Source organism: Pseudorca crassidens, chromosome 4 (assembly GCF_039906515.1).
Source record: "Pseudorca crassidens isolate mPseCra1 chromosome 4, mPseCra1.hap1, whole genome shotgun sequence".
Lineage (NCBI taxonomy): Eukaryota > Metazoa > Chordata > Mammalia > Artiodactyla > Delphinidae > Pseudorca > Pseudorca crassidens.
This window is the reverse complement of record NC_090299.1, coordinates 40,723,042-40,867,220: the sequence shown is the minus strand read 5'-3', so window position 1 is coordinate 40,867,220 and position 144,179 is coordinate 40,723,042. Positions and strand designations below refer to the sequence as shown.

At 36.8% G+C, this 144,179-nt stretch overlaps 1 protein-coding gene across 4 annotated transcripts; it reads left to right on the top strand.

Moving 5' to 3' along the window:
- Positions 1 to 46,814: 46,814 nt before the first annotated feature.
- On the top strand, positions 46,815 to 139,988 carry RAB28 (RAB28, member RAS oncogene family). 4 transcript variants are annotated; one of them, XR_010942916.1, is made up of 8 exons: positions 46,816 to 47,126; positions 51,965 to 52,061; positions 57,379 to 57,467; positions 68,638 to 68,767; positions 123,966 to 124,069; positions 128,797 to 128,874; positions 135,137 to 135,213; positions 139,040 to 139,988. XR_010942916.1 is itself a non-coding variant. In XM_067735530.1 (8 exons), exons 1-7 carry the CDS (start codon positions 47,052 to 47,054, stop codon positions 137,777 to 137,779), a joined length of 663 nt encoding a protein of 220 aa, XP_067591631.1. In that variant the 5' UTR covers positions 46,816 to 47,051; the 3' UTR covers positions 137,780 to 137,784; positions 139,040 to 139,988. The 4 variants fall into 4 exon arrangements, 2 of the variants coding, with proteins under 2 accessions (XP_067591631.1, XP_067591630.1); XM_067735530.1 differs by lacking the exon at positions 135,137 to 135,213 and adding an exon at positions 137,690 to 137,784; XM_067735529.1 differs by lacking the exon at positions 135,137 to 135,213.
- Positions 139,989 to 144,179: the final 4,191 nt, after the last annotated feature.

Below are 144,179 nucleotides of genomic sequence, written 5' to 3'. Positions count from 1 at the left end.
TCATAACCTAACTGATAGTAAGGTTTGCAAAGTTAAACGAGGACATTTACCATTTAAAAAAATTATCTACAGAGATGGTAAGGGGTGGACAGGGAGTGTTGAGAGATAGTAAAAATCACCAAATGAGTAAGAACAGTCAACCCCTAATGGAAACTTTTGAGACAACAGGTTCCGTGCATCCTTTGCAACTGCAGTTATGGTTTTTAAATAAATTCAATACATAGACTTTTAAGGTTTAGAAAAGAAATACATTAATTTCTTTCCAGTGGATTCCTTCTGTCCACAAGAACTTGCAGAAGAATTTCTTTAAAATAATTCTTTCCTAAGGTGTGCATTATTTATTTGATTAACAATAATTGTTTTCCATGCCATGCTGGTACTCATGTTTGTGGGAGACTGGTGTCCTGGTGGTTCAGTCCTGAGCGGAATGCACCCCCAGAACATGCCTGGGAAGACCCCCACAGGATACATACAGAGGCCAACGGGTGTCCTATCCTTCCCAGGTGCTGGGCCAGGAAGGACCTCGGAAAGAAAGCTCCCAGGGGAATCCTAAACATAGAGTTTGGGGTGGGGGGCGGTGAAGAGAAAAATCTTTGTTGTGGAACGGCTGTCTGACTTTCTCTTTTTCCTTTTTTCTGTCCTCATTCATTCATTTGTTCAAATATTCAGCATTATTTGTTAGGTGCCTACTTTGTGCCAGGGATACAGAGGAGAAAGGCCCCACCCTGGTGGAGTTTACCGTCCAGTGGGAGACTGGGATAGAAGTGCCAAAAGGAAAATTAAGCAGGCTGTGTGTTAGAGCGGGAGATGCAGGGTATTATTTGGGAGGCTAGTCAAGGAAGGTCACTGAAATGTCAAATATTTTCAGGAGCGCTCACGGTGCGTGCCGATCGCTAGGGCTGGGTCTCTGCCTTTCAGACTCCATGACAGGGTCCCTATTCCGGGCTAAGTCTCTGTCCCTTCTTTTCAGGTCCTTTCGGAGTCTTCCCTACTTTGCGTGTGCGTGGAGGCGGAGACCAGGCCGAGAGCTCCGAGTGCCCTTTTAAACACCCGCTGCATTCCGGGAGGCCTGCGGGAGGGTCTGGGAGGAGCAGCCCCGAGATCCGGGCGCCCTCGGGAGTCAGTGTCTGAGGTCCCCGATCACTAGCGCGCTGAGCCGCTGGAAAGTCCGAGAAGTTTCAGGAGGAGCTGGGGGGCAGCTTCTCCTTCTTCCCAGACAGAAGCCCTCCAAGCCTGCGCGGGCCAATCACTGTCCTGGTAACCGGCGCTTTATTTAGCGCTTAATCTGTTTGCCCTTAAACCGTTTCCTTAAGTACTTTACGTGAATTATTTCATGCATTCTTCCAGGCAGCTCGATTACAGTTACCCGACGTTGGGGATCGACCCTACGCTGCGGCTCTCGCTGGAGGAGCTGGGGTTCGAACTAGACTGTCTGGCTCCAAACTACTCAGCGCTGGCCACATTTCCGTTCTGTTCCCCACCGCAGAGTCGCGGTGATGAGGATCCCATTTACAGAGAAGGAAAATGAGCCCCGGAGAGAGTAAGCTCAGTCAGGAGTCGAGCTGAATGGTTGACGTTCCTTAGCTCATTTCATTTTCACAATCTCTCTGAGAAGCGGAATTCGCGCGCCGGTAGCAAAGGAAGAAAGAGAACTCGATAAGGGATGGTTGGTTGGCCTTGGCTGTGCAGGTCGAAATGGCAGCGTGGTGTTAAGGCTTTGGAGGCAGGGCTAGCCTTGGCTCCCGCTTCTGCTTTTTCTCAGCTTCCAGGCCTTTGGATGAGTTCCCTAACCTCTGGCCCTCAGTGTCCCCATCAGAACAATGGAGACATAGGTTTGCTGGGAGATAAAAGGTGATAATGTAGGCAAAGCCCTTGGAGTTGGTTCTGGCATAACAGCAAATTCTCAGCAGTGATAAGGGTACAAGTCTGAACAGGAACCTGCCTTCCTAGACTCTCACCCTGGTCTTTCCTCCCTTCTTTTCCATTTGCAAAAGGGGGAGAATTTCCCCCAAACTCATTATTACTGAAGCATCAGGAGATAGTAAATTGCCTTTTTGTCTTCAGGGGATCTGAGACACGGACTGTAGAGGAAGGCTTCTTAATCCAGGCTCCCTTTACTATGTTCCTCTCCTTGGTGACAGTGTGATTCCTGGCGACATGATCGATCCTTGTGGGCTGGTGGCTGGCACAGGCCCCGGGAAGGGTAGAGGACTCCACACCCATTTTCCTACGCATTGTGATAGGGAGTGGTGTATAAGATCTACTGAAGGCACATCAGTTGCTGTGCGTTCACCCCTCCCCATTTTTTGAAGATTCTGGCTTCCTTTCTCAGGGCCTGATTGGAAAGAGCTTCTCAGTTTTGTTCACTCAACCCCAATCTCCAACCCCTCCCAACAAACACTGCAGCCCCCATCACCAAGGTCCCCAGCAGCAGAGACAGGGAGCTTCAGGAAGGGTAAAGGGATCTCACAGGTCCAAAGCACCTCTACTGCTCTGCTCTGACCATAGTTCATCTTGTTTCATCCTCAGGAGAATCCCAGGAAGTGGGTGGGATTATCTCTCCTTTACAGATACGGGAGCAAAGTTCAGGAGGGTCAAGTGACTAGGGTAGGGTCACACAGCTTGCAAGAGTTGAGCAGGGAACTCGCCCATGGGGCCTATAGGACTTCAGAGGTTCCAGCTACTGCCTGCGACACCTATATGCCCCACTCCCACTCCTAGGGTGGGGTCTGGCACTGGGCAAAGGAGGAGGAATCCCATGGGGAGCGAAGAAAGGGGTATTAATTCTCTGGGCGGTTTCCTATTAAGAAAACACCTCGCTCTGGCCTGCTTCTTCCCAGGGGCCGCTGCTCGGCCTCCTGAAGGCGAGGCCTGTATATTTGTAGTTTGATTCCGCCCGTCAAGGCTAATTTCTCCCCACAACTTAATGGACTCGGCTTGACATGCGTAATGATTCCTAATCACGAACATTATTTTCGCTAGCACGGAGACATGTTCCAGTTGTTGTGACAGATCGCGTTTCAGCCATAATGACGGAAAATTACCATTTCTAATTCTCCGGTTTTTGACACCTAAATCCACAGACCATATGTGGCAGCGGGAACTCTGGGCCCCTCGGTCCTCCCTCCCTGCCGTGGCAGAGATCTTGCGGTGTGGTGCTTCCACCCACCCCCCTGAGCCGCGCCCAAAGGGGTGGAGCGGCAGAGGCCCTTGGGATGGACCCGTCTTTTCTGGCCCCTCAGCCTTCCGACCCCTCCCTCCAACATGAGATGCCCAACCACTGATGACAAAAACTGGAACTTGGAAGGGGCCTCAGAGACTCATGGATTTTCAGGGACCTGTTTTACAGATGGGGACACAGAGGGGAATGCAGCTAGTCCAGTATCTCATGGCTGGTAATTGGAGGCTAAGCTTTTCTCAGAACCGTTCCTGGAGTTCCCTAGCAGCGAATGTCCCTCAGCTGTCGAGAGGGAGACCTGGCTTGTTCCTTTATTTGCAAGCCTCAAAACCATCAGAGAGGCAAAGCTTTCTAGGGAAAATTGATGAGAGCTATTGCAGAGGAAAAAGTTGAGGCACAGAGAGGTTAAGTAAATCTCCCCAGATCACAGCCCTGGTAGAGATGGAGTTGGGTCCAGCACCACTGCTCTTAACTTCTTTCTAAGGTGCCACAATTCACCTTGACCTCTCACCCACCGTAGGTGTGAGGACATTGAGGCCAGCAGGCAGAAAGCTGAAGCCAAGATGCCCATGTCCATGCCCAGGTCTTGCTCACTTTAGAGGCCCCCCGGGAGGGATGCAGCGAACCCCACCATTGGCCAACACTCTCCAGCCTGCCTCAGGAGTCACTTCTGCACGCCTCCCAAACCCCCACTTCAGGCATGAGTCAGAGCGAGGCCCTGAGGATAGAAAAGGGAAGAGATAGAACCTCCACCAGGGGTTCAGAGTGAAAACTGCTCATCACACAGGCCTTTGGGACCTAATAGTGACCGATGCGCTCTGATCTAGGGAAGCAGGAAGGTTCATGGGGCACGAAGAGTGTCTGCTCAGAATTTACTAATTCTGCCTTGGGAATATGTCACAGAACCTCAGATTTATCATCCTCTGTAAGACCATGGTGAAAATGCCCACCTCCGAAAATGGTTGCGAAGTTGGTAGAGGCCTCCTGTCTAGGCACTGGGGACCTTCGCAGCGGCTCCATCCCACTCAGTCCCTAGAAGCCCCTGTGCCACACCCACGGTAATGGGTGGGGGAATGCTGCCAGTGCTAAGGGGCAGACCCCAATCAGGCAAGGAAGTGGCAAGCTTTCTTAAAGGGTTTGCTGAATCCCTGAAGGTTATCTGTCGTCCGTGGGAGGCCCTGAGCTGAGGGTGACGCGAGCGCGGAGAGGAGGTCGCGGGCGAGTCCTGGGTTCTCGGCGAAGTCCGCTCTGCGAGTAACCGCGTGAGTCTGCGGTTCTAAGCGCGCTCCTCCTCGCGCAGAAGCAGCGATGACCCAGCAGAGTCAACCAGAACAGGAGCCCATCCCGGAAACGGAGAGCTGGAGAAGAGAAATGACACGCCAAGGTCTGAAAGCTGGCCGCGGGGCTCCGCCTCCAAGTGCCCCATTCCCGCTATCCATGCGCCAGCTGGCCCTGGCGCGGTGCCTCCCCCTGGCGTGGTGCCTCCCCCTGGCGTCTGCCCCACGGTTCCACGCGGATGGCACCATGCAGGGCGCCTTTACCTGCACCCAAGGTGTGCTGGGACCACGTTCTGTCACTACCGCAGCCTCGATTGTTGTTTCCAACTCAACGTCTTCGGAGTGCCCTGAGAGGAGGTGGGGTATAAATGCTAAAGTAGCTGGCTTCTCTGTAACACCTACCCCACACTACCCCCAAAGTCCGCCTTCGTTGGTTAAAAAGAAATGTCTTGGGAATGCATTTTTTAGATAGAAATAAGTTGGAGGCTTCCACGGAAGGAGGTTGAAGATAATTAGCTATCAGGATAAACTAGGAGCCTTGCTCATGTCCTTGGCCGGCTTGAAGCCAAAATGGTCACGTCCAGGGAGATTCTGGGTTTCAGTTCCTTACTAAAAGTGAAAGAATAACAGATCCCCCCCCCCACACACACACACTTTCCACAACAGAGAGCGCAAAGGAAAGGATGTTCATGAAAGGATTTTGTAACCAGAGGGTATGCAAAGAGCCTGTGGATGTAGTTATCTACAGGGGCTGCCCAGAGGCTGTGGAGAGCCCTCTTGGCCTTCCTGTCATTCAGGCTCCAGGCACAATCTGCATGGCTCAAACCTACAAGAGTTGCATAGCCTGTTAATTTTACCAACTTGGAGACTGAGGCCAAGCCTGAAGGGAGTGTCTCTCCTCTTTTCTTTAGGCTGCTTGAAGCTTTAGCTCAGCAGAGAAACTCCATCAGAGAGGCCATCACTCTAATTGGGAAGAAAAAAGATGGCAGATAGTGGTGCAAAGACCTCTGAGCAAAGGGATCTTCCATTTTCGAATCCAGTACAGAATCATTTACAGGCCAGAGTACCTGGGAGTCAAACTCAGCTCTTCGTTTTACTGGCTGTATGACACTGACTTCGGTATGGTCAACTGTAATTGAGGGTAGCAATAGAACCTACCTCGTAGGGTTTCGCTGAGCGTTAAATGAGTTAAAACTTGGAAATGGCTTAGAATAGTGCCTGGTATATATAAGTGCTCAATTACTGGTGTCTGGCATATAGTAACGAATCAATACATGTTAGCTGTTTTCAAAGACACCAGGGCTCACGTGGTAAGGAATCTCAGGCCTTTGCCTGGATTTAAACAAACAAATATAGAAGCCATCACAGACCAATGGAACCTAAAGACATCTGCAAAGAGATGCTTCAAGTGTTGCCTAGAATGGCAATTTGGATGGTGGTCTCTCCAGTCAGGGGCCTGGTTGTCAATTTCAGTTCTGCCACTTAATAGCCAGGTGACTTTAAACTAATAGATACTTAGTCTATTTGTGCCTCAGTCTCTTCTTTGTAAAATAAATTTTAAAAGATAGATGTAAAACATTTATCTCACTGCCTGACCCTCAGTAAGTGTTCAATACTGTTATCTCTTATTCCTTGTTGGTATATAAACTGCCCTTACCGACACTGCTAGTGTAGAGGGAGATGATGTAATTGGTTAATGTTCTGGTGACTGGGTGCGATTGCTCAGGGCCAAAGAGTTTAGGGATGATCTGAACTCAACACTGACATGACCACTGGGTGGCCTTGCCCCAGTCACAGCCTCTTTTGAGCCGGCTGTCACCTCTACAAGGAGGATAATGATTTTCACTTAGCAGCAGAGGCTCCAAAATTTCCTAATAGGAAGGGCTCTGGGGTCTGGGGGCTTTGGAAGATTGCCTTAAAGCTGTTCTGGCAGAACAAGCAGGCTCTTGACTTAGATTGGATGTATACTTGTGATCCAGTGGAAGAGAGATTGCAGGCTTACTCTGCCCTTTTCTGCTCAGTTCATTCAAAGAGCTATGCTAATGTTCCCATCTCAGGTCTGTGGGTGGGGCAGACAGGGTGGATTAAAGTCTGATTGAGTGGGGAACTTGCTGCTTAGTCCTTCATAAAATGCCAGCAGAAGGGCAGAATTCATCTGGGGTTCACAAACTCTTCTTCTAGAGGACAATCTTGGTCAGAAATCCTGATCTAGGATTACTAGATCTTATGACCCACTTTTGATTTGCCTGCAAGGTACTAAAAGGCCCACAGGCTTCAGCAACTATTTTGTAGATTTAGAATTAGAGCACGTAAAATGCTTGGCAATGTGCCTAGCATGCAGTACTGGAAAAATGGGAACCCTCTTTATCAAGTCAGATCATAAATGCCTGAAACGGCTTAAGCAGGACCTTCTGGGATATATTCACAAGAAGGCTCACGGTGCCTTTTTAAGTGTTCCAGGAAGAAGCTTTGCAAGGCCTGTGGTGCAACTTCTGTCCATTTCGCTAAGGACATCCTGAGGCTTACAGACCTTTCCTACTGGAATCTCCCTCAGATAGGAGGCTATCCTAGGGGTTCACTTCGGAAGAAGCTCGGCTCGGCCCGAGTCTCTTGGCGCTTGCCCCTTGGCTCCCCGGTGCCCAGCGCCGATGCTCAAGAAGGCTGGGGAGACCTGTGCGGTAGCCCCACCAGCGGCTTCATTCGGGCGCTCTGCCTCTGCGCCGGCGGTTAGTTCTGGGGCATCTCGTACACGGCGGGTGCCCGGCGCACGGCTGGATCGCCTTGGCTCATAGCCAGGACTCCGAGGCCTGGGAGAGCCAGCAGGATCTCTGTGGTTTCGTCTTTCTGGTCCTGTAGGCAGGGGCCAAGGGTTGGCAACCGTCCGAGCGCCTAGCTTGCGGGCTCCTCCATGCGTTCTTCACGTCTGCATCTCTTTGCTCTGATCCTTACAGAAAGGTTGTTGGCAAGTCGCGTGGACATCACGCTGCACTTTGAAACAGGATAATGAGAGTGACAGCTCACGATTTGTTGAGCTTTCGGTAGGGGCCAGCCACCATGACAAGCTATCTCTGCCCATTAAAACATTTGTAACAGCTATTCTATGAGGGATGCATCGTTATCATCCCTATTTTACAGTTAAGAGAACTGAGGTACAAATAACTGAATTTCTTTGTGGGCTTACAGTTAACCACGTGATGGAACCCGGATTCAAACCTTGGCAGCTCATGTCCGTAACCACGCCCCTATGCTTTTTGCTGAGTTTCTGGGGGCCAGAACAGTGCCTGACATTTGGTAGGCTTCTTTGAATATTTGTGGAAAGAGGAGGCATTGTTATCTTCATGTTATCGATGATGCAAGCGGACATAATTTCTGGGCCAACCCTGGCCAGGAAGGGGGTCAAGGCCGCTTTGGCGTGGTCTTCTCCCCTGCATCCCAGGTGGACTCGGGGATGGTAAAAGGCCACTAGCCTGATACATCCTGACTTCAGTACCCGGGTCCTTCCTTCCCAAGAGGAGCATGAGGGTTTGTGAGTTAGGTCTCTCCGCCTGGCGGGCAGAGGACGCTGATTTAGTTTTATTTCTTGAGCGCTCCAATAGGAAGGCTACCCCAGTACTCACCACCGACTCAGTGGTTCCCCACCCCCTGGCCCCCAAACACTGAGCCAGTCCAGGGTGCTGGAGGCCGAGGCGCGCTTAAGCTGGGAGAGTGTGGGTGGGACGAGTGGCGGGGTGGGCGGGGGGAACGGGATGATCCCAGGGTTCCCCTGGCACCGCAGACAGAAAGGATTAGGCCTTGAATCGGTCCCGGGCTTGTGGCTGGAGCAAACGGCACGGGTAGGGTGGGTGGGTGAGTGACGCAGGGAGGGCGTGGGTGGAGTGGAACCGGGCCGGGGGCGGAGGCCCCGCCCGGGTGGGATGGAATGGGGGTAGGGGCCGCGGGCGCGGCGTGGTTTGGTAGGGATTGGGTTGAGGGGTGCAGCCGGAGCCCTCGCGGAGGTCACCTGGCCCGGATGCGCAGGCACCAGCCAGGCCAGTGCCCCCTCTCCCCCTGTTACTTCCCTTTTGGCAGGGGTCGCCGCAGGTGAACCTGGCTGCAATCAGCCTCTGCCCTCTACGCTGGGCGCTCCTTCTCGGCCCCTGCAACAGCAGCCGCGTTTCCAGGATGGCCGGCAGTAAAGGCCGGGGAAGGGGGCAGGTGGAGGGGAAGTCGGTTCAAGCACTCGGGAGCCGCAGCGGTCGATCTCCCAAATCCTAGCAGTGCAGATCCCTGCCTGACGCTGCGCTGGTGCGGAGAGCCAGCCGCGCAGGGCCGCTTCCGCGTGGGGCCTTGGGTACCAGCAACCCGCTTTGTGCTGCAGGTCCTCCTGTAAGACAAGGCTTATGATGTCTCCCTCTTTCAGAAGCTGAAACGGTACAAAGGCGCAAAAAAGCTGTGGTTGGCGTTAGGGCCCAGCCAGCCTCCAACTTCAGCACGCGTAAAAATTCAGTGGGGAGTGTACTTGGTTTCAGTGGGTGAGGGTGAGGCCCAGGATCTGCATTTGTACCCCTCCGGGGGGCCTGGTGCACGCAGCTCAGGGACATCACAGGGAGACGCCAAGGTGGAGGCTGCGGGGCGGAGAGGCAAGGGGAGTGGAGTCTGGCCTCGGCTCGATCAGCTTGCCCTGAGACCCACTGTGCCAGGGGCACTGGGGACACAGGAACGGTCAAAGGCCTGCCCTCGAGAAAGTGGCAGTTTAGCAGTGGAGAATCAGACCTGGGACCAGAACTCTGCGTTTAAGCCACTTACTCCAGCGGGGCCGCCACGCCGCGGTGTCTGCAGCACCGTTGCCCCGCCACGCGCGTCTGTTCCCCGGATCCTTCTCTGCCGCCAAGTCGCCTTGGAGCTGTCGAGTCTCCGGGCGGACGCCGTGCGGGGCTGGAGACAGTACTGAGGCTTTGCGGGGGGCTCTGAGGGCTTTGGCGAGCACCTTTGCAGACCCAGTCCGGCGACGAGGCCTTTTCCACCTTGGAGGGTGGGAGGGAGGCGGTCGAGCCGCTGGGGAGCTTGGGAGCGTCGAGTTTTCCCTAACTCGGGTCTTGCGGAGGTTTGCCCCGAGGAACAGGAGCAAACTGGACCCCGCTGCAGCCGACTCGCGGAGAACAGGGGCACCGCTTCCTGCCAGCCTCGGGGAGGGTCACGTCAGGCTTCCCAAGCAGGCGGGTTTGCGCCCGGCCTTGCTGCCAGGAGAGCCACCTGTGGAGACCATGGGCGAGAGTTGAGCTGAATCCACACCTGGAACGTACCCTTCCCCAGTTCCCTTCTCAAAGCCCTTTCCTTGCCCGTCTGAAATGAAGCGAGAGGCTGTGCCCCTCCCTTGGGTAGAAGTTAATGAAGTTGTCCGGGATTCACAAGCAAACAGTGTTTGCTCGCCTTTACCTATCCAGGTGAATTATTTGCGGTGACTTCTAATTTCCTTCCCCCAAAGAAAACCATGTCTTCCCACCTTTCCACTTTTTTTTTCCCTTTAAGCTTAAATGCTTATGAAAAATTGTTGGAAAAACATCTTCAGTGGCCTTTGGGTTCTCCTAGAAAAACAACCCAAACCCAGACCTCACTTGTAATGATGAAAACTTTAAAATTCAGCTTGTTATCCCAGGCTTCCCCAGTTTTCAAACTGACAACTCAAACATGTTTGGACTTCAAAATGTCAAACTTGATATCTGGCTCTTTTACAAAGATGGCTTGGCTGAGAAATGACTGAAAAGGTAAAATGCTACTTCGACAGTTTTGGAGCTTTCCTTTATGTTTTGCTAATATCACTATCGGCTTGCTGAGTGACCATACTAGAACTGAAAGTTTTGTGTCAATATACTGGCAGTTTATAGAAAATAAAAAAGGTAGAGTATCAAGCTAATGAAATTTAGCAAGAATACTATTAGACTTTTCCCTTATTCATCATTCTCCCTTAGTTCTTTTACGTGGAATTCCATATAACATATAAACTATTTATATAAAAGTTTGCAGAGTGTTACATTAACCAAAAATACAGGGAATGGAACAATTAAGGAGCACATATAGGCATATTAATTACCCCACCTCGCCCATGAAGCTACATGTTCTACATGGCGTTTTTCATTACTACATGAGCTGTTAAATGTATAAAGTAGGTACATTTGTGGGCACATTAACACACTATGAGAACTTGAACTTGTTCATTTCCTGGTTTTTATGGGCCTGGTTGGGCTGTATGGGCTTGCTTTGCACATGCTCACATGCCCTGAGCTCACATTGACTTCTTAGAGTCCCCCCTTCATGGTTGGAGGGAAACAAGTAGAAAATGACATAAACTGTATGGTTGAGTGTAAGCTGGCGAAATCTGTGTTGTATATGCCTAACATTAACTGCATCCCACAGTGGCCCTGACCCCAGGACAGAAGGAAGCCCTTGACTCATGAAACTGAGTCTGAGTGCTTTTCTTCAACCAGTTGTCTTTTCAGAGACCACATGGTAAGTCCATCATTACATTGGAGGTATTTTTTTTTTTTTTTGCCATTGGTTTGCCTCGGCTGTCCTCCCAACTTTACCTGACAAATATGAAACCTAAAATTAAGCTGCCCTGCTCCCTAAGCAGATTGCCCAGTTCTCTTCCTTAGTGCAAATGAGTTTGAAATAATTCTCACCTCTTCCCCACACAAAATGAGCCACCTGTGGTGCTTACCTCTGAGTTTCTATACTCCTTTATTCTCAATCATAAAATTGAAAATAACGTTAATAGGATAATTAGATACCTAGAAATGGGTTACTCAGTAAAGAACAGGTAGATTGGTGTAGAAATAAATAATCTTGGGTCCTGATGGGTGTTGCAATGAATGAAATTAGTTTACATTATCTCTATTGAAAAGCACTGCTTATGTATTGAAGAGAACTGGAAAAAAAAAAACAAAAACAACTGTACATACCCCTACCTTCCATATATTTTTTTTTCTTGGTTTTTTAAAAAATAAAAATCTAGCAAAAATGTAGCTTGTTTGAATCTGGAATTAGAATAAAGAACAAGACCAAGTTCTATTTTACAGTGGTCTTATGTAAAGAAAATTTAAAGTCAGCTTCAAGATAACTCTTGAAATAAATATTTAAAATACGATTTGGTTTACATGCAAAAGTCACAAGAAGGAAAATACCGCAATTGTTTTTAAGATGGCAAAATCTTTGAAGAAAAGTGAAAAATGTCATTTGTCCATTTTATGTCCTATTTACAGGAACAGATAACCAGATATTTTGAAGGGGAAAATATGGCATTTGGGTGTGTGTGAGAAAGTGTTTTATGAATGGTCAAGGTTTTCACATTTTGTCTGCTGAGTGCGGGCAGCTTATAATGGATGATTGAAGTCTGAACTGATAAAATTTTTAAACACAGGACTGGCCATTTTGGTCTAAAACGACTCCATATAATTTTTTAAAAAAGGTCAAATCAAACATGGTGATAACAGCTACTACTTGAAAGCTTCTTGTGCTAGGCACCATGCTTGGTGTCCTATAAATATTATTTCATTTCCTCCTTATGAAAGTCTATGATATTATCCCCACTTAACAGATGAGAAGATTGAGCCTTTGCAAGTATAAGGAACTTCTTTACAGTCTTATAGATAGTAAATGGTGGAACTGGGATCAATTGACTGTAAGATCCAAATTTTAGTCACTACTTTAAGCTGCATCCCTCCATTGACATGAATAACCATGTTTCACTGAACAGTCTTGAATTCACGGAACCTTGTATTTAAAAAAAAAATGTTTACTAAATTAAATGGTTCAAGTTGAAATGGTAGAATTGGCTATGAACTTAGACTTTGAGAAAAATTACCTGGCTTTCAAGAAGGTGGTCTTATTTGCTAGGCCTAAAATGTTTTACTTTACTGTTCTGTTTTGAAATGTTATGTTTTGGAACAAAACCAGTGGTAAGGTTCAGAAATGGAGATGCCAATATAAAGGATGAAATACTGGAACTTTTTCAAGCTGTAAACTGGAGGGAGCTGAATTGGGGGAGTTAATATGTATATCAATTTTCATATCAGACAATTTCATATGTGTGATAGATTTCATGTGGCCTCTTTCTGTTGAAAACATTTTTTTTTTTAACATTTGTTTGCTAAAAAGTGTAACTCCAAGGGCCAAATTCCCTGGCTTGTGTACTGAAGATATTCAGCGTTTTGAGTGTTAAGAAGAGCTGCGAATTAATCCCCGGGAAAAATTCCTTCCATTTCCAAGTCTGCCAATGCAGGATTTTCAGAAAGGATAGTTGACCAAGGAAATTAAACTCCCTTTTACTATGCAGATGTCAAGAACGAGCATGGTCTTCAAAGAAAAGTTATGAAACACAAGAATTTGTTCTTCACTTTGAAACGTATTTTCTTCTTGGTGTTGGTATCTACATTAGTTTGAGTTTCCTATGAGAGTTTTAGTTTCTTTATTCTTTTGTTACTGTGTGGTACCGATTTTTTATAACCCAGGAGCAACATTATACAAAGAAAAATGAAAATTTCCATTACAATCTCTAATTCTCTAAAATTGAAAAAAAAGTAAACTGGAATTAATATACATGCCATTGAAGGTTGGAATTTTAAATTTGGTCTTAATAGTCCCAATACTTATAAATAGTAGAATTATTTTGCGGTTGAAGATTCTTTATTTAATAGTATTTATAGAATGTGGTGAACGCTGGTTGAGCAGGTTAATATGCTGCCTTTTTAATAGGGAGCTATTGCTACTGGCTTCCCTTCCATAAGGCATGCACTTGGTGTTGTTTTTCAGTGCTGTGAGTGCTAATGAAGGCCAATTTAAAGCAATTTTCTTGAAGATTGCTGTTCAGCCCCGTCTGACTTACAATTCCAAAACTTATGCCAGGCAGGAGGGTGTAGCGAGAGGTTAGTAAATACAATTATATTAATACTGGTGTTATTTTAGTTACTTAGAGCTTGGTTATCTTGAAGGCAACCAGTCAATTAATACACAGTTGATATTGTCAATGTATTCATTACACTAATAAGTCTGTCATTTAAGCAGACGTTGAAGCGCAGTGTTTGAGAAAGGGTGTGTAAGTACGTTCAGCTGAGCTTGCTCTGAGCTGATGAGTGAAGGCAAAAGATCCTCTTTTAAAACTCTAAACTGCAGTAGGTGAGTCATTGGCATGTGTTATCTTAGATATGTCACTGTTATGCTTACCACAAAATTATTCTATTGTCAGTGAAATTATTTTACTCTGTTATAGATATTATTTTTGTCCGTCTTTCCTGAGCAGGGTGTACTCTTTCAGAATGGACTTATTAACATGGGATCAGCTTGAGCTGAATGTCGTGAACGCACAGAATTCAGAATGAGGCTAGTTCAGTGATCTTTGCACAGCGAAAACTCAGTAGGGTCCCCTCTGGCTCAGTGACTTCATTATAAGGAAAATAAAAAAGAGAAAAGATGACTTTTCTACAGTCTTCTCTCAATTTTGTAGCCTCTCAGCCATTTTCAGGTTTCACTTTTCATTTTAAAAACAAAATTTCATAGGCTCCCTTCCAAACTATTTAATTCACTTCTGGCAACTAAAAAGAAAATGAGGCACAAATTGCTTTTGAAAACTTAGAAAGGTACCTACATTATTGAACATAATATCGCGTAGGACTTAATTGGGTATAATAAAATATTTTATACCTTCAATTCCCTTGAGACCAAAATGAAAAATTTTCTCTAGGGGCAAAAGATAAAGATGATTTCAAATACAATGACTAAAAGGTAATTATATAAATAAGGTATTTTCGTTGTCTCTTATTTTTGAATTATGTCACCTTGTCTAAGACAGGATAAAAATTTCCAAGGAGGAAAATTTCAGGATATCTAATTTGCAGTCAGAACTAGTAGGTTGATATTTGTAAATTCTTTTGCAATTTTTGAGCTGTAAAATGGAGATCATTTGATTTATCAAAGACATTTTGTGGGACTTAAATTGAAAAGAAAATGAATGATGAATGCTACATAAATTTTGGCATTTGAAGAAAATTACTTAACCTCTTTCTTCTGCAAGTCTCCATTTATATCAATATGTTACAATGTGCCCTTTTATATGACTGTCACAATTATAGAGATAAATGAAATTTAAAATGAGGTAATTTAATATTCAAGTTTAAGTCAGTAATTTTCATTTTGTTCAATAATTTAATTTTTATATTTGAATAATGATGAAGTTTCCACATTGGGCCTTATTTTCCCAGTTTGGTATTTTGACTTGCCTATAAAACAAATGCATTCTAAAAATTAAGACGTTGAGGTTGGCATTCAAACCTTCTTTGAATGTTAAGTGAGATATTTTTACAAGTGTAATGAACATTTTTCTGATGCTCATTTGAAAAGAATATTGGATTCATATTGATAGCAAACACTTTGAAGAGATTTTGTTAAAGTGTTGTCCTCTCTCTCAGAGTTGCCCTTTGTCTTTCCATTTACGCGGAGAATAAGGAAGTGTGTATAATTTATTACTATTAAGGAACTTTATGAATGGCCTTTCTCATATTTCCCCCTTGGAAGCCATTAGATAATCTGTTTTTGTAATACTGAGTCAAACATTTGGTTTCATATTTTTTTTCAGAACAGACTACACATAATCATAAGATTATTAGACATCTCATAATTTTTAGAGGTGTCTTAAACCCATGCACGTTTACTCCTATGCTGGTTCCTAAAGTTACAATCTTTAATTCTTGTTCTTAAAGGCAAACAAACAAACAAAAATGTTACCCAAGATGCACATAAAACATGCATTAGAGGCATTTCCTACTCTATGTTTTTTTATTATCCCTCTACCTTACCACCCACCAGCGTTGTGGATTTAAGAGAGTCGACATAATTGAGTAAGTAAATTACCAAAAACCCAGGCAGCTGCTGCAGACACCTAGCAATTGGCTGTTCCGTGGTTCTAATGTTCTCGTATTAGCACATTAAAACCAGCAGAAAGGGGGCTCTTAATTACGCTTGCTTTATGGGAGCACAATAAATTCTTTTTGTTGACCTTACTGCACACTCAATGGTGTTTTTGTGCAATGTTGAATTAAGAGATATCAAAAGTCATAGATTGAAGGATTATTCTGAGTATTTAAGGAACGAGTAAGTAGGTAGTAATGAACCCCCAATACAACCAAATCTGCTTGTCTCAATGCTAAAGTACCAGTTATTCAACATTTCAAACTGACAGCTTGTAAATGTAAATTTTATTAAATGCACAGCAATAAAAATTTGTAGGTTTCTGTCACTTTGAATTTCAGTGGCTCAAAATGAGGCCTCTAGCCTTTTAAATCACAGCAGGTAAAAGCAGAGCTCTCAAGCATTCAGCATTTTAAACTGGAAGCTTTTTTAGGTTTTACTGTGTGCATTTTCTCACATAATATCCTTTGCAGGATTCAAGAATGGATGTGTTATGTCACTTAACAGGCCTGCATTTTCCATCGCCTTCATATCACAGTTCACAAAATGTTTCTCTTACATTCAGAGAGGGCAGAGAGAGAGAGTGGGAGAGAGAGATTTTAAAAGAAATAAATTACAGAGATAAAAAGAAAAATAAATTAAGAAAAATAAGAAAGTGTATCAAATAATATGTATTGATGCTTTTGTTTTTAAATTGGTCAAGCTCATTCTCATGGAGATAATGGAAAATATAAACTGTCATGTAAAATAAGGATATAATGAGAAAAAATTATGGGAAATAAAATCTTGGTGAAGATTTCCTGACGATTTCTAAAACCTAGAAGGAAAATTAAAAACATGCATATTTCAAGGCTCATTTTATTGGGCAAAATGATAATTTGTGCTTCATTTAAGGAAAGCCCAAATCTAGATTTAAATGACAATTGTTTTCTATGTTCTAACCTTACTTAATAACAGAAGCATTTCATTTCTCTATTTATTGTCCTACAGAGAAGCAGTCTCAATTGATACCTGACAAATATCAGAGTTTAAACAGTAATTGAATATGCAGTTTGTCAAGTAATATTACTTTACCTTGGTGAATATTGTTGCTATAAATGACTTTTCTGATGAGACTTAGGAGAAAGCATTTGGCCACCTGTGGTTGTTAAATATCCCCCTGGCACTTTTTGTAAGAGTTGAAGTTTTACCCTGTGTTTTGGCCACATTCCAGTTTGGGCTAATGGCATTCGTCCTTTCCAAGTTTCCTTTGCAGTTTTAATTGGGTCTGACCCTTTTCTTCACTTTAAGGAGCACCCCCCCCCCCCAAAAAAAAAATTCCCATTCTGGCAGAAAGAGAGGAGAGAGTCGTCCTTCTTTGGCTAAATTTCTGGAGAGTATTACAATGTTCTGTACATTATCAAAGTAGTTGAGGGTGAATTTCAACACTGTGTATATATAAGTACTAGAGGGCTTTAGCATTTATAAAGTAAAAATATTATTTGCTGCATGCATAGAATCTTTCTTCAAAAGATTTTACTTTTAGGGTACTTTAGCGGATGATGTAAAGCAGTTAACTTCAGAGTTTCAACAGCTTATTTTTTAAATGGTGGAAATCAAGAATGTTTTATCATAATTCATATGTATTTAAAAATTATGATTACCAAGATAGTAATCACATTTTGGGGGGCTAATTTTCCTTTCTATATTAAAAGTCAAAGTCCTTTCTCAAAGACGTGTGTGGATCAGCTAACATGTACTTGAAGCTGTTTTAATTTTAATACCTCTTGCTGTTGCTGTATCTACTGAATCAAAACTAGAGTTCGTATACACGACATATCAGTCGACCGTTTCTTAAGATTTCCTTAGCTAATACGTTTAAATTTGAGAGGCAGTCACTTTTGAGAATATTTCTATTTCTGGTTTCTCATCTTCCCCTATCACTTCTGGTTAGATCTGCTGCCAAGGTCAACTCCTTCTCTTGTTAGAATTACCAACATTTTGGTGCATAGATAGCTATCCAAGGGAGGGAGGTGGAATAAAAATAGAATGGCCTTAAAATCATGGAATTTCAGAGTTGGAATTTTGGAGCTCACATTTAGTCACTTTATTTTAATCTACTTCATGTTTTTTTTTTCTTTTTCTTTTAAATTACATATGTGGCATGTGACTGTTAAAAATACATAAATTATATACAGTAAAAGAATTTACTCTCTCCTCCCCTATCTTGCTCCCCCTCAATCCTAGAACCTTCCCAGTGGTAATTACTGATATTACTTTGGTGTTGGTCCTTCCAAACACAAATGCATCTTTGTACATAATTTTGTTTTGTATGATTTATTTCAAACAAATGGAATCACACCATACCGCAATATGTTTTTTTCACTTCGTAATATTATCTAAAGAGCTTTCTATATTTGTACATATAGATATACCTAATTCTTTTCGCTGGGGCTTGTAAATCCATACTATGAAGCACCTCCCAACTGTTGATTATTTCATTATTATAACCAGGTCCCTTGCCCCTCTTTATATACATGGGGGATTATTGCTCTAGAGTAAGTACCTATGGATGGTGCTGCAATTCTCTTATTTTATAATTGAGGTACCCAGGGTCCTTGGAGATCAAGTGATTCATCTAAGGACACACAGTTTTGACAAAGCCAGGACCAAAGCCCAGGTCTCCTCATTTTTAGTCTACTGACCTTTCTGTGATACCATATATGGTGGCTATTCTGGTGCTCTGCCCAGATCCTTTCTTCATGGTAAATGCTCTCTTCCTCAGAGGCTGGGGCATCAGCTCTGACAGCTCACAGCTGCATCCAGCACAAAGAATTGTCCTTAGCTGCAGGAAACTGCTTTGGCCAAGGTTATGCCCCCCTCCCAGAGAGTGTCTCATGGTTTTTGATTGACTGATTCAGAAATACTAAGACTTGGCTCCCTTGTTTCAGTTTGAGACAACTCTGAAGAGCTATCCCAGCTCCAGAGCACTTTGTAGGGTGGGCTGAGGCCTCAGCTGCATTCAGGGTCAGTTGCATTTAGGGTCAGCTTCTCACTCCACCCAATCCAGACTTTATTACAGAAGTGGGCTTAGAGAACTCACCAATAAACCTTCTGCATGCAGTTCTCTGTTTCAAAATCTATTTCCAGGGAACTCAATCCAAGACACCATATGGCTTCATATATATCTTCCCCAAATGTGAATTTGGAAGTTCAGAGGCAGAACAAGAAATGATTCAAAACTAGAGATTCAATTCTGAGATGATTCAGTTCAGAACTGGGGAGTGTCAACGGAATCACTAATTCCTATAGGCTCTAGGACTAAGTCTAAACATTTAAGGCTAAGCATTGCACATAATCAGCACTAGAAGAAAAGGTATAGAAAGGGAAGAAGGAATGAAGGGGAAGATGTAGAGATGAGAAAAGCTGCTTCGAATACTTTTTGAGAAGAGAGAGGATAAACTTTGATAAATAGATTAATAAGGATGGAGAAATTTTCACCAGTTCCTTTTAGGTATAGGACTATCTTTTAGGGATAATACAGTGATTACTGTGATGCTCTTATTTCCCAATTCCCCCCTCCACCCCACCCTACACTCAACCCCAATATGCAGATATAGGCTGGCACCAAGAGCACAGAGGATAAAGGAGGAAAAATCTAAAGTTCTAAGGGAAATTAGGAAGAAGGAAAAAAAAAGCTGGGTGTTGTCTAGAAGAAAGAGACAAAAGGAGAGACCCAGGTAGAAAGAAGGCTGAAACATAAGTTTTGAAGAACAAGAATGTCTAAAGGGAGATCTGTCAACTTGTTCCCTATGAACTATGAAATTTAAGCCATCTTCCCCTCACCCTTTCTCAAATGAGCATCCTCCCTTATCAAGGACCCTGTCTGTGACCCTGCCCCCCAGTTCCAGTTGGTTAGACCTGGAATGGACCCCCGAACTGAACCAAACCAGTCAGATTCTCCAGTAATTTGGAATAGGGATTCAGAGACAAAGAATTCACTTTTGTATGCGATTAGAATTACAGTCATGTAAGCCTGAGGGCTGAGGCATGGCTGTCTTCCAAGATGGGGCAAGAAAGCAAAGAGTACCAGGCTAGGGCTTCCCTGGTGGCGCAGTGGTTGGGAGTCCGCCTGCCGATGCAGGGAGCGCGGGTTCGTGCCCCGGTCTGGGAAGATCCCGCATGCCGCGGAGCGGTTGGACCCGTGAGCCATGGCCGCTGAGCCTGTGCGTCCGGAGCCTGTGCTCCGCAACGGGAGAGGCCACGGTGGTGAGAGGCCCACGTACCGCAAAAAAAAAAAAAAAAAAAAAAAAAAAAAAAAAAAAAAAAAGAATACCAGGCTAAATAGAGTGGGATAGATAATATGCAAAGAGAGAAATAAATAAATACGAGAGATAGAGTTTCTCTCTTCCTTAAGGATTTCTAGGTCTTGCTTAAAGTCCTCCTTTGAAACTTAGTTCCGTTCTCGTCCTTTGGTTCTATAGAACACTCCTGTATCCCAGTAACAAATTACTAAGTCTAATTCAAGTTACTGTCTACTACTTTAATCAAAAGAGTTTTCCATTTCTGGGGACTTAACCAAAGGAAACAAAAACACTAACTTGAAAAGATATATGCACCCCCGTGTTCATTGCAGCATTACTTATCATAGCAAGACATGGAAACAACCTAAGAGTCTATCACAGGATGAATGGATAAAAAAGATGTGACATGTACATATATTATATATATATATATATATATATAGGAATATTATTCAGCCATAAAAAAGAAGGAAAGCTTGCCACTTGTGACAACATGGATGGACATGGAAGGCATTATACTAACTGAAATAAGTCAGACAGAGTGAGACAAATAGTACTGTATGATCTCACTTATATGTGGAATCTTTAAAAATAAATAAATATAAAAGAACAGAGCTCATAGATACAGATTGGTGGTTGCCAAAGTTGGCAGGTGGATGGGTGAAGGGTGTCCAAAGGTACATACTTCCAGTTATAAAATAAATAATCCTAGAGATGTAATACACAGCATGGTGACCATAATTAATAATACGGTGTTGTATATTTGAAATTTGCTAAGAGAGTAGATCTTAAAATTTCTCATCACAAGAAAAAAAATTGTAACTATAGTGATGGAAGTAACTAGACTTACCATGGTGATCATTTCATAATATATACAATATAGAATCACTATGTTATACACCTGAAACTAATATGATGTTTTATGTCAATTATATCTCAAGTAAAAGAGTTTTAACTAAGAATATTCGTATCAGAAGTTGGACTGCGAACAATAGCCCTTTGGAGAAGAGAATTGCAGAATTGGCTCAGTTGAAGTGATATAAAAGAGGGTGAATAAAAAAGATTTCTCCAGAGTGGGACAGGAATGTAGCTTGATTTTGTTATTTGCAGTGCTACAAATATGATTAATCATGTTTAGAGAGGGGAGAATTAAAATGCCAAGGGAAAACCATTTAACAAAATCCCATAGAGATCAATAGAGAAAAGAACTGGACATGGAAAGAAAAATCCAGTGTTTATCAGGTAAAAGCGTTCAGGAAATGAATTGACAACAATCTTTATGTCTTCAGATGAAGAAAATATTAGGAAGAAGTAAAGCAAATTTTCCATTTAAATATGATTAAATACAAGCACTTATAAATGAAAAAGTAAAATGTAGCATGGTGTATATAGTATTTGTGTAAAAAAAAAAAAAAAGGAGGGATTGTGTATTCATTTCCCAGGGCTGCATAACAAAATACCACAGACTGAGTGGCTTAAGATAACAGAAATTTATTCTTTTATGGTTCTGAAGGTTAAAAGTCCAAAATCAGGTTGTCCCCAGGGCCATGCTCCCTCTACAGGCTGTAAAGGTGAATCTATCCTTGCCTCTTCCAGCTTTGGGTGGCTTTAGGCATTCCTTGGCTTGTGGCAGCATCACTCCAATCTCTGCCTGCATCTTCACATGGCCTTCTTCTCTCTCTGTGTCTCTGTGTCTTCACGTGGTATTGCTCTCTCTGTTTCTTTCCTCTTCTTATAAGGATATCAGTTTTACTGGATTAAAGGCTCATGACAATGACCTCACCTTAACTCGATTACATCTGCAAAGACCCCATTTCCAAGTAAGATCACATCCACAGGTGCTGGGGGTTAGGACTTCAACATATCTTTCTGGAGGGGGACAATTCAACACAAAACAGACTCTGTATAAATATATATTTACTTATTCAGTAGACAAATGTTTTTCAGACTGGGGTTATTGTAGATCATATCTTCAAAAAGAGGGCTGCAACAATGTCTCCCATCCTAGGTACCCTTCTGTAGTGTTCTTTACCACTCTCCCATTGGTAATTCCCCTCCCCTGGATTCCAGCTAGCCTTGGTGACTTGCTGTAATCAAAAGAATGCAGCAGAAGTGTCATCATACATCTTCTGAGGCTCTGTCAGAAAAAAATTTGCAATTTCTACCTAGGTCTTGAGAATGCATGCTTGCTGGTCACACCTTCTTAGGATGCCCCCTCTGGGAACACAGCCACTATCCTGTGGGAAGCCCAAGACACATTGAGAAGCTACATGTAGATACTCCAGTTGACAGTCTGAGCTGAGCCAAGTCTTCAAGCCATTCTAGCACAGGATCCAGACATTGATCAAAGAGTGCTCCAGATTACTCCAGATCCAAGGCATTTGTGCCATTCCCAGTCATCTGAGTCTTCCCAGCTGTAGCCCCAGACAATGCAAAACACAGACAAGCCACCCCTGCTGTGCTCTGCCCCAAATCCTGATAAACAGAATCCCTGAACATAATAAAACGGTGGTTGTTTTACACACTTAGTTTGTGGTGATTTGTTATGCTGTGACAATAATTGGAATAGTGGGTCATAACTCACTAATGGTTTGTAAGATGAACTTAGTGGGGCACTAAAATTAAACTAAAATTTTTGTATTCTATATTTTGACATTTTTATTTAAAAATGTAAACAACATAAATTTGCTATTAAAAGTGATCATTTTGTCGCTGTGATTTGGAAGACTGTGTTCGAAAGATATAGTTATTCAAATGTAGTAGACAGCAGAAAGATGTGCAGAGAAATCCACAAACTTAAGGATAAATGTGTGAAAGAGAACTTTTGACAGTGGAAAAAAGGGAAAGAAAAGTAAATGTTTGTTATGGGAACAAACCCATTACACCAGTTTGCATGGACAGCTAGAGGATAAGAGGAATGATTTCTTTTTTCTTTTCAAAATTTTTGTTGAAGTATAGTTGATTTACAATATTGTATAAGTTTAAGTGTACAGCACAGTGATTCAGTTATACACACACACACACACACACACACACACACACGTTTCAGATTCTTTTCCTTTATAGATTATTACATAATACTGAGTATAGTTCCCTGTGCTATACAGTAGGTCCTTGTTGGTTATCTATTTTTTACATAGTAGTGTGTATACGTAATCCCAGCCTCCTAATTTATCCCTTCCCCCACCCCTTTCCCCTTTGGTAACCATAAATTTGTTTTCTGTGTCTGTGAGTAAGAGGAATGCTTTCTTGATAGGCTACGAATATGAATACTGGCAAAAAGCAACAGTTTAACACAGGTGTTAAAAAGAACTCTGATAGTAGACTGGGCTTCATTTTAATCTCTTCTCCACTATTTGCATCTGGGTAACCCTAGAAAAATTATATCATGAATCTAAAATTCAGTACTTTCGCCTGTAAAATGGCAATTATGATAGTACCGACTTCACAGAGTTGTTAAGAAATTACATAAGTTAATGTGCATTGACTAGCAAAGGGTCTAGTCCATATAATGAGCTCAAGTAGATAAGTAAGAAGTAGAAAACTCAATACATTAGCTTGGTTCTAAATAACTGAGCAAAGTTAGTTGTATGGTGGGCAGAATTCTAAGATGGTCCTCAAGAACCCTACCCCCAATGGATACAACCTGTATGTGACTATGATGGGAAAGTCACTCCCATGACTAGGTTAGATTATGTGGCACAGATGACTTAAAGAATAGGGGATTATCCTGGGTAGGTCTGACCTAATCAGATGAACCCTGAGAAGGGCTCTTCCTAAAGCAAGAAATTTGAAGCAAGATGGATTTGATGCGGGGAAGGTTCTTGGTTGCTGGCTTTGGAGTGGAGGGAACCAAACAAGAAGGAATGCAGATGGGCTCTGGGAAATAACAACTTATCTGTGATTATATCAATGCCAGATAATGACAGAGTTGTTTCTTCATTTCTGATCGTTATAATTACTTCTTTTTCTTGAGTTATGGTGCTAGCTAGGTTTGCCAGTACATCAATAAATAATATCAATGATAGTAGAAATCTTCTTTCCAAGCTCAAATGGAAACTTTGAACTATTTAATACAAAGTGTAATATTTGCTATAGGCTTTCTGTAAATTTCTTTATCAAAATAAGGGAGTTCTTTTCTATTTCCAGTTTGTTAAAATGATTTTTTTAAATCATGAAAGGATGTTGGATTCTATTGAATTATAATCTCTTCCTTTATCTACTGAGATGGTCATAATTTTTATCCTTTAATCCTCAAATGTAGCGTATTACATTATTTAATTTTATAGTGTCAAACCAGCCTTGAATTCCTCGAATAAGCTCTACTTTATCATGACTTTAGACCATTTTACTCCATTTATGCCTTCCTCTCCCAGACCTATTTGTTGTTATTATCGTGTTTTTTAGTTCTACCCTTTTAAACACTATAGGATATTATTATTATTGTTATTAGTTTATAAACTCAGTGTTCCTTTGTTTACCCACATATTGATCACTTTCTTTGTTCTTCTTACATATTAGTCCATATGGAATCATTTTCCTGCCTAAAGTGCATCCTTTAAAATTTTCTTTAGAGTGACTCTAATAGTGGTAAATAATTGTTGTTAGCTTAATTTATCTCCTTCTTTGTACAATATTATTTCTGTGTATAGAAATCTAGCCTGACAATTATTTTCTTGTAGGACATTGAAGAACCCAATTGCTAGTCTTTGGACTTCCACTATGGCTGTTGAGAAGTCAAGGGTCAATATGACACTCCTTTAATGATAACCTAATTTTAAGACACTCTCTTTGCCTTCGAACTTCTGCATTTCCACAGGGTGTATCTGGATGTGGATTTATTTTTATTTAACTTGTTTGAGATTTGTTGCAATTCTTGAAGCAGTGGATGAATGTCTTTCAAAAGTTCTTGGAAAACTCTCACCCCTTATCAGTAAAAATATTGCACCTGCCCTGTTTTCTCTTTCATTGTGTTCTAGAGCTCAGATTAGATATTTGATAAACCATTTCACTTTATCCAATGTTTTTCAATGTTTATTTTATATTTTTCACCTTTTTTCTTTCTGTGCTGCATTCTGGATGCTGTCATCTGGACTATCTTATTCACAAATTATTTTTTCAATTGTGTGAAATACGTGTGTTGTGTTTTTAATGTCAATTATTTTAATTTTCATGTTAAGAAATATTACTTGATTTCTTAGTGTCTGCTATGTTATTTTTAATAAATTCCTCTTCCATGCAAAAATATTCAAGTTTTCAGACTTGCCTTTTATTTCTTTAAACATAGTAAGCATATTTTTTCATAATTTGTGTTAATAATTTCATTATATTAATTATTTTAGGTCTGTTTATGCTGTTATTTCAGCTGATTGTCATTTACAGTACCTTATTTCCTTGTGTTCTGAGTTACCTTTGTGAACTGCTCATTTTTTCATAGAAAGTTAGTTGTGGGGATGCTTTGTAGCATAGGATAAGGGTGCCGTCCTCCAGGGATGATTTGTTTTTGTTTCTTCCATGTGCTTAGGAGCACTAAGATTGCAGACTCATTTTAAGCTAAATTAATAATTTGAATTTTATCAGTTATATAAGTTGTGTATGTTTTCCCTCATAGCTTGCCCTTTAACTTTGTTTACAGTGTTTTTTTGTTTGTTTGTTTTGTTTTTGCAGTACGCGGGCCTCTCACTGTTGTGGCCTCTCCCGTTGCGGAGCACAGGCTCCAGACGCGCAGGCTCAGTGGCCATGGCTCACGGGCCTAGCCGCTCCGCAGCATGTGGGATCTTCCCAGACCAGGGTATGAACCCGTGTCCCCTGCATCGGCAAGTGGACTCTCAACCACTGCGCCACCAGGGAAGCTCTACAGTGTTTTTTATTGAACTATAGTTTGGGGGTTTTTTTAATCTTAAGGGGAGCATTACATTTTTTTGTAATTTTGTTTTTATTCCTTAAGAGCCTCTTTCCTACTCCAAGTCATATGTTCTATATTTTCATCTAAAATATTAAAAAGTTTTGATTTTCATAATTGTAAATTATTTTATTTATAGTATAATATAGAAAATTTATTATTTTTTAATGAATATCCAGTAGTCCAAGCATGATTTACTAAATAGTTCATCCTCTCCTCTCTGATTTGAAATATTATGTTTCCATGTATGTATGAGTCTGTTTCTGGGCTCTGCATTCTATTCCAGTAGTGCCTTTACCTCTACAATGTCTGCATGCCTCATTGTTCCTTTTCAAAATTACTTGGACATTTAGGATTACCTTGTCAAGTACCACATTAAAACCTGTTTGAAAATTAATTGAAATTGGGTAGTATTTATGTAGACTTGGAGCTGTTTTACAGTAATAACTTTAAAAAATATTGTCTTTCATCTATGAACATAGCCTATATATCTTCATTTATTTCTTTGAGATGTGTTATAATTTTCTCAACAAAATTTTTAAACATCTTCTATGTCTCATTACCTTATCAATTTTTTGTGTGTTTGTGAATGGTGTCTTTTTTTTTTCTTTATAATTTCCAGTTGATTTAGCTGGTTTAGAAATATCATTATTTTTGTGTGTGTTAACTTTGTAACCAGCAATCTTAATGAACCCTTTTTAGTACTATGAGTTTATTAGAAGATTTACTTGGCTTTTCTATGCAGTAGATCATGTCATCTACAGAGACAGTTTTGTATTTACTTTTTAATATTTATTAAGATAGAAAGTGATAAAAACTCTCATCAAAGTGGGTACCGAGGGAACATATCTCAACATAATAAAGGCTTTGTGACAAACCCATAACTAACATCATACTCAATGGTGAAAAGCTGAAAGCCTTTCCTCTAAATTCAGGAAAAAGATGAGGATGCCCACTCTCACCACTTCTATTTAACATTATATTGGAAGTCCTAGCCACAGCAATCAGGAAAGAAAAAGAAATAAAAGGCATCCAAATTGGAAAAGAAGAAGTAAAACTGTCACTATCTGCAGATGACATGATACTTTAAATCAAAAACCCTAAAGTCTCCACCCAAAACTTATTAGAACTAGTAAATGAATCCAGCAAAGTTGCAGGATACAGGATTAATATACAGAAATCTGGTGCTTTTCTATACACTATCAGAAAGAGAAAGTAAAAAAAAAAAATTCCATTTAAAATTACATCTAAAAGAATGAAATACCTAAGAATAAACTTAACCAAGGATGTGAAAGACCTATACTCTGAAAACTATGAAACACTGATGAAGGAAATTGAAGATGATACAAAGAAATGGAAAGATATCTCATACTCTTGGATTGGAAGAATTAATATTGTTAAAATGGCTATACTGCCCAAAGCAATCTATAGACTTAATGCAATCCCTATCAAAGTACTCATAACATTTTTCAGAGAACTAGAACAAATAATCCTAAAGTTCATATGGAACCACAAAATACCTCGAACTGCCAAAGCAATCTTGAGAAAAAAGAACAAAGCTGGTGGTATCATGCTCCCAAACTTCAGACTATACTACAAAGTTACAGTAATCAAAACAGCATGGTACTGGCATAAAAATAGACATATAGCCCAGTGGAACAGAACAGAGAGCCCAGAAATAAACCCACACACCTATAGTCAATTAATCTAAGACAAATGAGGCAAGAATATACAGTGGAGAAAAGACAGTCTCTTCAACAAATAGTACTGGGAAAACCAGACAGCTACATGTAAAACAATGAGATTAGAACATTTCCTCACACCATACACAAAATAAACTCAAACTGGATTAAAGACTTAAATGTAAGACCTGAAACCACAAAACTCCTATAAGGGAGCATAGGCAAAACATTCTTTGACATAAATCATAGCAATATTTTTCTGGATCTGTCCCCTAAGGCAAAAGATGAGACCTAATTAAAATCTCTTGAACAGCAAAGGAAACCAATGACAAAGTGAAAAGACAGCCTTTAGAATGGGAGAAAGTATTTGCAAAGGATATAACCTACTGGGTTTAATATTCCAAAATATATAAACAGCTCATACAACTCAATATCCAAAAAAAACCCAACCAATCAAAAATGGGTATAAGATCTGTATAGACATTTTTCCAAAGAAGACATATGGATGGCTAACAAGCACATGAAAAGATGCTCAACAATGCAATTATCAGAGAAATACAAATCAAAACAACAGTAAAATATCACCGCACATCTGTCAGAATGGCTATCATCAAAAAGTCTACAGATAGGGCTTCCCTGGTGGCGCAAGTGGTTGGGAGTCCGCCTGCCGATGCAGGGGACACGGGTTCGTGCCCCGGTCTGGGAAGATCCCACATGCCGCGGAGTGGCTGGGCCCGTGAGCCATGGCCGCTGAGCCTGCGCGTCCGGAGCCTGTGCTCCGCAACGGGAGAGGCCACAACAGTGAGAGGCCTCCATACCACAAAAAAAAAAAAAAAGTCTACAGATAAATGTTGGAGATGATGTGGAGAAAAGGGAACCCTTGTGCACTGTTGATGGGAATGTAAATTGGTGCAGCCACCATGGAAAACAGTATGGAGCTTCCTCAAAAAACTGAAAATAGAGCTACCATATGATCCAGTAATGCCACTCCTGAGTATATATCCAGAAAAAAATGAAAACACTAATTTGAAAAAGATTTATAATACACAAGATATGGAAGCAACCCAAGTGCCCATCAACAGACAAATGGATAAAGAAGTTGTGGTATATATATATATACAATGTAATATTACTCAGCCCTACAAAGAATAAAGTCCTGCCATTGGTGGCAGCATGGATGGACCTAGAGAATATTATGCTTAGTGAAATCAGTCAGACAGAGAAAGACAAATACTATATGATATCATTATATATGGAATCTGAAAAATAATACAAATGAAATATATGCAAAACAGAAACAGACTCATAGATATAGGAAACAAACTAGTGGTTACCAAAGGGGAGAGAGAAAGGGGCAGGAACAAATAGGGGTTATGGGATTAAGAGATGCAAACTACTATGTATAAAATAGATTAGCAGCTAGGATATATTGTACAGCACAGGGAATTATAGCCATTATCTTGTAATAACTTTTAATGGAGTACAATCTGTTAAAATACTGAACCACAATGCTGTATACCTGAAACTAATATAATATTATAAATCAACTATACTTCAATGAAAATGCTTTAATATTTAGTGTAATGTTTATTGAAAGGTTTGAGAGTAATTTTGTATCAGATTAAGGAAGTTCCCTTCTATTCCTCATTTTCTAAGACGGATTGTTTTCTTTTTCTAAATCATAAATGAATATGGACTCGTTGAATGTGCTTTTGTTCTCTGTAATTTTGAAAAAAGTTAAATTATTTTGTCTTTTCAAGACCTGAAGTCATTTATGCCTATAGTTTCATTTCTATCTACTGCTTTAACTTTCTGATTCGACATGATTTGTATCTTGAATTCTATTTTATACTTTATTCAATCTTATATGTACATAGTAGAGGAAATTACCTCAAATCAAGTTTCAATGAATTTATTTTTAATTTTTTGGCTGCGTTGGGTTTTCGTTGCTGTGCGCGGGCTTTCTCTAGTTGGGCGAGCGGGGGCTACTCTTCATTGCGGTGCACGGGCTTCTCATTGCAGTGGCTTCTCTTGTGGGGGAGCATGGGCTCTAGGCATGTAGGCTTCAGTAGTTGCAGCACATGGGCTCAGTAGTTGTGTCACACAGGCTTATTTGCTCCGTGGCATGTGGGATCTTCCCGGACCAGGGCTCAAACTTGTGTCCCCTGCACTGGCAGTCGGATTCTCAACCACTGCACCACCAGGGAAGTCCCCAAAAGCTTTTAGAAGTGTTTTAACTAGGAGTCTGATTGCTAGGTGTAGTGAGTTGAATGGTGGCCTCTAAAAAGATATGTCCACGTCCTAACCTCTGAAACCTGCAAATGTAACGTTATTTGAAAAGGTGTCTTTACAGATGTAATTATGTTAAGGATCGCAAGACAAGATCATCCTAGATTATCTAGGTGAGCTCTCAATCCAATGACAATAGTCCTTCTAAGAGACATACGGAGGTCTTCTTCTTCTCCTCCAAGAAATGCACAGAGCTACCAGAAGCTAGAAGAGGCAGGGAAGGATTCTTCACTAGAGTCTTCAGAAAGAGTGTGGTTCTATGGACAACTTGATTTTGGACTTCTGACCTCCAGAACGGTGAAACAATACATTTCTGTTGGGGCAATTTTTTATGATATCCCTAGAAAACTAATACCGTTCTGGTTATTAAATCTTTTTCTATTTTATATGTTTCAAACGTCTTCTATGAGCCTGTCTCTTGTCTTTTAGTGGAATATGGGTGATCATCATCTTTTTTCACACATTCAGTCTCATTGTCTTCCAAAATGTCTCTGAGTGTTTTCCAGAAAAATTTGAAGAGTTTTTTTTCTGAAATTAAGGTAAAGGTGGAGTCATAGTAGCGGTGTGGAAAGGTATGTTTCTTATTAAAGGCACTGACAGCAGGGAAGTTAACATTGTCTCTTGGCAAAAACACAAATCAGCTTCGTAGCTGATATAACATTATTGACAAGTGTTAAAAGTGATGGAAGTGATGAAAGACTGTACTTTCACATGGCATACATGGACAACTTTTTTTTTTAAATAAATTTATTTTATTTATTTCTTTTTGGCTCCGTTGGGTCTTCGTTGCTATGCATGGGCTTTCTCTAGTTGTGGTGAGCGGGAGTTACTCTTCGTTGTGGTGCACAGGCTTCTCGTGGTGGTGGCTTCTCTTGTTGCAGAGCATGGGCTCTAGGCATGCGGGCTTCAGTAGTTGTGGCACTCGGGCTCAGTAGTTGTAGCAACTAAGCACGGGCTTAGTTGCTCTGCGGCATGTGGGATCTTCCCGGACCAGGACTTGAACCCGTGTTCCCTACATTGGCAGGCGGATTCTTAACCACTATGCCACCAAGGAAGCCCATGGACAATGTTTTTATTATCCTAGAAGGATCAGAGAGGGAAAATAAATCTGTAAGAGTTGAAAGTAGCTGAAGTCTACAAATTTAGCATGTGCTCAGGTGAAAAATTCTGTGTGCATTCATGTGTGTGTGTTGTAAAGTGCCATTATTTACAGTATTCAAGATGTAGACTTTTGTAATTTCCTGTTTAGTTTTCTTAGTCTGAGATATAACTTTTTTTAAATAAATATTTCCCTTTAGAATGACTTAAATATATCAGACAGATAATATGGTGCCACTATTAATACATGACTATTCAGTAGCTCAGAAATTAAGTGCATTATATATAAATAGAAAATTATTTTCAAGATTTCTAGGATGGTCCTACATTGTCATTACTCTCTGAAAGCATGGTTCTTCCCCCACCTTGGGTCACCAGTAGAAGACCTTCACATGGATTCCCATCAATAAGTATTTTTCTCATTGACTAAAAAAAATTGATATTTTGGGTGGGAGCTTTGGAGAGGAGAAGCTGGAGTCTCTTAGCTTAGCGTATTATGCAGTACAGTTCAGAGACAGGTATGGTCCCCTCAAGTACTTCAGCTTGACCTGAACTACTGGAGTTCAGCTTCAACATAATTGCAGCACAGCAAGGAGTCCCTTCTGGAAACCAGCTGCTTGATCAGGGATTCATTTATCAGGAGGATTATGACTCCAAACATTTTTCTAAACTGTTGTGGCCATTTAAAAAGGAAAAAAAAAAAAAAAGAGGAGTCTGGGGAACTAATTAGGAAGGAGTGGCTCCCCTCCGAGTCTTGACCTTAACCCCACTGAGAAAGTATGGGATTTACTTTACCTAAGTAAGGAAAGAACATAAATAGTTGGCAAAAATGCTCTGTGGTATGAGTTCCGGCAAGTCATGAATTGGCCTGATACAGACTGGGAGAGAGAGAGGAAACAAAACACAAGAGAAACTCCAAAGACTTTAAAAATAACAATTAAATGTATCATTATAACATATTATTATTTTGTACTTTCCTGATTACAAGAAAATAAACCAATGTGAGTCTGTGACTAGTATATAAAATATAATATGAAAAAAATGTTTTTGGTCTTTGTCAGGTTATGAAGTGTTACCACAATGAGTCTGGGTATCACTTTCTATTATTCCATTTAGTAGATTGTGTTTTCTCTATCTGCATTTTAATGTCTCATTAGTTTTGGAAAATCCTCAGGCTTAACCTTGTAGAATATTGTTTCTTCCACATTATTTGCTCCTCTTTCTCCAGCTCTAATTGTGTTACACCTTCTTATCTTATTTTCCATGTTTCTTAAACCCTCTTTCATTTAAAAAAAAATCTCCTGATATATTTGTGTTACATTCTGGGTAATGTCATTATTTCTATCTTCCAGTTACTGAGCTATTTCAAATGTACTACTTAATCCACTCACTAAGATTTTCATTTCAGTGATTGTAACTTTCACTTCTTAAGGTTCCATTTAAAAAAAAAACAGTGTAATTTCTTGAAAGTCTTTAGTTTTGTGTTGGGAGGACTTTATATAGTTTGCAAAACTGCTAGAAGCAGAAATTTAGCCTCTTTTCAAGTCTGTCTCTGCTGTATTAAGTAAACTGTAGGATAAATGAAGATATAATAGCTAGGAAGCTCAAATCAACAAAAACAAGTACTTGTAGCTCCTTGTATAGTCTAGAGTTCTTTAAAATACTGGCCTTTAATTTGATCTTCATAGTACTCTTGTGAGGTGCTTACTCTTATTTCCATTGCTGAAGCTAAGAGACTTACCCAAGGCCTCCAAGCTAGTAGTAAGTAGAGCTGAAATTAAACTCATGTTTTATGACTCATTTTATTCCATACTTTTTCAGTATATATTAAATAATTTTTATGTTTATGCCATGGGGTAATAGAGTGTTGGGTAATTAGGGAAAGGTGTACTTTGTTCCAGTATATCATAATTAACTTTTCTTTGAAAAAAGCTACTTAGGTTCAGCCCAAGATAACTCAAAATGTTTCCTGAGTAGAAGACAACGGATTTTCAGACCTGCCTTATTTTCTTCATTTCCATGTTTCCTTACTATTTCTTTCTATATTTCTACCCCTGTTTTTAGGGTCTTATGTTCTGTAAAGCAATTAATAAGTTGTAGTTTATAATAATTTAAGATCTACTACTTTTTAGTTTGTTGGATCACTATGAGGATGAAATTAGATCATGTATATTCACGTTCCTCATAAAGTGTCTGGTTCCTAATGGGCACTCAAAAAAAGAGGAATTCTTTTAAATGCAAAGATAGCATAAATACTAATCCCATGAAGTCATAATTCCACTTTGTATCCCTCACAACGTGTATCAGTCAGGGTTCTGCAGAGAAAAAGAACCATTAGCGTGTGTGTGTGTGTGTGCACGTGCGCATGTGCACATGTGTGTGCATAGAGAGACACAGAGAGATTGACTTTATAGAATTGGTCCACGTGATTGTGGAAGACTGGCACATCTGAAATTTTTAAGGTTGGCCAGCATGCTGGAAACTCAGGCAGGATTTCTATGTTGCAGTCTTGAGGTAGAGTCTCTGCACCAGGAAACCTCAGTGTTTCAAAATTAACCATCATACAGCGTGTAGTATTAATCCATGGCTCTTCACATTCAGGGACTATATCAAATGTTTTTATTGAATTCAGTTATATTTTTAGAAAAATGTTTCTCACATATCACACCAAAGTTTAATTTATCCATATTTAGTCAGAAAGCTTACTCTCTGTTTACTCACCTTCCAAAAAAGATATTTTAAAAATATTAGCATCACTGGTTTAACCGTATAGCTTGCCATGGTGACTTTGTTTTATAGGCAAAACTCATTTACATGTTTATATTCTAATGTGCTTATTTGATATCAAAATGAGACACTTTAATAATAGGCTCTAACATAGATTTGTTGTTGTACTAAGCATTGTATGCATACATATATTATTGATAAGCTTTATAACAACCCTATGAAGAAAGTATATTACTATAATCTCTATTTTATAGATGAGGAAACTGAAACTCATAGAATTTAAATTACTTTTTCAAGGTCATAAACATGACTTCAAATAAAAATCAGATCTCTGAATCTAGGCCAGTGCTTTAACCACTCTGCTTGCATAGCTCTTAACGTTCTTATTATACTAATTTATTTTAGTTATAATGACAGAAGCACTGAGAAAACTTTAAATACACTCTGAATCAAAACACTTGTGTACCAATAGATTGGACTCTCCATATACGTAAGTAGAAATTTAAGTCTTTTTCATATGAACTTTGTATAATGAAGATTTAAGTGTTGAAAATCAGCTTCTTAACTGCTTTTGAGATTTCGTTCTCTCCTGGAATTTTTTAAAGTAGAGTTTCTGAAATAATGTTTTATACAACATTAGTTCTATATGATATCAGTAAAATATTACTTTGGTCAAATAAGTTTGGGAAATTTTGAGTTAAAAAAGTCCAAAGAGAGTGATTATTGCAATATTTCTCAGAGTATGTTATGCTCAAGTGCATTGTCACTTTCCAAAAGTGGGGTAGCTATAGCTGTTTCCAAACTTTATTTGAACAGCAATTCATGGGACTAGTGTCCCAAAGAACTTGCTTTTGGGGAATGCTATCCCAAAGTTAAGATAATATTTTATAATATCATCTTACTTGTCTGAATGTCTGAAATCTAATTTTCAAAACATAGATAAACTGGAAACCCAGATGATCCAGCTAAGGGGCCATCACACGTAAAGCAGTTATGCTATAGAGGAAAGCTGTGTAAAACAAGGTTTCTGAAGGGGTCACAGTAAAGGATAATATGTCTTGGAGAACATTTGTACCACTGCCAGTCCATGGAATCTGGAAATGCAGAGTTTCCTTAAAACTTACTGAGTTCTCTATGCTAGTTCTTGATGGTCAGGGAAATTCACATCCCCAAAGCTTCCACAATCAAGTTTCAAATAACATTTTGCATTTATACCATAACTTCTAATTTTTCAAAACATTTCCACACGTATTACCTTATTTAACCATGCCAGACTCACTGGTAAGTTGTGACAGGTCTGGTTTTCACAGCTGTGGAGGTGATTTGAGAACTCTCCTGCTTTACAAATTTTGGGTTTTGTCTGGAGCTATGCTTTAGGAATCAATGAAGCACATCCCCAAGCAATGAGGCAGAACTGTGGACAGCTGGGAAATTGAAGCTCACACACCAGCCTGCGGTTCTTTTTCAAACAAGATTTTTTTTTTTCTTTTCAAACAAAGGGTCTTAGATGATTATGAAACTAACAGGTTTTCTAAATTAGTGGGATCTTCTTATCACACAAAGTTCTCATCTGCTCACTGTGAAAAGGACTGTAGGTAACTATTTAGTCTTTTGTTGTTATTCATGTATTTTTTCATGTTTCCTTTTTCTGATTACAACACACATTCATGTACACTGTAAAAAATTCTTAAAATACAGGGATTACGCTGGTGGAGCAGTAGTTAAAAATCTGCCTGCCAATGCAGGGGACGGGTTCAAGCCCTGGTCCGAGAAGATCCCACATGCCACAGAGCACCTAAAGCCCGTGTGCCACAACTACTGAGCCTGCGCTTTAGAGTCTGCAAGCCACAACTACTGAACCTGCCTGTTACAACTACTGAAGCCCACACGCCTAGAGCCCGTGCACCGCAGCAAAGAGTAGCCGCCGCTCACCGCAACTAGAGAAAGACCGCACACAGCAATGAAGACCCAACGCAGCCAAAAATAAATAAATGAATGAATAAATAAATTTATTTTAAAAATTCATAAAATACAGAAATACATAACATGAAAAGTGATAGTTCTCTATAATCTTGCTACTATTAACGGCTATAAATAACTTGTCTTATATTCTTCTAGATTTAATTTTACTATGCATTTACCATCAACCACATATGTGTATATTTATAATTTTAATTTAAGAATAACATATAGAAAATTGCACTAATTTTAAGATTATACCTTAGTGAAGTATAAGAAAGTGGACAAACTCATATCTCCACCAGATAAGAAAGTGGACAAAGTCATATTTCCACCAGCCAAGTAAAAAACAAAATAGAGTGATTCCAGTACTCTGAAAGCTTCCCTTGTGCCCTGGTCTTCATCATTACCCACTTCTTCCTCCCCAGAGGTAAGCATTGTTTTGACTTCTAATACCATAGGGTTTTTTTTTTTTTCAACTTTATATAAATGGAATCATGGAGGATGTACTCATTCATGTCTGGATTCTTTCATTCTATGTTGTATCGATTAGACTTCTTCCATATTGTAACATGTAGCAATTTTCATTGCTGCATGATAACCCATTGTGTGAATATACTACAATTCAATTGTTGATGAATATTTGGATATTTTCCAGTTTTAGAGTATTATAAATAATGATGCTATGAACATTCTTGTGCATGTCTTTGTATGCCTCTTGCTTGGATAGATACTAAGAAATGAAATTATTGGACTATAGGACATATATATATATATATATATCCATCTTTATTAGATGATGCCAAACAGGTTGCTGAAGGGGTTACAGAAATTTATACTCTGACCAGCAGTGCATGGAATGTTAATGGCTCCACATCTTCAAAACCTGGGCAACATCAGTCTGTAATTTTATAGCCATTCTGGTGAGGGTGTAGTGGTAGCTCATTGTAGTTTTCCTTGGCATTTACCTGATTATTATTTCTTTCCCACTGTCTTTGTGCCCTTCCTTCCAGATATTATCTTCTGATTCATTTTCTGCCTTATTATTTCTCTCTTCAACTCTGTCTAACCTGCTACTAAACTTACTGATTGGGATAATTTCTGTTATTATGTTGCTAATTTCCACTTGGTTCTCTTTTACATTTTCAACTTCTTGACCAAATTCTCAGTCTTGTCGTATAAACCCTTACACATACCAGCTATTTAATGACCATGTTTTATATCTCCATTATCTGGATCTCTGTGGGTTACTTCTATTGTTCACAATTTCTCTTGATTTTCAGTCACCAAGTCTCACTGCTCATATACCAAGTTTCTGATTGTTAGATATTGATGATGAAAAACTGTAGAGATAATTTGATACTCCTGCAGAGAGAAAAGAGATTTGTTTCCAGTAGTTCACCCAGGAGCACTAGCAACCCAGATCATCTTAGTTCAATGAGGAATTGAGGTAGCACAAAAATTGGCTTCAATTTCTGTGGAGGTGATGTATTTCCAGTTCACCCGCCCTAACTCCTAAGATGTAGCTTTTCAGGAACTTCTTAACCCAAAGAATGGGGGTTGGTTTATAAAGGTTCCTGCTTTGTGATGTGCCTTGACCTTCATTGTTTACCCTTTCTTCTCCCAGCTCTATGAGACTGTGAAAAGTGCTACTTATCCTGTCTCTCATCTCTGTTTTTGAACCAGCAGATACCTCCTGGGGAGAGTGGTCCTCAATGCTGTCTTCTGATCTTTGGGCTTCCTTCCTCTTAGCCCTATACTTACTCATGTCATAATTTGGTAATTCTCTGATAATTTCACATAGATTAAAAAATACTATGTGTAGCTTTTCTAGTTTTCCTCATCTAATCTTTTTGTGGAAGCTTATATGATCCTAATGGTACCTTTGGCACATGAATGTTTAAAATTTTATGTACACATATTATAAGTATTTAATATTTTGACTGAGCTTCATGCCATGCTTACATGAGTTACTTCTACTCCAGGCTATAAATATTTACCTATTTTTTTCCTAGTTTGTTATGGCTTCAAAAATGTTTTAATTTCATGTGGAATTCACTTTGGAGTAAGGGATGAGGTAGACTCTAGTTTTAAAAAATAACACCATGAGCAACACCATGTTTTCCCCACTGATTAGAAATAAACTTCCCCCCTTACTATCCGCTTAATTTCTTGATATATTGGAATATTTCTAAACTTTTCTGTTGAAGGAATACAGCTATTTATTCCAGTACCTACTCTACATAATTTTAATTATGATAGTTTAATAATATTTTAAAAATCTGGAAGTTCTAACCTCTTTCCAATACTTAAAAATTAGGCAGTTACCACTTATTTTTCTTCTAGATTTAGCTTTGGACTGAATTGTGTCCAAAATCTGTTTTAGTCAGCTTGTACTGCCATAATAAAATACTGTGGACTGCACGGCTTAAATAACAGAAATTTATTTTTGGAGTCTAGAAGTCCTAGATCAAGATTTAGCAGGGTCAGTTTCCAGTGAGGGCTCTCTTCCTGCCTTGCAGATGACTGCCTTCTTGCTATGTTCTCACATGGCCTTTCCACAGTATGTGTGGGTGTAAAGAGAGATCGCTTTCTCTCTCTCTCTTCTTGTAAGGCCACAAGTTCTGTGGGATTAGGACTCACCCTTATGATCTCATTTAACCTTAATTATCTCCTGAAAGCCCTGTCTCCAGATACAGTCACATTGGGGGTAAAGTCTTCAACATATGAATTTGGGGGCGGGATATACAATTCGTATGTTGAAGACTTAATTCGCAATGTGACGTTCTTCTCCTATTCCATCCACATTCTTATTCCCATCTTGAGGTTACCATTAACTAGAATTTTAGTTTACTATTATACTTTTGGATAATTTTTGCCATATATGTTCATACATGGATGTATATACATTTAGTTTTGAGCTCTTGTTTTAGAGCTTTATAAATATGGTATCATGCTCTATGTAATCTTTTATGATTAGCATTTTTTTACTCCATGTTATATTTCTAAATTTAATCCAGGTAGCTGTAATTCATTTTTCCCTGCTGCATAGTATCTCCATATGTGAATATGCCAAAATCTATTCATTTTGCTGTTGAAGGACCTTTGGATGATTTCTCAAATGAAATGAGCTTATGAAAATTCTTGTACATTTCTTCTGGTGCATTTATGTATGGGATTTTTCAGGGAATATATCTAGGAGTAGAATTGTTAGACCCCAGGTTAGGGAGATCTTTAACTTTACAAAATAATGAAAAATTGTTTTCTAAAATGGTTCCATGCACTCTCCACAAGAAATGTATGAGTTCCTGTTGGTCCACATCCTCCTCAACAATTGGTGTTGTGTTGGTTGTAAAGGTTTTGTCTTTAAGCTCCAAACCCACCTTCTGTACTGACTTACCTAGTACTCTGAAAACGACATTGCTCTTTTTCTAGCTTGCTTCCTTTTAGTTTTTGCCAATGGCAAGGGGCACTAGAGGGAGTTTGGAAAGTAGGAAGAGACAGAAGGGGCTTTCTTTTCTGTTTGTGTGATATTTTCCAATCGATGTTCTTCCAACAATGGCATTTCACCTCAGTAGCAGAAGCTGGTTATAAGGGTGGTTATTTCCAGTTTCCAGCTTTTTCTACACTCCTAGAATCAGCCTCATTGTACTCACTTAGAGGCACCAAAAGCAGTGGAACAGTTTTCTCTCCTCAGAAGTGAGTTCCAGCTCTGTGTAGTCCCTCTACTGATCTTCAGAAGCACAGCCAGTAGCAGCTAGTGGAGGTCCTTCCTCAGAATTTTGACTCTTAGTTCCTTGAGTCCTTCCTCTACATTCCTGAAGAACAGCAGCAGTGAGGCAAAAGTCTGAATCCCACCTCCTCAGGCCTTCTCCTTCAAGCTTTAATGTTAGGGTAGCCCCTGACCTCTTCCCTTGGTTCTTCAGTGTTAAGGGTAGTAACTGCTTCCTATAGTAACTAACTTTGTGTTACTGCAGTGTTCCCTTTCTGTTTTTTATTTTTATTTTTTTTTCAGTCTTTTAATACCATAGAACCAATTCCCTATATTAAATTCTCTCTGATGACATAACTATGTGGTTTCTATTTTCTTGGCTGATAAAGATATTATTGGACTTCTTAATTTTTGCTAATGTACTGGATATAAAATGGTATCTCATTAAGCTCTGTTTTGTGTGTGTTTCTCGGTTACATTAAGAAGGCTGAACTTTTTTTGGATAAGTTTATTGAACATACATGTTTCCTTTTCTGTGAAATGCCTTTCATGTTGTTTGTTCATTTTTCTATTGGATTTTTTTCTTATTGATTTGTACTTCTCTGTATGTTCAGAATATCAATTGGTTGTACATTTTATGTATTGAAAAAATCTTCTCCTAATTTGTGACTTACACTTTCACTTTCTTTATGGTATCTTTTGATCAGGGAGTTTTTTATTTTAATGTGAATTTCTTTATATTATTCTTGATTGTTAATTATTTTGGTCTTGTTCAAGAAATCCTCTATCCCAAGATAAGAAAGATAATCACCTCAAATTATTTAACTTCTGTTTTTCACATTTAGATTCTTAATTCCACTGGAATTGTGTGTGTGTGTGTGTGTGTGTGTGTGTGTGTGTGTGTGATGAAATGTAGGAGTTCCAATTTCAATTCTTTTCGTATATGCTTTCCAACTATCTCCCCTTTTTATCTACTGTCATATGTAATCTGTCATATATCAAAGTTCCAAGCATGTGAGAGCCTATTTCATGGCTCTCCATTTTGTTATAATGGTCAGTTTGTCTATTCCTGAAACAATAAATACACTACATCTTAATTATTATAACTTTATGTGATATCTTAATATCTGGTAAAGCAAGTATTTTTGTTCTTTTTCTAGAATATCTTTGAAATCTTGGATCTTTGCCTTCCAGATGCATCATTTCAAATTCCATGAAAAATTTTATTGGAATTGCATTGTCTCTGTACATCACTTGGTAGAACTGATATATTTACAATATTGTATTTCTATGCATAGACATGGGATAGCTCTTCATTTATTTAGTATTTATTTAATTTCTTTCAATGTTTTGTAATTTCTTTCCATACAATATTTTAAGATGAATTCCTAAGTACTGCAATTGTAATTAGTATCTTTTAGAAAAATTATATTGTCTGTTGATGATCTTTTCATTTCTTGCCCCTTCCCTTATTTTCCTCACGTGTTTATTCTTTCAGATAAAATTTAGCATTGTCTGTCAATGAAAAAAAGTTAGGGAGGTTTTGATTGAAAGTGAGTTTAATCTGTTTGTGTGGAACTGACATCTTTATAATGCTGAACAGAACACTACGTGTAAACTGAAGTTTCAGTAGAGACCACTAGTTACAATAGGTGAAACACTCCATGAGCAAATCAACAAATGTAGATGTTAAAAAGGTATATCCAAAAGTCAGCTTCATGATTATTAAATGCTCCAATCATCTCAAGACTATAAAATGTAGATAGAAGAATTTGTGTGTGTGAGGAGAGTGCTATTTGTGAACTGGGATTTCCTTTGGAGGAGGGGGCTAAAGAGCATTATTCATAACATCCCCAAACCTGAAACAATCTCAATGTCCATCAGCAGCAGAGTAGATAACTAAGTTGTGGTTAATTCATATGATGGAATAATGTACAGCAATGAAAAAGTACAAACTACTGCTATATATAATAACATGGATGTCTCTCACAGACATAATATTTAGTGAAAAGAGTCATTACATACCAAAGAGTACATATTATATGGAGTATATTTCTATAAAGTTCAAAAACAGGTAAAACTAATTTATAGTGCTAGAGGTCACAATTGTAGTTACCTTTGAGGAGGTAATGACTTGAGAGATGTCACAAGGGAGCTTGCTGGATTCTGAATTGTTCTATATCTTGGTCTAGGTCATGGTTACACACACACACACACACACACACACATATATATGTGTGTGTGTGTGTGTATATATATATATATATATATATATATATATATATATATATATACCATCAAGGGAGAAGAGGATTTCAGGAAGAGAGGCTTATTTTTGTCCTCTAGGAGTTTAATAAACAAATAAATTTTGGGGCTCATTTCTATATTCTTCTTAGGTTTTCAGCAGAACTACAGCAATATCAAGTGTACAAGCTGGGAGCATGACCATTATTTTCCCTTACTCAATATATTTTTTCTTTTTTGTTTTTTTTCTTTTTCATTGAGGTGACATTGGTTTATAACATTATACAAGTTACGTGTGTACATTATATTTTGACTTCTATATATACTACAGCATGTCCACCACTAAAAATTTAGTTTCCATCCCTTACCATACACTTGATCCCCTTTAACCATTTCACCCTCCCCCTCCCTGCCACCCTCCTCGCCCTGCCCCTTCCCATCTGGTAATCACCAGTCTGTTCTCTGTATTTACGTGTTTGCTTTTGTTTGGTTTGTTCATTTATTTTGTTTTGTTTGTTTCTCATATTCCACATATGGGTGAAATCATATGGTATTTGTCTTTTTCCATCTGACTTATTTCACTTAGTGTAATACCCTTAAGGTCTATTCATGTTGTCAGAAATGGAGAGATTTCATCTTTTTTTAATGACTGAGTAATATTCCACTTGTGACATTTATCTCACATCTTCTTTATTGGTTCATCCATTGATGGACACTTAATTTGATTCCATGTCTTGACTATTGTAAATAATGCTGCGATGAACACAGGAGTGCATATATCTTTTCTTAGTGTTTTTGTTTTTCTTGGATAAATACCCAGAATTGCTGCATGGGGGGTGGTGGTGGTGGTATGAATTGGGAGATTGGGATTGGCATATATACAATAATATGTATAAAATAGATAACTAATAAGAACCTGCTGTATAAAATATAAAATTAAATTTAAAAAAAAGATTAAAAAAAAACCCAGAACTGGGTACTTCTAGTCTTAATTTTTTGAGGAATCTCCATACTGTTTTTCATAGTGGCCACACCAATTTACATTTCCATAAAAGATGTATGAGGAGGACTTCCCTGGTGGTGCAGTGGTTGAGAGTCTGCCTGCAAATGCAGGGGACACGGGTTCGAGCCCTGGTCTGGGAGGATCCCACGTGCCGCCAAGCAACTAGTCCTGTGAGCCACAACTACTGAGCCTGTGCTCTAGAGCCCACGTGCCACAACTGCTGAAGCCCGTGCGCCTAGAGCCCTGGATCTGCAGCAGGAGAAGCCACCACAGTGAGAGGTCCATGCACCGCAACGAAGAGTAGCCCCCGCTCACTGCAACTAGAGAAAGCCCATGCACAGCAACGAACACCCAACAACGAAGACCCAATGCAGCCAAAAAAACCAAAAATTTAACAACAAAACTATTACAAAAAAAATGTATGAGGGTTTTTTTTTCTCCACATCCTTAACAACACTTGTTATTTCTTCCCTTTTTGATAATAGCCATTCTAACAGGTGTGAGGTGATATCTCATTGTGGTTTTGATTTGCATTTCCCTAATAATTAGTGATCTTAATCATATTTTATCTTTATTTCCAAATCCCTATTTACTTAGAATTTTAGTCCTAAGCTCTGAATCTTCAAAATTATGAAATATTGGAAAAAAGTGAAAGAAAACTGACAGATGACTATTGGATTTGTTGAGATGATAGCAGAGATCCATGGTTTTTAAAATCAGTTTACTTGCTGATCCACTTAGTATTTTCTCATATTCATTAGTGATGAATAAAAATGTTTGGATATTTTTACTCTTTATCCCAACCATTGGCTGTTTTAGTACCTTTTTTACTTGAATCTGACATTTTCCTGTTGATTTATTAAATTTTTATGTTCCTCCTTGTGTTAGTTTCCTGTGGTCATCGTAATAAATGACCATAACCTTGGTGCTTAAGACAACATAAATTTATTCTCTCACAGTTTTGGAGGCTGGAAGTCCTAAATCAGTGTTCACTGGACTGAAGTCAAGGTGTTGTCAGGCCTGCACTCTCTCTGGAGGCTCCAGGGAGAGAATTCATTCCCAGCCTCTTCCAGCTGCCGGTGGTTGCCAGTATTCCTTGGCATGTGGCTCCATCACTCAAGTCTCTGCTTCTGTGGTCACACTGCCTTCTCTTTTCCTGTCTGGGTCAAACAGAAAACAGGGACTGGGACCTGATATCTTTAGTCTACTATACCTCCCCACCAAACTGCAAGTTCCATGGGAGCAGAGCCCTTGTATGTGTGTGCTCATTGCTCAGAAGAGTTGGGAGCAAGAATGCCTGGCACACAGTAGGCATTCACTTAGTATTTGTCAAAGCAATCATTAATTATAGGGAATCAATTTGAAGAGCTTCCTTTAGAGTCAATTTTATTCCAGAAGTCACATCCAATACCATTAGTTGGAATTTTTAGTGAGAGACTTCAGCTCATTTCAGAAAGAATATTCTAATAACGAGGTCTATCTGTCCATAGTCCAAGTTACTTCATGAGGGAATAAACTCCTTGAATCAGGATATATTCCAACAAAGATTGTTTTGTCACCTGTTAGGGATACTAGAAAATATATTTTAAAGTTAGGTGGGAAGGCGGTTTTACAGATAGCAGACAGGTTTATCTTGTGTAACTAATCTTACTTCTTTCTATCTAAAGAACCCCAATTCTTTTTGAAATTTCCAGAATTCTTATCTAAGTTTTTTTTTTTTTTTTTTTTTTTTTTACCCCACATCTCGCAGCTTGTGGGATCTTAATTCCCTGACCAGGGATTGAACCCGGACTCTCGGCTGTGAGAATGCGAAGTCCTAACCACTGGACTGCCAGAGAATTCCTTCTAAGCACTTTGTTAAGGTATTAGTTTTAAGACCACTGAAAAAGATTCCCATTTCTCTTTAATTTATATATATATATGGCTCCTAGTCTTCAAATCTAATTTTCAACATGGAATCTTGTGATAGATGTGAAAATATGGTCATTAAAAGAACGCAATTGGCTTTTTGTTTCATGTAGCAATACTGTCTCAGGGATGAATCCATATCCAAATAAATGATGTCTCTCCATCAAAGCCGTTGTCCAGGAAATTGGTGATTACAAAATGCAAAGTTTGAAATCACACATGAAAGTCACTTAAATGGCCTTAAGTAAACCTAGTTTTTAGCCAAATATTTGTGCCAATTGGGATGTTTTTGTCTGCAAGTAATGGAATACATCACTAAAGTACCTTAGATTTATTCCCCATAACAAGAAGCCTGGAAGGTAGGGTGTTGAAGGCTGTAGCTGCTCCAAGAATTATGTCCTCACCCAAATAATCACAGCAAAGGAAGGAAGGGGGAGAGCCTTCCTTCTGCATCTCTTGTATTCTTTCTTTTCTTCTTTTCTTAAATCAGAGAGGAAAATCTTTCCCAGATGTTTCCCAAAGGACATCCTCTTCTGTCTCATTGGTCAAACTGGGTCACATAACCATTTCCATTAAGAGTGGAAAAGCCAATTGCTGCCACATTAACTGACCTCATGGACAAGAAGGGGTTAAATCTGTCCTCATTAAAAACAGATTCCTCAACCTAACATTTACAATGGACTTTGCAAAGCTCTTTCACTTAACTTTTTCTTCTAATTCTCATTAACACATCCAGTGATGTAGAAAGTTGGTGGTGGTGATGGTGGTGGTGGTGGGGAGTAGGGAAAGAACTGGGAACTGGTAGAACTGGAACTGGAAGAACTGGAAACAACTGGGTGTCGACTATTGTGGATAACCTTATCTACAGATGAAGGGACTGAAGCTCTGCATAGGAATCCTGTTTAAGATAACCTGGGTAGAAAGCAGTGATGCTCCATGTCTAATGGTGATGATGAGGGTGCTTATTATATGCCAGGCATTGTGCTATGTTACTTTACAGTGATTACTTCATTTAATTCTCAACCCTATGAAGGAGGTAGTGCCTCTATTTGATAGATAAGGAAATTGTGGCTCAAGGTCACACATCTAATAAGCGCAGGTCTGTGATTAGAACTTCAGTGCTGCTGCCAGGGATGGGTACTTCTTTAAACTGTACTGCTTTCCCATTTGAATTCCCATATTCTTTCCAGGACTATTGCCTCTGAGCTAAGCTTTTTGTGACTTAAGCTTCCTCATCTGTAAAATGACATAATTCTACCTACTTTATAGGATTCCCATGAGGATTGAACGTGAATCCACGAAAAGTAATTAACAAGGAGACAAATATAGTAGTCTGGCATTAATATTGTGGAACTTGGGCTTCCCTGGTGGCACAGTGGTTGAGAGTCCGCCTGACGATGCAGGGAACACGGGTTCGTGCCCCTGTCCGGGAAGATCCCTACATGCCGCAGAGCGGCTGGGCCCGTGAACCTTGGCCGCTGAGCCTGCGCGTCCGGAGCCTGTGCTCCGCAACGGGAGAGGACACAACAGTGAGAGGCCCGAGTACCGCAAAAAAAAAAAAAGAAAAAAAATATATATATTTATATTTATTTATATAGTGGAATTTATCTCATTATATTTAAATTTCCAATTATGTCTTTTACCTACGCTACTAGACTGAGATCATCCATCCAGGACAGCAGTTCCCAAACTTTTGAGGCTCAAGGCCCCCTCTACACTCTTAAGAATTATTGTGTACCCCAAATAGTTTTTGTTTATGTAAGTTGTAGCTTTCATTACTGCATCGAAATGAATACTGAGAAATGTTTGCTCCCTTAGCTGTCAGAGTGATATACACATCATGCATCCTCTGGAAAACCTCTACTTATACTTGTGAGAACATGAACGAGAGAAAGGAAAAAAATTAAATGAATTATTAGGAAAATAGTTTTACTTTATTGGAACCCTCAGGGTTCCCTGGATCATACTTTGAGAACTGCTGCTCTAGCTTAAGTGCTTCGTGAATGATCAGATTCCGCTGTTTGGACGAGGAAACCCAAGGTCTGAGAGGAGGAAACAAAGCAGCACCAGAGCTACGTTCCACGCCTCGCGCCGCCCGGCAGCCTCGCTGTGCAGCAGCTACGTCCTTAGCAACCGCCCCCTCCTCCACCAAGTCGCCGCTCTTCCCGGGGCGCGAACCCCGGCGCCCACACTGCTGCAGAGGCCCCTCTCTAGCTCGTTCCGCCTGGCAACCTGCGTCTCCGGCGCCCTGAGGCAGGCCCTGCCCCGCTGCCTCTCATGTGTCCTGCCTTCCATGGCAACCGCGGCGCGCGGCCACGGCGTCACCCCACCCTCCCTCCTCGTCGGGCTAAACCATTCGCTTCAGGAACCTTCACAGGGGGAGATGGAAACAAGGGAATTTAATAGAACGTCTGCGCGCTACTCTAACCCCGTTTTTCTACCTAGCTTAAGTTATACACATCTTTGTTTCTCTTGCCAAATGTCCCTGCGAGTGTGGCGCAGTGTCTCGCCTGTTCGGTTCGAACGCCTCCTTTTCCCAAGCCTGCGGATGGGTCGGCCCGCCAGGAAGGCTAGCGGTCTGCGCGGGTTGGCACAGATGCAGGGGAGCGCGCCCGACGTCGCGCTCAGGGGGCGGGGCCAACGCGCAAGGGGTAGGGGAGGCGGGCAAGATGGCTTCTGACGAGTGATTCTGCCCGGATACCTCCGGCGACCGCTGAGACACCGGGACGGGGGGTGCTGCCCCCACTGCTGCCCTTCTTCCTCTCCCCCGCCCCCAGAGACCCCCCTCCTTCCCTTCCTCCTTCTACCTCGGTGGGGAGGGAGGGGAGGTGGGCCTGGTTCCTGGGACACCATGTCGGACTCAGAGGAGGAGAGCCAGGACCGGCAACTGAAAATCGTCGTGCTGGGGGACGGCACCTCCGGGAAGGTCAGTCCTCGAGCGGGCCCGCCGTGCCAGGCCTGCAGGAACCCCGGCCGGCTCTGGCGTCCTCCAGCCTCCTCCCCGCCCCCCCGGCGTCGCCTTATGTCCCCGAGCCCCGGGGCGTCTGGGCTTGGGCCCGCGAGGTCGTGGCCTGGGGTTCGACACTAATAGGCGCTTGGTGAAGTCCGTCGAGAGCTGTCCAGCTCCTCTTAAATTAAAAAAAAAAAAAAAAAAGTCATTGCCTAACCCTGCCTGGATCTCGAACTCCTACTTCTTTAAGACACGAGCCAGTATCATCTCCCTGGGAAGCTTTCCAGCTTCTCGCCTCTGAGGACTGGCAAGGATCTGCCAAGGCACCTTACCTCTTTTTACTTTAGTCCAGGTCACACTTTGCTCCTTTCCCCCCGTTTACCGTTTCTGATGGCTCCACTGTACTGGAATCTCCCAAGAACTTGACGCTGGAATCAGATTCCTTGGGTGAGAGAATTGGGGCTCCATCACTTACTCGTCGGATCATTGGAGGGCAAATTGCTATCCTGTTTGTACTTCATCTGTAAGATGGGTATATTGATAGGGGTCTCCTCGAAGGGTGAAGTGTGCAAATCCACATTAAATATGAAAATCTACATAAAGCTTTCATAACATGGTGTGCACTCAGTAAATGTTAGTTGCACTTTTAGAGCATCATATTTGTTCATCTCTGTTCCCAGCACAGCACCTGTCAACACAAACATTCATTCAACAAATATCTATTGAACTCCTATTCTGGACTGGTTGCTGAGGGCAGAGCTGCTAACATGACAGAGGGGATCATTGCCTTAAAGTCTGTCTTTCAGTGACAGTTGGTTGAATGAATGAGAATGAGTGCGTGAGAATATCTGGCAGCCAGTCCCCTTACCTCGTAGGCACAGGTCTTTAACCCAGGGTTGTGGAGCTCCTGAGGTGGAATAAACATTGCCCGGTGCTTGCTCTTTGGAGATGGTCCATAAGATCTTAAAGGGTTCTTGATCCACGCCCCAAATAAGGTGAAAAGCCTCTGCCTGGCCAACCTTCACACCTGTCGCTCCTATCAATGGCGCCAACACTGTTTCTGGGAATATTGTTAGAGTTTGTCTCCTTTCTTCTTCCATCCGCTTTCTCAACTAGAGGCTTCAGAAACGCTGGTTATTATTGTTACCAGTTTCCCGTTTTCGGCTTCACGTTTTCATGTTCCTGGTGTAGTTTGGACCCTGGTTCCTATGGTGACGACTGCTCGATACATCTTCCCTGGCAGTTGGCACTGCACAGCTGCTCCTGTCTTTCGTTCTGAGATTTGAGTTCCTAGGGCCCTAGGGAAAGGTGTCATTCATATGCAGGATTTGGAGGATTCTTGTTAATTTCTTTCTTGCCATCCCTGATATTTTGTTATTGATTTTTATTATTGAGGAAAAACAACTTAATATGCTCTGATTACTTTTAAACATTTTGAGGAAGAAAAGAACTTGGGATCACTTTTCTTTATAAAGTATTAATTATATGACTTTTTGTACACTTGTAACAACTTGTTGAATGGATGAGTTGTTTTAAATGAATCAGCATTGTTTCTAACACCCTTATTCAGTAAAAATTTTAAGTTCTATTTTTATAGTTTTCTCATTCGTATTTTCTTTTGAATGTCTTCTAATTTTTCATTTCCTAAATCTTTTTATGGTGAACTCATAACTGAATTTATTTCCTGTTTAAAACTATAATGACTGTCTATAACACTAATACATGTATAAAAAGACACAAAAATTTTCCATTATCTTACATTCTATCATAATTCTTTAAATTTTTGTTAATTTTTTTCCCCAATATTCATCCATTATCATACATGTATTTCTCTGTTGAAATTTGTTCATAATTTCTATCTAGGTTTTTCATCTAGCCTGTCATACATTTTCCTCTTGTTACTAATTTAGTGTGAATAATTATGATTTTTCATCTCTGTCAAAAATTTTATCTAGTGTACAACAAAGCGTACTTTTTTCCTTCTATATTATTGAATTAGGATTATCATTCTGCTTCAAAGGATAACAGTGATACTGTTTATGGCATTCTGATTTAGTCTTTGTCATCTTGACTAATCTATTTTAAAATTGTAAAGATTGTTTTCTGCCAGAAATTTCTGGATACCAGCATCAGAAATCTAACCTTTTTTCATTATTCATATATCAACTTTTGTTTTTTTCCATACCCTGTTCAGTTTTCAGATTATTGCCGTATTATTGGCAGCTACCAACATTCCCATTCTGTTTCTTTTACTGTTCTTTTCTATTATGAATTCAGCCTCTCTTTCATTCTTACTTGTATCCTGATTTAACTCCTGGCCATTTTTTCTAGTATCAGTTTTTCTTGCTAGTTCTAACTCAGGGCATTTTTATACACCCTTACAAAAGCAATAGAATATTGAGATGACCACTAACAGTTTATTCAAGAGAAATTTAGCTCCTTTTGCTATTAACACGTGTTTCTGTTTCTTTCCTGTTTTGAGTCATACTTTGGATTTTATTATATACTTCTTAAGATTTTTTTTTTGAGGCAAAATATTCTTTTATGGTGTCTTTTCAGTATTAGTAAATGTAGTATGGTTAAAAATTGTTAGCAAAAGTTCGCCAAACAAAAAAACTATAAAGAATCAGAAAAAAAGAGTTACAGATATGAAAGATGGTTGTTCTCTTCATAATTGTTTAAAAAGGATATTTATACAATGACTTCTGAGAAATTATTGAATGAGAAAGATAGCATAATATCTAGATAATTGAAGAGGATGTGCCTCCTTCCCACTGATTCAGTTGATTCTCTGATTAATTTTTATAGTGAGATGTCTGGAGATGGTATAAGAACCCATTTTAATATTCTTTGTTTGCAATGACCTATACTTTTGACAGATTGTACTCTATTCCAATTGAAAATTCTAGCTTTATGTTTGCCTCAAAAGTGTGAGACTTTCAAAATCTAGAAGTCCGATTTTTAGGAAAAGAAACACTAAGCTGAAGTTACATGTGCCTTGAGTTTGTCTTAGATTTATAAAGGTGTTTCAGCCATCCATATATTAAACATTTTGAAATATCTGTAATAGTATAAGTAGTGTTAATTATTTTTCTCTAGAACTCTGAGCCTCTTCACAGATGATTTTGTGCTCTAAGTTAAATAAGCTCAATGGCATAAACAAGGCTAAATGAAAAAAGGATTTAAAAAAGAATGCTTACTTTTTTTTCCCTAATCTCTTAGTTTTTATATTATCAAGGAAGCCAAATGAATTTTCATTTTGGTGTAGTGAGTTTATTTCTCAGAGTCTAGCAGAACATCTTTCTTATGGTGCTCAATAAATATTTGACCAAATATTTTAGTAATTTCTTACAAATGCTGAGTATTTAAATATTAAAAGAATTGGCGTTAGTGTGTGCAAATTGCCATTTATATGAAAAATATGGTTCTTATGTCAAAGGGATTTTAGGTCTTTTTGTTTAAAGGAATTGAAGTTTGGCCAAGTTTTCTTTTGCACTACTGTACTTATGTTGTAATTAATTATAGTAAGCTATCTTGGAAATTTTATCTTAGTTTTCATTACTTAGGAATTGACATCTAATTTTAACTTTCAAAATAAGAAAGAGCTATTTTTCCTTAACTTTAGGAATCTGTCTTGAAGAGCATAAAAGCTTCATGAAACTCCCTTTCTCTTCTTTTTGGGGAAGTCTACAAATAAATAAATAATACATTTAAAATGTTTAAGAAGCTTTTGAGTTATTGAGTTATTTCAGTTGTTACTCGATTATTCTTTTGCTTTGGTAAGAAATGGTATCCTAAAGAAACTCTAGAGTTTTGAATGTAACTTAGAGTTGTTATTTAAAAAATGTATATATATATTTGTTCTGGTTATAATATTCTTGTGACTTTTAAGCTTTATGGTTCTTGGATGGACTATATTTATTTTTGTCTGCTTAATATTAAAAATATCAACTTCTTAATTTAAAAGATAAATATTATCAGTCATTCTATAGAATAATTTTCATTTAACAAATTTTAAAAATAAATTTATTTATTTATATTTAATTTTTGGCTGTGTTGGGTCTTTGTTGTGGTGCGGTGGCTTCTCTTGTTGCAGAGCACGGACTGTAGGCGCGTGGGCTCACTAGTTGTGGCACGCGGGCTCTAGAGAGCAGGCGCAGTAGTTGTGGTGCACGGGCTTAGTTGCTCCATGGCATGTGGGATCTTCCCGGACCAGGGCTCGAACCCGTGTCCCCTGCACTGGCAGGCGGATTCCCAACCACTGCGCCACCAGGGAAGTACAACATTTTTAATATAGAGAAAAATTAGACATGTTTCTTGTGGGGGGAGAAAAGAAAGGAAATTCTATAAATGGGCTTTCCTCTCCTTAATTAGTTCTACTTCTTATTGGCTGAGGGCACAAACTACTCAGATGTTTAACCTCAGAAATGAAACATCTCTGAAAGTTGTATTGAACTGATATATAGGGACATATAAGATTCAGATCTTTAATCATGTTGGTTTAGTTTTTTCTGTTGATAATTCTCAAATTCGAATTTCCAGCAAGGTGTAGGGAGCTTGACAATCAGGGGATTGAAAGAGATTTAGCTGATTAGTCTGTTGTTGCCACTGATAGCTGGTTGGCAAGTGAAATTTACCTGGTGGAATGTTAAGTCCCTCTTCCCCTTGTAACTGATTAGAACTGCTTAAAGTTGCTTGATGGATTAATGGGAGTATAAATATTAAGATTACTTAATAAGATTTAGTAGTGATTTTATGTTTACATTTCTAAAACAAAGACATTAATTTTGATATTCTGTGCATCAATTTTTTAGACCTCCTTAGCTACGTGTTTTGCTCAAGAAACTTTTGGGAAACAGTACAAACAAACTATAGGACTGGATTTCTTTTTGAGAAGAATAATGTTACCAGGTAAGAGACTAAAATGTATTAACATAGAAAATTGTCCATATCTGACAATAAGGGACATAAGCAGAAATGTGTAAAATAAATTTTGGGGCTGTTTGTATGTGAAAATATATATAATCAGTAAATCTATCTTAGGGAGGTTAACTTTCATCAGCATCTACCATGAAGACATACTGTCCATGTGTGTAAGGAAAAAGTTTATATCCTCCCCACTCTCCTAGTGTTTCTGACCACTGCACATTTCTTGTGGATAAACAATAGTTGCTTATAAAATTCTAAAGTTAAAAACAAAATCAAATGCCATGTAATTATCAACAGGTATTGTATGAACTAAATGTGAGAAGACTGGAAAGGATTATTTTTTTAAATATTATTTTGATTAACCTCTGCTTCAGTTTTTTGTTTGAGAGAAAGTTGGAACAGAAGTATAATGTAGCTATGGAACTTCTGTGCTCTAATATGTGAATGCTGTTTTATGCAAGGCAGCATGAAATTGCTGGCATTTAATAGACCACTAAAATTTAGGGTCCCTAGGCACTCATAAAAATACAGTTTGAGCATTCAAGATGTTTCAGTTCACCATGCAAAGAAACTATTTAGATGCCAGTTGCAGCACATTTTGTGGGAAATACAGGGAAATAATAACAAAAAAAGAGTGGTTTCTGTTTTAAGTTAGTTTCTGAACAATTGGGGCTTTAAAATGCTCTGTCTATTCACTTGTGCTTAAATTATATGTTTAAAGTATTTTATTAAAAGCAGTTTATCTTGATTGACTTCATAAACTAGTCCATCTTTCTCCTCTCTGAGGAAACACATTTGAATAAAAACAGTTGCAAGTGTAGTGTCAGATTCATATACTGGAACGTGAGTGATATAGTGGGAAACGGTTTAATAAATTATGATATTTTTGAAAATGTTAACCTCTCAAATGCTCCATCTATCAGACAACTCTATGAATGTTTTAGAACAGCTAATGAAAACTCTTGGTAATTGAAGGTATTCTGCATATCTCACTAGTAATATACTCTCTTATATTTTGTGATGGTTGGTATTCGGCTACCAATGAAAAATAAATTAGAAGATATAGCTTGAGAAAAGAATTCCAGTTTGCCATTACTAAGTTATTATTCATAAAGAGGTTTAATGAGAAACGTGTATTTTGTTTTATTTGTATTTTCTTTTAATGTATTCAAAACTGAAAATCTCATTTTTATCATTCTCACTCTTATGGATAGGTTAATACTGCTTTCAGAATATTTACAACAGTCACTAGTAGAATACATGTACAAATCCCATAATATACATACTGAAAACTTATTTTGCAACAGTTTTTTCAGAGATGCAAGTTGTACACAGAGAGCCTCAAAGTGTATTTAATTACTGACTGTTTTGTTTTCGATGATAATTAGCAAAAGCACTGACTTTCTATGTTATTAATATTGTTTAATTTTTCTGATTTTTCAGTTCAAAGACTTAAAGGAGCAAGCATCTATGCAAACATTAAAAACATTTTAAGACTGGTTTTGGACATTTTATATATGTAATATATATGATAATTTCTGATTTTTTGCACAATACTGATTTTTAAATTTTGATGACTTTGTAAAAAATATTTGGTATTTTTGAAATCCAAATTTATAATATATTTTAGAGTTAGAAAGTACTTAGGTTAAAAATAACATTAGGAAATATATACTCTTAATGAATATATATTTTAATTTTCCTGATTAAGGTTTTATTTTGATGGACAGAGTTCCAGAAAAATATCTTTTTTTATAAAACGGTAGTTGGTTTTATTCTATTTAATTGACTCAAAATTGTGGTAGAAATTTCAGTAAGAAAAAAATTTTTAATGTAACTTGATTTTATATTAATAGGTACATTAAGAAATGAGGTTAATAAATTAAAAGGTTTATATTATACCCTTTATATACTTTAACTTTAATTCATTGTGTCCAAGGATTAATATTTGTATCATTTGCTAAAACATTACAGGCAGCATTAATTGAATTTATGGTACAGCAGCATAGGAGGCAAATCTAATATTTGTTAGTATTCTAGTAAGTCTTCTGTCCATTCAGATTGTTAGAGGTGTAATACCTCCTGTTCATCTATTGACATTCTCTTCATGCAAGTTTTCAAGGTCATTACTCTGCAAATACTCATCCATGTTAGTATATTTCATGATCTGGTATGCTGTATAGTCTGGATGCAACCACTGTGCAGATTTTACTGCTTAAAATAGTGTATCTGTTAGTCAGAGATTCTGCTGATAGAGCTTCTTAAGAGCCTTAGTCAAAATACTTTCAGGAAGCTTGTGGGTACAGTCAGTAAACAGTGTTCTACTGTGAAAAGGATTTCTAAGTCTTTAGTACAAGAAGTGGGCAGACTTGTGTTTTTAGTTCCATCTTGACTATGCAGCACTTTAAGTAAGGTTAACCAAGGCACCAAGTGTACTTTTACAAGGTCACTGTTGAATCCTCTTGGTGGCTTTGATTCATACCAAAAGCAACTTACCTGTATTTTGTCACCTCATTTATTTATTTTTTTCCCTAGTTAAATGTCATTGCTTACAGAAGAGCAGGAATTTTCTAGTATTTTGCATTTGGGATTAGATTGCTGACAGTTTCCTCCTTAACATTCTTTATTAGTTACAAATTTATATTAGATGGATTCTTGGTTTTTAAAAATTTTTCAATGTTGATTATTTGAAAATTCTTACATAGCTTTATAGGCATGTCATTTTGAAAATATACTGGAAGCCTTCATATGTTTTTGCTTGCAAAAACTAAAAGGAATATTAATTTGAATTCTATATTATTTTGTTTCCCAAATAGGAAACTCCCATTTATTTTTATTTTTATGTGTTAATAAGCCTAAAATTCACATGTGGAAGTTAAAAATACTTTTCTAGATACATGAAATAACTATGAAGTCAATATCATTTGTTGTAGCTATAACGATAGCAAAAGTTTATTTTTTGGCTAGCATTGTGTATTAGTGGGTTATTAGTAGTGCATAGCTATTTTTATCTGAGGCACTAGAATATGTGTATTAAAGAAAAACAAGCCAAGAACAACAAACAGTGTTTATTTGGAAAAGTATGGATTTAAAAAATATCCTCAGCACACAAATATAAACCTCTCAGGTGGGAGATAGTTATAAACGATTTAGAGTCAGTCTTGAAATGATGTAGTCAGAATTTGAAAACATGTAATGAAGATCATGTTTCTAAAGTTACAGATAGGATAGGATCTAAATATCATAAGTAAATATCAGAAATTAAAGGAAAAAAGCTTCATATTTCTTGATATGAAGTTAAGTGATAGGATTTATTGACCTTGAAGAAAATGGGATTAAATGCCCTTTATTAGGTGTTGCCTAAAATCTTACTTAAAAAAGTTAATATTGTTGAGTACTGTTTTTTTTAGTAAACAAATAACAAGAATTTTGAGAGTAAAATGAACAGAGTACTGCTTGTTTATCTAGGGGCTTCTGAAACTATTTGATATACTTATAGTGTCGACTAGCCCCTTCTCACCTGCTTAATTTGAGACAGCATTGTAGGAGAGTGAATTTTGAGTATCGAAAAATTTAGATTTTTAAGATATTGGGTTCACATAAGTTGTTGCGTAAGTATTAGTCTGTGACGTTTTGATTTTTTTATTCATAGACCTTTAAGAACATTTCGGTCATTACTCTGTGAGCGTTGAAAGTGTGTATATTTGGGAATGATGACGGGTAATGAACTTTAGTAGCTCTCATTAATGCTAATGGAAGTTGCTCATGTAAATCCTCTGCAGGTTGGCAGATGGAACAGACCTACATCCAAATAATGGAAAGATTGTAATACAGACCCAACAAGACTTAGAGTTAAGGGTAAAACTTGGCTGCTTAATCCAGTGTCGTACTTTCTTTTCAGTTGCAACGTTGAATGGTGTGACTAACATTCTCCAGTTTTAGTGTTTTGCATTGGCATAAAAATTCATATCTATATAATCCTTTTCTGGTTTGTATTTGAAGTGAGACTAGTTTCTTAGTGTCTAAGTTTTTGAGTTTTCCTGATTTGCAAATCATTCAGAAAGATACATTTTTGGTGTGGGAGCTCATTTTGAAGGTACTAGTTGAGATTTTGTCTGCCTTTGGGAGAAAGCTGCATAATTTTATTAGGAGAAATAGTTTGAAATGTTAAACTGTAAAGCATATCGAACTTGATCTTTAAATTTTGTAATTGCATTGATAATAGAGAATAACATAATTTTTTTAACAAGTAAATATTTTGCAAAATGGACAAAAGAATTTTAAAGATTGCCCTTTAGTATTTTAGAATGCTTTTATATGTTTGTATGGGGAAGAGATTTGTTAGACTATTTTATGAGGGCTTTGAAGCACATATTATAATTTGTTTCAGTGGAACGCTTTGAACAGGTATAAATGCATCATAACATTTAGTGATATACTGGGTATGTAACCTACATCAGTTCTGAAGAGGGCTGTCAAAATGTTCATATTTTATAGGTTAAATTTCAAAACATATAATTTTAAAATTATGTTCACTATTGTATATAGTAGCTGACATTCAAATTTAAAAATTCATTGAAGTTGAAACTGTGGGACCATTTTTGTAGTCTATTAGTAATCTGTGAGTTTTAGAACCTATGGAGTTTAGAACTTATAGGAAAATTCATTATGTGTAATAAGGTACATTAGTATATAAAGTTCACTTTTAATTTTTTTTTTTTTTTTTGCGGTACGCGGGCCTCTCACTGCTGCGGCCCCTCCCACTGCGGAGCACAGGCTCCGGACGCGCAGGCCCAGCGGCCATGGCTTACGGGCCCAGCCGCTCCGCGGCACGTGGGATCTTCCCGGACCGCGGCACGAACCCGTGTCCCCTGCATCGGCAGGCGGACTCTCAACCACTGCGCCACCAGGGAAGCCCACTTTTAATTTTTAAATTATATATCTTATTCCACATATAAGTGCTTTATTTTATGCCCTGTTTAAGAAAAGAAATTCTTTAAGGTTTAAGAAGTTTGTGAATTAAAGCTTTTTTTATTTTCTTCTGTTTTGAAGGTGATTATAAATGTGGTTTCATGGAAATGGGGTAAAGTGTAAATCTAAATTTCCCACTGTTATCTCTTTTGACAACATTATTTCACAATTCCAAATATGTGACCATGTGAACATGCAGAATAAAAGACAAATTAGGTTCAGAGTTTATCACTGTGACTTAATGTTCTGTGAAACTGTATTCAATTGTTATATTGTTCCTTAACTTTTTTTGTATTCTTAGTTTTATATTCATTTTTTTGTACTCTAGGAAACTTGAATGTTACTCTTCAAGTTTGGGACATAGGAGGGCAGACAATAGGAGGCAAGATGTTGGATAAATATATCTATGGAGCACAGGTATGAAACAAATTGTATGATTATTCCAGTACTGAAGATACTCTCCTTACAAACACACAAGCAGGTACACACACACATACATGCTCTTTCTACCTTGATTTTTATCTGATATGTAAGGAGACTGATTTTACATTTGTGCTAATCCTTTGATTTCATCCTCCCCCAAAATCATGCTTGGAATGATTTGGGTCAGGGAACTGGATGACTCTAATAGCTTTCATATGCTACTTATATTACTAATACTATTATTGTCAGCAGTTGAATACATGCAGTGATAAATGATATTTTGATATTTAGTAACTGATTTGGTTCTATGGACGACTTACAGAATACATAAATTGAATGATAAATATTAGAGAGGAAAATTTAATTTCATTTTAAGTTGTAAGGACAAAAAGCATACATATATGCCTATATATTTTTGTGCCATGAATTAGTCTATTAAATATTTATAGTTCTTCAGATTTAACAGATATATCAATATATTGTATCAGAAAGCTAAATATGACTAATTATATATATGAAGCACATACAGCATTTTAACATGATACTCATGTGTGGTGTCTTTTCAGAAGAAAATCTATGTAGAGTAAGAAAACCACTTGAATGATTATATAACAAAAATTCTTTGGTATATTAGCTTATATAGACATAATTTATAAGTTTTAAAATTAAATTATACAAATAGAAAATATACATAGTAGTAATATACTTAACAAATTAATTACTGACATGGTGTTTATTTTTGCTTTTCTACTTTGAGTTAGTGTGTATCTTTCATATGATCATGAGGTATTGGGGGGATAATATTCATAATCCTCACTTAGTTTTTTATTGGAGTTCGATATTTTAAGTTGAGAATCATAACATGGTTATGTGGAGCTGGGTTGCTCATAAGAAATGAATCTAGAAGATGAAGACAGAATATTAAGCACTCTGCTGTATGAAGTTTGATACTTAACAAATACCATTGCCTTAATTTTGGATGGAAAATAGATTCTGAATTATAAAATATTCAGAGAAGGATGAGGCTCATATGGTTCTTAATCATGTATAAAGGCCCTAGGGTTTTGTTTTTTGCGTTATTGATATATAGATTGGGCTCTGAGAACCTTCTTTGCCTCTTCTTCTACATTGTTCTTTGTCTCCTGGAAAATATTTCTGCTCACTTAACATTTTCAGTTGTGACCATATGACTTAATATTTTATGACTGTTCATTTTTCTCTTAAAAAATATTTCTCAGGTTTTTGTGTCTGGCTTTTTCATTGTTGTTTGTTTCTGTTTTAAACTGATTATGTTTAAAGTAGATATTAAGCTAAAGAAAAGTTGCTGGACAGAGATTTGTGGGAAGCCACAGTCCTTGTTTCATTCACCTAGTTGGTAAAATGGGATTTGAAAATAACAATCTCTTTCCTCTTTGCTCCATTAAAATCTATCTTCATAGACACATACTGGATTTAAAAAAAATGAAAACTAGATTAGTCAAGCTTCTAATGATATTTGACTCTGAATGTCAAATAGATTAGCTTTTTATGGTTTATAGATATATCTAAAGTTAGTGGAGAATGGGAAGTTTTTATGCATTTCAGAGTAAATAATAATAAAACATTCAATTAATACATTTTTTTCACTTAAAAATTAGGGGAATGTAATGTTTATGGGTTAGACTCTTAATTTTACCTTACTTTAAATCATTAAAAAATTTATTGTTTGATTTATAGAAAATTTAAATTTATTAATATAAAATTATTATATAAAAATTAGTGTTGATATGACAGTCACATAATATAAAATTAACAATTTTTACAGTATATAACCAGTGGTATATAGTACATTCATAATGTTGTGTGACCATCCTGTCAAATCATTTCTTTACAGTGTATGTTTTATGCTATTACATAGCTGCTTAAAGTCAGCAGACATTAATGGGCAAATTTGTAGAAATTTAAAAAAATTCCATCATTTTTGAGGATACTTGAGTTTAGTGAAATGTCTGTTCTTTTCTAATGTACTTCACATCTTGGGAGAAAGAGAATGTCACATGAGATTTCTGTTTCGAAGGTACATGTTGATTTTTTTCTCTTTTGACAGTGTCTTACATTGTTTATACTTTACAATCTCTGTAAATCATATACCCTGTTTTATTAAAAAACAATGTAATAAAGTATTTCTAGGAATTTCATGAACATTTTCATGAAATTGTCCCAGGAAAGTAGGAATTTTGAGATGATAAAATGAGTTGTCATAAATTTTCTCTGCTTTCCAGAGATTCTAAATTAAATGCTATGTAAAATGCAGTTAAGTACATTTGCCACTAGTTTCTTTTGTTAAAATACATGTAAATTTTTTACCCAGGCCAGAGAAGCTCAGACTACAGTTCACTACCATAAATTGGGAGAAACGTTACTTTTAAAAAAACAGTGCTTTCATAAACATTTTAATAGCTTTTAATAATTTTATATAATTACATAACTATTCTTCAAAGTGGATCTATACTGTTTCTAGAGTTGTTGTAGATGCTGTACATTGCCCATCTCACGAATACTTTGGATTTTTGTGCACATGCTACATGACAGAAATCTTTGAGAAGTGTTTTGACAAGCTGTTTTGAGGACATCAGTATAATGTCTTATTTAGGATTTTGTTTTAGGTTCTCTAACTTATGTAATGTGTATGGAAAGAATTATCTTACACATATCTGGGCTATTAAGCTATGTGAATTCATTTTTCTAAAGCATTTCTTATCCAGGAAGAAGCTTATTTGTAGGCTGGAATTAACTTAGCTTCAAATAAAACTGACTATTTTACCCTCTTCACTTTTTCCCCACCAGTTGCATTAAATTTTAGTGATAGTATATTGAATAGTGTTGGTTGAAACAATATTGAATAGACACCGAAGAAAGAATTAGTGAGGTATTTTGTCAGAAACTAGTTCTAAGAATTGAAGTATGTCCCAGTTAAATTCCCAGAGTTTAAATTAACTTAAAATTTTCTAGGAGTCTTCAGAAAGATGTTATAGGCTATTTTTCATAGTGGTTACAAGCAAACACACAGTACATAGTGTTTAGTGCCCTGTAACCTGTGGCTAACAGAGGCTAATAACAAGCCTCAGAGAAGGACTGGATGTTTCATTTTTGTAGCTCTTTCCGTCCTGGAATCTAAGTGGTTTGCAAACACTGCCCTACTGAGTATAAACTCAATGAAGTGTACTCATTTGTGAGGTAGAACATAACTACTATTGTGTACCAGTGCCCCACACAGATGAGCCACCCTGTTAACCACCAACAAAAGCCTGTGGTGCCAGTATGACAACTGGGGAGAGAGCATATCTCAAAGTTGGACTCCCTGAGACTCTCTGCTGTCTTTTACCATGAATTTTTTCATTGGATATTTGTCAACTTATAACTTATTATATTTACAGACCTCTCTTGCATTAGTGTTCCTTCTTACAGGTTGTACTTACACAGCAAAGTACAGTATATGTTGTTACGACTATTGTATAATCTATATGATTTAATTCATTTGTATATATAATTAAAAACTAAAGTAGATTATTTGTTGTACAAATCAAGGAGAAAAAAATACCTGTATTTTGGAAATGGGTAACTTTCACTAAATTGTATGTACTGTATCTGTTAAATTTTAGAACTAAATTTTGAAATACCTTATAATACTGTTAAGTGTTGCCACAGTGTTAGTTCCTTCAAGACTGCTGTCAGTTATTCCTTTGAAAATGGTATCCATTTGGTTTACTGACTCATCATGCTTACTAGATATGGTGATAAGTGAAATAGATGAAAACAAAGTACTATATAATATTATGTAATATTTACTAAAAGTCTTAAGGTTTATAAAGAGAAGCGGTGGTAATATCTTTTGGCAGTTGTGGGGGCGAGGTGGGGAAAGCGAAGTTAAGGCATAGAAGATGGAGGAAATTTTTGTGAAGAATTCAAAGATGTAGAAGGATTTATTAAACTTGAAGTCTCATTTCCAAAAGTCATGGCAGAAAGGTTTAGAAGGAGGAGCAGGTGGAGGGTAAATTAGGAAGAGGAAGCACAGGACAGTATGGGGATGAAGACATAGCAGAAGGATAAATGGTGGATAGGTGATAAAAGAGGGTATCAGGGACATGAGATATGGTGGTGGGTTTGGATGGCCACAAGATTGCCAAGAAACAGTTATTTCCAGCAGTTCCCCGTAGATTCTTCTTAGACTTGAGTTGTTGCCAAGATGTGTTGCATTTCCGAGGGAGTTGTACTTTCTGATAGTTTTTTGAAAGGAATCAGAAGAGAACTGGATTGATTGATGGGGTGAGAGACTCAGGGGTTTGAGGGTACTTATATTATAGTCTCCCAAAGAGATGAGTACTTAGAGGTCTGGCTTTGGTGTGCTGAAGCTGGTGGGTAGAGGCCCTGGGAGTCCATGGCAGCTTGTATGAGTTTTGGTAGTTTGTGTGTTTCAAAGAAGTGGTTCATTTCATCTTTGTTTTCAAATTTTGGGCTATGGAGTTGTTCATATTATTCCTTCATTATTTTTTTAATGTCTGTGGGAATCAGTAGTCATGACCCCTCATTAATTTGTGCCTTCTCTTTCTTTATCTTTCTGTCTCTCTGACTCTGTCTCTGTCTCTCTTTTTGGTTAATCTGGCTAGAGGTTACCAACTTTTAGTTTTTATTAATTTTCTCTGTTGTTTTCCTCTTTCCAGTTTCATTGATCTCTGCTCTAATTTTTATTATTACTATTTTTTTCTGCTTGCAGGAAGTTTAAATTGCTCTTCTTCTTCAGTTTTCTAAAGTGGAAGCTTAGATTTTTGATGTTTCTTCTCTTCTGATATATTCATTCAGTGCTCTACATTTTCCTCGAAGTACTGTTTTTGCTGTATCTTCAAGTTTTGATAGGTTGTATTTTATTTAAGATATTTTAAACTTCTCTTGAGGCTTCTTTTTCGACCCAGGTGTTATTAGAAGTATGTTGTTTAATTTCAAAATATTTTGAGTTTTTCCAGCTTTTTCTATTATTGATTTCTGATAATTCCATTGTAATCTAAGAACATGCTTGGTATGATTTCTATTCTTATAAATTTGTCAAGGTGTGTTTTATGGTCCAGAATGTAGTCTATCTGGTGAATGTTTCATATGAGCTTGAGAAGAGGGTACATTTTAATGTTGTTGGATGGACTGTTTTATAAATGTCAATTAGATGAAGCTGATTGTTACTGCTGTTCAGGTCAACTTACTGATTTTCTGCTTGCTTGATACATCAATTAATGAAAAAGGGGTGTTGAAATCTCCAACTATATTAGTGGATCTGTGGATTTTGAATTCCTTCAAGTTCTATCAGTTTTGGGCTCCATATTTTGATACTCTGTTATTAAGTGTATATACACAAAGGATTGTTATGTTTTCTTGGAAAATTAACCCCTTTACCATTATGCCAATCTTTATACCTCATGATTTCCCTTATTCTGAAGTCTGCTTTGTCTGAAATTAATATAGCTACTCCAGCTTTCTTTTCACTTCTTTTAGCATGGTATTTCTTTATCCCTTAACTTTTAACCTGTGTCTTTATATTTAAAGCGTGTTTCCTGTAGGCAACATATAGTTGAGTCTTGGTTTTTCATCCACTCTGACAATATTTTTTAATTGGTATATTTGGACCATTCACATTTAAAGTGATTATTGATATAGTTGGATTCATATCTTTCATGTTTGTTTTCTGATCCTTGTGCTTGCTTCCCTCCCCCTCCCCTTTTCTCTTTCTTTTCTGGTTTTTTGAGCATTTTATCTCTTAGTCTGTCAATTATACTAAAACTTTGTTTTTTAAGCAATTGCCCTAGAGTTTGCAATATACATCTTATACTAATCTAAGTCCACCTTCATATGACACTACATTGCTTCCTGTGTAGTTCATAAAATATTTCATAAAAGAATATTCTCAGTTCATCCCTCCTGTCCCTGATGGCATCACTGTCATTCATTTCTCTTTTCCATATGCTATAATCACTCAATACCTTGTTACTGTTATTAAATATTTATATTTTAGATTAATTAAGAATAAGAAAAATTAATGATTTTCTTTTACCTTTTCTTGTTCCGTCTCTGATACGCTTCCTTTCTTTATGTAGAACTGAGTTTCTGACCTGTATCATTTCCTTCTTCTTGAAGAACCTCTTTTAACGTTTCTTCCAGAGAAGGTCTTCTGGCTATGAATTCCCTCAGTTTTTGTTTATCTGAGAAAGTCTTTATTCCTCCTTACTTAGAAAAGGATTTTTTACGTCTAGAATTTTAGATTGGTCCTTTTCTTCAACACCTTAAAAATTTCACTCCATTCTTTTCTTACTTGCTTAGTTTCCCATGAGAAATTCTCTATAATTCTTATCCTTGTTGGTCTATAGATAGGGTATTCCCTCCCTCCCCTTGGCTTCCACCCCCTACCTTTTCTCAAGATTTTCTCTTTGTGTTTTGTTTTATGGAGTTTAAGTATATGATGTCTAGGTGTAGATGTTTTGGTATTTATCCTACTTGATGTTCTCTGAGATTCCTGGATCTGTGGATGGTGTCTAATTAATTTTGGCAATTTCTTGGCCATTATTACTTCAGATATTTCTTAAGTTCCATTTTCTCTTCTCCTTCTGGTATTCCAGTTCCATGTGTCATATACATTCAGAATTGTCCCATAGTTCTTTTGTATTCTATTTTATTCATTCTTTTTTCTCTTTACATTTCAGTTTTGAAAGTTTCTAAATCTTATCCTAAAGCTGGCTGTTTCTTTCCTAGATTGTATCCAGTCTCCTGATGAGCTCATCAATGGCCTTATTTCTGTTATAGTATTTTTGATATCTAGCATTTCCTTTTTATTATTCATTAATGTTTCCATCTCTTTGTGTATATTACCCACCGTTCTTTCATGTTGTCTACCTTTTCCATTAGAATCTTTAAAATGTTAATTACATTTATTTTAAATTCCTGTTCTGATCACTCCAAAATCTGATTTGAATCTGATTCTAATGTTTGCTTTTTCTCTTCAAACTTCCTTTTAGTGTGCCTTTTAATTTTGTGTTGAAAACTAGACATGATGTATCGAGTAATAAGAACTCAAATAAATAGGCTTTTAGTGTGAGGTTTTATGTTAATTTGGTCAGAAGTTGGTCTGTGTTTAATGTTTGCTGAATCTTTAGATGGCAGAGCCATCAAATTCCTCTAATATCCTTGTGTTTTTCCTCCCCTGTCTTTTTGGGCATCTCAAAGAACTCTTCCTTAGTTGGAGTTTGTGTCTTGCAGCTCTTTCAAATGTAATCTACTATTATACTGGAGCCCTATTGGTGTGTTAAAGTATGGAAGAGGGGAAACATTCTATACTCCTATGATTAAGTCACAGCCTTGTGTGACTTAAGCATCTGTGTCCCTGGGCTGTGACCTTCTTAGGTATTTCTTAGCTTTTCTCATTTAGGTGAGACAGGATGACTAGAAGGGGCTGGAGTTGGAAAATGCCATTCTCTCATGTGGTAGAAGACTCTGAGATTTTTTCCTGGAGAGGATGCCATTTTACACATAATGCTCTAGGCATATTTTACAATGATTACTTTCTCTCTTCTCATGCCAGAGCCATGAGGGGATTTTTCTTGTCTCTTCACCATGAGGATCTTGTGGGGTTCCTAGAGGTAAAACACATGAAAGTCTGGGGGTATCCCAAAGACTGTGTCCCTCAGGAGTTTCTCATCTTCAAGCTAGCCCACACTCAGCCTCCAACAATTCATCAAAATGACCATTTAAATGTTTCTACTATTTACTGGCTCTAGTGGCTTTTGTTCCAGATAAGCAGATTTTGGCTGTGACTCTCTGGATTCACCCATCACTCCGGATTTCAGGGTGGCAGTTTGCCCTGCAAACTCAACTCTCTGTTGTGTCCAAGAAAAGTCATGGATTTTCAGTTTGTCCAGCTATTTTCTTATTGTAAGAACAGATGTGATGACTTCCAAGCTCTTTACATGTCTGAGCTGAAACTGAAAGTCCTAGAACTTCTTTTGTATGTTAATGTCTTTGGTTTTCTCATTTCTCCTTCTCAGTTTTTAACCAGATGAGTGTAGGTCAAAACTGGTACAAAATTGTCATATTAGGAGCAAAGAATAAAAATCATAATTTTTGCATTAAATGGTATTGAGAAATGGATATATGAACTGATAGATGTTTGGGTTGGTAGATAGCTAGATTAATGAAAAGGTGTTTATCCTTCTATCTTTCTTATGATTCCTGGACAATTCATAGGTATTGCTGACTGAAGAATATTGGGATGTATCAGTTTAGATGAGAAATTGGCAAACTTCCTTGAAAAACCAGATAGAAAATATTTTAGGTTTTGCAGGTCAGACTGTCTCTGCTGCAGCTGCTCAACTCTGCCATTATAGTGCAAAAGCAGCCATTGATAATACTTAAGTGAGTGTGACTATGTTTAAATAAAAGTTTATTTACAAATATAGGCTATGAGCTGGATTTGACCTGGGGGCCATAGTTTACCAACTCCTGGTCTAGATCAGTGATAGTTAATTTTTATTCTATAGCTCTGGTCTAGTACTGATTATCAAGAGATGCTGGCCATGTTTTATTTGCATATTCTATTATGTTCAGATATTGAACCATGTTGTGATGAATATTTTAATATATTAGTTAGAAGGGTTCTAAAAATTTTAAGGTTTAAGAGGCACCATAGGTCAAGGCTCAGTTTATGAGAGTGAAAACAATCTCACGTTTGCCCTGAAAATGTGATTCATATTTATTCAGAATAATAATAAAAACGTTCCCAGTAAGTGTGTAGTTTGTTGGTTTTAAATTGTCTATTTTTATTACTTTACATAATCAGTTAGGCATGACAGGTATTATGAAAGTGAATGACAGAAGCATTGCCCAAGATCAGTAGATGGTAGAGCCAGGACTACAATCCAAAGGCAATCTGACTTCTAGGGCAGAGCTCTTTCAACATAATATATTGTATCACTCATGTCAACTGGAGGTGGAGTCAATAGATTGAATATTAGCTTTGTTCACAGGCTAATTCTGGGACATTATTCTTAATAAGAAAAGTAGGATTATGTTCATTATTTCAAATAATTCTGTGCTGGGCATTATTTCAAAGCATTTGGGAAGGCAGAAATAGATTTATAAATTACTAAAATAAATCAGACAAACAATTTTGCATAAAAATTATGGAATAATTAAGTTGAAAGGGATATAGAGTGTTTAATTCAATGATCTAACTTTAGAGGCAAATAACTTGAGACCCAGAGAAGCTAAGTGACTTGGGGGCCAGTGTAGTTTAATAAAAGAGCATGCAGTATATGTAAATTAAACCATCATGCTGTATGCCTTAAACTTGTACAGTGATGCATGTCAACTATTTCTTAATAAAACTGGAAGAAAAGAGCATAGTACTGGAAGTTCATAATAGTAGTAAGCTAGAGCCACATTGGGAGAGTCAGTTGTTAAATTTTCAGGAATTTTTGTGAGCCGGTTATTGAATATATTCATGATTAAAAATATATATAAAAACTCATAAATTATATTAAAAACAAAGATTTATATGATCAAAATGCATCACTTACTGATTATTTTACTATATATTTCTGTTGTTTACGCTCTTGAGGTTATTTATATCTAGTGTATCTGTATGGTGGAAGTGCTGTGTAGTGGTGTCCTACCCAACTCTGTTCAGTGAAGTGACATTGATAGCTTTAAAATGACCACGGGAGTATTTACACTATAGAAATTGGCAGATGCTACAAGTAACACTCTCTCATCCCTTCCCCACTGCTGCCATGCCTCAAGCTGGTTAATTAATATTTACTAGCATATCATTGGCCATGACTTCTGTGTTATATACTTGTCTGTTTATGTGCCTGGCTTTGCTGCAAGACTGTGAGTTCCTTGAGGTTGTTCCTCATATCCCTGGTACCCAGCACAATGCTTGGCACATAGTTGGCAGACAAATTTTTGTAGACTGAATGGGTGGACTTTATATTCATTCAGTCCTCGATTCAAATCCTGGCTCCATGTGACTTTGTGTTTATTAGTAAAATGAGGATAATAATACCAGTCTTGCATGATTTTTGTGAGGATTAATGAAAAGATCCAGATATCTGTCTGGTACATAGTAGGTGTAAAAAAGTAGTCAACATTTATGATTATAACTTAAGAAGAAGGAGACATAAATGCCATTAGGGCCAGCCTTAAATATGCAGAGAGCTTTGTATTAAGTATTTGACTACAAATTGGATGAGAATCAAGAATGTGGCAGTGTTATTTTTGTGAGTGTACATACTTCTTCTCCTTCCCACACAAAATAATGGGATATATTAAAAGGAATATGATATATAAGAGGCAGGAAGCAATCCCTCTGTTGTATTTGGCTTTGTTCAGGCTCTTATTACAGTATCATGTCCAGTTTTACATTGCTCATTTTAAAGAGGATGTCAAAAAACTATATGTAGCATGTCCTGGGAAGAACCAACAACTATGATTAAAGGGATAGAAAATAGGTCCTTTGAGGCAAGTTTAAGGAATTGAGTTTGTTTATTCTGGAAAGGAGATGGTGAAGGAGTTACTTAACTATTTTCAAGTACATGAAGGGTTATTATAAGGAGGACACTCTCATGTTGTTCTGCAAATGCACAGAGGACCGAAAGAGGAAATCGACTTATTTCATTTAAAGAAAATTGTGTTAAACACTGAAATTGACTGTCAGGGGATGTCATGGAATCTCCATTTTTGAAAATATTTAAAAAGAGCAGCAGCAGATGGTTATTTATTGAAAGGTTTAAATGTTTGACCTCATGAAAGTGACAGGCAGAATTGTAGACCTTGAAGCTTTTTTCACCTCTATGATATGATTTTCTTACATTTTATTGAAACTTACCAAGCATATCCCAGATATCTCATTGGAAAACCACTTACAGTTTGAGAAAATTATTCTTTAGCTTGCATTGTATCTTAATTGCTGGATTTATCTTGAATGAAGACATTCAGTATTATCTGTCTGCTAATACCTAAATTGAAGTCAGATACAAACAGTCCACGTTTGTACTTTTTATACTCTATTCAACATATCTATTAACAGTGTTCATTATTAATATTTTTTAAAGTAGTATATTATAAATATTCTGTAACTCTTTTGCGACAGGGAATCCTCTTGGTATATGATATTACAAATTATCAAAGCTTTGAGAATTTAGAAGATTGGTATTCTGTGGTGAAGAAAGTAAGTGAGGAGTCTGAAACTCAGCCACTGGTTGCCTTGGTGGGCAATAAAAGTAAGTTATTAATGTTTATTTATATATAGGAAACTTTATTTGTCTATCCTGTAGTTTTTATTCCTAAAAAAAAATGATGTTTGGAAACATAAATAGATACTGTTTTCCTGGAGTGAACAAGTTGAGGAGAAAATTCCTAAAGATGTGTACAGTCTTTTCAATAACAGTTTGATGCTTGATCTATCGTAACTGCTCTGCCACTTTGGCCAATTCCTTGTTAAGGTAAGTTCTGTTCTGCAGTGTGTGTGTGTTTTGGCTTCCTGTTGTCTAAGGAAGCAGTGTGGACTATTAAGAACAGCAACACAGCTGCAGATTTTATGATATTACACTGCAGCTTCAGCTCTGCCCCAGAGATTTTGAGAGATACATTTCATTAAATGATACCCTGTTCTAGGGAAGGAAGCAGTGTCTGCATGGAATTTTGTGTGCATTGTTCCTTGCTCTCAGCGCTCATAAACTTCCTTTTCTAAATTTTTGAGGTTTGTTCCTAAATATAGATTTTTTTTTTTGAGAAAGAGTATATTGGGAGAGGAGTGGTGCTTGGTAAAAATGATGGATAAGTAATTTTTGAGATCTGTCTCTTGGGCTATGATATACAGCATATAAAAATTATAAGACTGAATTCAGTACAGGATTATTATTTGGTTCATAGTCCTGCAATGCATTTACCCTGGTAAAGGGGACCTTAATAAGAGTTTTCAAATATATAAGATATGATATTACCTAATCTTCTACAACCTATTTGAGGTCAGAAAAAGAGAAAATGAATTTAAATTATACCATGGAGGATTCAGGTCAGGCACTGTTTCCTGACTATAAGCTTTGTTAAATCAATACCCAAGTATACTACCAAGAGAATTATCTTCTCCAAAAGTCTTTAAAAATGCAGTGCATTTTTTTTGTCCATAATTGTTTAGGAAATAGTACTTCCTGAAGGACCAAGCCATGATTTCTTCATTATGTGGTTTTGCACACTTAGATGAACATTTAATAAATCCAAGCCTTACTTCAAAACCATTACAAAACAGGTGTGAATATCATTTCTCTGAAGAGTTAAAAATATAAATTTTATAATACTTTCTAGAAAACAGTATCACATATCACAAAATGGATGGCTTGGCTAAAAGAAACTTTTTTTTTTTTAAAGCTTTAGTTAAATTTTGCTCATCTATTTTTTAGATCTAATTGAGTGAATCAGATGCTTTTCAATTCATTGAAATCCCCCTTTACAAATCATAAGTTTTGATGAGCTTTGGTTCTGTTTCTGAGTGCAGCTTTTCATTTTAGGAGATAATTTGTTAGTCATTCGTCATGTCACCAAAGCATTGTTTTATATTATAGTTAGATTTGTGCTTTATTGGAGGTTTCCCGTCACCTTTTGGGAAATTATAGAGTAAGGGAGTGATGGGGGTTGGGATTTGTTTTCATTTCTTTCAGGATATAATCTAACTACATCTGGAGTAATGGTGTAGTGGTGCACAATTATATACATTATGTTATGTGTTTATGCTATCCTGTGAGGCCTCCGCCATTGGTCACTGTCTAAGACAGGATGTCAGGCTAGATGGGCTATTGGACTGTGCTGGTGATGCCATTCCTGGGTTTCAAAAACAAACATTTATATAATTATATGAATTTATGCACAAAACTGTTACAGTGTTATGTTTGAGATATAATTGCATGAAAGTCAAAAGAATTTTTTCACTTTTGGTTTAGCTCTAACCCCTTTCTTGTATTTATAATACTTTCTTTCAGAATATGATCATATAATAGAGTATGCAGACACACAGAATGTTACATGTGTAAAATTAAGTGATTAGAGATGAACATTTTCCTGGATATTATTTACTGCTCTCTGTCACCGGCCCAGTTTCATATGATCAATATGATCATGTAGTGAATGATCTTACAATTTGTGTTTACAAGTTGATGTTACATTATAGTAGTATGCACTCATTTTCTTTTTTGGGAATATATTAAAAAGCAAAGACTTTTTTTTTGAGCAACACCAAACTAATTAAAGAGATTTTATTAAGAGTTTCTATATCAAGGGCCTCATGAAACATTGGAACGTTTTCCAAGTCAAGGAAGCAGCTCCCAGATTCAGAGAATGTTCTAGATGGCAAGGCTTTCACAGTTGTTTCATCTGACTTTTTTCATTCATCAGATGAGTGTTATATTTGTTCAGTCTATTGTTTCTTTTTATTCCTCTTTTTCTGCTTTCTCTTGAGTTAACTGATCATTTATTATTACATTTTATTTCACCTATTAACTTATACATATTATATATTTATATATTATATTTTTAGTTGTTTCCTTAAGATGTTCACTATACAGCCTTAATTAGTCTACCTTCAAATAATAGTATATCTCTTCGTGTGTAGTATAAGGAACTTAAACATTAGTGTTTAATTACCTCCCGCCCCAATCCTTTGTGTTATTATTGTCAGATATATTTTTACATATTCTATAAATAATTTTTGCTTTAAACAGTCATTTAGCTTTTAAGAGCAATTAAAAATAAGAAAAAAGGTACATTTTATTTTACATTTACTTATTACATTGCCAGCACTCTTTATTTATCTGTTTAGATCCAAGAGTCTGTTTGATAGCAGATTCTGCTTGAAGAACTTCCTTTAACATTTCTTTTAGAGTAGATCTATTGACAATGAATTTCCTCAATTAAAAGCAAAGACTTTAGATACTGGTTAAAGGCAAAGCAAAAGAAGCATGATGGGAAGACGTTTGAAGCTGAATTATTATGATCATTATCTATATACAGAGTCATCATCTGCCTAAATGATCTTTTAAAAATTCGTTATTCTGTCCTATTCTTTGCTTGAATAGAAAGCATATGTTGAAAAGAAATATGTGTAGGCTATGAAAATATTGGCAGCAGTAGCCAACTTTTAGCCAAAGTTTAGCAAAAAGATGGGATACAGAGAAAATTTCCATACAAAGAGTGTGTGAATTTGTTCCATAGTAAGAGCTTATAATTAGTAAGTTATAAAATCATGTACTTTTTATTAAAATATGGTAAACTCTCAGAAATTTGGGCTGAGGATTGAGAATAGTTTTAGGTAAAGATGAATTACAGGTTTATTTTTGTAAAAATTACATTTTATTATGGTTTAACTAGTGTAGGTTAATGATATAGGCAGCAGAGGAAGGGACTTGCTTTAATGAAATAGAATTGATAATTAGTAAGTTAATTATTTCAGTATATAATACTTAAAAGTATATAATATATTTGACCCTTGAACAACACAGGGGTTAGGGGCATAGTTCCTTCCTGCAGTCAAAAATCCACGTTTAACTTATAGTCATCCCTCTGTAAACTCTGTTCCTCCTTATTCACGGTTCTGCATCCATGGATTGAATCAACTTCGGATCATGTAGTACTGTAGTATTTACTATTGAAAAAAAAAATCTGCATGTAAGTGGACCTGCACAGTTCAAACCGGTGTTGTTCAAGGGTCAACTGTACTTAAAACAAATTAATTTATTTTATTTTATATTCAATTCTAAAAGGTTATAAAACAGTAGTGTTATTTCTTTGTACTGTTTAAGACTTTAAATGAAGTATTGAGTCGTGGTTAAGATCAGAGGGTTTTAAATTTAGACAGACTTTGCTTACAAGCCCAATTTCTTCACTTATCGGCAGTGTAACATCAGACAAGTTATGTCTTTAAGTCTCAATTTCTTCATCTGGAAATGAGGATAATGGTTTCTGTCTGATAAAGTTGGTTTAAGGATTAAATGAACTATTACATAAAAACATCTGGAACACATCTCCTGTACACTGTAAGTGCTCAATAACTATTAGTTATTATTATTAATCATAATAGCCTTTTAAAAGCATGGACTATAGTTTCAGTTAGAAAGATCACAAGTTACAAATTAGTACAGTTGACATAGATATTTTACAAAAGTAGCCTGAAGAAAATGGTTCCTAGGGAATTCCTTGGTCACCATCTTATTCCTTGCTTTTTACCACGATAGTTCTCATGCTGTGTGTTGGGTAGGGCAATTCATTCAGAAAACATTGTCGAGTGCCAGCTATGTGTATTCAGCTAGCCATTGTTAATTTGTGCAAAGGTTGAACCACAGAGAGTGCTTAAGGAGTGATTGGGACCTGCTAATCTGGGTCTTAATTTTATTCTTTTTCTCTACCATCTTCAAGTTTTCTAGGAATTTGACTTTCTTTTGCTTTGTCTGGTTGTTGGGATTAATAAATTATGTTCAAATTTCCATGGAAGGCCCTACTTTTCCCTAGTGAGGTAAAAAAATATTCCTGGTAGTAACTTTCAAAATGGGAAAGAGGGAGGATTCCCCTGGTGGCGCATTGGTTAAGAATCTGCCTGCCAATGCAGGGGACACGGGTTCAAGCTCTGGTCCGGGAAGATCCCACATGCTGCGGAGCAGCTAAGCCTGTGTGCCACAACTACTGAGCCTGCGCTCTAGAGCCTGTGAGCCACAACTACTGAGCCCGCGTCCCACAGCTACTGAAGCCTGTGCACCTAGAACCCATGCTCCATAACAAAGAGAAGCCACCGCAATGAGAAGCCTGCGCACCACAACGAAGAGTAGCCCCCGCTCACCGCATCTAGAGAAAGCCTGTGCACAGCAACAAAGACCCAATGCAGCCAAAAAAATAAAAATAAAAAAATTTATTAAAAAAAAATGGGAAAGGGGTAAGTCATCTACTTATTCTGTGTGTTTTGTGGAAGTTCCATTGGAGTTTGATGATGTCTGCAGCTCCAAGTACAGTGCGTTGTCTGATCGGCTATGAATATAGCCACATAAGCACCTGGAAACAATTATATTACCTACCATCTAAGGCAACTTCTGCACCAGGCTTAATACCTGATTTCCTGGCCTTGAAGGTCTTGCTCTCCCAGCATCGGGGCACTCTCACTTGATCAGAGCCTGTGCTGCAGAACCTAGGGATTTTCAATATATGACCACTTATTACAGGCTTATTACAGGTGCACCTGACCATGGCCCAACACATAATCATCCACTCTCATGTGAACTATGGCACTAGCTTCCTAACTCTTCCTCCTGCTCTTAGCTTTGATCTCCTAAATCCAGTTCCCAAATGGCAAATCATACTGTATGACTTCTCTCCTTAAAACCCTCTAGTGCTTTCTCATCACACTAGAATGAAATCCAAACTCCTTATCCAATTTCATCAAGCACAGGGTTATCTGGCTCCTACCTACATCTCAGACCTCATTTTCTACTAAATGCTCCCTTGTCCACTATATGTGTAAGGCACATTTGTCTTGGCTGGCTCCATTTTGTCATTTGGATCTCATCTTAAATGTCATCTCCTCAGAGTTACCTTCTTTGACCACTCAAATCTAAACGAGTCATCAAGTCCCTTTTTGTCAGGACGTTCTGTTTCAGTTATTTGCATAGTCTCATTGTCATCTGATATCATTTCTTGTTTGTTTCTTGTCTGTCTAAGCTCTGTGAAAGCTAGGGACCTCATCACTTAGAACAATCTCTGAATGAATGAATACCAAATGAGTGAATAAAAGCCTTTTCAGGAAGACTCTCTTGAAATTAAAAGTGTATATGGCCTGGGATATGTTATTCAGGGAAAATGGTTTTCTTAATAAGTAGGTAACAGAGAACTTATTAGATGGCCTTCAGGCCCAACTGGCCTAGTGAATTCCACTCTGGTGAATAATGTCAGAGTTTCTTAAGAAACACATTGAAGTTATATTACGCTGGGTCATGTTAGAGATAAAATGTCATAGATTTTATATCATGACTTTAGGTTAAATCTAAAAAAATTAAGAATTTTGCTTCATTTTCTTGTGACTTTTACATACTGGTAGAAACTTACACTTTCAACTTTTTATTTACAAATTTTAAATTTGTGTGTTTAATTTAAAAATCAGAGTCTGCACTCAAATACACGTTTAGTTTTTCTTTTAGTGTTTCAGGGAAAGTTCAGATTAAAATGAAATGAACACTCAGGAATATTAATTTTTTAAAGATTAATTTTATATTCAATCCATGTTTTATAACCACATGGCATTTTAATTTGTCATTTTGTTATTTTCTATCTTTAAGCTGTTATGTTTTCCTACTATCTGATCCATCACCTAGTTTCTCCCCTGACTAGCTAACATTCTCAGTTGGATAGATTGTAAACAGAAATTAACAGGGTTGCATAGGAGCTGCCCCCTTCCTGATTTATAGCATCTTAGTTAGTGGAGGGGTGGTGGTTATCAGTAACTTGTATTGGGAGTAGGAATTATCATGCTCCAGTATAGAGTGGATGGATGAATGATTTCTACTCTTAAAGATATTAAACAGATCCTTTCCCAAATAAAGACTAATAACTCAGATTTTTAAACAATCTTCATGACAGATGAGGGCATAGAGAAGAGTGCATCAACACTAATTAACAATGTTGAGTGTATATTCTTCTTAACAGTGATTGATTGTTCTTGGAGTACTATCTCTGCCCAGGAAGTGATGTTTTACACTGTGAGGTTCAAAGGTTACATTTTAATGTACCCTGTAAGTTGTGTTCCCTGAACTCCATGGAAATGTATTAGTAAAACAAGTAAATTTTAAGTTGAAAATTTTACTGATGCTCTCAGTAAAGTTATCACAAGGCTTTTAAAGACTCTTCTTTATTCTTCATAATAGATGAGTATAAGAGATGGCTTTATGTCCAGCTTTAAGAACTTTATGGGAATTTACATGAAAGTACTTACCTATACTGCGACTTTCTGAGTTTTCAAAAATTCTTATTGTATCTGGAGAGTGGAAATGTGAAACTATGAAGTAAGTAACATTTACTTTGATTCCTGTTTTGAAGGATTCATATCAACTTCTATAAAAGTGAACAAGTGAGTCATTATTACCAGTTTGTTTAAAAGAGTTTACAATTTGTAAAGCATAAACAAAAACTCTTTTGGGGATTTGAAAAGTTCATTCTGTTTATACAGTCTAAATTATAACATTCTGCCCCTTACCCATTTACTTTAATATGGTTCTTTTTGTTCTGGTGATAGTAATCCCAAAAGTATCAGACCCAAGTGTCTTTTTCAGATGGACCTAATGTTTCTGTTGCTTCATTTTTTTTTTCTTTTTGCTTTTTCCTCTCTTTATATATAAATTTGTCAAATAGAGCTATGACTATTTACATACTGGAGGATGCTGGTAGCATCTTATTCTGTTACGGATAGCATCAGTGTTCTGTATACTGAGTGAGAGAGTATTTTAATACGTACGCTTACAGCTGTTCTCTTATGTGGTATTTCACACTCCTACTGTACTTTAAGAACACTGATAGTATTTCAAGTTTAATTGGTTGAGTAGTTTTATCAAATTAAACGCATAAGCTTGCATTCACACTGGTGTTGTGACTGATACATTGGGGAAGAAAATGTCAAATAAGTGCTTTTTCATAATACTAATCAGAAACTATTTTTCACCTGACAGTTGTTGCAGTGATGTTATTATGTCATTTCATAGTTACTTTTTTTTAGTTGGCCTACTTTAAACCATTTTGGCAATATTACAGTTTACTTAGCTTGAGAAGTTTAAGGATTTTGTGGTTTTGTTTTGTTTGTTTTGGGGGAATTGTGTAAGCATTTCGATCATAGCAATCTGTTTATATGATTTCTGTCTGTCTTTCATTGTCATGATAGAGAAAGTGTATTAAACGCTAAAGAAAACATAATCCACCTGTTGTTTCTTTTATGATGACTCTCTGATTTTAAATTTTAGAAGAAATTAAAAATTAAATATTAAAAAAGAATACAGCTATAAAAACTTTTTGTGAAAAGATTTGAGATTTTTATTAATGTAATTTAAGCCCCTTTAATGATTTACTTTATATTTGCTGTGATTGTTTAATAAATCCAATATAGATTAAAAGAACACTATAGTGGGGATCAGAAAACTTTGTCCTGCTACTGTCATTTTATCTAGCTACATTACCCTGGGAATTTATTTAATCACTTAAGATGATCCTCATGTATAAAATAAGGGGATTGTACTAGGCAATCATGAGCACCTTCTATTCCTAAAATATGATGACCCAAACTATGTTTAGTTGTAAGTCTGATTAATTGAACATATTTGTTGCCATACAATTTTAAGAGAGTTTAACTTTTCATGTGATTGAAATCCTGTCTTCTTATCTTTGCAGAGATGATTTCTTAGGCTCATTTTATCATTCAGTTATTAGATTATTAAGTATCCATTTTCTATATACATGAATAGGTGCATATACCTAATAACAATAAATATAACCAAGATTTATTGAATTCTTAGTATTTGCCAGGCACACCCTGGAAATATGACCAACTTTCAAGTGATTTTGGGACTCTAAAAATAGCATTTCTTTTTTTTCTTTGAAGTATAGTTGATTTACAATATTATGTTAGTTTAGGGTAAACAGCATCATGATTCAATATTTTTATAGATTATACTCCATTTAAAGTTATAAAGTATTGGCTATATTCCCTATGCTGTACAATATATCCTTGTAGCTTATTTCTTTTATACATAATAGTTTGTACCTTTTAAGCCCCTACCCTATCTTGCCCCTCTTCCCTTCCCTCTCTTTACTGGTAGTGACTAGTTTGATCTCTATAATGTTCTGAAAAAGTCACCTTTTTTAGAGCAGAGTTTTTTATTTTATTTTTTTACTGTTTGGAATTATGTAGGTGTTCTGTAACTAAAGCTCCATGAAGGCAGAGACTGTCTACCTTGTTCACTGCTGTGTCTCTAGTATCAAGCTCAGTCCCTGGCACACAGAAGATGCTCAATAAATACTTGCTATGAATGACTAGAAAATTATTAATTCTCTACCTTAGTAAAAGATGAAACTATGGAAATTTTGAGATGATAAAGAGAAAATAATACTGTTTTTTTTCCTAGCTTTTGTAATACTGTGAGGCTAGGTTTTTCATCTGGAAGAGGCATATAATAACAGCCTCACTTGGTGCTTATGAGTTACTACTACATAAGATCATGTAAAATGCCTCTGACATTACACACATAGTTCTTTTGAAAAGGAAACTCTTAGCCCTCATCGCTTAATTTTCATTCAAAATTTTAATTTTAAAAAGATGAGAAGTGGTATTTTCCCATATGGATATTTATTTTATAGTGTGTTCTAGCACCTTAATATCTTTAACATAGAGACAGTGTAGAGTAGTGGTCAAGGACACAGACTTCTAAGTAAGACCACTTAGTTTCAGATATGGGCTCACTTATTTAAATGTGTGACCATGGTAAGGTACTCACCCTCTTTGTACCTTAGTTTTGTCATCTGTAAAATGGAAATAACAATAGCACCTACCTTATAAGGAGGTCGTTATAAAAATTAAATATATATAAAGCTCCTAAAACCGTGCCTGGTATATATAGGTGCTGTATGTGTTAGTTGTTATTATTGTATTTCCCACTCTTTCTCCAGATCCTCTCTTCTCGTTATGGGTACTGGGAGGAGGTATTGCCAAGTCTCGTATATTTTTAATTTAAGGATTTAAAAATCAAAAACATTAAAGATTTTGTGGAATGTCTTTGAAATACATAAAAAATGATTAAAATTTTGGTTATAATTATTGTTTGGAAGCCACCCTTCACTTAACTTGTAGTTTAGAAGTATATTTTTCTGAAAAAATATTTAAATTCTATTAATGGAGGTGATATAATTTTGATATTCAATCTGAATGGTGAAAGCTGGTGTACAGTTGCCATGAATTTTTATCTCAAGTTTATTTTGCTTTTGTAGACATGTGTCTAATAAAAAAAAAGATGCTGCATAAACCATCGTTGGAGTTTGAATGTACTTCTGTTTTTGGTTGAGGTATAAATGTTATTTCTGGCTGTGTCCTTCATACTTAGTTCTTCTTACAACAAATGGAAAGGCCTTAATTGTACCTAAGGGAATAGTTAATCCACAGTGGACATATGGTGGACAAAAGCCGAGTCTAGTAAATGAAATAAAATTATAAATGGTAAAGATTTGAATGCTTACAAAGTCTGGCAGCTATAAAAGATAGTGTATTGTTTGAGATTAGCAAATTTTCTCTGAAGCATGATAGTAATAATTCTTTTCTTGGTGTGTTTTTGTTGTATATTTATATGTAAATTCGACTGAAAGACATACTCTCAACTTATGTATAAAGCATATTTGTCTTTTTTTTTATTGTTCATTAAGCTTTGTGATGTGACTTTGACGTCAGTAATAAAGGCTGATGATATCACATTTTTGGAAAGTTACTGCTCTTTTGATTGGGGGCAGTTAATTAGCATTAACCCAGAACAGCTCTTGGGCTTTATGGATTTGAGCATTATATGTGGTTGCACTGCTCCAGCAAAAGGTTAAGTATTAATGGAAAATGGTCACAGCCCTTTTACTTAAAGAAAACATGTTACTTGTAAGTTTTCTTTTGATTTTACTTTTACAGTTACATTGAATGTCTTCATTCATTTAGCCATCCATAAAGCAAATATTGTTGCACATGCGGTGGATAATAAGTCTTTTTAGGACTACTTGTGTGGCATGTCACAGATCATTAACTGCAAGTAACCACCTGACTTGAGGGAAGCCTGGAAGCATCATTATAGTGAAATAAGCTTTTATTTAGGTATCACTGCAGCACATTGATTTATTGAAATGTCACCAATTGCTACTGTGAAAATATATTCTCATTATCATTCAGGGAATGGTAAAAATTAACCACTGTATACTGTAAAAGATATATATTGCTAACAGTGGAAAAAATAAGAATAAATATTATGGTCTGTATTTTTCTAATAATTAAAGAATTAATTAGATGATTAATTAGGCTAAATTAGGTAATTCTTGTAGGATGTTTTCACATCTATGTGTGATTCTATACACGTGTTAAAGGCGTGTTCTCAGTTCTTTCTAATTTGAAATACCTTAAAATTAAGCAGCATAGAAAAATAATAGCAAACTTAATATAACTATTGTATTTAAGACAGTCAATCCATAAAGTAATAAGCTCTTTCTGTGAGCACATGGCTGCTTCCTAGGCACATATATTATGAATCCAGCCTTCAGGAAACTTGTCTTTTTGTGGAAGTAAGATTAACTTAATGGACAAAAGGTACAAAAGAAAAACAACATATAGTTTAGCACTACTGTTTCAATGAGAGGGAAAGGATTAAGAGGAATGTAGACCTCAAACTGAGTTTTTGCAAAACTGGTAGGGTTTGGATACATCTTGTTATAGGTAAGTCTTGAGCCAATTCAGGGGTATCTCTGCATTTGGAATTTAATGTTGGCTTTTAAAATTTTTTTTAATTTATTTTTTATTGGAATATAGTTGATGTACATTGTTCTGTTAGTTTCAGGTGTATAGCAAAGTGAATCAGTTTTACATATATCCACTTTTTTTGATTCTTTACCCATATAGGTCATTACAGGGATTGAGTAGAGTTCCCTGTGCTATACAGTAGGTCCTTATTAGTTATCTATTTTATATATAGTAGTGTGTATCTATTTGTAGTGAAAGAGATGGATCTAGAGTCTGTCATACAGAGTGAAGTAAGTCAGAAAGAGAAAAACAAATACCATATGCTATCACATATATATATGGAATCTAAAAAAAAAAAAAAGGTTCTGAAGAACCTAGGGGCAGGACAGCAATAAAGATGCAGACATAGAGAACGGATTTGAGGACATGGGGGAAAGGGGAAGCTGGGACGAAGTGAGAGAGGAGCATTGACATATATACACTACCAAATGTAAAATGGATGGCTAGTGAGAGGCTGCTGTGTAGCACAGGGAGATCAGCTCGATGCTTTGTGACAACCTAGAGGGGTGGGATACGGAGGGTGGGAGGGAGGCTTAAGAGGGAGGGGATATGGGGATATATGTATACATGTAGCTGATTCACTTTGTTGTCCAGCAGAAACTAACACAACATTGTAATGCAATTATACTCCAATAAAAATGTAAAAAAAGAAAAAAAAAAGAAAATGGGCAGAAGATTTAAATGTTGACTTTTTTACAAAAAAAAAAATCTCCTAAGAACTCATTTTAGAGTTTCTTAAAATATGAGTTCCACTTCCATATTTTGGTGTTTGTTTCCATGCTAGGAGGATCTAAATAACAAAAAATATTAGAGCCTGTATTAGTTTGCCAGGGCTGCCATAACAAAGTACCTCAAACTGGGTGGTTTAAACAACAGAAATTTATTTTCTAACAATTCTAGAGGCTAGAAGTCTGAGATCAAGGTGTCTGTAGGGTTGGTTTGTAGATGGCTGTCTTCTCCCTTTATCTTCACATGGTCTTTCCTTCGGGCATATCTGTGTACGAATCTCCTTTTTTAAGGATCGCAGTCATGCTGGATTAGGGCCCATCCATATGACCTTCAATTTTACCTTAATTACTTCTTTAAAGGCCCTTATATTGAAATAAAGTCACATTCTGAGGGTCTGGGAGTTAGAACTTCAACATATGAATTTGAGGGAGAGCAGGTTTGACATAGTTCAGCCCAAAGCAGAGCCATTATGCTTTAATATGTTAGAAGTAAATCTCAAAGAATCATAGAAGTTGAAGCTAGAATAATTCAGAAATCTTCTGATTTTATTATTTCATTTACTAATGAGGAAGACAAAATAAGAGCTCTTTTGAAAACGTTATGAAAATCAATGGACGTTAAATTTGTAGACCACCTTTGAATATTTAATATATGAAACTGTGGATTAGATTATTTGAATCACTTTTTGTTATTAGAATCAAATGCACATACTATGCAAATTATTGTTTCTAAAAGCAAATGGTGCCCTCCTCCTTTTTGTTCTGTTCTGGTACTTCTAAAATTATAATGGAAGCCAAAGGAAAGGAAAGTGAGTTGATTTACAGAAATAGAATATCACATATGACTTTTAGAATCACGGAGGCATACATTGAAAATACTGTGGGTTCAGGTCCAGACTACCGTAGTAAAGCGAATATCACAACAAAGTGAGTCACACAATTTTTTTGGTTTCCCAGGGCATATAAATGTTATATTTACACTATACTGTAGTCTGTTAAGTGTGCAATAGCATTATGTCTAAAAAAACAACATACATACCTTAATTAAAAATACTTTATTGCTAAGAAAACACTAATCATCATCTGAGCCTTTAGCAAGTTGTCTTTTTGCTGGTGTAGGGCCTTGCCTCATTGTTGATGGCTGCTAAATGATCAGGGTGGTAGTTGCCAAAGGTTGGGCTGGCTGTGGCAATTTTTTAAAATAAGACAATGAAGTTTGCCTCATTGATTGATTCTTCCCTTCACAAACACTTTCTCTTCTGCATGCAATGCTGTTTGATAGCATTTTACCCACAGTAGAACTTCTTTCCTCAGACATAAAAAAGAATGAAATACTGTTATTTGCAGCAACATGGATGGACCTAGATAATATTATGCTTAGTGAAATAAGTCTGACAGAGAAAGACAAATACTATATGATATCACTTATATATGGAATGTAAAAAATAACACAAAGGAATATATATGTATACATGAAACAGAATCACAGATACAGAAAACTTGTGGTTACCAAAGAGGAGAGGGAAGGGAGGAGGGACAAATTAGAAGTATGGAATCAACAGATACAAAATACTATATATAAAATAGATAAGCAATAAGGATTTACTGTATAGCACAGGGAATTATACCAGTTATCTTGTAATAACCTATAATGGGACATAATCTGCAAAAATACTGAATTACTATGCTGTAAACCTAAAACTAACACAATATTATAAATCAACTATACTTCAATAAAAAATCAACAACAAAAAATAGTCACCTGACAAAGAAAAAAAAAATTGGAGTCAGTCCCCTTAAACCCTACTGCTGCTTTGTCAACTCAGTTTATGTAATATTCTAAATCCTTTGTTGTCATTTCAACAGTCTTCACATCATCTTTACCAGAAGTTGATTACCTCTCAAGCAACCACATTTTTTAGTTATCTGTAAAAAGCAACTCCTCATTCATTAAAGTTTTATCATAAGATTGCAGCAATTCAGTCACATCTTCAGGCTCCACTTCTAGTTCTGTTGCTGTTTCTGCTACATCTGCAGTTACTTCCTCCAATGAAGTTTTAAACCCTTCAAAGTCATCCAGGAGGGTTGGAATTAACTTCCATACTTCTGTTAATGTTGTTATTTTGACTTCTTCCCAAGAATCACTAATGTTATTTAATGGCATCTAGAATGATGAATCTTTCCAGAATGTTTTCAATTACTTTGCCCTGATCCATCAGAGGAATCACTATCCTTGGCAATTATAGCCTTACAAAATGTATTTCTTAGATAATAAGACTTGAAAGTTAAAATTACTCCTTGATCTAGGGGCTATGGAAAAGATGTTGTATTAGCAGGCATGAAAACATTAATCTCATTGTGCATCTCCATCAGAGCTCTTCGGTGACCAGGTGCATTGTCAGTGAGCAATAATATTTTGAAAGGAATCCTTTTTTTTCTGAGCAGTAGGTCTCAACTGTGGGCTTAAAATATTTAGTAAACCATGTTATAAATAGATGTACCGTCATCTAGACTTTGTTGTTCCATCTAGGAGCACAGGTAGAGAAGATATAGCATAATTTTTAAGGGCCCTAGGATTTTCAGAAGGGTAAATGAGCATTGGCTTCAACTTTAAGTCATGAGCTGCATTAGCCCCTAACAAGAGAGTCAACCTGTCCTTTGAAGGCAGGCATTGACTTCTCTCCAGTTGTGAAAGTCCTAGATGGCATCTTCTTCCAATATAAGGCTGTTTTATCTACATTGAAAATCTGTTGTTTAGCGTAGCCACCTTCATCAGTTAACTTAGCTAAATCTTCTGGATGACTTGATGCAGCTTCTCTATGAGCACTTGCTTCACCTTGCACTTTTATGTTATGGAGATGGCTTCTTTCCCTAGACCTCATTAATCAACTTCTGTTAGCTGCAAACTTTTCTTCTGCAGCTTCCTTACCTCTCTAAGCCTTCGTTAGTTAAAGAGAGTGCTTTGATTTGGATTAGGCTTTGACTTATGGGAATGTCTTGGTTGGATCATCTTCTATCCAGACCACTAAAACTTTCTCCGTATCAAGAAAAAGTTTGCAAATGATGCAACCAACAAGGGCTTAATTTCCAAAATACACAAACAACTCCTACAGTTCAATAACAATAAAACAAACAACCCAATCAAAAAATGGGCAGAAGACCTAAATAGACATTTTTCCAAAGAAGGCATACAGATGGCCAATAGGCACATGAAAAGATGCTCATCATTGCTAATTACTAGAGAAATGCAAATCAAAACTACAGTGAGGTACATATATACAATGGAATATTACTCAGCCATAAAAAAGAATGAAATAATGCCATTTGCAGCAATATGGATGGACCTAGAGATTATACTAAGTGAAGTAAGACAGAGAAAGACAAATATCATATGATATCACTTATATATGGAATCTAAAAAAATGATACAAATGAACTTATTTAGAAAACAGAAATAGACTCATAGACTTAGGACAACTTATGGTTACCAAAGAAGAAAGGTGGGGGGGAGTGATAAATTAGGAGTTTGGGGTTAACATATACACACTACTATATATAAAATAGGTAAACAACAAGGACATACTGTATAGCACAGGGAACTCTGCTTAATATTCTGTAATAACCTAAATGGGAAAAGAAACTGAAAAAGATACATGTATATGTATAACTGAATCACTTTGCTGTACACTGGAGGCTAACACAACATTGTAAATCAACTGTACTCCAATATAAAATAAAAATTTTAGAAAGTAGTAGAAAAGTTATTAAAAGAAAACTACAATGAGTTACCACCTCTCACGAGTTAGAATGACCATCATTGAAAAGTCTACAAATAATAAATGCTGGAGAGGGTGTGGAGAAAAGGGAACCCTCTTACACTCTTGGTGGGAATGCAAATTGATACAGCCACTATGAAGAGCAGTATGGAGCTTCCTTAAAAAACTAAAAATAGAACTACAATATAACCCAGCAATCCCACTACTGGGCATATACCTAGACAAAACTATAGTTTGAAAAGATACATGCACCACTATGTTCATAGCAGCACTGTTTACAGTAGCCAAGCCATGGAAACAATCTAAATGTCCATTGACAGATGAATGGATAAAGAAGATGTGGTGCATATATACAATGGAATATTACTCAGCCATTAAAAAGAATGAAATAACGCTGTTTGCAGCAATATGGATGGACCTAGAGATTATCATACTAACTGAAGTAAGTCAGAAAGAGAAAGACAAATACCATATGATATCACTTATATGTGGAATCTAAAATATGGCACAGGTGAACATATCTGTGAAATAAAAACAGACTTACAGATATGGAGAACAGACTTGTGGTTGCCAAGCGGGAGAGGGTGGGGGAGGGAAGGATGGGGAGTTTGGGATTAACAGATGCAAACTATTATATATAGTATAGATAAACTATTATATATAGGATAGATAAACCACAAGCTCCTACTGTATAGCACAGGGAACTATATTCAATATCCTATGATAAACCATAATGGAAAAGAATATGAAAAGAATATATATATATATACACACACACACACACATATATATATATATATATATATATATAAAACTGAGTCACTTTGCTGTACAGCAGAAATTAAACAACATTGTAAATCAACTATAATAAAAACTTTTCTCCATATCAGCAGTAAGGCTGTTTTGCTTTCTTATCATTTGTGTGTTCACTGGAGTAGCATTTTTAATTTCCTTTAAGAACTTTTCCGTTGCATTCACAACTTGTCTAACTGTTTGGCACAAGAGGCCTAGCTTTTGGCCTATCTCAGCTATTGACATGCCTTCCTCACTAAGCTTAATCATTGTAGATTTTCATTTAAAGTGAGAGACGTGTGACTCTTTCTTTCACTTGAACACTTAGAGGTCATTGTAGGGTTACTAATTGGCCTAATTTGAATATTGTGTCTCAGGGAATAGGGAGGCATGAAGAGAGAAAGAGAGACGGTGAAATGGCCAGTGGATGGAGCAGTTAGAACACACACAATATTTATCGATTAAGTTTGCAGTCTTATATGGGTTCAGTTTGTGATGCCCCCAAACAATTACAACAGTAACATCAAAGGTCGCTGATGATGCATCATCTTAACAAATATAATAATAATGGAAAAGTTTGAAACATCATGAAAATTGCCAAAATGTGACACAAAAACACAGAGTGAGCAAATGCTGTTGGAAAAATGGTACCAATAGACTTGCTCAATGCAGTGTCGCTACAAACCTTCAATTTTTAGAAAATGCAATACCTGCGAAGCACAATAAAGTGAAATGCAATGAAATGAGGTATGCCTGTATCTAACATTCAAGTGAACTCTCTTTTTTTACTGAATATGCTAGGCTTAATTACAGAAGATGGTCTATTTTATCTCTTTTTGAACTGATGGTTTTCTGTTGACTTTTTTCAAATTTAAAAAATATGATGCATATGGAAATATAAACTTTAAAATTTTTGGAAGATGTTGAGGAACAAATGAACTATCCAGGAATCTGTTGGACACATATAAAAAGTAACTGAGTTTTAATAAGAAGCTCTACCTAGTATTGTTATAATCTATCATATAGTCTCCATATAATCAAAGATTTGTTATTGATAGTTTTTCAAGTGGATCATCACAGAAAATTTTCATGTGCAACAAGGCAGTCATGACACACTTGATGTGATCAGTTGGGCTCTGTATTATAAATATATATAATAATGTGATAAATATATATGATTACAGCTTATATTCTGATATGCTTTCTAAAGAGCGAGGAATGGGTGGAGCTATAGTTAGTGCTTTTGGAATTGTATATATGTAATTGTGTTTGAGGGCATTATTCATTGTGTATCATATTGGAGCAAAATTTAGGGATTAAGAGAGGGTTTAGGAGTTTTGTATGCATGATCTAAAGTTTTATTGGCTTTATTAATTCAGAGTGGTGAAATGGAACAAAGCACTTTCTATCACCTCAAGAGACTATTGACCATATTATACTTAAAAAATTTTGTCATAGTTACGGGATGCTATAGTTGTGGGATTTTTAAAGAAAATTTAGGTATAATTCACCTACCATAAAATTCACCATTTTAAAGTACACAGTTTTTAGTATATTCACTGGGTTGTGCAGCCATCACCACTATCTAATTCTAGAACATTTTCTTTACCCCAAAAAGAAACCTTGTACCCATTAGCAGTCACTATTGCCCTTTCTCCTTCCCTCCATTTCCCCTCCCTAACTTCTGGTGAGGTACTATTCTACTTTATGTTCCTATGGGTTTGCTTATTCTATACATTTCATATAAATGGAATCATGAAATATGTGACCTTTTGTGTTTGGATTCTTTCACTTATAATAATGTTTTCAAGTTCATTTATGTTATAACATGTATCAGTACTTCATTTCTTTTTATGGCTAAATAATATTCCATTGTATGGATATAACTTACCACATATTGTTTACCCATTCATCAGTTGATGGCCATTTGGGTTTCCCAGTTTTTGGCTATTATGAATAATGCTTTTACGAACATTTATGTATAAGTTTTTGCATGGACATAGGTTTTTATTTCTCTTGGGAAGATACCTAGGAATGGAATTGCTGTGTCATATGGTAACTTACTTTTGGAGGAACTACCAAGCTGTTTTCCACAGCAGTTGCACCATTTCACATTCCTACCAGTGATGTATGAGGGCTGCAGTTTCTCTAGATCCTCACCAGCACTTGTTATTTTACTTTTTTTAAAAAAAATTGTAGCCATTCTAGTGTGTGTGAAGTGATATCTCATTATGATTTTGATCTTCATTTCCCTAACAATGATGTTGAGTATCTTTTCAGGTTCTTAATGTCTATTTGTATATCTTCTTTGGAGAAATACATATTCAAATCATTTGCCCGTTTTTAAGTTTTGTTGTCTTTAATTGTTGTGTTGTGTTCTTTAGAGGATATTATACCCTTATCAGATATACAATTTATAAATATTTTATTTGATTCTGCAGGTTGGCTTTTCATTTTCTTAGGTCATTTGATACACAAAAGTTTTTGACTTTGATGAAATCCAATTTATTTTTTTTCTTTGGTTGCTTATGCTTTAGGTGTTATATCTAAGAAACTATTGCCTTATCCAAGGTCATGAAGTTTTAATTTAATTTAATTTAATTTTATTTTATTTTTGGCTGCGTTGGGTCTTCATTGCTACATGTGGGCTTTCTCTAGTTGCAGAGAGCAGGGCCTACCCTTTTTTTTTAACATCTTTATTGGAGTTTAATTGCTTTACAATGGTGTGTTAGTTTCTGCTTTATAACAAAGTGAATCAGTTATACATATACATATGTCTCCCTATCTCTTCCCTCCTGCGTCTCCCTCCCTCCCACCCTCCCTATCCCACCCCTCCAGGCGGTCACAAAGCACCGAGCTGATCTCCCTGTGCTATGCGGCTGCTTCCCACTAGCTATCTATTTTACATTTGGTAGTGTATATATGTCCATGCCACTCTCTCACTTTGTCCCAGCTTACCCTTCTCTTCGTTGCGGTGTGCATGCTTCTCATTGCGGTGGCTTCTCGTTGCAGAGCACGGGCTGTAGGCGTGCAGACTTCAGTATTTGTGGCACGCAGGCTCAGTAGTTGTGGTGCACGGGCTTAGTTGCTCTGTGGCATGTGCGATATTCCCAGACCAGGGATTGAACCCATGTCCCCTGCATTGGCAGGTGGATTCTTAACCACTGCACCACCAGGGAAGTCCCAAGTTCATGAAGATTTATACCTATGTATTTTTTTAAAGAGTTTTATGGTTTTAGCTCTTAAGTTTAGATCTTCAATTCATTTTGAGGAAATTTTTTTAATATATTTATTCATTTGGCTGCACTGGGTCTCAGCTGTGACACGCAGAATCTTTGTTGCCGCATGTGGGATCTTTGCTGCGGCATGCGAACTCTTAGTTGCATCAAGTAGGATCTAGTTCCCTGACCAGGGCTGGAACCTGGGCCCCCTGTATTGGGAGCGCAGCATCTTAGCCACTGGACCACTAGGGAAGTCCCTTGAGTACATTTTTAAATGGTGTGAGTAGGAGTCCAAATTCATTTTGCATTTGGATATCCTGTTGTCTCAGCATAATTTATTGAAAAGGCTGTTCTTTTCCCATTGAATGGTTTTGGCACTCTTGTCAAAAATCAATTGACTATAGATATATGGATTTATTTCTGGATTCTTGCTTGTATTTCATTGATATGTATTTCTATCCTTATGCCATTACCACACTGTCTTATTACTGTAGCTTTGTGGTAACTTTTGAAATCAGGAAGTATCTAATACTCCTGCTTTATTCTTCTTTTTCCAGATTGTTTTGACTATTCTGTGTCCCTTGCATTTCCATATGAATTTTAAGATCAGCTTATCATTTTCTGCAAAGACATCAGCTGGGAATTTGTATTGAATCTGTACATCAATTTGGGGAGTATTGCCATCTTAACAATATTAAGTCTTCCAATCCAGGAACATGGAAGTTTAACAACGTTGTAGCTTTCAGGGTATAAAATTCACCCATCTATAAAGTATTTTGTACTTTTCATGCTGTTGTACTATTATAAATGGAAATGTTTTTGTGATTTCATTTTCATATTCATTGCTAGTATATAGAAATGCATGTGTTTCTCTATATTTATATATACTACAACCTTGCTGAAAAAGTTTATTAGCTCTAGTAGTTTCTTTTTTTTTTGCGGTATGGATTCCTTAAGACTTTCAACATACAAGATTATGCCATCTGCAAGTAGAGATGATTTTTTCCTTTTCAGTACGGATACTTTTTAATTCATTTTCTTGCCTAATTGCCCCAGCTTAAATTTACATTGAACAGAAGTGATGAGAACAGATATCTTTGTCATGTTTTTATCATGAAGAGTGTTAGATTTTGTCAAATGCTTTTTCAGTCTCTATTGAGATAATCATTTGCTTTTTTCCTCTATTCCAGTTTGATTGTGAATAATCTCAATTGACCTACCTTCAGGTTCACTGATTATTTCTTTTGTCTGCTTGGGTCTGCTACTGAGCCCCTCTAGTGAAATTTTCATTTAAAAAGTGCTTGATAAATTCCATGATGTTTGTTATTTCTAGATCTGTTTCTCTGATTGATTTTTTATTCTGGTTATTACTTGTATTTTAGTTTCTTCATATATCTAATACTTTTTTTACTGGGCTTTGGATATTTTACATTCTTGAGTCCTGGGTTTTGTTATCTTATTTTGTACTTTGGTAGGCACTTAAATTATTTGTAACTTGATAGTTTATAAGCTTTGTTAGAGTGACCATACTCTAGAGCTAGTTTAGCCCTATTCCTAAGGTGTTACCCTTTTGTGTTCTTCCATTGAATGCCCTGGTATTTAATGAGTTCTTTCCTCTTTAGTGGTTGGAAGTTGAGTATCTCCCAGTTCTGTTCGCATTCTGGGAATTTTTCTAGTTGCAGCTTTCTCATTCTTCTTTGCCCAGTCTCATGGAGTTTTGCCTATACATGTGTAGTTTAGGAGTCAAGAACAGACTCAAGGAGACTCTCATAAAGATTTCTGGACCTTTTCCTCTTTGTAGCTGTCTTCTTTCTGGTACTCTGCTTCACAAGATCCCAAATGCTTCAGTTTATTTGAACTGCAATCTCAGTTTCCTCTAGTCTACAGGCTGATTGTTTTCAATACTTTCCTTGTGTTCTTCTTCTCCTTTATATAGTTTAGAAGGTTCCTCCAGGTAGAAAGTCACAGTGATTATAAAGCTCATTTTATTTGTTTCTCATCTCTCAGGGATCATCCTCCCTGATATTCAGTGTCTGCTTTATATATTTTGCTTGGTTTTCTAGTTATTTATGGCAGGAGGAAAATCTTGTTCCAGCTGTTCTGACAGAGCTTGAGGCAGTAGTAGTTTAAGAGGTTTTTAGTCTTCAGATATATATATATATATATATATATATATTTTTTTTTTTTCGGTATGTGGGCCTCTCACTGTTGTGACCCCTCCCGTTGCGGAGCACAGGCTCCGGATGCACAGGCTCAGCGGCCATGGCTCACAGGCCCAGCCGCTCTGCGGCATGTGGGATCTTCCCGGACCGGGGCACGAACCCGTGTCCACTGCATCGGCAGGCGGACTCTCAACCACTGCGCCACCAGGGAAGCCCCAGTCTTCAGATATTTTATATCTCCAAAGTGTTTTGTATCTTCATATTTGTATACTAACTAAGATAAAGATTATACTTACCAGTGTTTTAGGTTAGCTGTTTTTATGAAGAGAGTTTTAAAAATTAGAAATAATCAGAAAAACTCAGTAATGGATCAGTTCATTTCAGAATATCAGACCTGTGGGGAATCCTGATTGTTTGGATCATGAGACTGAACCATTTTCTTACACCATACATATCTTGATTCATGCAAAGTAAGGAGGAAAAGGACAATGTTGATGATTAAAAAACACATAAACTGAAATTTTCTTTTTAGGGATTGGTCTTGAAAATCCAAATGTCTAAAGTATGTGTTGTGCCCATAGGGTGAAAATATTCTCCTTAGTCATAATCTTGAGAGTAAAGGTTACCAAGACTAAAACTAACACTAAAATATTTAAAAAGTCAGCCAAATATTTTGATTAATGCTGTTGAGTAGCACGAGAATAATCTCATCAATACAAGTAAGGTAATATGTGTATTTAGCGAACATCTGTTAAGGGCCTGTTTTGCCCAGGAATCGTGCTAAATACTGGGAATACAAAAAGAATAAGGTATGGTCCCTACCCTTAAAGACCTGATAGTTTTCAAGATATAGCCATAAAATTATGAGGAAGGTTGGATTATAAGATTAAAAATGGATAGTGACCAGTTTATGCACAGTCATGGGAAGGTGGGATATTAAATGGAGATCAAGGTAAAGGATCAGTACCATGTGCAGATTGTGGAATAAAAGTCAAATTCATAGATGTAGATGAAGCATCATTTAGGATCTTATAAAAGCATTTCATTTTCTTCCTCATGGTTCTCATTGTATCAGGGTCTCAATTCTTGTTCTTCTCCTCAGAGATTCTTTTTCAAAGTTGCATCCTCTTTTGTGCACAAATCTTATCAGGTTGAATGAAGCTCGGTGATAACCTGAGGTTAAGAAGAGGATGCTTTCTTTTCTGCCCTGTCTTTCCCAATAAGGCTTTTTTTCACTGAATCTTTATGAAAGTCTCACAGGAAATTTTTTTCCCAAAAGATGAGAATGGCAAAGAGGGGTTCTTTAGGTTGAACTAAGCAATCAGGTACACTTTTTGTACTTTTCAGTTTGAACATTATCTCAAGTTTAAAACACCAGAGATAATAAATTTGATAATATGATAAAGTTGTCAATGTAACATTTTAAATCACATCTTGCCTTTAACCTAAGCTTTTATTTTTCTTTTATATTTCACTGCTATAATACAAGCAGGTGTTGAGAGGGAATGGAAAGGGAGAGTAGTACCTCAAAGTGATAATCCTATGAGTATAATCACTTGTGTGCTGTTTAGAATCGATGCTGCTCCAAAGTATGACTACTGTACTGTCAAATTTTTCTTACCACAGAACTCTGTGCACATGTATTAAATTAAAAAAAAATTAAACAAAATCCCCCAAACTGCCACGACCTATAAAAGCCAAGAACTTTGTCAGATGTTGAAAGTTTCTGTTAATTCTCCTATGATGCCAAATTCATCAAGATCTTAAAAAAGTGTATATGGACCAAATTTGGCTTTCTCTAAGAATTCCTTCTGCTCATTTGTATACACACACACACACACACACACACACACAGCGCTCTAAAGTAGGACCTTGAGTGCTTTTGATGATGCTAGAGATTTGCTAATGTTACAGTTTCTGAAGTAGAAAACTCTTTGCTAAATTACTGTGAAGGATTGAAGGATTTGAGGAAAACAACATTTCTTGACATAGTTTTATGTGGAATTCAGTCCTTAATTTTAGTAATAGCCAAGGGAGCTTAATTCCAGAACCAATCAGCCTGCTTGCTGATATTCTTTAAAAATAATGCCTTTATTAGGACTTTTATTTTTTAGAGCAGTTGAAGGTTCACAGCAAAATTGAGGGAAGGGTACAGAGATTTCCCATATTCCGCCTGCCCCCACATATGCATAGCCCTACCCCCATTATTAGTAACCCCCGGGAGTGGTACTTTTATTACGGTTGATGAACTTAACAGTGGTACATCATAATCACCCAGAGTCCATAGTTTACATTATGATTCATTCTTGTTGTTATACATTCTGAAGATTTGAGCAAATATGTGATGGAATGTATCCATCATTATGATATCATACAGAGTATTTTTACTGCCCTAGAAATCCTGTGTGCTCCCCACCTATCCCCTCCTCCCGACTTCTGGCAACCACTGGTGTTTTTACTGTCTCCATAGTTTGCCTTTTCCATAGTGTCATATAGTTTGAATCATGTAGTATGTAGCCTTTTCAGATTGTCTTCTTCCACTTAGTATGTGCATTTACAGCTCCTCCATGTCTTTTCATGGTTTGATAGCTCATTTCTTTTTAGTTCAGTTTATTTGTCCATTCACCTACTGAAGGACATCTTGGTTGCTTCTAAGTTTTGGCAATTATAAATAAAGCTGCTGTAAACATCGGTGTGCAGGTTTTTGTGTGGTCATGTTTTCAAGTCATTTAGGTAATTACCAAGGAGTGCAATTGCTGGATCGAATGGTAAGAGTATATTTAGTTTTGTAAGAGACTGCCAAACTGTCTTCTAAAAGGGCTGTACCAGATTGCACTTTCACCAGCATTGTATGAGAGTTCCTTGTACTCTTCATCCTCAGCAGCATTTGATGTTGTCAGTGTTCCGGAGTTTGGCCATTCCAGTAGGTTATAGTGCTATGTCATTGACGTTTTCATTTCCATTTCCCTGATTGACAGTATGATGTGAAACATCTTTTCATATGTTATTTGCCATTTGTGTGTCTTCTTTGGTGAGTTCTGGCTTGTCTTCTCATTCTCTTGATGTTGTCTTTCCCAGAGTAGTTCTTAATTTTAATAATAAAGTCCAGCTTATCAATTTTTTCTCTCATGGATTGTGCCTTTGCTGTTATATCTAAAAAGGTATTGCCATATCCAAAGTCATCTAAGTTTTCTGCTGTGTTATCTTCTAGGAGTTTTATAGTTTTGCATTTTACAAATAGTTCCGTGATCCGTTTTGGGTTAATTTTTGTGAAAGGTGTAAGGTCTGTGTCTAGATTCACTTTTTTTCTTTTTTTTTGCACATGTGTGTCCAGTTTTTCTAGCACCAATTGAAAAACTATCTTTGCTCCATTGTATTATCTTTACTTCTTTGTCAAAGATGAGTTGACTATATTTATTTGGGTCTATTTCTGGTCTCTCTATTTTGTTCCATTGATCTATTTGTCTGTTCTTTTACAGTACCACATGGTCTTGATTATTGAAGCTTTTTAGTAAGTCTTGAGGTTGGGTAGTGTCAGTACTCTGTTTTTCTCTTTCAGTATTGTTTTGGCTACTCGGGTCTCTTGCCTCTCCATATAAAGTTTAGAATGAGTTTGTCGGTATCCATAAAATAACTTGTTGGGATTTTGATTGGGATTGCATTGAATCTATAGATCAAGTTGGATAGAACTGAAAGCTTAACAATATTGAGTCTTCCTACCCATGAACATGGAATATATCACCATTTCTTTAGTTCTCTCCATTTATTTAGTTCTTCTTTGATTTTGTTTATCAGAGTTTTGTAGTTTTTCTCTATATGTACATTTCCTTTACAAGATACAGACTTGTACATATTTTGTTAGATTTACACCAAGGTATTTTATTTTGGGGGGTTATTAACGTAAATGGCATAATGTTTTTAATTTCACATTTTACTTGTTCATTGATGGTATATAGGAATGTGGTTGTCTTTTATATATTAATCTTGTATCTTGCAGTCTTGCTGATATTCTTTTTTTTTTTAAATTATTTATTTTTGGCTGTGTTGGGTCTTTGTTGCTGTGCGAGGGCTTTCTCTAGCTGCAGCGAGCGGGGGCCACTCTTCATCGCGGTGCGCAGGCCTCTCACTGTCGCGGCCTCTCTTGTTGCGGAGCACAGGCTCCAGACGTGCACGCTCAGTAGCTGTGGCTCACGGGCTTAGTTGCTCCGCGGCATGTGGGATCCTCCCAGACCAGGGCTCGAACCCGTGTCCCCTGCATTGGCAGGCAGATTCTCAACCACTGCGCCACTAGGGAAGCCCCTTGCTGATATTCTTGATGAAATTGATATAATTTCAAAGAATGCCTTAAAAGTCCTATATCTCAATGTACCTATAGGACATTTCATGGAATGTTACTTGTCTGTGTTTAGTATTGAGTATGATATTCTGGAAGCTAGTTCAAGAGAATGTTCCAAGGAAGGAGGAATCAACTATGTCAGATGCTGCTGATAGGTAAGTAAGAAGAGGATCAGTAATTGACTCTTGGCTTTAGCAACCATTCATTGTTTATTTTTATAAGATCAATTCTGGTGAAGTGGTGAGGACAAAAGTGAGATTAGAATTAATAAGTATAGATGATTCTTCTGAGGAGTATGCTGTAAAGAAAGCAGAGAAATGGAAGGGGGGAGTGGGGTCAGGAGTTTTAGAGTTGTTTTTGCTTTCATTTTTTAGGATGGAAAAAATATGTTTCTATGCTGATAGAAATGAAATAGAGTGAGTAAAATTGACAATGTAGGAGACAGATGTTAGAATTGCTGGAGTGATGTCATTAAGTAGTTGAGGGGGGTAGGATTTAGTGTACAAATAAATGGTTTGACTTTGGGTAGGAGCATGGATCATTTATTGATTCATGCTAACAGGAGTATAGACGACTGCCTATACTATATTTGATGTGTAGATCTGGTGACATGTAGAAGGAGTCTCGACTGTTTCTAGTTTCTCAGTGAAATGGGAAGCACAGTCCTTGTTGTGGGTTAAATTGTTTTCCCCTAAAACAGCAGTCCCCAACCTTTTTCGCACCAGGGACCGACCAGTTTCTTGGAAGACGATTTTTCCACGAATGGGGGCTGTGGGGAGACATGGTTCAGGCAGTAATGCGAGCAATGGGTGGGGATGGTTCAGGCGGTAATGTGAGTGCTGGGGAGCGGCAGATGAAGCTTTGCTTGCTCACCTGCCCGCCGCTCACCACCTGCTGTGTGGCCTGGTTCCTAACAGGCCATGGACCAGTAGTGGTCCACGGCCCGGCAGATTGGGGACCCCTGCCCTAAAAGATATGTTGAGATCCTGACCTCCAGTACCTATGAGTGTGACCTTATTTGGAAATATGGTCTTCGTGGATGTAAGCAAGTTAAGATGAGTCATACTTGATTAGGGCTATCTGTAAATCCAATGACTGGTTTCCTTTTAAGGGCAGAGAAATTTGGACAGAGATACAGACACTTAAGGAGGAAAGCCATGTAAAGATGGAGGCAGAGATTGGAGTGATGGAGCTAGAAGCCAAGGAATGCCAAGGTTTGCTAGTAACCACAAGAAGCTAAGGAGAGGCAAGAAAGGATTCTTCCCCAGAGCCTTCAGAGGGAGCCTGGCTCTGCCAACAATTTGATTTCTGACTTCTATCTTCCAGAACTCTGAGAGAATACATTACTACTGTTTTAAGCCACCTATTTTATGGTACTTTGTTTCAGCACCCTTGGAAACTGATACCAGTCTTCAACTGAGAGTGAGAATGGGGGGAGGCTTGATGTTTTGATTTCTCATGGATGTTTTTAAAATTTTTCTTTCTTTGACCTAAGACTTCATATAACATCAAGCTTCCTTGACACTTTCATTGGCTGGTGGGTAGAGTGTTACTAGACAGATTTTTAAGGGACAGAGCATCTCTTCAAGACTACAGACTTGGTTGTAGTTTTCTCACCTTTTTGCAATTCCAAGCACATGACTTCTTGCAGGTAGGATTTAGAAAAGCTGGTTGCAGCACTCAGGACTGATGGACCCTCTCTTCCCCTCCATGAGCCACTGTAGAGTCAGTTTATGATTATTGCTCTGTTTTTTATTTTTTGACATTCTTATAAAAATTTTAACATACAGGAAAGTTGAAAGAATTTTACAGTAAATACCTGTATACTCACTGTCTAGAGCAGAAGTTTGGCAAACTTTTTCTGAAAAGAGCCAGATAGTAAACATTTTAGGCTTGACAAGACATACAGCATCTGTTGTAACTATTCAACTGTCCCATTGTAGTACCAATCCAGGCATTGACAATATGTAAATGAATGGGTGTGGCTGTGTTCCAATAAAGTGTTATTTATAGACACTAAAATTTGAATTTCATACTTCTTATGTCATGAATTATTCTTTTCATTTATTTTCAACTTCGTAACAATGTAAAAACTGTTCTTAGCTCATGAGCCATAAGAACAGGTGGCAGACCAGGTTGGCCTACATGCTATATAATTTGCTGACCCCGATCTAGAGTTTACAATGAACATTCTGTTCTGTTTGCTTTATCACGTATCTATCCATCCCTCTATCAGTCTAAGCAGTTCATCTATATTTTGATATATTTCAAAATTAGTTGTAGGCAGTACACTTTACACCTAAACACTTCATTGTACGTTACTTAGAGATCTTTTTCTTTTTTTTTTTTTTGGTGTGGTAAAATTTACTTACAGTGAAATGAAAAAAAATTTAAGTGTACCATTTGTTGATTTTGACAAATTATGCACCTATATAACCTTTATCCTCATCAAAATATTGAACATTACCATCCCAGATGTGCCCCAGCCTTCCTCATTGCCCTCCAATTCCTGCTGAAGCCATTGCTACAACCACAAAGCTGAAATGAAAGAAACAGAATCAGCAGCATCTGTTGCCCCTGCTGTAGCCTCCACTGCCAGAGTGGGAAGAGATTGGAGATGAAAAGAATGGGATGCTTGCTTTTTTTTTTTTCATTGTCCTTCATTTTCTTTATTGATTGTTTTCTTGAGGGTTAATAGCTCTGTGTCCTCCCATTCATGTTTTTGATTTCTTAAGCTCTGTAGACTCTTGCTTATTCCTATTTAAATATGAAGATAGAATTGAGTAGTATTAGTAGCTGATCTGGATTTTAAAATTTATGATGAATGTCATTATTGGATTTTCTTAGTAGTTCTTACCTTGAACCTGAGGACAATCTTCAGGGTTTGCAATATATTTCACCCTTACTATAGAGTATATATATTGACAGTCAGGCTTGTAACATGGGTAGATAGACAGGCAATAACTGAGACCCCTGTCCATTGTAGAAGTTAGAAAGGAATTACTTTGGACTGAGTTAGAGTTTACCGCTCTGTACAGCTGTCGTTCTTTTCTCTCTCTACCTTTGTGACAGCTTGAGGTTATGTGGGTGCACTGCTGTTTCTCTCTGTGGTGACAGTGTACTAGGTTAGCTTGGCTAAACTGGAAATATGTTTCCCAAAATTTCCCTCCGTGTATTGGTCAGTTAGCATTGGTTACAAAAGACATTTTGTGGAAGACTTGTAAGAGGGAAGAGAAGCGGCAGGCATGCTTTTTGACTCTGAGGGTCAGCGCCGAGTACTAGGCACTGCGGCAGCTCTCACACTGTGTCACTGATTTGCTGGGTCACCTTGTATGTGTGGGATAGCATGTGGACCTGCAGTTCCTTCAGCTCCTGTCAGATTTCCCCCTCCAGCATCTCTGAATACTTGCCCTGCATGTACAGCTCTGTAGTGAAGGGTGCATACTTCTCCTATAGTCACCCTTGGCGTCAGAGTTGGGTTGGCGAGAGACAGATGCGAGTTTCAGTTTGTCATTGCCGGTTCCTGTCATCCTCACAGGTTCCAGTTTGTTCTTGCAGATTTCATTTGTCTCTATCAGTTCCAGCTTATCCTTACAGGTTTCAATTTGTCCTTGCTCTTCTCCTTATCCAGTTCCCTTCCTGACTGTTGGTCTGGCTGACCTATAGTGACTTCAGGCTCAAGATTAGATACAGCGGCATCTAATGTACGTAGCCTACATCTACTGCTTCAACAGCTCCCACAGTTATGTAAAGTCTAACCATTGTAATAAATCTTTCTTCTTTATCACCCATACCGGTTCTGCCTCATTTACTGAGCCCTGAGACACCCTACCTATTCCAGGGTTCATAGTAGAAATGTTAATATTAGATCTCGTATTTAGAGAGTTATTTCTACCAGCTCATTTTATCTTCCAGAAATTTTTGTTTCTTTTCTACTCTTGGCACCTTTTCCTTAGTTTTTTTTTTTTCCTAGTGCTGCTATGTATTCTCATTTTTAATATTTCTTCAGTATATCAATGGTATTTTAAACCTTTAATAGTTTGGCTTAAAAAATCCTTATTGTGCTTAAATATTAGTTTTAAAAACATTTAAACAAATGTAACAATCTCTTAAAAACAGTTGAAGTGGGGCTTCCCTGGTGGCGCAGTGGTTAAGGATCTGCCTGCCAATGCAGGGGACACGGGTTTGAGCCCTGGTCTGGGAAGATCCCACATGCTGCGGAGCAACTAAGCCCGTGTGCCACAACTACTGAGCCTGCGCTCTAGGGCCCACGAGCCACAACTACTGAGCCTGCGTGCCACAACTGCTGCAGCCCGTGTGCCTAGAGCCTGTGCTCCACAACAAGAGAAGCCACCGCAATGAGAAGCCTGCGCACTGCAATGAAGAGTAGCCCCCGCTCACTGCAACTAGAGAGAGCCCGTGCGCAGCAACAAAGACCCAATGCAGCCAAATATAAATAAAAATAAATAGATTAAAAAGAAAACAACAGTTGAAGTCTTCTTACCATAAAGACCCACTTAGTTTTTACATTTAAATGGCCTAGATTGAGACAGAAGTGTCATTTTAAATCAGCACTATGGCAAAGGCATAGTGAGAGGTTTTTGACAACCAACGTTGAGACATATTTTTGTTCTCCATGAATTTGATGTTCTTGATGTCTCATTGCAAAAATAATTCAGTGAGAGACAAAGTGATAGGTTAGAAGTGGATTTATTTAGAGAGAAACTCCACAGACAGAGTGTGGGCCATCTCAGAAGGCAAGAGAGCTTTGAAATATGGTGTGGTTAGTTTTTATGGGCTGGGTAATTTCATAGGCTAATGAGTGGGAGGATTATTCCAACTATTTCAGGGGGAAAGGGTGGGAATTTCCATGAATTGGGCTGCCGCCCACTTTTTGGCCTTTTATGGTTAGCCTCAGAGCTGTCATGGTGCTGGTGTGTGTGTCATTTAGCAAGCTAATGTATTACAATGAGCATATAATGAGGCTCAAGGTCCACTGGAAGTTGAATATTCTGCCAAAGTGGACCCAGTTCTAACCAGTCTTCGTCATGTCTTATGGCTATATCATTCTTTTAAAGGTTGTGCCCTACCCCCTTCCCTCCTCTTTCATTTTCACATTATGCTCTAGATGTGTAATGTAATATGATGTGATCAATTAAGAAGTAAGGTCTTAAACTTTTCTTTTTGGCAGCTTTAAAGTTTGATCACCTGTTTCAGTGACGTGTGATTCTTCATTGGAATTGGATTGTGGATCTTTTGTTTTCAACATGTTTATTTAATATCAGAGATAGTATATTTTTGATTTTTGAAGTTGACTTCTTCTGTTGGCAATAGACAGAATTATTTAACCATTCAGGTTAATTGACCTGCTTTTGGCCCCAATTGAGGTTTTATTATAATGTTTTATTTTCTTACAAGACACTTATATATAAAAGACAATGAAATAAATAATTGTTGGATGAGTTATGCCAAATGGAGAGGTCCAAAAGTATTATTACATTTTAATAAAATATATTATTAAATATTGGTAAAATAATTTTATAACTTTTTAAAGTACAATTACCATTGATATGGTTTTTAAAAAACACTTTTATTTCCATGTATTTATATCACATATTGAAGTATTAGCATAGTGAGTTATTTAAAATATATCACTTGGGCTTCCCTGGTGGCGCAGTGGTTGGGAATTTGCCTGCCGATGCAGGGGACGCGGGTTCATGCCCCAGCTCGGGAGGATCCCATGTGCCGCGGAGTGGCTGGGCCCGTGAGCCATGGCTGCTGAGCCTGCGCACCTGGAGCCTGTGCTCCGCAACGAGAGAGGCCACAGCACTGAGAGGCCTGCATACTGCCAAAAAAAAAAAAAAAAAAATCACTTGTGTAATGCAGTGTAAGACATTGGTTTAAAACTGAATACCAAAGATGGGTGTATAATTTTGTTTCCTTCTTTATTCCATCTTCTTCCCTACCCCTGCCATTTATATATAGAGTTTTAATTTGATATGCTAATATATTGAAACTATGAATTGAATTCTTTATCAGTGGAGATGAATGTTTTCATGTTTGCAATTAAGCTCACAATTAAGCTCACTCTTTCCTTAGGATCTCTTTCTGAACCATTAAAGATTACTGACTGGTATTCTATACTTTAATAAGAATTGATGAAAATTGATTAAATTTTATGTTTAGTCTTAGGTTCAGGAATGAAGTTTTCCTTTTTCAGAAAAAAGTTTTTGTTAGGAATTATCTGTACTCGTGCCTTTTCCTTAAGTAGTTCCATTATTTTTTTTAGATGAAGCTTTTTTTTTTGGTCAGTTGTCTTATTTATTTCTTGGCTTATTGACATATTGGGCTAGCACCATCTTCTGAGAGTTTGTTATATTACATTTAATATTAAAGTCTAATAGATATTTTATAGTTAAGAAAATGCTTTCAGTTTTTATGAGAATTAAAAAAAAATTTCTATAATCAATTTAGTTAAAATGTTTTGATGACCATAAAAACATAGCTACCTCTTAGAATTTGACTTTGTTCTTACTATTGTAAACATTTGTGCACATTGTTTCCTCTTATATTTTAAAGCATTCATTCAGTCATTCCTTCATGAGTGCCTTTGATGTACTAAGCACAATGGTAGGGGAGATGGTATGATAGTGTTGTCCTAGAGTAAAGTACTTGGTGTACTGGAGGACTTAACAGCAGAGGTAAATACTTAACAGGAATCTTAAGGGATATGCAGGAATGTGCCATACAGAGAAGGACAAGAAATAACAGTTCAGGAAGAAGTAAAAGAATGAATAAAGCCTCAGGAGCTAGGAAATAGTCTGAAATGTAAGGGAAATTTACAGTATTTTGTCATGCTAGAGTATAGGCTGCAAGGCAGGAAGAGTTGAGAAGCAGAGACAATATTTTAAGGAGTTTGGATTTTCTTCTAAGAGCTATAGAAAGTCACTAAGGGATTGTAAGCTGAAGAATGATTTGAGCAGTGGTGTAGAGCAAGGGTCAGCAAACTACAGCCCATGCTGCTGTTTTTGTATGGCCCACTACCTGAGAATGGTTTTTACATTTTTAAATGGTTGGAAGAAAATCAAAAGGATAATATTTTCTGACACCTGAAAATTACATGAAACTCAAATTTTAGTGTCTATAAATAGTTTTATTGGAACAGAGCCACACTCATCTGTTTACATCTTGTCTATGCCTGCTTTTTTACTACAACAGCAGAGTTGAGTAGCTGCTATGAAGAACATAGGACCTGTAAAGCCTGAAATATTTACTGTCTGGCCCTTTACAGAGAATGTTTGTGACACCTGGTCTAAATATACTAATTAAAATATAGAGATAGTCAGAATGGATAGAAAAGCAAGACCCAACTATATGCTGTCTATAAGAAATCCGCTTTAGAAACCATAAACAAGACCAAAAGACAACCCTCAGAATGGGAGAAAATATTTGCAAATGAAGCAACTGACAAAGGATTAATTTCCAAAGTTTACAAGCAGCTCATGCAGCTCAATAACAAAAAAACAAACAACCCAATCCAAAAATGGGCAGAAGACCTAAATAGACATTTCTCCAAAGAAGATATACAGACTGCCAACATACACATGAAAGGATGCTCAACATCATTAATCATTAGAGAAATGCAAATCAAAACTACAATGAGATATCATCTCACACCAGTCAGAATGGCCATATCAAAAAATCTAGAAACAGTAAATGCTGGAGAGGGTGTGGAGAAAAGTGAACACTCCTGCACTGCTGGTGGGAATGTGAATTGGTACAGCCACTATGGAGAACAGTATGGAGGTTCCTTAAAAAAACTACAAATAGAACTACCATATGACCCAGCAATCCCACTACTGGGCATATACCCTGAGAAAACCATAATTCAAAAAGAGTCATGTACCAAAATGTTCAATGCAGCTCTATTTCCAATAGCCCGGAGATGGAAACAACCTAAGTGCCCATCATTGGATGAATGGATAAAGAAGATGTGGCAATATACAATGGAATATTACTCAGCCATAAAAAGAAACAAAATTGAACTATTTGTAATGAGGTGGATAGACATAGAGTCTGTCATACAGAGTGAAGTAAGTCAGAAAGAGAAAGACAAATACTGTATGCTAACACATATATATGGAATTTAAGAAAAAAAAATGTCATGAAGAACCTAGGGGTAAGACAGGAATAAAGACACAGACCTACTGGAGAACGGACTTGAGGATATGGGGAGGGGGAAGGGTGAGCTGTGACAAAGCGAGAGAGAGGCATGGACATATATACACTACCAAACGTAAGGTAGATAGCTAGTGGGAAGCAGCCACATAGCACAGGGATATCAGCTCAGTGCTTTGTGACCACCTGGAGGAGTGAGATAGGGAGGGTGGGAGGGAGGGAGATGTAAGAGGGAAGAGATATGGGAACATATGTATATGTATAACTGATTCACTTTGTTATAAAGCAGAACTAACACACCATTGTAAAGCAATTATACCCCAATAAAGTTGTTAAAAAAGAAATCCACTTTAAATATGAAGATACAGTTAGGTTAAAAGTAAAAGGATGGAAAAAGATAAATTCTGTAAACACTAATCAAAAGAAAGTTGAAGTAGCTACATTAATACCAGAAACAAGGAATTTAGCAGGGATAAAGAAGGACGTTACATAATGATCAAAAGGTCAATTTACAAAAAAGGCATCACAATCCTAAATGTATATAAATCTGCCAACAGAACTTCAAAATACTTAAAGCAGAAACTGACAGAACAGAGGAGAGATAGATAAATCCACCATTGCAGTTGAGATTTCAACACTCCTCTCAATACGGATAGGACAGGTAGAAAATAATTAGTAAGGATACAGAGACATGAACAGCATCAACCAGCTGGACCTAACTGACATTTACAGTACATTTAATCTGACAAGGGCAGAATACACATTGCTTTCAGGTGCACGTGGAACAAGAGAGACCATATTCTGGCCTATAAAAACAAATTTAAAAGAATTGAATATGTTCTCTGACAATAGTGGAATTAAACTAGAAATCAATAACATAAAGATATTTGTAATATCCCTATTATTTGGAAATTAAACAACCCACTTTTAAATAACCTACAAATCAATGAGGAAGTCACAAAAAATTAAATATTTTGAATTGAATAAAAATGAAAGCACTGCATATCAAAGTTTGTGGGATGCAGCTCAAATAGTTGTTTAGAGAGAAACGTTTAGCGTTACTAAATGCTTATATTTGAAAAGAAAAAAAATTCCCAAACTCAGTGACCTAAGTCTTCACCTCAAGAAACTAGAAGATGAAGAGCAAATTAAACCTAATGCAAGCATAAGAAAGGAAAAAGTAAAGCTAAAAGTAGAAATAAAAGGTAATAGAGAAATCAGTGAAATCAAAAGCTGGTTCTTTGAAAAGATCAATAAAATTGATAAACTTCTAGCCAAACTGACCATGAAAAAAGAGAGAAGATACAAATTACAATATCAGGAATAAAAGAGGGGAAGTTACCACAAATCCTGTGGGTAGTTAAAATGAGAATGGGGAATATAATGAAAAGTTTTACTTCCATAAGTTTGACAATTTAGATTAAATAAACAAATTCCTTTAAAAATACAAACTGCCAGAGTTTACTCAAGAAGAAATAGATAACCTAAATATTGCTATATTTATGAAAAAGACCCCCTAAATCCATAATTTAAAATGTTCCCACAAAGAAAACTACAGGCCCAGATGGTTTTATTGGTGAATTCTACCAGACACATATGGAAGAAATAATACCAATTGTATGTAAACCCTTTCAGAATACCAAAGAGGATGGAACACTTCTGAACTCATTTTATAACAGCAGCATTAATCTGATACTAAACCCAGGAAAGGACAATGTAAGAAAACTACAGACTAATACCCCTCATGAACATAGACACAAAAAACTCCTTAACAGAATATTAACAAATTGAATTTAGCGATATATAAAAAGGATACTGTGTCATGACCGAGTGGGGTTTATCCTAGAAATGCAAGGCTGGTTCAAATATTCAAAATCAGTTAATATAATTTACTATATAAATAGGCTAAAGAAGAAAAGCCATATGATGATCTCAATAAATGCATAAAAAGCATTGGATAAAATTTAACATCCATTCATGGTATTAAAAAAACAAACTCCATACAAACTAGGAATGAGAAGTAACTTCTTCAACCTGATAAATGGCATCTATGAAAAACCTACAGTTAACATCATACTTGATAGCAAATGAGTGAATGCTTTTCTCCTGAGGTCAGGTACAAGGCAAGGATGTCCACTCTAACCACTCCTATTCAACATCATTCTTGAAGTCCTAGCTGTTGTAAAACAGGAAGAAAAAAGATATATAAGACATACAGATTAAAAAGGAAGAGATAAAACTACCAAATTCTCAGATGATATGAATAGCTATATCAAAAATCCCCACGTTGAGAAAAGTATACAATTTTAATATAAGCTATAAATATAAGACCCAAATAAAAGAAGACAACTCCCATGTTCAAGGCTGCAAAGAGTCAATATTACAAAGAGCAGTTCATCTCAAATTGATTTATTGATTCAGCATAATTTCAAAACCCAATGCTATCTGTGTGTGGTATTTAAGCAAACTGAGTCTAATATGTATATGGATAGATAAAAGGGCCAAGGATAGTTAATATGTTCCTGAATTACAAGGTCAGGAGCATTTGCTATGTCAGGGATCAAAAGTTTTTATAAATAGCTTGTAATAAAGACAATGAGGAATTCACTCAAGGAAATAGAATAGAGATGCTAGAAACAAACCCTCACATAAAGGGAGCTCTGTTGTTATAATGGCAGTGGTATTGAAGATCTTCAAGAAAGAAGAGAATGTTTAATAAGTAGTCCTGGAATAGTGGTTTATTTTTATGGAGAAAAAGAAAATGGTGCCGATAATACTCCCATACACAGAAATCAGTTCCAAATGGATTAAAGACTGAAATGTAAATGGCACAGCTTTTTTAGAAGAAAAAAATGAAAGAATATCTTTCCTACCTTGGGATGTGGAAGGATTTTTTAAACAAGATGTAATTGCTAAATTTAAATGTTGAATATATCAACCACATAAGATAAACACATTTGTTTCTATCAAGTGACATTAAATAATTCAAAAAGATAAATCACAAACTGGGAGAAGGTGTTTGTAACCCAAATAACTGACAAAAGATTAGTATACTTTTACAAATCTACAAGAAAGGCAACTTAGTAGAAAAAGGGACATAAAACATGAACAGAAATTTCACAGAAGAAGGACAGACTTCCCAAAGACATATGAAAGTAAGTGCAGTCTCATCACTAATCAAGGAAGTGCAAAATAAGACCACAGGTAAGTAGCAGGATACAAAATTAATGCACAGAAATATCTTTCATTCCTATACACTAATGACAAAAAACTGAAAGAGAAATTAAGGAAACACTCCCATTTACCATTGCAACAAAAAGAATAAAATACCTAAGAATAAACCTACCTAAGGAGACAAAAGACCTGTATGCAGAAAACTATAAGACACTGATGAAAGAAAACAAAGATGACAAAAACAGATGGAGAGATACACCATGTTCTTGGATTGGAAGAATCAATATTGTGAAAGATGACTATCCTACCCAAAGCAATCTGCAGATTCAGTGCAATCCCTATCAAATTACCAATGGCATTTTTCACAGAACTAGAACAAAACATTTTACAATTTGTATGGAAACACAAAGGATCCCAATAGCCAAAGCCATCTTGAGAAAGAAAAACGGAGCTGGAGGAGTCAGGCTCCCGGACTTCCTGCTATACTACAAAGCTACAGTAATCAAGACAATACGGTACTGGCACAAAAACAGAAATATAGATCAATGGAACAAGATAGAAAGCCCAGAGATAAACCCACGCACCTATGGTCACCTTATCTTTGATAAAGGAGGGGAGAATATACAATGGAGAAAAGACAGCCTCTTTAATAAGTGATGCTGGGAAAACTGGAAAGCTACATGTAAAATAATGAAATTATAACACTTCCTAACACCATACACAAAAATAAACTCAAAATGGATTAAAGACCTAAATTGTAAGACCAGACACTATAGAACTCTTAGAGGAAAACATGGGCAGAACACTCTGTGGCATAAATCACAGCAAGATCCTTTTTGACCCACCTCTTAGAGAAATGGAAATAAAAACAAAAATAAACAAATGGGACCTAATGAAAGTTAAAAACTTTTGCACTGCAAAGGAAACCATAACCAAGACGAAAAGACAACCCTTAGAATGGGAGAAAAGATTTGCAAAGGAAGCAACTGACAAAGGATTAATCCGCAGAATACACAAGCAGCTCATGCAGCTTAATTAAAAAAAAAAACAAAAAACAAAAAACAAAAAACACAACCCAATGCAGAAGTGGGCAGAAGAACTAATTAGACATTTCTTCAAAGAAGATATATAGTCACCAACAGATCTATGAAAGGATGCTCAACATCACTAATCATTAGAGAAATGCAAATCAAAACCACAGTGAGGTATCACCTCACACAGGTCAGAGTGGCCATCATTGAAAAATCTACAAACAATAATTGCTGGAGAGAGTGTGGAGAAAAGGGAACCCTCTTGCACTTTTGCTGTAAATTAATACAGCTACTATGGAGAACAGTATGGAGGATCCTTAAGAAACTAAAAATAGAACTAGCATACGACCCAGCAATCCCACTACTGGGCATATACCCTGAGAAAACCATAATTCAAAAAGAGTCGTGTACCACAATGTTCATTGCAGCACTATTTACAATAGCCAGGACATGGAAGCAACATAAGTGTCCATAAACAGATGAATGGATAAGGAAGATGTGGCACATATATACAATGGAATATTAGCCATAAAAAGAAACGAAATCGAGTTATTTATAGTGAGGTGGATGGACCTAGAGTCTGTCATACAGCATGAAGTAAGTCAGAAAGAGAAAAACATGGGCTTCCCTGGTGGTACAGTGGTTGAGAATCCGCCTGCCAACACAGGACACGGGTTTGAGCCCTGGCCCGGGAAGATCCCACATGCTGCAGAGCAACTAAGCCCACACACCACAGCTACTGAGCCTGCGCCTGCAAGCCACAACTACTGAGCCCGCATGCTACAACTACTGAAGCCTGCACGCCTAGAGCCCATGCTCTGCAACAAGAGAAGCCACCACAATGAGAAGCCCGCACACCGCAACGAAGAGTAGCGCCCCCCCCCCCGCAACTAGAAAAGCCCGTGCACAGTAACGGCGACCCAATGCAGCCAAAAATAAATAAATAGAAGAAATAAATTTATTAAAAAAAAACCCCAATACTGTTTGCTAACACATATATATGGAATCTAGGAAAAAAATGGTTCTGATGAACCTAGGGGCAGGACAGGAGTAAAGATGCAGACGTAGAGAATGGACTTGAGGACATGGGGAGGGAGAACAGGAAGCTGGGATGAAGTGAGAGAGTAGCATTGACATATATACACTACCAAATGTAAAATGCATAGCTAGTGGGAAGCAGCCGCGTAGCACAGGGAGATCAGCTCGGTGCTTTGTGACCACCTAGAGGGGTGGGGTAGGGAGGATGGGAGGGAGGCATAAGAGGGAGGGGATATGTGGATATATGTATACCTATAGCTGATTCACTTTTTTATACAGCAGAAACTAACACACCATTGTAAAGCAATTATACGCCAATAAAGATGTTTTTTTAAAAAAATAGACCACCGGTAACTAATAAGGTATAAATCAAAAAAGCTAAGAAGTTACAGAGACATAATGTGAATCTACAGGAATTTATATTCACTGCTGGATGGATTATAAATTGATAAACTACTTTGAAAATAATATGGCATTCTGTAAGGTTGAACATTTATAGACCCTACAGTTCAACAGTTTTATATCTTAAACAGATTGCTATACATATGTATCAGGTGGCATATGCTAAGAGTAGTCATGGTGCTTCATTGTTGATAATAACAATTGGAAAGAATTTGAGCATCAGTTGGAGAAAAGTTGTATAAATTGTGGTGTGTTCATACAGAGATATTTTATATGACAGTGAAAGTGAATGATATTTTCCATTTGGGATGACATGAATGAAACAATGTCATGTGTGTCAGAGTTGAGAATGCAGACTCTGGAGCTGGACTGCCTGGGGTTTGAGTTCTGGCTCCACCCCTTGCTAGATGTGTATCCTTGCAAAAGTCATTTATCCTCTCTACGCTTTAGTTTTTTCATCTGTCAGATGATGGTTGTTGTGAGTATTAAACGATTTAATATGTGTAAAGTGCCTATAAAACAGTGTGGTGCTGTATAAATGTTAGCTATTCTTGTTACTCTGAATTCTATTGTTATTGGGCAGTTTTGTCTTTATTATTTACTTTTTGTTGTTATTTAAAATCATGTTTTATCATTCCGCCTCTCCCAATGGATCTAGTGTATGGTCATTGAGGACAATTAGAAAAGAGAGGAAAATATAAAAAATAATAAATAACCATAATATAATTGCCAGTTGAAGCCGTTCTTACTATAGCTTCTGGTCCTTCTACAATCCCAGGGTATACTGTTTTCTAGGGAAGACAAATACACTTCTTTTTTTCATACAAATCTATGTATGAAAGGCATAAGTGAACTGGGGCCTTATTATACTATTTACTCATCTATCGTGCAGACTTTGCAACTAAACCTATGCCATACTGAGCCAGTATGAAATTCTCTAGTAAGAATTCCTGTGGAGACTGCCCAAAACATGAAGCAAAATAAGAAATGTCAGTAAGCAATAAAAGTTATAGACAGTCACAAATACAGAAAGATTTACCTACCCCATGGTGTTATGTCCTCATTTAGATCTATTATTACATTTTATCCTGAAGTTAGAAGAGTGGTAGTTAGTCATTTTCTACCACCAGAGGGAATTTAGGTAATTAATGGTACTAAATAAGTTGAAATAATATGAATTTTTACATACTCTCCTTTTTGCCCTTTCGACACTGGCTGCTGTTGGTGTTGTTCTGGTGACTCTACAGAGTTAACGGTATGCATCATTATCCCCTAAGAATCCTTATAGGTCTGTTTGTAGATATGTATATAACTATGCAATAGAAATACAATGAAAAGTGATTAGGTAAATCTTATAGCAATATAGAGAATATAAAAGTGTTGGAGAATTACTAGAAGCAAAAGTAATTAACAAATGAGGATCTGTTAGAGTCAGGTGATAAATAATTAAAGAGAAAATCCACAAGATTCATGACATATATAGGTAGGTCAAAGGAGTATGATTTGATAATAAGGGGTTATTAGAGATCCTTGGGAAAGATTATGAAAACCATGAATATTTTTGTAACAGTGACCCTTCTTTATGATTGTATGAAAAATTTGATTTAAAGAGAAGTTTGTTATATTATTATTTTATTAGTAATTTTTAATATAGTGAAATATACACACAGAAAAGTATGTAAAATTTATGTATAAAGAATAGCTATTTCTAGGTCAGGAAATAGAGCATTGGCAAGCGTGCCAGAGGCCAACCAGGCACCTTTATCAACCCTCTCTCTACCTTTAGAGTTAACTACTATCCTTTGTCCTGATCTTTTCCTTGCTGTTCTTTTTAGTTTATCATCTGTGTATGCTTTACTAAGTAATAGTAAATTTTGTCATTTTAAAATTTCCTATGGGGACTTCCCTGGTGGCACAGTGGTTAAGAATCTGCCTGCCAGTGCAGGGGACATGGGTTCGATTCCTAGTCCGGGAAGATCCCACATGCCACAGAACAACTAAGCCCATGCACCACAACTACTGAGCCTGTGCTCTAGAGCCTGCGGACCATAACTACTGAGCCTGTGTGCCACAACTACTGAAGCCTGCATGCCCTAGAGCCCGCAAGCCACAGCTGCTGAGCCCACGCACTGCAACTTCTGAGCCCACATGCTGCAACTACTGAAGCCTGTGCACCTAGAGCCCGTGCTCTGCAACAAGAGAAGCCACCACAATGAGAAGCCCATGTGCCACAACTAGAGAAACCTGCGTGCAGCAACGAAGACCCAATGCAGCCAAAAATTAAATAAACAAACAAAATTTCCTATGAATGCCATCATTTATGTGTATTCCTTAATGTCTTTCTTCGTTTGCTCAAAACATTTGTGATATTCATTCTTATTGTGGTGTGAGACTCTAACTCATTAATTTTTCAGTCCTGTATAATGTTCCTGTAAAATGAAGGATATATATTATTTTAGACACTTTAATATTTTATATTTCTTTTAAGAGCCTAAAAATGTTTTTCTTTATTCAACAAGTACTTTTGAGTGGCTATTGTGTTATGTGCTTTTTCATTTATTTGTTTTTGTTTTTAGCTGCCTATAACAGAAGAACCAAGTAAGTGCAGCTTAAATAATAATGAGCTTATTTTCTCAGTGTCTTTGATTTCATAAAATCTTAATTTCTATGTAAAGCATCATGAAAAGGAAAATCCTAACCTGAGGGAAACAAATGTTGGAACAAATATAGCAAATGCCCTTCTTATAGAAGACACTTAAACGCATTAACAAGATAAACACTAAAAACAGAAAATGGGAAAAGGAGGGAAGAAGCATTTCACAAAGAAATATAAAAAGTAGTATATAGGAAAAAATGTTAAACTGCATTGAGGTTTTTAGATTTATAATAGAAATTAGTTTCTTTGATGACACCTTTTTTCTTTATGTGTTTGTGGAACCCAGTGATTTTCAGGCAGTTGTATTTTTTTAAGAAGTTTGGTTTAAGAATCTACAAAGTTGAAGTCAGGTTCTGGTAATTTTTTATTTTCTTGCATTAGCAATTCTTCTAATACAGTATGATTTACTATGTCATCATAGAAAGACAGCATTAGAGAGTGTACATGGCAGGGTAAAATTAAACATATGCTCACAATCAAATTAATGTATTTCATCTGTCTTCAACTAATAACAGTCTGTCATGTTATCTATCTGAGTAGGGGCATAAACAGTTTATTTTGTGTTTGGAGTAACTTCCTGGAGGTAGTTAATGTGACAAGTAGTTTGTTTGAATTGAGTATAACCAGATCAACACTCTAGATGTTTCCTTGATAACCCAAAAATTACTGTGAAAATCTGTACAAGTGCTATATTTGTATTTTGCTTCTTTAAGTTAGGCAGCAACGTATTTTACAGTAATTTCACAGAGAATATTCTGTTTTTGCCATATATGGACTAAGAAGCCTAAATAGTTTATACTTTTAATGCTTTCCATTGACAGGGTATAGACAATAATATAATAAGCTAACATCATAGAATACTTTCTTTTTTAAAAAAATGTGAAGTAATACATTCTAGTTTGAATGAAAAAGTCATATTCATTATAGAATATATTCTTATAGCATGTTGAAAAGTGAATATTTAGGAAAACAGTAATATTGTAAACTCTTAAGCCAATATAAAAATAATATAGAAACTATCATAATGTTTTTCAGAATTTAAAAATTTTACTTAACTTAAAATTTTCTATTTAGTTTGATTAGTAGCTCTGATTAGTATACATTTGATATATAGTTTTTAAGCTATTTATTACATTTGGTACTGTATATTGGAAGACAATTCTGTTCATTATACCAGTAATCCTATAAGTAGATGGAGTGGAGATCGTGAATATGGATGCCTGGATGCCAGTAAACAAATAGGACTTGTAAAAAAATAGGACTTAAAAAGAGATGTTGTCATGTACTTGGCTTATTAGCATTAGTGTGTGTATTTTAGAAGTCAAAATATATACATAATTTTAAGCACATGTAAATCAAATTTAATAAATTATTAAGGGTATTTTACTTGTCATGTGTGGGCTAATCATGATGGATCATTTTTAAACATTATATAATTTCACAACTTGTATGTACAGCTGCAAGTACTTTGTAAAGGACTTTATGTAATCAAGTGCTAAGGCAGAGTATCTTATTTTATAATGCTGATGGGCTCAGTTTTATGATTTACTGTTATTAATAAATACTTTTAAAGTACCAGCAAGCAATAACCACATATATAATAGTTCACTTTTATAATAATGGGCATTTAAAGTTTGTATGTCTTTATTCTTTTAATTAAAACTCTAAATAAAAGACCGTTAAGTGTCATCCCCAAAGCTGATGTTCCTTCTTCTTTGTGAGACACTAACTGGATTTGGAACCAGATGACTTGGTTCTAATTCTGGTGCTAAAGGTGACTAGCAATGGGACTTTGGTTAAGTCACTCTGAGCCTCAGGTTTTTTGTGTGTGAAGTTAGATTAATGCTTTACCTATTTGTCAAGATTGTTATGAGGACCCAAAGTGTTATGTAAATTTTGAAACAGACTTTAAGTTGCTTCAGAAGTCTCCTAAAGTGGTTTCTTTGCATCTGTTTTACCCTTCTGGATTCTTTGTCCTCGTAGTAGCCAGAGTAGTTTTTTCAAAATGCAAAGATCACATTGTGCCCTTGCTTACAAGCCTCCAATGGCTTTGCATTGCTGTGTTTCAGTGATATCCTCATGTTATTCTGCACATCCCCACTCTTGCTCATTATGTTTCTTTGTTTTCCTCAATTGCACTCAGTCATTTTCCTCTTCTAGATTGCATCCTAGTTGTTCCAGTGACAGAAACATTTTTCTCTTCCAACTTCCTCTTAACTTGGTTGGCTTAGTCTCATCTTTCAGATCTCAGATCAAAGAGGTCTTTCAGAGCTACTGTATAAAATTGTCATAATTTCTATCTTGCTTCCTGTCACTCTCTTACTCTCTATCTGCTCAACAACAATCCCCCCAACCCCCGGCAATTTCTGATTATAATTGTTACATTGATTTGTTTATTTATGTGTTCACTTGTTTATCAGTCTTTCTCCCTCATGAATGTGAGAGTAAGGATAGTGTCTGTTCTCTAATTTATTGCTTATGTTTTTAGCACAATACTTGACACATAATAAGTGTTTACATTTAATAAATGAATTTTAAGGTGTTATTTTACTTATTTTAAAGAAGTACATGAACTATTTTTTTTTTTTGGAGGCTGTGATTTTTGCAAATACACAGTTAATCTGAATCATCTTTAGGTTGATTAATATGCAGTGTAATAAGTGTAATGACTTTTGGGAGAAAGAATAATCAGCTGCATGTGTATAAGTATAAAACTTGCCATCTTCTGTTTTTAAAGTTATGATATAGATAATGGCAACTATTTATGTATACAAGATGCCTGAACAGAAAAAAAGTCATATTCCTGAAATCTATAGGAGTGCAACATTTTTTAACATTTGTAATTTTCTTTTGAATAGTCTCTGAATTTAGAAACAAAAGTTGTCACTGTGTAGTTAATGGAAGTGCTTTCAATCCAGCAGGGGAAAGTTAAAACCTTTCCAGTATATATCACCTGTAGGATTTCCTTCTTGTGCTTATATTTTTGCTCAGGTGGACTGAAATATGTGAGGTAAGCTGGGTGAAAACTGTATCGGTGTTTAAGTTACCTACATGCATATGAACTTCTCAACATCCCATACAAGACCCTCATGCACATCCCTGCTGATTTCACCATCTCTTGGAAGCCAGGTTCTTTCAGATGCTTTTGCACACATTCCTTTGGCAAAGAATGTCCGTCCACCCTGTCTCTAAGGTTGTCTGCCTAATTTTTCCTCATTCTTCAGGAGTTAGCTGAAGCATCGTCCTCTCTGTGAGATCTTTCTTTTCCCCCTATGCAGTTCTATAAATTTCCTTTCCCTATTACTCCTGTTTTACCTTGTCTTGTACAGACCACTGTTGTTCTCTTGGTCTTAGAATTTCACTGTATAATATTTTTCTACATGTGCTCCTCTCAGCCTTCCTAGCAGTTAGCACTTAGAAGGCCCTGGGTAAATAGTTCATGAATGAATAAATGGATAGACAAATGACAATAACACTAATACTTGTTGAGTATGTGCCAGTCACATACTATATACCTTACTATGTACCAGTCATTGTTCTGTGTGCTTTATATGTATTTAGTTATTTTATCTATTACAATAACATTATGAGGTACTATTATTGTCCCCATTTTATAGATGAGAAAACTGAGACAGAGAGATTGATTGCTCAGGGTTCCACAAACAATAACAAGGCATCAAGCCCAGGCATTTTGGCTCTGGAGATTGCATTCTTTACTACCATGTCCTATTTCCTTTCCAAATAAATCAGTGAATTATTGAGGAACCATTGTTTCTTCTACATTTGCCATAATGCAGACAACTGAGAAATTCAGAAAAGTTATTTCTTGTATGAGACTAGTGTTTGTATATAAGCTACCACTCTAGATAGTAAAATAGTACCAAAGATCATTTATTGGGATATGAAAAAATTGCTGTAATGACACTTTCTTTATGATGATATTTGACATAGTGTCATTTTTATCAGAATCGTGTATTGTTTATTAAACATCATTTACTTTCTGTTACTCATCAAAATCTGTTTCTGTGTCCTAATATACAGGCCACTTTATCCTGAAAGTTATCCACGTGAGTAAATTTTGAACCATCACATCAATTTAGGGAATTAATGTTCCATTGGAATCAGCAGGGCCAAATGAAGGATGAAAGTGACAGCTTTAGATTCAGAATTCTAATTTGTTGCTTCTAAATCAAAGTTTTGTACCTCAATAAAACCAAAACAAAGTGTTTTAAGAGTATATCATACTAAAATATTTATGGATGAAATGATATTTGATTTGCTTTAAAATAATCTAAGAGTGGGGATATGGATGGAACAAGATTGGTCATGACTTGATTATTGTTCAGGCATTTTATATTTTCCAGCAAAATGTATTAACAAAGGTGAATGCATTTTTGTTTTCATAACTGTTTTCTATGTATTACTTGAACCATTTAATGGCGGAAGAAAGAAAATTTCTCCAGTGGTTTGTGTTTTGTTTGTTTTTGTCTCCCTGGTAACTAGAAATGCAAGTGCCTCTCAATTTATAATTGTTTAATATAATTTGTAACTGTTTAATTGAATATGACATAACCAAAATCTCAGAGACAATTGTAATGCTTAGATTTTATTATCTTGCTAGTTATAACTTCATGTTATCATTTTTAATAACTCAAGACCCAGTATATACAGGGAGAGGTTTATTGTTAACAAGAAAGATAAAAATCTATATTATTTTATATTAGTTAAGGCAATCTGTATTAGTTAAGGTAATGCTAGATGCTATAAACAGACAGTCCCTAAAGTTTCAATATCTTAGCACAATAGAAATTTATTTCTTATTTACATAAAGACCAAAACCAGGTACTGCTTATCAGTGGCTCATCTCCCTTTCAGGAACCCAAACTCCTTCCATTTTCTGGAACTGCCATTTTCAACAGTTGGCTTCATGGGTTACCATGAAAAAGGAGAGTAAGGACTACCATACATGGAAGGTTTTTATGGGTCAAGCCTAGTAGTGTTGCATATCATTTATTCATTACTTTGGTCAGAAGTTAGTCTTATGGCCACAGCTAACTGCAGGTCGTACTGGAAAATGTAGTATAGGTTATGAACAGCTATCCAGTCTGCTCAACTTATACTTATGTGTCTGTTCTACTCTTCTTTATGTCAAAAACAGTGAAGGATCTTAGATTTTACCTTACTTAGAAGCTAACAAGTTAGCCTGCTACTGCCATGGATACTGGCAGAAGGCATGAGGCTCCTGGATCAGAGATAAAGGAATTTATTACTCCCAGCATAGCAAGTAGGGTGAGCTCGATGTTTGTGTTGGTTCCGCTAGGACAGTGTGAGGGGACCCACACAGATGATCTGTATCTAGCGGTTTGTCTCACAGCTGAGGAATCCTGAACTTAGGAAATCTATCTCTTTTATAATGGTCTCCAAGTAAATCTCTGAACTTTGCTCTGGAGAGAGATATTATCTTTATTATACCAGATGACGAACAAACTTACACTTTATTCCTGAGGGAGACACTCTCTCTTTGTAAGTTGCCATACAAACATCCTTGAAAGAATAGTCCGAAAACAAAGCTGTCATTCAAAAATTTTATTTTTCTCAACTTTAATTTTTAAAAATTTGAGTATTTTCCTTGCCATCTGTTAATGCACATATATACATATATAGTATGTTTACAGAGTAGGAGTTTTATTATATGCAATTTTATACTCTTTAACATCCTGTACTATTGTGTATTTCACTTGATAGCCTTTCTCCAAGCTTTATTGAGATATAACTGGCATATAACATGATGTAAGTTTAAGGTATACAGTACATTGATTAGATACACATATATTTCATAATGATTACTACCATGATCACCTCATATAATTAACATTTTTGTGGTGAGAACATTTAAGATTTACTCTCTTAGCAACTTTCAAGTATATAATACAGTATTGTTAACTATAATCACTATGTGTACATTAGAATCGTAGAACTTATTCATCCTATAATTGGAAGTTTGTACTCTTTGACTCACATCTCATTTCCCCTAACCCTCAGCCCCTGATAACCACCGTTTCTACTCTCTGTTTCTGTGAGTTTGGCTTTTTTAGATTCCACATGTAAGTGATATCATACAGTACTTGTCTTTCTCTATCTGACTTAACATAGTGCCCTTAGGTTGCATGCATGTTGTCACAAATGGAAGAATTTCCTTCTTTCTCATGGCTGAATAATATTCCATTGTTATATATGTGTGTGTATCACATCTTTATTCGTTCATCTGTTGACAGACACTTAGGTTGCTTCCATGTCTTGGCTATTGTGAATAATGATGCAATAAACGTGGGAGTGCAGATATCTCATTGAGATTCTGTTTTTATTTCCTTTAGTTATATATACCTAGAAGTAAGAGTGCTAGATCATATGGTAGTTCTGTTTTTAATTTTTTGAGGAACCTTCATACTGATTTCCAGAGTGGCTGTACCAATTTACATTCCCACCCACAGTGCAAAATAGTTCCCGTTTCTCCACATCCTTACCAACATTTGGTATCTCTTGTATTTTTCATGATAGTAATTCTAACAGGTATGAGGTGGTAGTTCATTGTGGTTTTGATTTGCATTTCCCTGATGATTAGTGATGTCGAGCATCTCTTCGTGTACTTGTAGGCCATTTGTATGTCTTCTTTTGAAAAATATCTATTCAGTTCCTCTGCCCATTTTTAATCGGGTTGTTTGTTTCATACAACTATTGAGTTGTATGAATTCTTTATATATTTTGGATATTAATCTCTTATCAGGTATATGATTTGCAAATATTTTCTTCCATTCCATAGGTTGCCTTTTCATTTTGTTGATGGTTTTCTTTGTTGAAAGCTTTTTAATTTGCTGTGGTCCCACTGTTTATTTTTGATTATTTGCCTTTGTCTTTGGTATCAAATACAAAAAAATCATCCCCAAGACCTCACTTACTAGTCATGATTTGTTTTTTTGTTTGTTTGTTTGTTTTTTGGCCAGACTGTGCAGCTTGCAGGATCTTAGTTCTCCAACCAGGGACTGAATCCGGGCCATGGCAGTGAAAGTGCCGAGTCCTAACCACTGGACTGCCAGGGAATTCCCTTTAAGTTCATAATTTTTAATGGCCAAAGAGTATTGTATTGTGGGGTTGTATCATAATTTAATTGTATTTCTATTCTGGGACATTTACATTGCTTCCAGTATTTTTTTTTTATATTACAAATGACTGTGGTGAAGATCTTAATTTATAATTCTTATTATACATCCCTAATGTGTTCCTCAAGATAAACTCTTCCAAATTGTCTTACTTGGTCATAGAGTAGAAATGTTTGTAAGGCTCAACACACATTTTTGAGTCACTTTTCAGAAAGCCCGTAGTACCAGCTCTCAGCAGCACTGGGTTTCTTCTCTCTCTCTCTCTTTCTCTCTCTCTCTTTTTTCATTTTGAAAGGTGAACTCAGTACTTCATTTTTCTCACTTGCATTTCTTTACATACTGAGATTGAATAATGTTTTCACAGGTTTATGTGAAACATTATAAAAGGCCATTTAAGGTGATCTAACATTCTGTAAAATATCATTATTAGTTACATTTCTGAGAAAATGTTACTTCTTAGTGGATTGTTAATATTCCATGAATCCCTGAAATGCGCTTTTGTTAGTATCTCTTTCTTGCTGTAAACCTAAATTATAAAATATGAAATACTGTAATTTGTATTTTTTTAATTTATTAAACTAAAAATTGTACATATTACTCTTTCAAACAGCTTTCCAAGTTGTTATCAAAATTATTCTTGTTAGCCAAAGTTAATTGGCTTCTCTTAAGACTTCTATTTCACATACCATGTGATTTTAAGAACATGGCAGATAGACTTAGTATCTTTATAACTTATTTTCTTTCTTTCCATTTTAATTTCCAGGTCAGGGTAAGTGAGCTAAGTGATTTTTTTTTTTTTTTGCACAGTTGGTTTTGACAGTGAAATATTTGGATTTTCTTGTCTGTCTAACACAGTCTTAGAATTTTTTCATCTTCATGATTTTTTATCCGCATTTATGTCAGCTACACAAGAAAGCCTTTGACATTGATGTAGTTGATTTACCTCCTGCATTCTTATCCTATACAGTTCTGTCCTTCACTTTTCAGACCCCAGTTTCTGTTCTTTCTTAACTTCTGAGATCGTTCCATTCGGCCTTCAGGAACTTACAAATAAGGTATCGATAAAATTCTTGTACATATTCTCAACATCTTTCTTTTTTTTTTTTTTTTTTTTGGTACGCAGGCCTCTCACTGCTGTGGCCTCTCCCGTTGCGGAGCACAGGCTCCAGACGCGCAGGCTCAGTGGCCAAGGCTCACGGGCCCAGCCACTACGCGGCACGTAGGATCTTCCCGGACCGGGGCATGAACCCACATCCCCTGCATCGGCAGGCGGACTCTCAACCACTGCACCACCAGGGAAGCCCTCAACATCTTTCTTGACAAAAGTTTTAAAACTACTTCTGTCACTTAGCTCTCCCATAATGACAGTGCTGCTGTCCCCTGAAGCTCTTTCAAATGTTGTCGTCCCCTTCTTTATCTACTTTATTACTATTACTGGAGTAGTGGTAACTGGTAGTTACCTTCTTGTTACATATTGCTCTTTCCAGAACATTCTCCTTCATCTTCCCTAAAAACCCTTAGATTTGAATATCAAGCCATATGATTATACCTCCTGCTACTTATATTTCTTGGAGTTATCAGCCAACCCCTGAATCACTGCCTTGAATTTCTTGAAGACTTTGGCTTTGGGTCACAGTCACTCCACTACTATTGCTATCATGATTCTTGGTAATTTTAGTACACATACAGATTATCCTTCTAATACTTTTGTGTCTCAGTTCCTTGAATTCTTCATCTGCCATAATCTTGCCACCCACCTACACTAACATATTTGTTCTGGAGACCTAGTCAATATTAGTTTCCATACTCTCTTCATAATATCAGTTATCAGTTTCATGTATCCCAGTCTATTATTTCCTGTCTTTCCACCTCACATCCTTTGGTAACCCAATTCCAGTAATTTTTAAACCTATATAAGACCTTAACATCAGTTGATCTTACCAATTTTTCGTTTTCCTGAACCCCCCTCCTACCAACTTAAATTCCATGGTCTATCAATATAATCACTCCCTTACATTTATTATCTTCAATTACTTGCCCTTCTTTTCAGTAATTGTACATGACTGAGAAAACCCCAGCTCTACTTAAATGCAAATCCTCATCTGCTCAATACCTCCATCCATTGCAGCTGAGTGTACCTGGAACAAAACCTGCAATATACTGTCTCATTTAAAATCCGAGTTAACTATCTTCAAGTGATTTCTCTTTATCTTGTTCATCCCATGTCAAATCCATTAGCATTTCTTATTCGCTTTTTATTCCAAAAATATATTGAGAATTTGCCCCACTTTTTACCATCTCTCTTGCTCCTACTCTTGTCCAAACTACCATCTTCTCTTTCGTAGATTTTTATTATAGCCCCCTCGATGGCTTCTCTGCTTTACATTTGACTACAGTTTATTCTCATCACAGCAGCCCAAACCTTTTAAAATGTAAGTCAGATTACGTCTTTTTTTTCTTTTTCCTTACAACCCCCAATAGCTTCCCATCTCTCTTACAGTGACCTGTATGATTCCTGGCTTTTTAAACTTCATTTCCTGCTGTTTCCCTCTCTTGCTAACTCTTTTCAGCCACTCTGGCCTCCTGGCTTTTCTTTGAATCTCCTAAGTGTAATCTTCCTTTAGGGCCTTTTTCACTGCAGTTCCCTCTGCTTGGAAGGCTTTTCCCCAGATTTCCTTGTTCTTAGCTTTCTTAAGGTCTTTGACCTACCTGTTTGAAATAGTAATTCCTCTCATGTACCTTTATTTATTTTTTTCATAAGATATATCAGCATTTGCCATACACTGTAATTTACTTGTTCGTCTCTTTTCATTAAAATGTCAGTTCATTGTATCTGCAGCCCCTAGGACAGTGCCTGGCCATAGTAGGCACTTAAATATTTGTTGAATGAATGAATGAATGATCAATAAAGTGGTTATCCATTGAAATTGTTAAGCATACTTTAAGCAGGGTGTAGTATGGTTGCGCTAAAAGAAGTTGCATGTTACAATGTTAATGCCTTTGTCCTTCAGTTGCTTAGATATTGGAAGTATATACACCAAAATGTTAACAGTAGTTGTCTCTAGTTAGTGGCATTTTTTATATCGTTTTCATAATTGTCTTTCAGATTTTAATTCCATTTTCAAAAATAAAATACAAGAACTAGCAAAATGATGTTGTTCACTGAAGGTCATAAGGGAGATTAAATCATAGCAGTAAGATTGTTATCACATGTATGTTAGATGAATACTGTATAATAATTTTAAGGATGCTTTTAAAAATAGAAGAAATGAAAGAATTTACCAGTATCTCACTGTAATTTCATCTTCAGAATTTACATTTCTGCATTTTTTAGAGTGAAGTACTCTAGTAACTAAGTCCTCTTAAATGTTGCTCACTAAATTCTAACACAATAGAGGAAAACTTTATACTCAAGCTCTGTGAGGGCTTTTCCTATATCTGCTATAATTCTCAGAGTCTTGGTTATTTAAAATAACTTTTATGATCCTTAATGGTCTTTTATGTTCATAATACTGGTGGTGATTTTTTTAGGACCTGGATTGTATCTTTTTCATCTTTGGGTTCTCACTGCCTACCACAGTGCTTGGTATATAATAGGTACTCAATAAATGTTTATTGAATAATTTTTTATCAATTGATCAGTGATCGTATTAGTCTCTCATGGTTATCTTTGTTAGGAGAAAAACTTTTGCTTGGCTCGTAAATCCCCCAATGCTTATAGTAGTTTATATAAGTAGTTGAGGAGTTGTGGGGTGGGGCTGAGGGGGAGGGAGAGAAGAAAAAAGGAAGAAAAGACACAATGATAGACTCTTCCATTAGAAAAGACAAATGCACATGTTGAATGACAGACTTTATTTTTTTTAACTGGACAGTAATTTCATTGGGGAATTTTCCTAGTGACATGATTTGTTCTTACTCTTGTTGAATTAGGAAAGTATTTTAACTTCAATATTATGATAAACTAGATGTATAAATGTCAGAGCTAATAGCTTAGTATTTTAGTCTTCTACAAATTGATGCCTGTGGTATCTGGACATTTTTTGGCCTCTTCTTGTAAATAAAGTCTCAGTGATGTTTAAGGAATAGCAACTTGTGGCCAGAAAAGAAAAAAAGCTGCATATTATCCAAGCTAAGCAATATAAATGGGGCTAAGGAATCCCCCACTAGATCAAAAATTTCCTAGAGAAAGATCTCTTGAGCTTACAAACTAAAGACCTTCAATATAATTTTAAATAAAGCCTTTTATGTAGTATGAGAGCAATTTTTAGTTGATAATCAATTGCCACTATTATGTAGGCTTACTAGATTTGCAAATTTACAAGTTTTTACAAGTTGGTTGGGTCCCTTCCTCAGGAAATCAGTTTAAGTTTTTTTTTCCTATATTGACTCAAAGAGCCTAGTTGTCCTTAAATCCTGTGAATATATTTGCCTTATAATTTGACAGCATTGAGTGAACACCCTTATAGGGTCTGTAGTGTTGTAAAAAGAGAAACTGTTCAATAAAAGATCACATTTGAAAAAATTAGACTGTGCTGGATAAAACCAGTATTGGATATGAGTACTATGCTTTGCTTTAAAGCACCTACAACTATTCAAGAAAATATATCCTGGCCCATTACTACTTTCAAAATGGATACTTTTAGTTTTGGAAAGCAAATGAGCTGTATCTTTGTGAAATTAAACCATGGCTGTAAATAAAGTAAATATACAATGAAATATAGGTATCTTTTAGCAGAAAATTAGTCATGCATTTGTGTTAACATTAACGTTTATAGAGATTACAAAACTATTGTAATTATTAAAGTAATTAAACTATCAAACCAGATATGCTTGAGTAAGTGCATGTTGCAATTAATCACTATGTTTAAACACATTATACTAAATAGATCTTTTTTGAGTATCATCAATGTGCCTGAAGCTATATAGATAATAGGAATGATAGCCTTCAGTTTTTTGAGCACTTATCATGTGCTGGTCCTTATGCAGTAAACATGGATTAATTCTCAAAGAACTCTATATATGATAGATACATTTGTTATTCCCAGCTTTTAGATTTAGGGACTGAGGCATAAAGAGGTTGAAGAAATTGCCCAGAATTACACAGCTCATATCGAAGCTGGGGTACAGTACTAGAAAATAAGTCAAATTTAAACATGTTAAAAATGTATTGATTAACTAATATTGAATTTTGTTCTCTGTTTTTGTTCACTTTTCTAGTTGATTTGGAGCATATGCGAACAGTAAAACCTGAAAAACACTTAAGGTTTTGCCAGGAAAATGGTTTTAGTAGCCACTTTGTCTCAGCAAAGACAGGAGACTCTGTAAGTAAAATAATGAATACTGAATATTACAAGTGATGTTTTACTTTTATTTTCATAGGAAGTATACTTCTATTACTTAACTTTTGGAACAAATTAATTCCTGTTAAAGACATAAAATATCAGGTTAGATATAACATGTTTATTCTATTTATGTTCCTCTTATAATTCATTTAACATAATTTCATGGTTATTTTAGGGAATTAAAAAATACAAAAGTTAAAAATAATATAAATCACTCATAATCTCAGCATCCAGAGATGACCATTCATAACCTCATATGATTCCTTCTAGTCTTATTTTTCTGATGCTCACAAATATTAGTGCTTCTGCCACTAGTGCTAGTGAATTGCATTTACTGAGTGCCTACTTTGTGATGGGCACTGTACTACTCTGATTATCTCTATTTAATTAAATTAATTTATTTTTTCATATTTGACTGGATGTTTATTGTGTAAATCACCATAACTATTTAAATAAGAAACTTAGAATGATGTTAAAATATTTTTGAAATAGTCCAAAATATCTTCACATATAATTTAGATTTATTTTCCAGCAATCCTAACTGATTATCTCTATTTTATAGAATAGTCTTAGAGAGGTTATGTTGTGGGGGTCCAGGGTACACAGAATAAGTGGTGGAGATAGGATTTGTAAACATAAGGATTGACATTCCAGGGTTCACCATATTAATCATGCTAAATGTTTATTAAAAAGAAAATTGAGATCATAATATAGAAATAATTTTGTTTTTTTAATTTAATATATTTATCTGTAGAAAATTTTATGTCACTTAATATTACTAAATAGATTTAATAATCCATTAGAGTTAATAATCCGTTAAGTAAATGTTCAAAAATTTATCCAACCACGTCCCTATCGTTGGGTATATAGATTATTTCTAAGTTCAGTACATTGTAAAATTTTGCAAAATTTCTAATGTAAAATTTTGTCCATAAGCTGTGATGTTTTGATTATTTCCTTGGAAGGGAATTGAGACCTATTGCCAAATTACCACCAGGAAGCCTACGTTAATTTATACTACCACCAGCATTGTATGAGTGCCATATCACTGTACTCTTTTTAACATTCAGAATTTATTTATTTATTTTTAAATCTTTGTCAATTTGGTAGACAAGGATAAAAAGGTATTTTGCTATTTAAATTTGAATTTCTTTGCTGTTGAGTTTGAAATTTTAAAAATTTAATTACCTATTAATTTTCTGCTTATTATCTGTTTATAATTTTCTATTGCTTTTTAAAATTTCCTATGACCATTTTTATGTTAGGGATAACAGCCATTTGTCATAATTTTTGCAAATATTTTCCACTGCCCAGGTGTTTGTTTGACCGTTAATTTTCTTGACATTTTCAACCAAAGGAAGTTTGAATTTTTTTCTGTGGTTTAATCTTTTTGATGTTCTTCCTGTATGATTTCACTGATGGTTTTTATGCTTAGGGTAAATATTAAATATTTTAAAGGGTATTTAATCTTTTGGGGGGGGTCAGACTCATCTAAAAATGTGACATTTTGGAACCCTTTCCCCAGGATAATGCAAACACGGGCACATACCCACATGTGTCATTTAAAAAATATATAATATCAATATTCCTTGATAAATCCATCCATGGATTAGGCTTTCACCCTCATGTATCTTCCTGGGGGTCTTTTGTCAATTTAGAATTATTTTAACTTCCAGTATTTTAACTTGTGTTTAAACCACTTAGTATCTTTTGTGCACTTATGTTGAACCACCTGTAAAAATCCCCATTGTTTTCTTTTTAAATTCAACTTTGAAATGGTTTGTTCTTGTGAAGTCACTTTAAGACTTGCAGTCATCTCCAATCCCAGTTTACTTCGCTTCATTGCTTAGGGAGTTGAGCTCCTGGCTTACTGTACTTTCTCTAATACTACCTTTGTCATAATTCTTAGTGATTTCAGTATCTTTGTTTTCCACCCCACCTCAGCCACAAACTCCCATGTATTGTCATTACAAATTACTGCAGCCCTTCTGTTATCTCATATTGCAATATCAGGCATCCTAATCACTGACCATCTTGTCTTTCTGGCTCACATCCTTGAATGCCCTAACCCAATCAGTCTGCAACCCCAGCAGGACCTACAAGACATTGATCCTAACACTTTTTCAATGTCCTCCTTTCATGTCCTCATTTTCCTTTCTTTGTAACTTAATCTCATGGCCAATCAAATCACTACCATGCATATACTGTCAAGTCCCTTTCTGCTCATTCACTTTATCTGACTCATTTGGATAAACCTTAACCAAGCCCCTGCCTTTATATGGTTACACTCTTGTATTTGAATGTGGTCAGAGAAAAAAACCCAGAGGCATGCTGGAGGTTTCACTTACATTTCACCGTAGCTAACCTCAAGTGGGCCCTTAATGCTGCTCAGTAATTATGCATGTCCTTAGGCCATTATCTGTCCCCCTCACCTATACCACTGTTTCGTAGCTTCTCTTCTCTCCTCAGATCTTCAAAACTTCCTTGTCCATTCTCTCAGCTGATGCCCTTGTTTCTTATTTTATAAAATATTTTCAACAAACAGAAGACAACTTGCACATAACTCCTGCCACCACATCTACCCCAACTCTCCTTCCCACCCCATATCCCTTCCCGTATCTTCTGTCTCCTCCAAGGTTACTATGGATCTATACTCCTAGCTAGGGTCAACTCCTCCACTGTGCATTAGTCCCATTTCTCTTTGCCTAGTAACAAACATTGCTTAGCAATTCTCACTCCTGCATCATTTTTTTTTTCTATCTACTGGATTATTCTATCAGCACACAAAATATTATGACTTATCTTAAATACAAGAAAACTCTTGATCCCACATCTTTAGCTATTGCTTACTTCCCCCCCAGTTACCAGTGGAATGTTTTGAAAGAGTTGTCTCCAGTTCTCTCCTCCCAGTTTGTCTTGAGCAGTTCCAGTCAGACTTTTGCCCCCAATATTTCACCCCAAAATGCTCTTATTAAGGTCTACCAGTGACCTCCTTTTTGCTAAATTCAGTGGTCAGTTCTTAGTCCTTATCTTACTTGATTTAGTTGCAGCATATAAAATAGTTGATCACTCTCTGCTCTTTGAAATACCTTCTTCACTTAGATTCTAGAGTACTACACCTCCTGGTTTCCTTCCTACCTTGCTAACTACTCTCTTAGTCGCCTTTGCTAATTTCTTATCTCTCCAACTTCTAAGTATTGAAGTGCCCTAGGCTCAATCCTTGGATATCTCTCTTTTTTAAACTTATTCTCTTAGTGACCTCATCTAGTCTCATGGCTTTGGCCAGACCTCTTTCCTGAACTCCAGACTTATATACCCCAGCACTCCTGTTTAGGTGTCTAACAGCCAGTCCCAATTTAATTCAGGTCCAGAACTGAGCTCTTGGTATTCCCTCTTCAGATCTCTCACAGTCTTCCCCACTTAAATAAATGGCAGATCTTCTACCAGTTGCTAAGACCAAGAAAATTTTGGAGTCATCTTTGACTCCTGTCTTTCTTTGACATACCACATCTATCACCAAGTCCTGTTGGTTCTACTTTCAAAATATATCCATAATCTGGTGACTGTTTCTTACCATCTCCACTGCTACCACTTAGTTTCAAGCCTCCATCATCTCTTACATTAGTGTCCTTGATGATTTCTCTTTTTTACCCTTGATCTTCTATAGTGAATACTCAATACAACAACCAGGTTGACCTTGTTAAATAGAAGTCACATCAATCCACCCTCCATTTCACTCAGAGTGAAAGCCAAAGTTCTTCACATAGTTTACCAGATCTTACATGATTTGTACACTCTTAATCTCTCTGCTAGTTTTCTTCTTACAAGCCCCTTTTTCTCTCCATTCCACCGCACTAGCTTTCTTATTTCTCCTTGAACATTGACCATCAGTGAACTATAATATATAATGCTCTTCGGGGTACAAATGACATAAACCTTTTGGGGATATGTATCTCTTTTTGATTAGGGATCGAAGTTAAATTAGTAAAGTTGTGATAAATATTCAGTAAGTAATCATGAGATAAGTAGGGATAAGAATATGATAGAGCACTTACAGAACAAAGACAAGTTATGCATTAGAGTCGGTGACTGATTCGTGTCTATAGATTTTTGTTTAATGATAATGGAGTATGCTGCTCATTTTCTGTTTGATAAAATACAGTAAAGATTATAAGTTTTTTGCTCAAGAGATATGGAGAATTTATTAAAATTGATGAGAACCACAAAGATTATTAAAGAGTTGTGAATTAAGACCTTTGAAGATAGGCTAATGCCAGATCAAAAGACTATTGTAGAACTGGCAGCGAGAAACTTTACCCAGGTAGTAAAGTATAGACTAATTTATTTTCATTTTCTTCAGGACTTATAGGAGTTTGTTATTATGCTAGTAGTTTTTTTTTTTAATTTGGTAGCTGTAATTAATTGTCTTATGTTAAATCTTTAAAAGCATAAGTTTTTAGGGATAAACGTATATTTAGACCAGTTCAGTGAAGTGTATGGCTTTTCAGATTATGGTTTAATCATTTAAAAAATTATTATACTTAAAATGTTGCTGTATTTGACAAATAAAGCTATTTTTGGAATAACCTGGTACATCATATTTTTTGCAGTTTTTGCTGTTTATCACTTTTTAGAAAGTTCAATTTATTTGAAGGTAACTTAAACATGCCTGTTTTAAATCATTTAAACCTGTTTTTGTTATGTAGGTCTTCCTGTGTTTTCAGAAAGTTGCTGCTGAAATCCTTGGAATCAAGTTAAACAAAGCAGAAATAGAACAGTCACAGGTGATTATATTGAACTGTATATTTTAAAAAATAATTTATTTCTTAAAAGACATTAATTTTCACCCTGAATCCTTTTACATTCATGCATTCTATGTACATATCCCTAAAAGCCTTAAAAATAGATTGTGTGTATGAATCAGTGTTTATTGCAGAAGATGGAGGATGTTAACTTTTTGCCAAATGATGGAACCTCATTGAAACCTCATTTTGTCCGTTTTGTTGGAAAAATGAGATTAATGCAATAAAAATTTCATCAGTGGTTAAATAATGGGTTAAGGAACTGACTGTATTATTTTGTACTTCTTTATTAAAGTTCTTCTTCCATGATTACTGTACAATATCCTTTTTATATTTTATACAAAATCCCAACTATAATATTTATCAAAGGTTAGTCTTAACTAGTAAGAATTTACCCCATTTGGCATCTTCCACGTTTGCATTGGTAAAACATTAATTTTTCTAAAGTCTTGCTCTCTGTTCTTCTCTAAAAGGTCCTGCCTTGTAATGATATTAATTCTTCATGTTATTTTATTGTTAATTTAATAATGGTATTAATTATTGAGGCTTTCTGAATTCTTTCACTATTTGTAGACAGTTCTCTTAGACTAAGAAATAAATATGAATACCAATAATCAAGCATTTAAAAATACCACTACAATAGCATACCAATTCACATGTTTGATTGAATGAAAAATCAGAGCAAGAGCCTGTAGTTTAAAGTCAGGCTTCGGAAGTGATTTGCTTAGAAGCAACATATAAATTACACTTTCCCTTAATCCCCTCCACTCTGTCCCTGCTCTGTGAAGCTAAAAAAGGTATAACAATCTTTCCCCATCGTTAAATTTTTCTTTTATTCTTTTAGAGTTAGTTCTGTCATGGTCGCTCTTTGTGTGTGCATGTGTGTGTGTGTTTAAATAACTTGAGCAGATATCAATTGAAAATTGTTTAGGGAGGGTGGGAGGGAGGGAGACGCAAGAGGGAAGAGATATGGAAACATATGTATATGTATAACTGATTCACTTTGTTATAAAGCAGAAACTAACACACCATTGTAAAGCAATAATACTCCAATAAAGATGTAAAAAAAAAAAATAAAAAGAAAAGAAAAAAAAGAAAATTGTTATGCTGATATGGCTGTTTCTAGAATTTCATTAAAATATTTGGAACTCTGGAAATCTGCTACTTTTATTTCTCATTATTCAAAAGACATTTCAGCACTTACTGTGGCCAGGCACAGTGTTCCGATATTTGTGCCATATAAATTGCTCCCAGACACAAAAATAGCTACTTCGTTTTGGCCTAGGAGGATGGATACAAGAAAGAGAAATTACAGTAATTTGCTTGATAGTACTGACCTTGGCAGACCCCAGAGGTCAAGTGATTCCTCTGCTTTTTAGCTTCACTTCCTAAATGATGTTTCTCCCTGGTTAGATAGTCTATGAATGATTATCAAACAATCATAAATGATTTATTGGTCATATAAGTGTGGTTTAGTGGTAGATTCAGAGGAGATTTAAAAGAGTTTAAGATGCAGTCCCGGGCTTCCCTGGTGGCGCAGTGGTTGAGAGTTCGCCTGCCGATGCAGCGGACACGGGTTCGTGCCCCAGTCCGGGAAGATCCCACATGCTGCGGAGCGGCTGGGCCCGTGAGCCATGGCCACTGAGCCTGCGCGTCAGGAGCCTGTGCTCCACAACAGGAGAGGCCACAACAGTGAGAGGCCCGCGTACTGCAAAAAAAAAAAAAAAAAAAAAAGATGCGGTCCGTGCTTTCAGTGAAGAAAATTAATATGTGCTAGGCACTGTGTTATCTCATTTTACCCTTATAATAACTCTGTGGGGCAGGTGGCACTTCATCATTTTATGGGTAGAAAACTGAGACTGTGGAGAGGTTAAGTAACTTGATCTATTAATCTACAGCTAGGCAGTGTTGGAGGCAGGATTTGAACTCAGACCTGTCTGATAGCAGTGCCCCTAATGTTTCCATTCCGCCATATTAGGGGAAGATTTACTGGGTAGTTTGTAGTAGGGAGTTGAAAAAGAAGCTGGCATGAAAAAGTTGAAAGCTTAGGTTGTATTTTGGAAACAGAAGAGTAGTTTGGTTAAAATAAATGACCATTTGTGTTAGAGTGTGCAGGGAATTTGAGAAAAAGATTGTGGAGATTTATGAATGCCAAGTTGATAAGTTTTATCTCATGTATTGACAGTGGAAAATAATTTTAAGCAGGGAAATAAATGAAAGCAGTTTTTAGATAGGGTTAATCTAATGGGATTTGTGTGTGTGTGTGTATGGATGTGAAAGAGATTGAAAGCAAGGAGACTGGGTTACTGTCCTCATGTGATAAGGACCAGAATTGGGGTGGAAGGGAAAGAATGGATGTAAGAGACATTTCACAGAAGAATCAATAGGACTTGTGGAATGACTGGATAAAAGGGAGAAGTCCAAGATCACGTTGAGGTTTCTCACCTGAGGAATGGAGAACAGGGGAGACCCAATGATGAGGCCCCCCTGGAGGAGAAGGTGTACTGGTGTGGCACAGGAGGCTTCACTGAGAAGGGAGTGTACATCGCTTGAGCCCCAAAGCGGTGCTTAGGTTCAGTGACAACTCCAGAGAGATGGAGTAACTGGGATACTTTTGAAAGACAGAGTTCTAGGGAAACTTTATTAATATTTGTAGCTCACTCCTAGTCACAAGAGCCAAAGAGTTACTGTTTGGACTTTAGAGATGGACTTAACATCTAGGCATATTTTAACAAAAGCAGCATCAGATGTGTTAACTACATAGTTCCCCAGCCTCCCTATACACCCCACCTTGTTTGTTAGTGTACCCCATCTTCTTTATTATGCTATGAAGTTTAATTCTGTCTTCAGTTTCTTGGTGCTGACTTTGAATTCATTCATTTGAAGATGAAGTCAAGCTGCTAGAGCCCTCCTTTATTGTGTTTGTCAGAATCCTTTGTATAGGAAAACCTCCTTCTCCATTCCTGATATCAATGAATTTGGTGTTTTTGCCAGTTAAATTATTTATTTCACAGTGGAAACATTTTTGAAAGTTCATTATTTTTTTAAATTTTATTTATTTATTTTTAATATTTTTAAAAGTTCATTATTTTTAAAAGATGTTTCTAAGAACCTACTTGCAAGCTGTGTTAAGCACAGTTTTTTTTTTAATTGAAATGTATTTGACACAACATTTGACAGGACAACATCTTTCTTGTCCCCCCCATCTCCTGGAAACCACCATTTTATTCTTTGTTTTTACAAGTTTGGCTTTTTAAAATTCCACATATGAGTAATATCCTACAGTACTTGTCTTTCTCTGTCTGACTTATCTCATTTTGCACAATATGCTCAAAGTCTCTTCATGTTTTCACAAATGAGAGTCCTCCTTTCTCCTGGCTGAATAATATTACATTGTGTGTATATATATATATATATATATATATATATATATACACACACACACACACACCACATTTTCTTTATTCACCTATCAATGGACACTTAAGTTGTTTCCATATTTTGCTTATTATAAATAACACTGTAATGAACATGGGGGTGCATATACCTTTTTGAGTTATTGTTTCATTTTCTTCGGATAAATACCCAGAGGTGGACCTGCTGGATGGTATGGTAGTTCTATTCTTAACTTTTTGAGGAAACTCCATATTGTTTTCCAGTAGCTGCACCAATTTACATTCCCACCCGTAGTGCATAAGGGTTTCCTTTTCTCCACATCCTCACCAGCACTTCTCTCTTATATTCTTTTTTTTTTTTTTTGTGGTATGAGGGCCTCTCACTGTTGTGGCCTCTCCCGTTGCGGAGCACAAGCTCCTGACACACAGGCTCAGCGGCCATGGCTCACGGGCCCAGCCGCTCCGCGGCATGTGGGATCTTCCCGGACCGGGACACGAACCCATGTCCCCTGCATCGGCAGGCGGACTCTCAACCACTGTGCCACCAGGGAAGCCCCCTCTTATATTCTTGATGACAGCCATTCTAACAGATGTGAGGTGCTATCTCATTGTAGTTTTAATTTGATGATTAGTGATATTGAGCATCTTTTCATGTACCTGTTGGCCATTTGATGTCTTCTGAAAGTTCATTTAAAACCAAAGAAGTTCAGATTTTGTATCTATAGAGAGTGGGGGAGTAGGGAGGAAAGGGAGGGAGGGAGAGAGAGAGCTTATGCACCTGTTTTCTGTAGTTTTTATGTCATTTGAAAGATTCCTGAGGGAATTCGGTGTCACAAAGTGATAAAGTGTTTTGTATTATTTTATACAGAAGGAGCTAGACTATAGACTCACCAGTTACACACAAGTTGACACTATAGTAATTTCATTTGTGACAAATATTTATAATAAGGTTTTAGTCTTAGTTCCATTCACTGATTATTTAAAGAGATTCTGCTATTTTAATTCTAACCTAGATTATTCCTGTTTGGGAGTCATATAAAATGAGTTATCAACACACTTTACAAGCTTTTCAAGGAAGGGAAGAGGGAGAAAAGAAAGGGAATGCAGCTTATTAATACAGCAAACACTTTTTGAGAGTCTACTTTTTGCCAGAACACTAGAATCTGGGATACAAAGATGAATAAGTTAAAGTCCTTGTCCTCAAGGACTCCCAGAATACATGAAGGCAGACAAATATGTTAAGTATGCTCTAGATGCATTTTTTACAATTCCCAATTAGTGGCATTTTCACTGGCCAGTTAATAAACTATGACTTTGTTTGGTTTGAACTAGGTATGCATTAGTTTATTTTCTTTTTTATTGAATTATAGTTGACTTAAAATATTATATTGGTTTCAGGTGTACAACATAGTGATTTGATATTTTTACAGATTACACTCCATATAAAGTTATTTAAAAATATTGGCTGTATTTCCTGTGCTGTACATTACATCCTTGTATTTTATTTATTTTATACCTAGGAGTTTGTACCTCTTAGTCCCCTTCCCCTATCCTGCCCCTTCCCTCTTCTCTCTCCCCACTGGTAACCACTAGTTTGTTCTCCATTATCTGTGAGTCTATTTCCGTTTTGTTATATTAGTTTGTTTGTTTTATTTTTTAGATTCCACAAATAAGTGAAAGCACATAATATTTGTTTTTCTCTATCTGACTTATTTCACCAAACATAATAGCCTCCAAGTCCATCCATGTTGTTGCAGATGGCAAAATTGCATTCTCTTTATGGCTGAGTAATATTCCATTGTGTGTCTGTATGTGTGTGTGTTTGTGTGTGGCACATCTTCTTTATCCATTCATGTGCTGATGGACACTTACATGACTTCCATGTCTTGGTTATTATAAATAATGCTGCTATGAACATTGGGGTGCATATATCTTTTCAAATAATGTCTTCATTTTCTACAGATATATACCCAAGAATGGAATTACTGGATCATATGGTATTTCTATTTTTAGTTTTTTGGGGACCCTCCATAGTGTTTTCCATCGTGGCTGCACCAATTTGCATTCCCACCAACAGTATACTAGGGTTCTCTTTTTTACACATTCTTGCCAACTTGCTATTTCTTGTCCTTTTGACAGTAGTCATTCTGACAGGTGTGAGGTGATAATCTCATTGAGGTTCTGGTTTGCATTTTCTTGATGATTAGCATTGTTGAACGTATTTTCATGTGTCTTGGCCATCTGTATGTTTTGTGTGGAAAAATGTCTATTCAGGTCCTCTGAACATTTTTAAATCTGTTTTTTTTTGTTGTTGTTGTTTTGTTTTTTTTATATTGAGTTGTATGAGCTTTTTCTATATTTTGGATATTAACTCTTTATCAGATATATCATTTGCAAATATTTTCTCCCATTCATTAGGCGGCCTTTTCGTTATTTAATGCTTATTTAATGTGGCCTTTTTTTGATGCTTTCCTTCTCTCTGCATAAGCTTTTTTTTTCTTTTTTTAACATCTTTATTGGAGTATAATTGCTTTACAATGTAGTGTTAATTTCTGCTGTACAACAAAGTGAATCAGTTATACGTATACATATATCCGCATATCCCCTCCCTCTTTCGTCTCCCTCCCACCCTCCCTATCCCACCCCTCTAGGTGGTCACAAAGCACTGTGCTGATCTCCCTGTGCTTCTCTGCATAAGCTTTTAAGTTTGAGTAGGTTCCATTTATTTATTTTGCTTTTACTTCCCTTGCCTGAGGAGACAGTTCCAATAAAATATTGCTAAGACCTATAGATCATATTCCATTTTTTTTCTTTCACTATTTACTTTTAAAATTTATTTTTTCATACAGTTTCAAAACCAGATGGGATAAAACCATGTAGATAAACCTTGCGTTTTACAGATTAGGAGATGGTGAAGACCAAAGAGGTGAAGTAACTTGCCCAAAGTTGTGAATGTTACTGGCAGCCTATAATGGCACATTATACAGAAAAAAAAGCTCCCACTGTGTGTAAAGTATCATGCTTTTCAAAATGTTATATCCATGCTTTTAAATGGTAACCTATAATCTCTGCACTTTGAATTTGTATCAGTCATAGTATTCTTTAATTTATTTAATATTCTTTAATAGTTTACACATCTGTTTTCCATGCTAGACCCTTATGCGTCTCAAAAAACAGAGATCATGTATTATTTATATGAATATTTCCAATACCTAGAATAGTGGTTTGCTTTGAATGAGTGATAGTGACAGGTGTTTCAGCTGTCAAAGTATGTTTACTCCATATCCTGAGCATGATAAACTATGACTTTTGCAAAGGTAAATTTGTTACTACTATCTGGACTAAAACACAGTTGTAGAATTGACCAAATTTATCTTTAGTGTCTTCCGAAGAGTCAGTCTCTACTGCTTATACCTTACCTCAACTCCTAGGTTGCTTGCTTTCTTACCCTTATGGAGAGCTACCATTTCCAGTATCCGCTCACAACTCTTTGACAAAACAAGGGTTAAGCTGGTGTTCAACCACACAGCTCCCTTCCTCTTAGGGCCACTGCATTATTTTCACTCAACTGACTAATAGCAGAGAGTAATTGAGTGTACTTTGTGGCTCCAAAAATAAAGGTGGGTATTTTGTAGGAAACATTTTCTCTGAAAATGTCAGTGAATGAATGACTTGTAAACAAGCCGACTACTGTGAAATCACCTATCATGAAGTTTATGACATGGAAATTATGCTTTATTTTACTCATAGAAAGCAAAGCTCTGAATATGCAGAGCTTTGGTTCTGGCTTCCAGTTCAGGAACTTTGTGCAAAGCTTTATGTCAAACAGCCAAGGCCCCCAAGAAAGATGTTGCCTTGTTAGTTCTTCATTAATTTGATGAGAATTAATGGTGAAAATCCAAGTCATTTATGTTAGTCAATAACTTTGACCAGAATGTCTTGACCACAGGTCAGTAACCTGGTTGTGTTTATAGGATAGGGTTTAAACCATCATTTTGGAGGATCAACGAGTTGCTTACTGATTATGAAAATCCCTTCTCTTTATTGTAACCCATAGTTTGGTGTGAAACAATTAGTTTTGGGGAGGCCAGATGCTGGTGTTCAGCGTTTCACTGATGTACCCCGCCTCATACGTCATGTGGCAGTTGGTAATGCTTCTGTTGATAGCATCAGGCTGAGTGCCTAGTAAATCATGAGTCTTATCCAGGAGTTAATACTGCCTGCTAGAGAACTGAAGCAGAGCCCATCCAAGGCTAATATACCGTAGTGTCCTGTTCATTCACTCTCAGTTGTTTATCCTGTCTTTATAAACATTATCACAAGCAGCAACCTGATTAACATGTTTTTTTCTGTATGTGCTAATTAATAGACGCTATTATGAAGGAAGATATTTCTGAAATAAATATTTGAATTCATTAAAAGCGAGGATAGTTTCAAGTCCAAAAAATTGGGGGAGTGTGTTATCTCTGTCATATTTGTCATATGTGGTCTTTTCATCTTAAGGGTTATAGCAATCAAAAAACCTAACTAGTTTTGATTCTTTATTTAGCGAAACTCTTAGATATTTGAAAACAACAGCTGTTGTGCTTAAATATTGTATGTCAGAATTTTTTTTAAAATGATAGAAAAGTGTGTTTTGAACTTATTTATTTCTGTATGGAATTTGGAAACATGGAGGTTAGGGTTGTGTGAGGGGTGGGGGAATGAGCTTCAAAAGAAAGTCTTTGAAAAGTAATAAATATTATTAAATGTAAAAACTGTAAATGACATATAGCTTCCTCTGATTTATGCATCCTCTCCCCACCTTCAAAGAAAATGAATCACTCCTTCTTTGTTCCCACAACATATTTTTAAGTCCACTAGTAAAGCACTTATCTGGTATGACAACTAGCTGTGTACATGTTCTCTTCCCATTAGGTCCATAGCAACTTATGAACAAATCCTGTGTAATTCATCATTTGTTCCTAGTGTAGAGCAACTGGCACATAGTAGATCCTCAGTAATGTTTGTAAAAAGAAATTGAATTGGTACCTTGGCTGCACTTTAGCATAGAAAAGCCCCCAAATTCTTAGTTGCCCTCTGAAATATTGGGCGTTATATATATTATGTGTAATTGTGATATCAAAAATAGAACCCACAGCTTCTCTGAGAGGTTCAGTAGGCATGTCTATTTCAGTAATTAAATAGAATTGTAGAGAACAATGTTTCTTGGATCTTTGTTCATTTTCTTTACTTTTATATGCATATATTTTGCTATTTCTTTTGTGACATGTTTAAATTTATGTGTGTATTTCTTTTTCTCCTTTGGTGTTTGTTCCCTTCTATTTTCAGTCATTGAGTAAACTTTCCATTTTTCTTTCTTTTTTTCCTCTTCTGCATCTTATGTTGTATGGAATTGACAGCATATTGTCAGGGCAGAAATAGTGAAGTACCCGGAAGAAGATAATCAACATACCAACTCTGCTCAGAGTAGAATCTGTTCAGTACAGTAGTGCAGGTATTAATTGATAAACTGTTGCAGTTTGGGGGAGGAGGGTGGGGAGAACTAGTGAATGCTGTCTTGTTCTTTATTCTTTAGGAATAGAGAAGTTCAAATGATTATTGTACATTACTGGGAATTAATATTGCATAAGTCCTGGTTTAGAACTTTGAAAAATTGATCCTTTGCTGGGAGACTTATGACTTACACAAGGAATTGGGAAAAAAATTAAAATAATATTTCAGTTACTTTCAAATGTATTTGTCTTTATGGTTGTGTTTATTACATGTGCAGTGAAGTGGAGAATTGAGGTAGTTATTTCATTATTCATTCCTTACCATTTTTTCCTGAAATAGCCTGGTAATTGAAAGAGTATTTTTAAAATTTGCCTTGAGTTACCCTTCTTTGTCTGCTTGTGTGTGCAGAGTTAGTAAAAGAGTTGAAAACAGTAAAGGATGTGTTTTACTTTAAATAATTACTTAGAGATGAATGTTAGGGCATATTGCTAAATTCATTGTTTAAGATATTCCTTGAAGTGTGTGTTAGAGGGAAGGAAGGAAGAGTTAAAAGTGTCTTTTGGTTTAAATTATTTTAAAAACATGAATATGAGGTAATTTTCTAACTTTCTCATTATTCTATATTTTGTTAGAGTCATTATTCATAACCAATAGTGAGCTATTTGGAAGTAAGTTAGGAATTTGGGAGAACAGTTTTAAAAATTGGGTTGCTTAAAACATTTCTTCTTTATATGTAACTTCTCTGACATTTATATCTCTTCACTAACTCACAAATTGATAAACATTCTTTAAAAAGTTATGACTGGATATAATGATTTATGGAAATATTAATAAATAATGATATTCTTTGAATGGTGAGATCTTATCTATTAAGATATATAAATGATTAATTTTAATTCCTTTGCTTTAAATTATAACCAGGGCTTAATTTTTCATATTGATTTGCCAATTTTTTATTAGACTTTTGGTAACCTCAAGTTATTATTGTCATAAAACCAGAGAAGACTCAGTAAAAGAAATGCTATTACATCCTTAACAGAATTACCCCTGCCCCGCTACTCCCTCACCCTCCACCAAAATATATCCCAGCTTGACCTTAGTTGGTCCTGGCTGGTTCTTTTAATATCAGCTCCTGCTTCATTTATGATGTCTATCATCAGGAGTTCACCAAAGTTCAGAAAATAAAAATATACTTTAAGGAGCTCTTTCTAAATGTTCTGATGTCCTGATAATAACTTTGTTTTCTTTTATGACAGAGGGTGGTGAAGGCAGATATTGTAAACTACAACCAGGAACCTATGTCAAGAACTGTTAACCCTCCTAGAAGCTCTGTGTGTGCAGTTCAGTGAGCACATTTTTCTTCTGTATTGATAGTTCTGGCTCCCCTTCGCCTCTGTGTGGGCTCAAGGACCTGTAGAAACTTGTTTTATCAGTGACCATCTCTGTAGTTCAGTTAACGCTTTCCTCTCAACTCGCTTCATCATTGCCTGTTGCCTCAGCCGCAGGCAGCTCCTTGGACTGGAAAAAATTCAACTTTGGGACCACACACTTTGAATTCAAAATGGAAAGCCCGTTCTCTGGAATTAGACTGCTTCATTGAAAAAGAATAATGTTGGTTCTCTTTATGTCCTCACTTCTTTTTTCCCTGATGTAAGTTGTTTTAAACAAATATGAAAACTGTCTAAGTCTTGATCATCAGCCAGGATTTTGCCACAGCACAGTTTCATACTCTTATCTGAACTCATACCTGGCGAAGTATGTTTCAGAGTACAAACATTTAAACGAGTAATATATTTTATCTACAGATACTTAAGAAGGCATTCTCTTGCTGTCTGTTGTGACTAAAAATATATAAAGCTGTATCTAACTGAAAATGCTTGAAATAAAGCTATAATAGAAATATTTTTTTCATTTTTTTAAAAAGAGCCTAAATACTTTATATTTTAGCTGTAGCTCACAAAGTAGTGAGTATTGGATATTGTATTTTTATTATTGTATCATGATCATTACGTGTTGTGTAATACTCAGGTTAGATGGCTTTGTGAATTCTGATAAATGTTCAGCTGATGCTCCATGTGGACTTTCTCCTGCCAGCTGTGTAAGAGTACTTCCAGAATGAATTATGACTATTGTTGGATCATCGTGGATCAGACTGTACCTGATGTTCAGATGTTTTTCTCCTGCAAATAAATTTATTTAAATTACTTTGGGGGGAGAATTTTCTTTCAGCCATCTTCCCTTTAGTTACAGAAAAACAAAGTGTTTTTGGATACAAATCAGTGATCATGTGAAGTTTAATAAACATTCAGTCACGTAGAGTTGTTAGGGTATTTGTTGGACTAGTTAAAATCAGACCCCATAGCCTGGCATTTCAGGAGCTCCATATCAGCTGCATCCTACCCGCCTACCTTTTCTCATGCTACTCTTCGGTGTACTGCCTGCCTCTGTGCCAGTGGAACCACGGCTCACTCCTGTGTGACTGATGCTTTCTGATGCTCTGCCTTCCTGTCTTTGCTGCACAGGTCCTTCTGCCTGGAATTCCTTCCCCCTCTCTAAATGTCTGCCTTCTTTCAGTCAGCCTTTAGACACCATGAGGGCAGGGCTCTCTCTGTCTTGGTAACAGTTGTGTTGCGTTTTTTGTGTGCAGGCACAGTGCCAGGCTGGCATATGGGTGCTCTGTATTGGCCACATCGAAACGGGATGAATGCTTCTCCTCTGCAAAACCACTGCTGTCTCCATAGCTGCAAATTCCACGTGAGCACCTCTTGGATGGCCATTACACCTTCCAGCCTTGCATCACAGTTATTTGTGTCTTTGTGTTTTATTGTTCATAGACCATGAGCTTATTGAAGGACAGTCCTGGGTCTCTATTTTCTCATGTCCTTCAGGAGTGCCTATCAGGGTGCGTTCCTCATAGGAGACTTGCCAGAGGTGTGTGTAGAAATTTTGGACATTTAATCTTACAGCCATAAGGGATTTTAGAAAACTTGTTATTTCACATCTTGTGTGGCTAAGGAAACCGAAGTCTGGAGGGAAAAAGGAACTTGCCAGAGGTGGGAAAGCCCCTGGTGGTTCTGGTGCTGGGTGAGCAGGACTGCTTCTGGCTCTCCCTGCTGTCCCAGGACCTGGGCAGGGGCAGGCAGGGCCGTGAGCTGCTCTGGTATAATCATATTAAAAAAAAAAAAAAAAAGAGAGAAAAAAAGGAACTGGCAAGAGGTCATGGTAGACCCCATAGGAGGTAGACCCCATAGGAGATCTTCTGTCCCTCAGCCAGGGTGACACTTTTTCAAGAGTGGTTTGAAATTTAAAAACTGGGGGGCTTCCCTGGTGGCGCAGTGGTTGAGAGTCCGCCTGCCGATGCAGGGGACACAGGTTTGTGCCCCGGTCCGGGAAGATCCCACATGCCGCGGAGTGGCTGGGCCTGTGAGCCATGGCCGCTGAGCCTGCGCATCCGGAGCCTGTGCTCCGCAACGGGAGAGGCCACAGCAGTGAGAGGCCCGTGTACTGAAAAAAAAAAAAAAGAAAAACATCGTGACTGCTGTACTTGTTAGACATTGAGTCCAGTCTTTCATTACTTTGATTTCTGTATTTTTCATTTTATAGCAACTAAGCAGCATTTTTAAGCCTTTCAAGGTGGCATGCCCTTCAAGATAGTTGTTTATCCTTCCTTTCAACATCTTTCTAATATATGCTGGTCAGTCTGCTAGGGCCTTTAGCAGAATATAAAGTTGAGTAAAAGATTTCAACCCTCAAGGACCCTACAGTCTAGTGGGAGAGATGTTTGTTATTGTTGCTGCTGTTTTAAAGCTGTGACTGATTGAAGTCTACTACTGAACTAAACTTACCCAAGGCTTTACATTCAGTAAGGGGTGAGGCCATGCCCTTTTGATCATTTCATGTCATTTATATATGTATGTGAAAATTTGAAGAGTTTTCAAAAGTTCTTTTTTTTCAGTCCCAATTATTGCAGTACTAAAAGGTATAACTTAACACATATGTATGATTGTACAGGCATCTGGAGAAGGCTGAGAGAAATTATATAGGGTCTATGATCAGACCAAAATACTTTAGTTATGTGTTTATAAAGTCAGAGCACCGAATGGGCCTGAACGGGGCAGGCAAGAGAATGGCCTTTGTGGGCTTGCTCTGTCCGGGACATTTCCAGGCCCTTATCACATGAGCTATTATATTTTCACCCTGATCTATGAGAAGGTTATCACTGTTCCTGTCATGCACATGAGGACATTGAAGTGGGGAGTGAGTGATTACACCAAGTCCCTCTTCGAGTAAGTGGTAAAGCCAGGGTCCACACAAACCATTTCTGAGATGGGATGGCCTAGGCTGGGTACCGAATTAGGTTGCCTTCCATTTGTGAAGATCACAACTGACCTTCCTGGGGGTTGACCAGGCCTGGGTGTTATGTTGTTCTTTTGAGAAGTGGTGATGGCCAGTGCTGGCCATCACCACTTTCTCACACCGACCATCTAGACCAGCAAGCTGTGTGTCCAGAGAGGCTAGTGTTTGTAAATTTGCCCTCTGATCGCTGAGGTAAGGACAGAAAAATACCTCCCCTGCCTTTGGTCTCATTGGTTTTATGTCTCTCCCCTCTAAGCTTGACCAGTCATTGAGAGCCTTTGGCTCAAGGAAAGCAAGCACAGTGAACATGCAATAGAGCATATGGCCAAAGCAGATTTCTGAATTCCATATTACAATTTTCCCCATACCTCGGGTTTTATTTTTGAAACAAAAACGTAGGATTCATGCTTATTTTACTTTGACTGTTACCTCTCCTGTCTACAGTTTTTAATTTAAAAAATTACAAGTCTTTCCATCTAGTTTTAGGCACTTTGTCTCCTGAAGACGCATGCTATAAAGTTTCAAACACATTGTGGTCACTTCTGCTTATTGAACTTTTGAAAACACAAAAGTTTTCAGCCAGAACTGGTCATTGGATGCTGCCTTTCAAATGCACCCTCTATTATGTGTGGCAAACCACTCTGGAGTGGTTTTTGGAGTGGCCCAAAGAACTCCTCCTGTGACTGCTTTATTATTCCAGGAGGAGGTAAGCCAGGGCCCTTTAAAGTCGATCACTGAAACAATGTGATGGGGCATAATAATTTGTGTGCCGTTTAAAAATAGAAAAGTTTTCTGGCCATAACCCATTCTGGTGATTGCTATAATGTTGGACATCCTGAAAAACAGTCGCAAGATTCAGAGGAAATGGAAATGCAGACCTATTGAGCATTGTGGCAGACATCTGTCGGCCTCCTCTCCAACATCATGTCACCACTTCTCCCAGCAACAGTTTCCTGATTTCCTGATGGAGCCCTCCTCCATTTTCAGCCGCTCACGGCTCTAGGGGTAGATTCTCATTGGCTTAAACCTATTAGGATATTAATTCCTCTTGGCCTCAGGGATTGGCTCAGAAATGAGTGGTTAATTCCATCCGAGCTAATGAAACTGGAGGGTACATTTGCTGAGGTTTCTGAAACAGAAAAGAGAAAAGAAGAAAGCTCCCACCCCCTCAAGTTTCCAAATGACTCTGCCCGCTGAACTAGGTTGAGAAGGCTGTAGCTCTGAGCAACACTGGCAGCCATCTTGAGGACACAAAGGGCGACCCTGCCCAAGTACAGAGCTGACCCCGAGGGAGCAGAGGTGAGAAGTGGGGAGAATCCGAGTCTCCGACACTGAGCCCCAGATCACACCATGCCACGAATCGTTTAACAGTGTGACTCAGTTTCCTTTATCATTTTGGCAAGTGTTAGTTTATTTTTTTGTTACTTCTTACATAAGCAACTGTCATGTATCAGGGCCTTTGCTTGGCATCAAAGAGATGAATGTGATCTGTGTTTTATCCTTAAAATCTTAGTCTAGGTACATGTATAACTCATCAAACAGAGTTACCAGACTCTGTAATTAGACTGTTAAATGCTTCAATAAAACCCTAATATCGTATAGGAAGATGTGGCTTAGCAGTGAGTGAAAAAACAGGGATTTCAGATAACAGGAATCAGGGTCAACAATATAATTGCGTCTTAAAGACTGACTCGTAATCTTAGGCTATGTTAATACCAAAAGAGTCTCTGTTCTCTGAGTTGTTTTGTGTATAGGAATCACCTGGAGAATCTTGATTTAGTAGCTCTAGGGTGGGGTTTGAGGCTCTGCATTTATTTATTTTATTTATTTATTTATTTATTTATTTTTTGGCGGCATGCGGGCCTCTCACTGTTGTGGCCTCTCCCGTCGCGGAGCACAGGCTCCGGACGCGCAAGCTCAGCGGCCATGGCTTACGGGCCCAGCCGCTCCGTGGCATGTGGGATCTTCCCGGACCGGGGCACGAACCCGTGTCCCCTGCATTGGGAGGGGGACCCTCAAGCACTGCGCCACCAGGAAAGC

What these genes read in the sequence shown, in the direction of transcription:
- RAB28 (XM_067735529.1), top strand. Translation starts at nt 47,052, where the DNA reads ATGTCGGACTCAGAGGAGGAGAGCCAGGACCGGCAACTGAAAATCGTC. An exon ending in GGGACGGCACCTCCGGGAAG is followed by an intron (nt 47,127 to 51,964) that starts GTCAGTCCTCGA and finishes TCAATTTTTTAG; the next exon opens with ACCTCCTTAGCTACGTGTTT. An exon ending in TGCCTTGGTGGGCAATAAAA is followed by an intron (nt 68,768 to 123,965) that starts GTAAGTTATTAA and finishes TCACTTTTCTAG; the next exon opens with TTGATTTGGAGCATATGCGA.